The sequence below is a fragment of the Scyliorhinus canicula genome, chromosome 8 (genome assembly GCF_902713615.1).
Source record: "Scyliorhinus canicula chromosome 8, sScyCan1.1, whole genome shotgun sequence".
Taxonomy (NCBI): Eukaryota; Metazoa; Chordata; class Chondrichthyes; order Carcharhiniformes; family Scyliorhinidae; genus Scyliorhinus; species Scyliorhinus canicula.
In genome coordinates this window covers 111,420,384-111,543,987 of record NC_052153.1, presented here as the reverse complement: position 1 = coordinate 111,543,987, position 123,604 = coordinate 111,420,384, and the positions used below count along the sequence as shown (strand labels likewise).

The following is a 123,604-nucleotide window of genomic DNA, read 5'->3' as shown; positions in this document are numbered from 1 at the left end:
CTCGCGTACCGGCACCGGTACGCGTACCACACTTTGAGAAGCACTGGTCTAATGCAAGTATGTCCCGCCAGTGCAGACTCGATGGGCCAAATGGCCTCTGTTTACACTGTAAATTCTATGATCCGATCTATATCATCTAACAATCCTCATCACATCCGCATCTCCACCAATCTGTCATCTGCACTTACTAATCAGACCAGCTACATTTTCCTCCAGATCATTTATATATACTACGAACAAAGATCCCGCACTGATCCCTGCAGAACATCACTAGTCAGTCTTCCGTTCAGAAAAGCACCCTTCCACTGCTACCCTCTGTCTTCTTTGATTGAGACAGTTCTGCATACATCTTGCCAGTTCACCTTTGATCCCACATGACTTCAACTTTTGTACAAGTCTGCCATGAGGGACCTTCTCAGAGGCTTTACTGAAGTCCATGTAGACAACATCCATATTACTTCCTCAAAAAACTTGCTCAAGTTAGTGAGACATAACCAAACCTTCACAGAACCATGCTGCCTATGACTAATAAATCCAAATGTGAATAAATCCTGTCTCTAAGAATCTTTTCAAATAATTTCCTTACCACTGATGTAAGGCTTACCCAGCCTATAATTTCCTGGATTATCCCTGCTACCCTTCTTAAACAAAGAGCAACATTGGCTATTCTCCAGTTTTTTGGGACCTCACCTGTAGACAATGAGGATACAAAGATTACTGTCAAGGCCCCTGACAATTTCCTCCCTTGCCTCCTCAGTATTCTGGGGTAAATCCCATCAGGCCCTGGGCCCTATCTACCTTAACGCTTTTTAAGACACCCAACATCTAGAACATAGAACATAGAACATAGAACAGTACAGCACAGAACAGGCCCTTCGGCCCTCAATGTTGTGCCGAGCCATGATCACCCTACCCAAACCCACGTATCCACCCTATACCCGTAACCCAACAACCCCCCCCATTAACCTTACTTTTTTTTAGGACACTACGGGCAATTTATCATGGCCAATCCACCTAACCCGCACATCTTTGAACTGTGGGAGGAAACCGGAGCACCCGGAGGAAACCCACGCACACAGGGGGAGGACGTGCAGACTCCACACAGACAGTGACCCAGCCGGGAATCGAACCTGGGACCCTGGAGCTGTGAAGCATTTATGCTAACCACCATGCTACCCTGCTGCCCTTTATCTCCTTTTTGATATCAACATGACCCAGAATATATACACACTCTTCTCTAGACACAGCATGGACCAAGTCCTTCTCTTTGGTGGATACTGATGCAAAGTACTCATTTAGTACCTCGCCCATTTTCTCTGGCTCCATGAATAGATTCCCTCCTCTATCCTCGAGTGGGCCAACCCTTTCCCTGGCTACCCTCTTTCTCGCCTTTATCCTCTTTGCCAAGGACTTTTCATGATCCATTTTAGCCCTCCTAACGCCTTGCTTAAGTTACTTTCTACTTTATCTTCTTCAAGGACTAGTTTGTTCTCAGTTTTCCAGACCTTACGAATGCTTCGTTTTTTTTTGACTAGGCTCACAATATCCCTCGTTATCCAAGGTTTCCGAAACTTGCCATACCTATCCTTCATCTTCACAGGAACATGCCGGTCCAGAATTCTAATCAACTGATGATTGAAAGACTCCCACATGTCAGATGTTGATTTACCCTTACCCTTCTTCAGTTCCCACCTAATATTGTTGTATTTAGCACCTTCACCCGAGGATTACTCTTACCCTTATCCACATATTCTTTAAAAGTTACAGAATTATGGTCACTATTCTCGAAATGTCCCCCACTGAAACTTTGGTCACCTGGTCGGCCTCATTCCAATACCAGGTCCACTATGGCCCTTCCCTAGTAGGACTATTTACATATTGTTTCAAGAAACCCTCCTGGATGCTCTTTACAAATTCTGCCCCATCCAAGCCTCTAGAACGGAGTCCCAATCAATATAGAGGAAGGTAAAAATTACTCAGCACAACAACCCTGTTGTTTTTACACCTTGTAAAATTTGCCAACATATTTGTTCCTCTATCTCCTTCTGGCTGTTTGGAGGCATGTAGTAAACCCCCAATATTGAGATTGCACCCTTCCTATTCCTGAGCTCTATCCATATTGCCTCGCTGTAATGCTCCCTCAGAGGTATGCTCCCTCAATACAGCTGTGATAGTCTCCTTAACCAGTAATGCAACTCCCCCACCCCCTTTTAAAATCACCTCTTTCCCACCTGAAGCATCTAAATCCTGGGACATGTGGCTGCCAATCTTGTCCCTCCCTCAACTAAATCTCTGTTATAGCAACATCATAGTTCCAAATATTAATCCAAGCTCTTAAGTTCATCTGCTTTACTGGTTATATTTCGAGCGTTGAAACAAATGCACTTCCGACCACCAGTCCCGCTGTGTTCAGCAACTTTTCCCTGTCTGCTCTTCCTCTTAGTCTTACTGTCCTTAGTCTCTCTCCCTCAGTTACTGACCTTCTGCTCTGGTTGCCACCCCCTGCCACACTAGTCTAAACCCTCCCAAGTGACACTAGCAAACCTCATGGCCAGGATATTCCTGCCCCTGCAGTTTTGGTGCAACCTGTCCTGCTTCTACAGGTCCCACCTGCTCTAGAAGAGATCCCAATGATCCAGATATCTGAAACCCTCCCTCCTACACCAGCTATTCAGCCACATGTTTAGGTGCACTATCTTCCTATTCCTAGACTCCCTGGGATGGGGCCTAGAGGTCCTGCTTTTTTAACTTACTACCCAACTCCCTGAACTCTCCCTGCAGGACACCATCACTCTTCCTACCTATGTCGTTAGTACCAATGTGTACCACGACCACTGGCTGTTCACCCTCTCCCTTCAGAATGCACCATGCCCTTCAGAGACATCAACCCTGGTACCGGAGAGGCAACATATCATCCTGGAGTCTTTCTTGTAAATAAATATTTTTTATTCTCCTTTTTCACATTTTCTCCCAAATATACACCCAACAATAAACAATAATCAGTAACAAATGCAATGTCAATCCCCATATCAATAACAATTCCATCCTCCCAATAAACCCCAGACTTTAGCCCGCATGTTAACATAAACAAATGACAAAAAGGAATCAGGAATCACCCATAGTCACTATTAACAGAGTCCCCCCCCCCCACAACCAAATGTTCAATGTGATCCAATTCTCGAAAGTGCATAATGAATAACGCCATGAATTGTGAAACCTCTCCATCCTTCCCCCTCAGTACAAATCCTGGAGTCTCTTTAATGGCCCCAGAAGCACCTATAGTCCCTGTGACAACTGCTCTTCTGCACTCTGATCCTTCCTGCTGAACAACAGAACCAGCCGTGGTGCCACTGATCTGGCTGCTGCTGTTTTCCCGATAGGATATCCCTGCCCCCCCCCCCCCCAATAGTATTCTTGTTAGAGAGGGGAACTCCTTGTTAGAGAGGGCAACAGCCAAAGGGGGTTCCTGCACTGACTGTCTGCCCCTTCCAGTGGTCACCCATCTATCTGCCTGCACCTTGGGTGTGACGTCTCAAAAAACCCTGTCTTTGACGCTTTCCGCCACATGCATGCTCCTAAGTGCATCCAACAGCTGCTCCAACCGATCCATGCAGTCTGGTGAATATTATATTTGGTCCCAACATCCATTGATATTCATTGTGGCCCAATTACAGATCCTTGCGGTACCCTACTAGCCACAGACTGCCAACAATGCGAGATAGACCGGTTTATTCCTATCTGTTTTCTGCCTGTTAGCCTTTCCTAAATCCATGCAAATATGAATTCCAGGATATTGATTCAGTGACAGCTGAAGAACGACGGTATATTTCCATGTCGGATGGTGAATGGTTTAGAAGGGTATTTGTAGGTGGTGGTGTTCCCAGGTATCTGCCGTCTTTGTCCTGTTCCCAGGTATCTGCTGTCTTTGTCCTTCCAGATGGCAGAGATTGAGAGTTTGGAAGGTGCTGTCTAAGGAGCTTTGATGAGTTGCTGCAGTCCATCTTGTAGATGGTGTGCACTGCTGCTACTGTTCCTTAGTGGTTGCTTTGTCCTGGATGGTGTCCAGCTTCTGGAGTGTTACTGGAGCTGCAGTCATCCAGGCAAGTGAAGAGTATTCCATCACACTCCTGATTTGTACCTTGCAGATCAGTGTTTTTCAAACTTTTACCAAATCGGTGGATCTTTTTTTAAATATATTCCCATTTCTTTTTAAACAAGTATAGAAAAGAGTAATATTTTATTTTTACTTTACAAACTATTACTTTAGAGGAGATGAAGTAACTTGTCAAACATATATAATGTCACAATATTTCTTACTGGTTCCACTGCATTACACTATCCAAACATCCAAGTCACCTCCTTCTCTATTCTCACTAAAAGCACTTACTTCCTGGGTTCCAGAGAGTGGCGACAGAAAGTAACGAACGTGCAGGTTTCTTCCACTGTTGACATGTCAGCCGTATTGACTGGCCTGGTTTGATCAGTATTCCTCATCGACAAACTTGGCCTGGCTTCCCTCTCACTGGCCAGTAGCTGCTTCCACCTAGTCACAGATTGCTGACCAGTACTTCTGGTTGTGAGAGTACAAGCAGACGCTATGCCGGTTGTTGAACAGATTGACTACGGAGCCGTAGGTCGCATACTGCCGATTGGTGGCTGGGGACAAGTCAAGCGGCCCGCAGAGGACGAGCACCAGAGCAGAGCTCCAAGCTGGGGCCACCAGTTGGCATCGCATGCCCACGTGGATGCCCATCAGCCCCTGTCCCCACGCCCCCATGCGTGGTGACCAGCACACAGCACAGCCTTGTGCCGCCCCACCCCCTCAAACATTGCAACCAGAGACTGCTCACGGCCGTTGCTGACTTATTTTCACGATGGGGAATGGCACAAACGATCGCTCCGCAACCCTCACGACGCCCATCTGCGGGTCGTGCCGCTGAGTTTGAAAAACGCTGATGTAGATGGTGGACAGAATGTTAAGTACCTAGTGCTGTCCAAACACAAGTTATGTCTGATATGGCGACTATATCATTCTTTTCCAGTTATTAATGCTTCTAGCTCTCTGATTCTACTTTTAAAGTGGTATTATGTGAATGCAGAAAGCAATCAATCATGACTCTAATTTTTGGACCATTAAGCCCTTGCTACCTTTCCTGATTTTATTTTCATGCTTCTTTTCCCCTTTTCAACTTTCACCAACTCATTGACTCGATTTTATTTCCTTCAGTTTGTCAAAATTTATTTCATAATGCAAACAAATACTTTGACTAGACAGTTCAATCCTTTAATATTCACAAAACGATACTGTTAGATCCCTTGCCTCCAAGATGGAATAGCCCTGAAAAACAATACAAGCAAACAAACAATGTTTATATGAGAGAAAATGAAGCAAATTTTCAACTTTGTCATCTGTTTCTTACTAAGCGATTCTTCCCATGCTAATCACTTACCGATGAGGAAGAAACAGCATAGGCCCGCCACTATTTTGGCCTGTATCTTTTATGTGTTCCGCCCAACCTTTGGTAGGTTTGAATAGTCTAGATGGATCTCGTGGTATTTGAGCATCAACCTGGATAGATTTGCAGCATAACAAAGTTTTACATGTTAAACAAGAATACTTCAAAATCAGCTTTTCTTCCCCTCTCCTAAAGAAGGGGTCTCAAATTGAGCTATTACAGGCACTTTAAATCCATAGGATTCTTTTTCAGAGTCAGGTTCTGAAGAAAAGTCACAGGGACTCAAAATGTTAACTGTTTCTCTCTCCACAGATGCTGCCAGACTTGCTGAGTTTTTCCAGCATTTTCTATTGATGTTCATGGATGAATCTGGGCAGTTACATCAGTGGAGAGCAAAGCACAATCCCACGACTCACACATACCGTCACTATACACATTCCTAAGTAGTAACTGAAAACTTACTAATTTTACTTCTTCTGAACGGCAGTTCACTCAGCACAGATTAACAATTGAACCTGGGGCCTATGTAGGTCAATACCACATCAGTAATTTAGTAACGATTGAACCTGGGGCCTCTTTAGCCTATGTAGGTCAATACCACATCAGTAATTTAGCCACTGAGTCATCAAAGATTCAATGATTTATTTCAAGAATGTTGCATTCAAAACTTAGTTAAATGGGCATTTTACCAGTAAAATAATAATGAGTGGGCACAATTAACTTCTTATTTTTTTCCAATCCAAATTACAGATGAAATGTTACTATTTAGGAGGTGTTAGGCAGCATGCTTTGAACCTCATTTTTATTCATTTGGGAAATTAGGCAAAAGTGCTGCCTGCTCACCTACTCAAAAGTACTTTCAAGCCAGTTCTCTCAATATAATCCAGGCTACCTCTTCTATGACATGTGGCTACATTAAAAATATGCAATGTCATCAATATCAAATCCTGCTACTTAGGTTTTCAAATAATTTAGATTCATCTGTTAATCGGAAGTAAATATGGCTTGAGATCAGGATGCTAATCACCGAATCAACCATCAGAAGAACAGTACAGTGTTTTGTGTAGATCATGGTATGGAATAAGAAATATATTCAAGCGACGATACTTTGTATCTGATCTATTCCCCAGTGAGTAGATATAAATTGCATAGCATACTGCTAGATTTGTTTATGATCCTGTAGAATGAACCCTTGGGATTGCCAACAGGTGCAAGGGAATTCCACCTTCCTTGACCCAGCTCTAAACGTACCAGATGCTGGAACACCCAGTTTAGTAACAAGACGACTAAAGTATTAGAACCTTTCTGGCTGTAACACCTAACTTAAAACTGTAAGTATACAGAAAGATAAATATGTTTAACATTTCACTTATGAACCGTCTTTCTTTCCTCCATTCCCTGTTGCAGAATCATTAAATTTTACTTTTTTGCTTCACATCATCTATTCCAATGAACCTTTCCTTAAACAGGTTCTTATTAAACCTTTGCGTTTGCTCCCACCATCCACTTTGGAGATGGAAACAGCGTTGAAAGATTGAGCCTTCACTGGCTGAATTAGTTGCAAAGGTCAGGTTTTCAGTAAAAGACATAGATAAATAAAATAGCATTTCCGTATGATTATAAGATGTAGGAGCAGCCAGCAGTAGGCCATTGGGCCCATCGGGTCTGCTCCACTATTCAATGAGATCATGACTGATTGGATATGATAATCCTCAACTCCATTTTCCCACCCTATCCCCATAATTCTTGATTCCCTTACTGATTAAAAGTCTGTCCATCTCCACCTTAAAATATTTAATGACCTAGACTTAAATGGGCAACCCCTTGCTCTGAGATTATGCCCGCTGGTCCTAGACTCTCCCACCAGGGGAAACAATCTCCCAGCATCTACATTGTCAAGCTCCCTAAGAATCCTATTTGTCTCAATAAGGTTGCCTCTCCAAACTCTTCTAAACTCCCAATGAGTACAGGTCCAGCCTACTCGACCTCTCTTCATAAGAAAATCCCTCTATACCCAGAATCAACCTAATGAATATTACGTCAGTCCCACCCAGCCCAACTTCTTGTGTTCTTATTTTCATACATACAAGAGATTTTTGATACTGAAAATCTCTGTACGGCCCATTACTCAAGGATTAGGGAACATACCCATTAATGTTTGGTGTCGAATGAAACTCGACAATTTAATTTTAGTAGGAGTTACACAACTACCAGCAGGTCGTTGGAACTGAAGTCAATGGCATGTTTTAACAATGGCTATTTAGAGCTTGGCAAATTTTGGCCAGTAAATAGGTTCCAGAGCTTTACTCACAAGATCGCAGTATGAAAATTAATAGAGAGATTTAAAAGAGTTAATTAGGTAGACCAGTGATCTTCTGCCTAAATCACTATTATGTTACTAATGCTACGTTACTGTAGAATAGCATCTCTACAGTGCAGGAGGCCATTCGGCCCATCGAGTCTGCACCAACCCTACCTAGGCCCAACACCCCCAACCTATCCCTGCAGCCCCACCTAATCGTTGGACACTAAGTGGCAATTTAGCATGGTCAATCCACCTAACTGGCACATCTTTGGACTGTGGGAGGAAACTGGAGCACCCGAGGGAAACCCATGTAGACGTGGGAAGAAAGTGCAAACTCCACAATCCACACTGGTATTATTATAGTATTCCCAAATACTGCTGCTCGGTGTTGAAAGCACTTCAATCAGCTGCTCATCCTTTCTTCTTGTAAGCAGCTTTAATACCAGCTGCTTTTAATAGCATTGCAAAGATATAAAGTGATAAAGAGGAAGAAGAGGCATTTAGACTTGGAACATTGTCCACATAAACAGACAAGCTTCCAAGAAGGAAACATTTGCCTCTTGTCTGTCAAAATACAGCCTTGACATGACATTTCTCAGTCCAAAAGCTCATATCTTCAAAATTAACAAAGTGCTGGGTTGAATTTGAACATTCAAAACGAGGTTTGCCTTGGAAGTCAGTCATGAAGTTTCTTTGCTGGGGGAACTAAAGTAACAGATCTCCATCAGATTACATTTTGACTAATCAGCTACAAATGTAACTGGAAGGACAGACAGTTTTAGCTTTATTTTTCAGCCTTTGAATGAGTAGAAATCGGAGTTATCTGCCAGAGCATTACTTCCCTTTAGAAAGTTCAGATCAATGAACAGGGATTAATTAGTGAATTCCAATGAGCCAGTTGTTTTTTCTCATATTAAACACACTATGTTATTAACCTTCTCTTTAAGCTTGGCCAATCTTTTCTCTCGTTCATCCTCTTTCTCTTCCTTTGCTTGTTTGTCTGCTAATTTGCACTCCAACTTTTGAAAATCCTGTATGGTACAAAAACAATATTCACTAATTGCTTTGGGTTTATTTTTATTTCCACAAAATATCTTCCTATTTTCTATCTTTCATGAGAAATTGAAAGCGTTCGAACTGCCAAATTGAAAATATTTCTGTAAAATTTAAGGTGACATATTTTAGGATTACGTACATCTCAAAACGTTCTTTTGAAAATGCAAAACTTTACTCAGAATGCTTTATTAAATAGAGAAAAAGTACAAGGTTATGTTCCCATATTTGACTATTAAAAAATTGAACGAAAGTAGTTTATCATAGCAATAAATATTGTGAAACATTATGAAATATTGTTTATTAACAAGCCTAAAAGACTCACCCTGTCTTGAAATCTGGAGATCTGTCTTGCCACAAGCCACTGTCTTTCTTCTCTTTCTGCTTCCTCTCTCATTTGCGCTTCCAGTTGCAGAAACTCTTCCTTCTCCTTCTTTTGTACAGCACAATCTTTGAGCATTCTCTTTAATTCGAGCCGCTTCTGATTTTCCTTCCTTTGCCTTTTCATTTTCTCTACTTGTTCCTTCATTTTTTGTTCTTCCTCAAGAGCAAGTTCCAGTTCTTTCTGTTTCTTCCATGATTGCAGAAGAGCTTCCCGTTCTTTTCTCTCCTTCTGAAGCTGGAGCTGTTTTGCCTTTTCTTTAGCTCGATAAACTGCATCTAGTTCCTCTTCTGTCTGTACTTGCATCCTCAGCAGCGTCACTTTTTCATATTGTTTCTTTGTTTTCCATTTCTGAATAGCCTGAAAGTTCATCAGAGATTCAAATTAGCAACGATGACAGTCTCCTTCCCAGGGCTACTGGTTCTAATAAGGTGATTTAGGGCTTCATACTGCATTGTAATTTGTTTTTAAAAATTTCATTCGATTTTAAGTATACAACCCAACAACGCAAAACAAAACAACAAAAACCCCTCAATGCCCCCTACAACCCCAAACACCCCAATAACACCCAACAGAAGATCCATTCCCTCACCCCAGCACTAGTAGTTGACTGTAACCAACTCTTTAATGTGCGTTATAAACAAACCCAATCTCTTGTGGAACCGCTCACGCGCACCCCTCAAAATAAACTTGACCGTCTCCAAATACAGGAATTCCATCAAATCCCTCAGCCATACCGAGGCACAGGGCGGAGAAGTTGACCTCCACCCCAATAGGACCTGCCTGCGAGCAATCAGCGAGACAAAGGCCAAAACATCTGCCCCCGTTCCTGTCTGCAGCTGTCAAGTCTGACATCCCAAATTATCCCCCCATGGGTCTGGGTTCCAAATCCATGTGCAAGATCGCTAACATGATGCTAAAAAACGATCTCCAAAATCTCTCCAACCTCGGGCAGGACCATATGTACATAATTGGCGGGACCCCTCCAACACCGCTCGCAAATGTCCTCTACCCTCTCAAACAAGTGGCTCATCCTCAACTTTGTCAGGTGTGCCCTATGCACCACCTTTAGTTGCAACAACCCCAGCCTCACGCACGAGGTCGAGGCATTCAACCCTCCGCAGCACCTCAGACCACAACCCCTCCTCCAGTGCTATCCCCAGCTTTTCCTTCCACTTAGCCTTAACCCCCTCCAAAGACACCCAATCCTTCTCTAATATCCTCCCATAAATCACCAAGATGACCGCCTCCTCCAGCCCCATCACTGTCAACACGAGGAAGGTGGCGTCTCCAGAAAAGTCAGAAAACGTTCTTTGCAAAGTCCCGCACCTGCATATACCTTAAGGCCTACCCCCGTGGAATCCCAAAATTCTGCATCAACTCCTCCAAACTTGGAAACTACCTTTCTAAAAATAAGTCCCTGCTCGTCCCAACCCTGAAAACCAAGCATCTAGCCTCCTCGGTTCAAACACTATTCTCCCGGATCAACATCAACCTCGGTCCTAACCTAAAGTGCTGCTGAAATTGACTCCATATCTTCAGCGTGGCCACCACCACCGGACTTCCTGAATACTTCCCTGGGGCTAAAGGGAGTGGCGCCATTGCCAGCGTCCGCAATCCCAACCCCTTTTAAGAGCCTGCCTCCAACTTCACACAGAAAGCCTCAGGCTCCTGACCCCAACTCTGCACCTTCTAGGCTTTCGCTGCCCAATAATAATACAACAGGTTTCGAAGGGCCAGGCCTCCTGACTGTTGCCCTCTCTTCCTACTCCTTACTACCTTATCTGCCCAAAAAACGATGAAAGAAACCATTCCAACTCCATAAAAAACATTTTCAGCCAAAAGACCGGTAGGCACTGAAATAAGAATAAAAACTGTGGCAAAATATTCACCTTTACTGTCTGCACCCGGCCTTCCAACAATAGGGGAAGGCTGACCCACCTCAATAAAACTCCCTTGACCCTCGCCACCAGGCTCGTGAAATTCAATTTACAAAGCCTGGTCCAATCCCAAGCAACCTAGGTACCTAAAGTGGGTAGTCCCCACTCGAAACAGCAAACCCCCAGATTGGCTCCTGCCCCAGAGGAGACACCAGAAAACACTCGCTCTTTTCCAGATTGAATTTATAACCTGAAAATGCCCCGAATCCCCTGAGCAGCCCCATTATATCCCCCACCGTGGAACCTGGGTTGGAGATGTAGAACAATGAATCACTAGGATACAAAGAAACACTATGCTCCACAGACCCCCATTCACTATCCCCTTCCCCTTATTCCAGCACCTCAGCACAATGGCCAAGGGCTTTATCGTCAGCGTAAACAGGCGGGGGGGGAGGGGGGGGGGGGAACATGGGGCACCCCTGCCGTGTTCTCCCATGTAACTGAAAGAACCCTGAATTCACCTCATTCGTGCACACTCGCACCTTTGGTTCCCTACATCACAATTTGACCCACACCACAAACTTAGGCTCAATCCCAAACCTCTCCAACACCGCAAACGAATAGCTCCACTCTACATGGTCAAAAGCTTTGTCCACATCCAACCCCCTCCCCCCCCCCCCCCCCCCCCCCCGATGGGGAGAGCACCACATTTAACAAATGCCGCACGTTCGAAGACAACTGCCTACCCTTTCCGAAACCCATTTAATCTTCCCCAATCACCTGTGGATGGCAGTCTTCCAATCTAACTGCCAGCACCTTGGCCAGGAGTTTGACATCCACATTTAGCAGAGATATTAATCTGTACGACCCACACTCCACCAGGTCCTTATCCTTTTTTTAACAACATCGAGATGGATGCCTATCCTATCGTCTCCGGGGGTACCCTCTTAACCACAGCATCTTCGGACATTTCCACCAACAGCAGTGCCAGCCTGTCCAAAAAGATTTAATAAAACTCCACCGTGAGCCCATTAGACTCCGGTCCCTTGTCTGTTTGCATCTTCCCAATCACCGCCCGAACCTCCTTGATCTCCACCTGCTCTTCCGGCCATGTCCTCTCTTCCTCTCATGCCCCATCCCCCCCAAAAACATCCCTCATATCCGACTCGTCCCCTGGGGGGTTCCGACCTATACAACTCTTTATAGAACTCCCCAAATGCTTGTTCAACTGCAGTGGCGCCACCACCAATTCCACTTCCCCATTCTGAACCCGAACAATTTCTCGTGCAGCCGCCTGCTGGCGGCGCTGGCGCACCAGCAAGTGACTGGTCTTCTCCCCATATTCATACACTACCCCCTTCGCCCGCCTTCTCCATAGGCAGAAGGTCAAACCGTGCCTGCAATTTCTTCTTCCGCACCAGGAGTTCCAGAGAAGAATCCTTCGCATACTTCCCATCCACTTCCAGAATTTCCTCCACCAGCTGTTGCTGCTCCTCTCACCTCCCTGTCCACTTGAGCTTTAAACAATATGATCTCGCCCCTCACCACCACTTTCAGCACCTCCCAGACCACTGTGGGCGAGACCTCCCACAATCCACAGATGCTGCCATCGTGACCTGTTCTCCAGGTCCTCCACTTTGGCTCTCAGACCTTTGTTACTCTCTTGCACCTTCCACAGTTACTCACCAATCAAGGTGAACTTGTCACTATGCCGCAACAATGCCTCCCCCATCCCCTTCAACACCTCTCTTTGCTCCAGCTGTCGACATCTTTCCCAGAGCCTCCTCTATCAGGGCCAGGGTATCTATCACCCACCAACTTTTTCAGTGAGGCCATCATTCCCTTTTGATGCCAATCAAAATGTTTGGCGAACTGACGCTCATACTCCACCACCATCACTTCAAGCTGCGTGTCCGTTGTAATGGCTGTGGCCCCACCCGACGAGCTTGCTCCCACCATCTTTCCCCCCACAGAATTCCGTACTGAACCCGAGCTCCCAAGGTGAACAATCGCTTGCACCTTTTCACCCCGTATTCTTCTTCTGGGGTCTCAACATCCTTTAGTTGCTGTAACTTTTCTAGAGATCAATTACACAAAACGTTCCCCACCCACCCCAAATCTGGGTGAAAAGGGCTAAAAACTAAAACTCTAGCAGGAGCCACCCAATTTGCGACCTCCACATACATGTCACCACATGAACTCCATTATAGTATAATCTCAAATAATTTCATTCTGAATGCCAGGATTTACACAAAAGCACGACAGTACTGAGCCTCTGATTTTCCCTTTCTGCACAGAATTCCGTACTGAATTCCACAGGTTCCCTCATGGTAGAGTGAAGGTGTGAGCCTAAATTGCACCACTAATACATTGAAGCTCTACTTGCTGCACTACTGAAATGGATATGTTATGATTTTCATTTTATTCTATGCATTTCTTAGTTTCAAAATCAACAGATAAATTAAAACATTAGCTTGCTACTGAATAGGAAGTATAACTATCTCAACAGAACCAAAGAGAGTTTTCTGTGTGCAGTGAATCCTTCCAGAAAGAAAGGGGAAAAGAAACTGAGCTCCTAAATTACAATTCTACTCAACACTTATAAATATTCTAACCAAATATTTCCATATCCTACCTCTTTCTGCCTCTCTTCCAGAAAGAGAAAGTCTTGGTACCATTGCACATGCTGCATTATATCCTCATGGGTCCTCCCAACCAAATACTGCAAAGCTTCTTCAATGAATGATGGTTTTCCTTTGTGTTTTATCCAGACTTTGAGAAAGTTATGATGGTCAAAATCATCCCAGCCACCTTGGCGTCCAGTCTGCTGAAGGAACTGATCAAACTCAGCAATTTCAACCAATACATTGTCTGGACCAGATTTAATTGATGCTCCTTTTGCTACAGTAGTCTTGGGTGTCATGGTTATGGTTGGAGTCTGGGCCCATACTTCAATTTTTTTTTCCACAGCTGAAATTTCCTGAGTGGTAGTCTTTTCTTCCTTCAGAAATTCTTTGTATCTTAATTAAAAATGGAACAGAAAACATGTAACAAACAACGTGGATAATGGGGAACCTGTGGATGTACCAAAGCATTTGGATAAAGTGCCACAGCAAAGATTACTCAACAAAATAGCTCACGGCGTTGGGGATAACATATTAAAATGCATAGGGGATTGGTTAATGAATAGGCATGAATAGTTCATTTCTGGGTTGGCAAGATGTACAAGCATACCGTAGGGGTCAGTGCTGGGGCCCTAACTATTCACAATATATAGCAACGACTTGGACGAGGGGACCAAATTCATGGTTGCTAACTTTACTTATGATACAAAGATAGGCAGAAGAGTAGGTTTGAAGAGGACATAAGGAGTCTGCAAAGAGATTAGATAGGTTAAGTGAGTGGGACAAAATGTGCTATAATGACTATAATGTGGCAAAATGTGAACTTGTGCACTTTAGCAGGAACATTTGAAAAACAGATTATTATTTAAATGGAGGCAAATCGCAGAATTCCAAACTCGAAGGAACTGGGTGTCTTGGTACATAATCTCAAAGTTAGTATGCAGTTAGAGCAAGTGATTAGGAAGGCAAATGTAACGTTGTCAGCCATTGCAAGGGGAATATACGGTAATATAAAATTAAGCTGTGCACTTGAAGGAGACACATGCTGAGTGAGGCACAGCCAGGGTGGGAATTGGAACTTGGTAAGTTAGGGTAGTGTGGTGATTCGGCGCGGAGTGGAAGGAGGTGCTGTTTCCCTTTTTGTTCTGTTTTCTTTGTTTGGCTTTAGTGGAAGGAGGTGCTGTTTCCCTTTTTGTTCTGTTTTCTTCGTTTGGCTTTGTAACTCGTAATCTGCAGGAAGAGATCCAGAGTGCATTCTGGGAAGCAGGGAGAAAACCAAGGGAGCACCCTGGGAAGGTAGGTGGCATAAAATCTTACTCCCAAATTCCAGCGGCCTTCATTTTCGGGAGTGGGAGAGTGAGTGAGAGAGCCGGGGAGCAGCTTGGGAACAGGTAAGTGATAAATATTCTGCTATTCTGAGTGATCCAACTTGGGGGGGGGGGGGGGGGGGATAGTGAAAAGTGACGTCACAGGAAAGCTGTGGTCTGATTGGGTGGGAGGGAACCTGCACAAAATTTAAAAATTAAACATTGTTAAAATAATTAAACATAATTAATTAATTACTTAATCATAAATTAGAGGGGTATCTAAGCCAGAGACCGGAGAGTACTATATTTAACATTTACATTTATAGTAGAAATCTAGTGCTAGGATACATAGTAAACAGTAACTTTTAAAAAATTTATTTTTTGATTTAATGTATTGATTAGTTAACACAATGTCAATTAGAGGGGTGCAGTGCTCTGACTGTGAGATGTGGCAGGTCCTGGAGGCTTCCAGCGTCCCTGATGGCTACATCTGCAGAAAGTGCACCCAACTGGAGCTCCCCACAGACCGCATGGTTCGATTGGAGCAGCAGATGGATGCACTTAGGAGCATGCAGGTGGCGGAAAGCGTCATAGATAGCAGTTATGTAGATGTGGTCACACCCAAGATACAGGCAGAGAGATGGGTGACAACCAGAAGGGACAGGCAGTCAGTGCAGGAATCTTCTGTGGTTGTCCCCCACTCGAACAGGTACTTTGGATACTTTTGGATGAAATAGCCTATCAGGGGGAAAACAGCAGCAACCAGAGCAGTGACACCACAGCTGACTCTGATGTTCAGCAGGGAGGGTCAAAATGCAGAAGAGCAATAGTCATAGGGGACTCTATAGTCAGGGGCATAGATAGGTGCTTCTGTGGACGTGAAAGAGACTCCAGGATGGTATGTTGCCTCCCTGGTGCCAGGGTCCAGGATGTCTCAGAAGGGGTAGCGGAATTCCTGAAGGGGCAGGGCAAACAGGCAGAGGCCATGGTACATATTGGTACTAACAACATAGGCAGGAAGGGGGATAAAGTCCTGCAGCAGGAGTTCAGGGAGCGAGGCAGAAAGTTAAAAGACAGGACCTCAAGGATTGTAATCTCGGGATTACTCCCTGTGCCACGTGCCAGTGAAGCTAGAAATAGGAAGATAGAGCAGCTAAACACGTGGCTAAACAGCTGGTGTAGGAGGGAGGGTTTCAGTTATCTGGACCCCTGGGAGGTCTTCCGGGGCAGGTGTGACCTGTATAAGGGCGACGGGTTGCATCTATACTGGAGAGGAATAAATATCCTGGCCGCGAGGTTTGCTCGTGTCACACGGGAGAGTTTAAACTAGTATGGCAGGGGGATGGCTACCGGAGCAATAGATCAGAAGGTGAAAAGATTGAGTGAGAATTAGGAAATAGAGCCAGCATGCCTCTGAGGAAGAGCAGACAGGGAGATATTGCTGAAAACAGCAGGACTTGGTGGCCTGAAGTGCATATGTTTTAATGCAAGAAGTATAATAGGTAAGGCAGATGAACTTAGACCTTGGATTGGTACCTGGAACTATGATGTTGTTGCCATTACTGAGACCTGATTGAGGGAAGGACAGGATTGGCAGCTAAACGTTCCAGGATTTAGATGTTTCAGGCAGGATAGAGGGGGATGTAAAAGGGGTGGAGGAGTTGCGCTACTGGTTAGGGAGAATATCACAGCTGTACTGCGGGAGGACACCTCCGAGGGCAGTGAGGCTATCTGGGTAGAGATCAGGAATAAGAAGAGTGCAGTCACAATGTTGGAGGTTTACTACAGGCCTCCCAACAGCCAGCAGGAGATAGATGAACAGATAGGTAGACAGATTTTGGAAAGGAGCAAAAGCAACAGGGGTATTGTGATGGGAGACTTTAACTTCCCCAATATTGACTGGGACTCACTTAGTGCTAGGGGCTTGGACGGGCAGAGTTTTTAAGGAGCATCCAGGAGGGCTTCTTAAAACAATATGTAAATAGTCCAACTAGGGATGGGGCTGTACTGGACCTGGTATTGGGGAATGAGACCCGGCCAAGTGGTAGAAGTTTCAGTAGGGGAGCATTTCGGGAACAGTGACCACAATTCAGTAAGTTTTAAAGTGCTGGTGGACAAGGATATAACAGTGGTCCTAGGGTGAATGAACTCAATTGGGGCAAGGCTAATTATAATGATATTAGGCGGTAACTGAAGAACCTAGATTGGGGGCAGCTGTTTGAGGGTAAATCAACATCTGACATATGCAAGGCTTTCAAATGGAATTCAGGACCGGCATGTTCCTGTGAGGAAGAAGGACAAACATGGCAAATTTCGGGAACCTTGGATAACGAAAGATATTGTAGGCCTTGTCAAAAAGAAAAAGGAGGCATTTGTCATGGCGAGAAGGCTGGGAACAGACAAAGCCTGTGTGGAATATGGAAAGTAGGAATGAACTTAAGCAAGGAGTCAGGAGGGCTAAAAGGGGTCACGAAAAGTCATTGGCAAATAGGGTTAAGGAAAATCCCACGGCTTTTTACATGTACATAAAAAGTAAGAGGGTAGCCAGGGAAAGGGTTAGCCCACTGAAGGACAGGGGAGGGAATCTATGTGTGGAGCCAGAGGAAATGGGCGAAGTACTAAATTAATACTTTGCATCAGTATTTACCAAAGAGAATGAATTGGTGGATGTTGAGTCTGGAGAAGGGTGTGTAGATAGCCTGGGTCACATTGAGATCCAAAAAGACGAGGTGTTGGGCGTCTTGAAAAATATTAAGGTGGATAAGTCCCCAGGGCCTGATGGGATCTACCCCAGAATACTGAAGGAGGGCAAGAGAGGAAATTGCTGAGGCCTTGACAGAAATCTTTGGATCCTCACTGTCTTCAGGTGATGTCCCGGAGGACTGGAGAATAGCCAATGTTGTTCCTTTGTTTAAGAAGGGTAGCAAGGACAATCCAGGTACTACAGGCCGATGAGCCTTACGTCAGTGGTAGGGAAATTACTGGAGAGAATTCTTCAAGACAGGATCTACTCCCATTTGGAAGTAAGTGGACGTATCAGCGAGACGCAGCACGGTTTTGTGAAGGGGAGGTCGTATCTCACTAACCTTTTTTTCGAGGAGGTCACAAAGATGATTGATGCAGGTAGGGCAGTGGATGTTGTCTATATGGACTTCAGTAAGGCCTTTGACAAGGTCCCTCGTGGCAGACTGGTACAAAAGGTGAAGTCACACGGGATCAGAGGTGAGCTGGCAAGATGGATACACAACTGGCTATGTCATAGAAGGCAGAGAGTAGCAATAGAAGGGTGCTTTTCTGATTGGAGGGCTGTGACGAGTGGTGTTCCGCAGGGATCAGTGCTGGGACCTTTGCTGTTCGTAGTATATATAAATGATTTGGAGGAAAATGTAACTGGTCTGATTAGTAAGTTTGCAGATGACACAAAGGTTGGTGGAATTGCGGATAGCGATGAGGACTGTCAGAGGATACAGCAGGATTTAGATCGTCTGGAGACTTGGGCGGAGAGATGGCAGATGGCGTTTGATCCGGACAAATGTGAGATAATCAATTTTGGAAGGTCTAATACAGGTAGGGAATATACAGTAAATGGTCAAACCCTCAAGAGTATTGACAGTCAGAGAGATCTAGGTGTACAGGTCCACATGTCAGTGAAAGGGGCAACACAGGTGGAGAAGGTACTGGCAAGTCATGTTGCAGCTGTATAGAACCTTAGTTAGGCCACACTTGGAGTATAGCGTTCAATTCTGGTCGCCACACTATCAGAAGGATGTGGAGGCTTTAGAGAGGGCGCAGAAGAGATTTACCAGGCTGTTGCCTCGTATGGAGGGCATTAGCTATGAGGAGAGGTTGAATAAACTTGGTTTGTTCTCATTGGAACAAAGAAGGTTGAGGGGCGACCTGATAAAGGTCTGAAAATTATGAGGGGCATTGACAGAATGGATAGTCAGAGACTTTTTCCCAGCATAGAGGGGTCAATTACTAGAAGGTATAGGTTTAAGGTGTGAGGGGCAAGGTTTAGAGATGTACGAGGCAAGTTTTTTTTTTATACAGAGGGTAGTGGGTGCCTGGAACTCGCTGCCGGAGGAGGTGGTGGAAGCAGGGATGATAGTGGCGTTTAAGGGCCACCTTGACAAATACACAAATAGGAAGCGAATAGAGGGATACGGACCCCAAAGTGTGGAAGATTTTAGTTTAGACGGGCAGCATGGTCGGATCAGGCTTGGAGGGCTGAAGGGCCTGTTCCTGTGCTGTACTTTTCTTTGTTCTTAAAAGTAAGGATGTTTTGCGACAGTTGTATAGGGCGTTAGTGAGACCACATACTGGAGCTCACTGTTGCGCACTGCGTAAGTAGGGAGGGCTTTAAATTCAACGAGCGGGGGGGGGGGGGGGGGGGGGGTGTAGGAGATCAAATCAAGGAGAAAAGCAAAATAGTAATATGGGAAATGAGAGTCAGAGAATGGCAAGAAAAGGACAGAGAAAAAAAAACTCTGAATAAATTAACAGCCAAGACTAGATGTTACAAAGATAACAAAAAGAAAAAACTAAAGACTCTGGATCTGAACATAAGTAGCATTCATAACAAAGTAAATGAATGGGTAGAGTACTTTGAAGTAAATAAATATGATCTATTAAACATTACAGAGACGTGGCTGAAGGATGAAAAGGATTTGTTCCTTAAATTTTGGGGGCATATGACATTCAAGAAAAATAGGCACTTCGTTAAGATGGAGGGGTAGCTTTGTTAATCAAAGGTGGCATTAGTGCAATAGTTAGAGATGACTTTGGTTAAGGAGATCACGATATAGAATTGGTTTGGGTGGAGATGAGGAATAGGGGGTAAAGATGTCACTAGTGGAAGTGCCTCCAAATCCCCTAACAGTAACCACAACGTAGGACAAAGTATACAAGAAGAAATATTGGGTGCTTGTGATAAAAGTACAGTGGGTAATTTTAATCTACATATAAACTGGAAAAATCAAATTGGCAGTCGTAGCCTGGTTGAGGAGTTCTTCAAAGTGCTATTAATAGAGCAGCACATTCTGGAACCAACCAAAGAACAGGTTACATTAACATGTGCTGTGGATAACGCGGAGCCTGTAGATGTACTGTACTTGGATTTCAAGAAGGCATGTGATAAGGTGCCACATCAAAGGTTATTGCAGAAAATAAAAGCCCATGGTGTGGGGGATAACATATTAGCGTGGATAAAAGATTGGTCGGCTGGCAGAAAACAAGAATATGCATAAATGGGTGTTTTTCAGATTGGTAGGATGTAACGATTGGCAGGATGTAACAATTGGAGTCCCACAGGGGTCTGCTCGGGCTTCAAACTTTTACAATTTATATCAATGGCTTAGATGAGGGGAGTGAAGGTATGGTAGATGACATAAAAATAGGTAAGAAAATATGTTGTGAGCAGGACAAAGGACGGATGTAGATTGGTTGATTAAGTGGGCAAACATCTGGCAGATGGAGTATAATGTAGCAAATGTGAAATTGCTCACTATAGTAGGAGGACTGGTGCGGCCGCAGTTGGAGTATTGTGTGCAGTTCTGGTCGCCACATTATAGGAAGGATGTGGAAGCATTGGAAAGGGTACAGAGGAGATTTACAAGAATGTTGCCTGGTAGGGGCTGGTTTAGCTCACTGAGCTAAATCACTGGCTTTTAAAGCAGACCAAGCAGGCCAGCAGCACGGTTCAATTCCCGTACCAGCCTCCCCGGACAGGCGCCGGAATGTGGCGACTAGGGGCTTTTCACAGTAACTTCATTGAAGCCTACTCGTGACAATAAGCGATTTTCATTTCATTTTCATTTCATTTTCATGGAGGGAAGATCATATGAGGAAAGGCTGAAGGACTTGAGGCTGTTTTCGTTAGAGAGAAGAAGGTTAAGAGGTGACTTAATTGAGGCATACAAGATGATCAGAGGATTAGATAGGGTGGACAGTGAGAGCCTTTTTCCTCGAATGGTGATGTCCAGCACGAGGGGACATAGCTTTAAATTGAGGGGAGATAGATATAGGACAGATGTCAGAGGTAGGTTCTTTACTCAGAGAGTAGTAGGGGTGTGGAATGCCCTGCCTGCAACAGTAGTGGACTCGCCAACACTAAACGCATTCAAATGGTCATTGGATAGGCATATGGACGATAAGGGAATAGTGTAGAGGGACTTTAGAGGGGTTTCACAGGACGGCGCAACATCGTGGGCCGAAGGGCCTGTACTGCGCTGTAATGTTCTATGTTCTATGTATTACTTGAAAGGAGAACGACTGAGCTTTCTGAGGTGCAGAGGTATCTAGATGCATGCTGTTCTTTATTTTGAGAGAAGTGGAACCATAAAAGTAAGGATACTATGCTTTAGTTATACAGAGCATTGGTGAGACCACATCAGGAGTACTGTGTGCAGTTTAGGTCTCCTTATTTAAGGAAAGGTGTGAATGAATATTTACTGCTGGAGGCATTTAGAGGTTTACTATATTGACACTTGGAATAAGCAGGTTGTCTTATAAGGAAAGATTGGGCAGACTGGGCATGTTTTCACTGGAGCACAGAAGAGTGAGGGGTGATTTGCTTGAAGTACCCAGTCTCCAGCATATAAGATCCTGAATGGTCTTGGCATGGGAATTAAAGGATGTTTCTCCTTGTGGGTAAGTCTAGAACTAGGGGCACTGTTTTTAAATTAGGGGTCGCCCTTTTAGGATACTGGTATTTGGAATTTTTTTCTCTCAAATCATTTGTGCAACTTTGGTACTCTGCCTCAGAAGGAGGTGGAGACTGGATATTGAATACATTTAAGGCTGTGATCGATAGTACCTGGTTAGGAAAGAGGGAAACAAAGGTAATTGGTGGGGTGGGGGCGGGGGTAGATCAGAACATTGAATTTGAAACACAAACAGTTCAGCCATGATCTCATTGAATAGCGGAAAAGGCTCCAGGGGTCAAATGGCCTTCTGCTCCTATTTTGTATGTTCACTGATGTCTGTGATAGGGGGTACATTATCTTATCAAGAAAGGTTGGATGGGCTGGGCCTCTGGAGTGAGAGGTGATCTTATTGACACATTGAAGATTCTAAAGGGACTTGACAGGATGTATGTTAAAAGGATGTTTCCCCTCATGGGAGAGACTTGAACTAAGGTATACAATTTAAAAATAAGAGGACTCCCATGTTACGTCGTAACTGCACAGGCAGATCCCAGAGTGGAACCCTGGCTCAAAAAACCATAAACTTCTACTTTTTTCGAATCAAACATAAAGGAACAGAGTCACAACTTCCTTTTTCTTTTTTTTTTTATTTAAATTTAGAGTACCCAATTTCTTTTTCCAATTAAGGGACAATTTAATGTAGCCAATCCACCCAACCTGCACATCTTTGGGTTGTGGGGGTGCAACCATGCAGACATGGGGAGAATGTGCAGACTCCACAGATAGTGACCATGGGCCGGGATCGAATACGGGTCCTCAGCGCCGCAGGCAGCAGTGCTAACCACTGTGCCACCCAGTTGTCAACTTCCTGACACATAGACTACAATCAGTAAGAATAAACAACACACCTCCTCTACAATAGTACTCAATAACAGGGCCCTGCAAGGCTGTGTACTTAGACCCTACTATACTCCCTGCACACACAAGTGTGGCAAGATTTGGCTCCAACTCCATCTATAGGTTTGCTGATGACACAACCGTAGTGGGTCGGATCTCGAACAACGATGAGTCAGAGTACAGGAGGAAGATAGAGAACCTAGTGGTGTGGTGTGACAACAATCTCTCCCTCAACATTAGCAAAACTAAGGAGCTGGTCACTGACTTCAGGAAGCTAAGTATCATATAAACCACTGTCTGCATCAATGGTACCTAGCAATAGTAAGGGATGACATTGGTGCTATGGAGGATAAGGTTGAATCCTTTTGGGTGGAAATCAGGAATAGTAAGGCAAAAAAGTCACTGATACGAGTAGTCTATAGGCCACCAAATGCTAACATTATGGTGGGGCGGGCAATAAACAAAGAAATAATTGATGCATGTAGAAATTGTACAGCAGTTATCATGAGGGATTTTAATCTACATGTCGATTGGTTTAAACCAGGTCAGTCAAGGCAGCCTTGAGGAGATACATAGAATGTATCCACAATAGTGTCCTAGAACAGTATGTAATGGAACCTACGAGGGAATAAGCAGTCCTAGATCTGGTCCTGTGTAATGAGACAGGATTGATTAATCATCTCATAGTTAGGGATCCTCTCAGAAGCAGCGATCACAATATGGTGGAATTTAAAATACAGATGGAGGGTGAGAAGGTAAAATCAAACACTAGTGTTTTGTGCTTAAACAAAGGAGATTACAATGGGATGAGAGAAGAGCCAGCTAAGGTAGACTGGGAGCAAAGACTTTATGGTGAAACAGTTGAGGGACAGTGGAGAGCCTTCCAAGTGATTTTTCAGTGCTCAGCAAAGCTTTATACCAACAAAAAGGACGGTAGAAAGAGGGAAAATCAACCATGGATATTTAAGGAAATAAGGGAGAGTATTAAATTGAAGGAAAAAGCATACAAAGTGGCAAAGATTAGTGGAAGACAGGAGGACTGGGAAATCTTTAGAGGGCAACAGAAAGCTACTAAAAAAGATATAAAGAAGAGTAAGATAGATTGAGAAAGTAAACTTGCTCAGAATATAAAAACAGATAGTAAAAGTTTCTACAAATATATAAAACATAAAAGGGTGGCTAAGGTAAATATTGGTCCATTAGAGGATGAGAAGGGAGTTTTAATGATGGGAGATGAGGAAATGGCTGAGGAACTGAACAGGTTTTTTGGGTCGGTCTTCACAGTGGAAGATATAAATAACATGCCAGTGACTGATAGAATTGAGGCTATGACAGGTGAGGAAATTGAGATGATTGCTATCACTAAGCAGGTAGTGATGGGCAAGCTAACGGGGCTAAAGGTAGACAAGTCTCTTGGCCCTGATGGAATGAATCCCAGAGTGCTAAAAGAAATGGCTAGGGCAATTGCAAATACATTAGTGTTAATTTACCAAAATTCACTCGACACTGGGGTGGTCCCGGCGGATTGGAAATTAGCAAACGTGACACCACTGTTTAAAAAAGGAGGTAGGCAGAAAGCGGGTAATTATAGGCCAGTGAGCTTAACTTCGGTGGGAGGGAAGATGCTGGAATCTATCATCAAGGAAGAAATAGCGAGGCATCTGGATGGAAATTGTCCCATTGGGCAGACGCAGCAAGGGTTCATAAAGGGCAGGTAGTACCTAATTAATTTAGTGGAATTTTTTGAGGACATTACCAGTGCCGTAGATAACGGGGAGCCAATGGATGTGGTATATCTGGATTTCCAGAAAGCCTTTGACAAGGTGCCACACAAAAGGTTGCTGCATAAGATAAAGATGCACGGCATTAAGGGTAAAGTAGTAGCATGGATAGAGGATTGGTTAATTAATAGAAAGCAAAGAGTGGGGATTAATGGGTGTTTCTCTGGTTGGCAATCAGTAGCTAGTGGTGTACCTCAGGGATCAGTGTTGGGCCCACAATTGTTCACAATTTACATAGATGATTTGGAGTTGGGGACCAAGGGCAATGTGTCCAAGTTTCCAGTCGACACTAAGATGAGTGGTAAAGCAAAAAGTGCAGAGGATACCGGAAGTCTGCAGAGGGATTTGGACAGGTTAAGTGAATGGTCTAGGGTCTGGCAGATGAAATACAATGTTGACAAATGTGAGGTTATCCATTTTGGTAGTAATAACAGCAAAAGGGATTATTATTTAAATGATAAAATATTAAAACATGCTGCTGTGCAGAGACCTGGGTGTGCTAGTGCATGAGTCGCAAAAAGTTGGTTTACAGGTGCAAAAGGTGATTAAGAAGGCGAATGGAATTTTGTCCTTCATTGCTAGAGGGATGGAGTTTAAGACTAGGGAGGTTATGCTGCAATTATATACGGTGTTAGTGAGGCCACACCTGGAGTAGTGTGTTCAGTTTTGGTCTCCTTACCTGAGAAAGGACGTACTGGCGCTGGAGGGTGTGCAGAGGAGATTCACTAGGTTAATCCCAGAGCTGAAGGGGTTGGATTACGAGGAGAGGTTGAGTAGACTGGGACTGTACTCGTCGGAATTTAGAAGGATGAGGGGGGATCTTATAGAAACATATAAAATTATGAAGGGAATAGATAGGATAGATGCGGGTAGGTTGTTTCCACTGGTGGGTGAAAGCAGAACTAGGGGGCATAGCCTCAAAATAAGGGGAAGTAGATTTAGGACCGAGTTTAGGAGGAACGTCTTCACCCAAAGGGTTGTGAATCTATAGAATTCCTTGCCCAGTGATGCAGTTGAGGCTCCTTCATTAAATGTTTTTAAGATAAGGATAAATAGTTTTTTGAAGAATAAAGGGATTAAGGGTTATGGTGTTCGGGCCGGAAAGTGGAGCTGAGTCCACAAAAGATCAGCCATGATCTCACTGAATGGCGGAGCAGGATCGAGGGGCCAGATGGCCTACTCCTGCTCCTGGTTCTTATGTGCCGAGGTGGAGATGGTTGACAGTTTTGAATTCTTAGGTGTGCACATCACCAACAATCTGTCCTGGTCCATGCACGCCGACGCTACGCCCAAAGCACATCAGCGCCTATACTCAGGAAACTAAGGAAATTCAGCATGTCCACATTGGCTCTTACCAATTTTTACTGATGCACCACAGAAAGCATCCTATCTGGCTGCATCACAGCCTGGTATGGCAACTGCTCGACCCAAGACGGTAAGAAACTACAGAGAATCGTGAACACAGTCCAGTCCATTTCGCAAATCCACCTCCCATCCATTATCTCTGTCTACACCTCCCACTGCCTTGGGAAAGTGGGCAGCATAATCAAAAACCCCTCCCACCTGCGTTATTTACTCATCCAACTTCCTCCATTGGGCAGGAAACACAAAATTTGAGAACACACACTAACATAGATTCAAAACAGCTTCTTCTCCGCTGTTACCAGACTGCTGAATGACCCTCTCAAGGACTGAACTGATCTCTCCACGCATATTCTCTACTGAGTAGTACTACACTCTGTATACCTCACCCGATGTCTGTGTCTCTGTATTTACATTGTGTATTTATCGTATGTCCTATGTCCGCAGAACAATACATTGGTACACGTGACAATAAATCAAATCCAAATATACAAACAATTTTGCGCAACATGAATCTAAATCCAGGTTTTATCCTCCCAGGTATTGAAACATTAAACTAAGCCCACTTAAAACGATACCTTATTTCCAATGTTTACCAATACAAACATAAGTCCCTTAAAACTACCTTTGTTTGTCTAAAACCCATTTAAATCTGAGATGGGGAGAATTTCGCGGAAAGTCATGAAACTTTGAGAACAATCTTCCCCAAATCATGGTCATTGAATATTTTTAAGGCAGAATTAGGTAGATTCTTAACGAACAAGGGATTCAAAGGTTATCGGGGTCTGTGGGAACCTGCAGCAGGGGCACAATCAGATCAGCCAGTATCTTATTAAATGACGCAGCAGGCTCAAGGGACCAAATAGCCTACTCCTGGTTCTAATTTGTATGTTTATATATATATATGTTGAAATTATAATTAAATGCAGCTCTATGGTACAATTCTAGACGTAATTTTAAAAATAAATTTATATACATAACATATATAAATATATGTGTGTATATGTATATAAAATATACACATAGGATATTTTTATGTCTTTTGCCACCTCAGTCTGAACCCATTCCTGCATTAGTGAACCTGACCCAATTCTACACTACAATCAGTTAATCCAAGCTTTCTGGTCATCTCATAAGTAATCCTTTTATGCTGCTATGTCTGTGCTACCAGTCATGTATCTTCAAGTGGAAGAAACCAGATTCTTTGCTGTTCCAACAGGTTGGGAAGTCATTCCTAAACAATTGCTTCAAGGAAAAACTGAATAGGCGAAGAGATAAAAAATCTTTATTCTAAATTTTCACAGGGTTGGACAGTGAAGCTTGCTGTTATTTTATGCTAATTGAAATGTATTGAATTTAGATATTTAAACTTGTAATCTAACAAGCGGTTTTACACACTACAAACACCATCTGCCAACCATCAATATTGCACTCCGTGCCACATTTATGCATAGTGACCTGTGGAACTGGTGGATTCTTATGCAAACTTCCTCGACAATATTTCATTAAACTTCCTCAGCAAATGATGGAGGGATAGGAATAGTGGTGGGTTAAAGCAGGTGGAGGATTCAAAATTCCTCAAAGGAAAGGGAATAAAGCTGGTATGACTGGGTGACAGGAAAGGGAGAAGCCTGGGGAGATGGTCCCTTTATCAACTCAAATATCTCGCAGCTCTACATCACCAATGGCAGACATGTTCTTTGCCCTAGTTTTAGAAATTTCTCAAAAGACACAATCTACATTTGTCATTTCTAATTGTATTGCTGGCTTTTTTTCCACAGTTCAAATGGAAATAAATACAAAAGTTCCAGAGGATTTAAATTCTGAAATCCTGATAACCATGACAAAGTGGCACCAAACTTCCGTGCAACCATGGAACTCATTTTTATGCTTGTAAATGTGAAGCTTTTCTACAAATATTGAAAAATGCATCCACAGAAAAGGAAATGTATGGGACTTTACTAGGTTATAACAAATGCTATATGCAGAGACTTCAGGGTTGAAATATCAATTTCAAAGATGCAATTCTGACTTTCATTGTAATTTCAATTTTGTAATCAGCCAAAGCATTAACACATCTAAATGCAAAGTCACTAGAAGCTCTGAATTGTTGTAGTGGTGCTGAAAGTTCAGACATTTAAAGACTTACATTTGCCGTCGGTCTTCTTTAAAGACACTGATTGCATTTTCAACTTCTTCCATGATTTCTCTCAACTTTTCTATAACTGAGAAAATCACACTTTTTAATCCATTAGTAAGTACATCGAGAGCAAATACCACCACTGGTAATAGTTGTATGAGTGAACTAAATACTTGTAAAAGAGAGAAGTTTAAAATTATTGAAACAAACAGACCACGGCATTAGGTAAAATAATCCAATTCCAGCTGCACTGAAGTAGGAAATACCAAAATTAAACTGAGCATTTTTGTACCAGGCAAGCACAAGGTGGTGAAGAATCATCACAAGGCCATCAACACTGACCTCCTAAAAGCTCTAAAACTAGATTTGGGGACCACAACAGCAGAATAATTAAAAATAAACTAGAATCCTAAATTCCACAGAACTCTGGTGGACAAGTCGATTGATGTATTTGTTAGAAATTCAGGCTGCTGTAGAACTACCTTGATGTCAGTTACTGAAGCAATCGGAGGGCCTTATTTTTATGGGGTTGACTTGATATTGATGTGTAACAGTGTAATGCACTGTGATTTGGACAGTTATTGTTTTATGCACAAGTAATTGTTTCAGCACTCTGATGACAGAGGGAACATTTAGCAAGATGAAGTTTTATAAATATTGTTAAGTTGCTTTATTTCATTGCGCAATGTTGCCACAAGTCAGTGAATCGTTTCTCTTAACTTAAAACACAATAGTCCCTCGGAATTCTGGCCCACAGCTCAGAGCACCTAATTTTCCTGCTACCTCCTATCCTCCTCTGAGCACTTTGTATTTTGCAACTTTTCTATTGCAAAAACATAACTGTCCTCTCACCAGTCCCATTTACCAAAGAAAGCCTGGCCCTATTTATCTTTGACCAATATTAAACAGCTTTGTGAAACATCACCAGGTATATTCTTTAAACGCTGACACAAACTAACTAATTGCATATTGTTTGGTGTCTGAATTAGCCAACTTCCTATACCACATTAACCATCCTTTGTCTAAATGTCTGGTAAAAAAAACTTGAGAATTTATTTTGTCTTCATGAAATAAATATTAAAAGTAATACATTTGCTCTTTCTGTAATAAAAAATGGCCAAAATAATCCTGAAATGTTACAGCATTCTAACTGCTAGACATAGGTCAAACCTCACAAAATAGAATCAAAACTTCACAGCTCTCACCAAGAGATGAAGCACGGCATAGAAGTAGAGATCACTCTGGTTTGAGAGTAATCTGGAAGTCAACTGTGGAAGTACAATTCATGACACAATTTTAAAACAGCACTGATGTCAGTTGTTCCTGGTCAGTTGTCCAGACTGTTGCAACCTTCTCCTTCAAGAAATGGCTGCAGAAAGTAAAAGTCGGGATTGCAGGTCTTAGATCTATGTTGACTAGCTAAATATAGTATAAGACCGAGTAAGCAGTGACTATGTAAACATCAACATCAAGAAAAGGAACTACACATATTTAGTAATTAGTCAGAAAAAATAATTAGTGCCAGAGAACTGACAAAATGTCAAGGAAATTATTAACATCTGTGATTGCAAAAATAATAGTATCCTTACTAAAGGAGAGAATAGGAGAACCTCAAAAAACATCAAATACAATAATGAACAATGAACAATCTCCAGGCTTGATGGACTGCAAGGCCTCCTTCTACACTAAGGATTCTGTGAAATATTCTGTTACTGAATTCTTTGAAAAAGTAATTTAGAGAGGAAACAATAGTAATGCAGTAGATATAATCCATTTAGATTTTGAAAGAAAAAACCTTGGATAAGGTACTCCATTATAGACTGATGAATGAAGTCAGAAAATACACAAAGGTGGGGGGGGGGGGGGGGGGGGGGTTTACAAGCAGGCAAGATAGAAAACAGACGGTGGGAATAAAGGGTAATTATTCAACGTAGCAGAAGGCGGGAAGTAATGTTCCACGAGGATTCATATCAGGACTACTGCTGATTACAATTACAGATGACAGCAAATTGACGGAGGAGGTGCAAAAATATTCATTCCTGAGGAGGGATGTGTCAAATTACAGGAGGATGTTTATAAACTTGTAGAATGGGAAAATAATTTGCAAATGAAGTTCAACACAAATGAATATGAGGTAGCATGGGGAGGCGGCATACTGGCATTGTCACTAGGCTAGTAATCCAAGGGTAATGTTCTGGGGTCCTGTGTTCGAATCCCACCATAGCAGATGGCAAAATTTGAATTCAATAAAAATCTGGAATGAAAAGTCTAATGATGACTAATGGAACCATTGTTGATTGTCATAAAAAAACCATCTGATTCAGTAATGTCCTTCAGGAAAGGAAATCTGCCATCCTTACCCGCTTTAGCTTACAACAATGTGGCTGACTCTTAACTGCCCCCACTGAAATGGCCTAGCTAGACACTAGAGGGCAATTAGGCATGGGAAACAAGTGCTGACAACCAGCAACGCCCACATCCCAAGAACAAAATAAAAAGCACAATTTGGTAAGTATAAATGGTTGTTTCCTCTTATACTGGTATTCTTAAGTGTCCTGATGAGCACAAGGCAAAAAGGTGAAGTCAGCCGTGTAATCATCCACACTATTTGGTGTAATCTCAGCCCATCAGGGAGAAAACTCTCCATCAGTTAGAGTCATATCCAACACAGGTTGTGGTTGTTGGAAGCCAATCCTCTCAACCCCAGGGTATCACTGCTGGGATTCCTCAGGTTAATGTCCTAGACCAAACAAACTTAAGCTGTTTCAGCATTGACCATTTCACCATCACAAAGGTTGAGAATTGGGATGTTCGCTGGTGATTGCACACTGTTCAGTATCACTCGTTAATGCCACAGATACTAAAGTAGTTGAAGCCCATCACCTGGACAACAATCAGGCTTTGGCTGACAAGTAGCAAGTGATATTTGGGTCACACAAGTGTCAGAGAATGGCCATTCACAAGGTGAGAAAATTAACTATTTCCCCTTGATATTCAACAGAATTACCATTGCTAAATCCCAACATCAACAGCCTTCGGGTTATCATTGATCAGAAGCCATTTTGGACCAGACCGTTTTGGTCATAGAAATACTGTGGCTACAAGAGCAGATCAGAGACTGGGAATTTTGCAATGAGTAACTCACCTCCTAACTCCACAAATTCTGTCCACCATCTCCAAGGTAAGAGAGTGATGGAAAACTCCACTTAGCAGGACGAGTAAAGCTCCAACAAAACTAGAAGCTCGACATCATCCAAAATAAAGCAGCCCATTTGAGTGGCATTCCATTCAACACCTTAAATATTCACTCCCTCCACCACATAGTGGCAGCAGTGTGTATCATCTACAAGATGCATCACAACAATTCTTCCAGGCCCCTTCTACAGCACTTTCCAAATCCATGGCCTTTACCACCTAGAAGGACAAGGTCAGCCGACCCACTGAAATACCACCACCTACAGGTTTTCCTCCAAGCTACACACCATCCTATCTTGAAACTACACCACCGCTGCTTTGTGGTCCCTGGGACTCTGAAGCTGCCTACTGAACAACACTTTGGGTGTACCTACGGAAGGATGGATAACAAATGCTGGCCTTGCCAACAATGCTCACGTTCCATGAAAAAAATGCTTTTAAAAAAAAGTTATCTTACAAGATGAACATGAAACTCCATAGCCCTGTTTCTTCATTTGCCCAATTTAATCATAGCAGGCAGGAGAGCATATACCACGTAGCTTGCCACATGCCTCACAACCAGAAAACAAAGCACAGCCAACTGTCAGTAAGAGATCTGAGGGAGGAGAGGGGTGGGGTTTCTTATCCTTCAACAATCAGTGGCAGTGAAGTGGCACTTTTTAATTTCTCTTTGTCAGCTCTATGCTGGGAGCATGTAATTTCAAGAAATGCACTCCAAATAAATGTCTGGAAATTGCAATGCAATTCTTTAAAAATATGCTCATTTCAAAGTACCCGTTAAAACTTCTGGTGGACCGATGTTCAAGATTCTCTTATCTACAGCACAGAAATAGGCCACTTGGCTCGACTGGTTCTTGCCAGCAATTATACTCCCCAGAAGCATCTTCCCACACTGCTTGGACAAAAGACCTAAAGCACTTCTGCACGGCTTTAGGGAGTATATTATACAGTACATAATTTGGTTGCACTGTTTAGTTAGACCTCAGGTGGAATATTGTGTTCAATTCTGGGTGGCACACTGTAGGAAGGATGTGAACGCATTGGAAAGAGTGCAGAAGAAGTTTGCAAGAACAGTTCTAGGGATAAGAACATAGAACATTACAGCGCAGTACAGGCCCTTCGGGCCTCGATGTTGCGCCGACCTGTGAAACCCCTCTAAAGCCCATCTACACTATTCCCTTATCATCCATATGTTTATCCAATGCCATTAAATGCCCTTAATGTTGGCGAGTCCACAACTGTTGCAGGCAGGGCATTCCACGCCTTTACCACTCTGAGTAAAGAATCTACCTCTGACATCTGTCCTAAATCTATCTCCCCTCAATTTAAAGCTATGTCCCCTCATGTTAGACATCACCATCCAAGGAAAAAGGCTCTCACTGTCCACCTTATCTAATCCTCTGATCATCTTGTATGCCCCAATTAAGTCACCTCTTAACCTGTTTAGCACAGGGCTAAATCGCTGGCTTTGAAAGCAGACCAAGGCAGACCAGCAGCACGGTTCAATTCCCGTAACAGCCTCCCCGAAAAGGCGCCGAATGTGGCGACTAGGGGCTTTTCACAGTAACTTCATTTGAAGCCTACTTGTGACAATAAGCGATTTTCATTTCATTCATTCTAACAAAAACAGCCTCAAGTCCCTCAGCCTTTCCTCATAAGATCTTCTCTCCTTACCAGGCAACATCCTGGTAAATCTCCTCTGCACCTTTTCCAACGCTTCCACATCCTTCCTATAATGCGGCGACCAGAACTGCACGCAATACTCCAAATGCGGCCGCACCCTTTCCAATGCTTCCACATCCTTCCTATAATGCGGCGACCAGAACTGCACGCAATACTCCAAATGTGGCCGCACCAGAGTTTTGGACAGTTGCAACATGACCTCATGGCTCCGAAACTCAATCGCTCTACCAATAAAAGCTAACACACCGTACGCCTTCTTAACAACCCTATCAACCTGGGTGGCAACTTTCAGGGATCTATGTACATGGACACCTAGATCTCTCTGCTCATCCATACTACCAAGAATCTTACCATTAGCCCAGTACTCAGTCTTCCTGTTACTCCTTCCAAAATGAATCACCTCACACTTGTCTGCATTAAACTCCATTTATAGAACATAGAACACTACAGCGCAGTACGGGCCCTTTGGCCCTCGATGTTGCGCCGACCTGTGAAACCATTTGAAGCCTATCTGACCTACACTATTCCATTTTCATCCATATGTCTATCCAGTGACCACTTAAATGCCCTTAAAGTTGGCGAGTCTACTACTGTTGCAGGCAGGGCGTTCCACACCCCTACTACTCTCTGAGTAAAGAAACTGCCTCTGACATCTGTCCTATATCTATCACCCCTCAATTTAAAGCTATGTCCCCTCGTGTTGGTCATCACCATCCGAGGAAAAAGACTCTCACTGTCCACTCTATCTAACCATCTGACTATCTTATATGTCTCTATTAAGTCACCTCTCAGCCTTCTCCTCTCTAACGAAAACAACCTCAATTCCCTGAGCCTTTCCTCGTAAGACCTTCCCTCCATACCAGGCAACATCCTAGTAAATCTCCTCTGAACCCTTTCCACAGCTTCCACATCCTTCCTATAATGTGGTGACCAGAACTGCACGCAGTACTCCAGGTGCGGCCGCACCAGAGTTATGTACAGCTGCAGCATGACCTTGTGGTTCCGAAACTCAATCCCCCTGCTTATAAAGGCTAGCACACCATATGCCTTCTTAACAGCCCTATTAACCTGGGTGGCAACTTTCAGGGATTTATGTACCTGGATGCCGAGGTCTCTCTGTTCATCTACACTACCAAGAATCTTGCCATTAGCCCAGTACTCTCATTCCTGTTACTCCTTCCAAAGTGAACCACCTCACACTTTTCTGCATTAAACTCCATCTGCCACCTCTCAGCCCAGCTCTGCAGCTTATTTATGTCCCTCTGTATCCTATAACATCCTTCAGCACTATCCACAACTCCACCGACCTTCGTGTCATCTGCAAATTTACTAACCCATCCTTCTACACCCTCTTCCAGGTCATTTATAAAAATGACAAACAGCAGTGGCCCCAAAACAGATCCTTGCGGTACACCACTAGTAACTGAACTCCAGGATGAACATTTGCCATCAACCACCACCCTCTGTCTTCTTTCAGCTAGCCAATTACTGATCCAAACCGCTAAATCACCTTCAATCCCATACTTCCTTATTTTCTGCAATAGCCTACCGTGGGGAACCTTATCAAACGCCTTACTGAAATCCATATACACCACATCAACAGCTTTACCCTGATCCACCTGTTTGGTCACCTTCTCAAAAAACTCAATAAGGTTTGTGAGGCATGACCTACCCTTCACAAAACCGTGTTGACTATCGCTAATCAACTTGTTCTTTTCAAGATGATTATAAACCCTATCTCTTATAACCGTTTCCAACATTTTACCCACAACCGAAGTAAGGCTCACGGGTCTATAATTACCAGGGTTGTCTCTACTCCCCTTCTTGAACAAGGGGACAACATTTGCTATCCTCCAGTCTTCCGGCACTATTCCTGTCGACAAAGACGACATAAAGATCAAGGACAAAGGCTCTGCAATCTCCTCCCTGGCTTCCCAGAGAATCCTAGGATAAATCCCATCTGGCCCAGGGGACTTATCTATTTTGACATTTTCCAAAATTGCTAACACCTCCTCCTTTTGAACCTCAATTCCATCTAGCCTGGTCGACTGAACCTGAGTGTTCTCCTCGACAACATTGTCTTTCTCCAGTGTAAACACTGACGAAAAATATCCATTTAACGCTTCCCCTATCTCCTCTGATTCTACACACAACTTTCCACTACTATCCTTGATTGGCCCTAATCTTACTCTAGTCATTCTTTTGTTCCTGATATACCTATAGAAAGCCTTAGGGTTTTCCTTGATCCTATCCGCCAACGACTTTTCGTGTCCTCTCCTCGCTCTTCTTAACTCTCCCTTTAGGTCCTTCCTGGCTAACTTGTAACTCTCAAGTGCCCTAACTGAGCCTTCATGTCTCATCCTAACATAAGCCTTCTCCTTCCTCTTGACAAGTGCTTCAACTTCCTTAGTAAACCACGGTTCCCTTGCTCAACAACTTCCTCCCTGCCTGACAGGTACATACTTATCAAGGACACGCAGTAGCTGTTCCTTGAAAAAGCTCCACATTTCGATTGTACCCATCCCCTGCAGTTTCCTTCCCCATCCTATACATCCTAAATCTTGCCGAATAGCATCATAATTGCCTTTCCCCCAGCTATAATTCTTGCCTTGCGGTATATACCTATCCCTGCCCATTGCTAATAACCGAGTTGTGATCACTATCACCAAAGTCCTCACCTACATCTAAATCTAACACCTGGCCGGGTTCATTACCCAGTACCAAATCCAATGTGGCCTCGCCCCTTGTTGGCCTGTCTACATACTGTGTCAGTAAACCCTCCTGCACACACTGCACAAAAACTGACCCATCTATAGTACTCGAACTATAGTATTTCCAGTCAGTATTTGGAAAGTTAAAGTCCCCCATAACAACTACCCTGTTACTCTCGCTCCTGTCGAGAATCATCTTTGCAATCCTTTCCTCTACATCTCTGGAACTATTCGGAGGTCTATAGACAACTCCCAACAGGGTGACCTCTCCTCTACTGTTCCTAACCTCGACCCATACTACCTCAGTAGACGAGTCCTCAAACGTCCTTTCTATTGCAGTAATACTTTCCTTGATTAACAATGCCACACCCCCCCCTCTTTTACCATCTTCTCTGTTCTTACAGAAACATCTAAATCCTGGAACCTGCAACAACCATTCCTGTCCCTGCTCTACCCATGTCTCCGAAATCGCCACAACATCGAGATCCCAGGTACCAACCGATGCTGCAAGCTCACCCACCTTATTCCGGATGCTCCTGGCGTTGAAGTAGACACACTTCAAACCAGCATCCTGCTTGCCGGTGCCCTCTTTCGAACTTTTAACCCTATCCCTGACCTCACTACTCTCAACATCCTGTACACTGGGACTACAATTTAGGTTCCCATCCCCCTGCTGAATTAGTTTAAACCCCCCCCCGAAGAGCACTAGCAAATCTCCCCCCCCAGGATATTGGTACCCCTCTGGTTCAGGTGAAGACCATCCTGTTTGTAGAGGTCCCACCTACCCCAGAATGAGCCCCAATTATCCAGGAAACCAAAACCCTCCCTCCTGCACCATCCCTGTAGCCGCGTGTTCAACTCCTCTCTCTCCTTATTTCTCACTTCGCTAGCACGTGGCACGGGTAACAACCCAGAGATAACAACTCTGTTTGTTCTAGCTCTCAGCTTCCACCCTCGCTTCCTGAATTTCTGTCTCAAATCCCCATCTCTCTTCCTACCTATGTCGTTGGTACCTATGTGGACCACGACTTGGGGCTGCTTCCCCTCCCCCTTAAGGATCCCAAAAACACGATCAGAGACATCACGAACCCTGGCACCTGGGAGGCAACACACCAACCGTGAGTCTCTTTCGTTCCCACAGAACCTCCTGTCTGTTCCTCTAACTATGGAGTCCCCAATGACAAGTGCTCTGTTCCTCTTCTCCCTTCCCTTCTGAGCAACAGGGACAGACTCTGTGCCAGAGACCTGTGCCCTATTGCTTACCCCTGGTAAGTCGTCCCCCGCAACAGTATCCAAAACGGTATACTTGTTATAGAGGGGAACGACCACAGAGGATCCCTGCACTGCCTGCCGGTTCCCTCTCCCTCCCCTGACGGTAACCCATCTACCTTCTTCTTTTACCTGAGGTGTGACTACCTCCCTATAACTCCTCTCAATAACCTCCTCCGCCACCTCTCAGCCTAGCTCTGCAACTCTGTTTCTCTGTAACCTGCAACATCCCTTCCGCACTGTCCACAACTCCACCGACTTTAGTGTCAACTGCAAATTTAGTCACCCATCCTTCTACACCCTCCTCCAGGTCATTTATAAAAATGTCAAACAGCAGTGGCCCAAAAACAGATCCTTGTGGTACACCACTAGTAACTGAACTCCAGGCTGAACATTTCAGAAACTTCAGTTATGAGGATAGATTGGAGAGGTTAGGATTGATCTCTTTGGAGCGAACAATGTTAAGAAGAGATTTGAAAGAGATGTTCAAAATCATGAACGGCCTGCTTGTTAAAGGATCAAGAACAAGAGGGCACAGAGTTAAAGTGATTTGCAAAAGACAAATATGAAGCGAGAAAAATCTTTTCACACCACATGTGGTTTGGGGTTGGATTACATTGCCTGGAAGTGTAGTGGAGGCAGGTTCAATTGAGGCATTTAAGGGCGCATTAGATGATTACTTAAATAAAAACAATATGAATGGAGAAAAGGCAGGGGAATGGCTATGAGCCATGCTGCTCATTTGGAGAGCTGGTGAAGACACAATGGGCCAAATGGCCTCCTTCTGCCCTGTAACAATTCTGAGATACACTGTACATACATTCTGGAGTGGGCTTGACATCCATTAGCTGGCTCTGGAATCTCTTCACATTGTGATGTATTTTGGCAAGATGCTGTTGAACCTTCATTTCTGTTGTAAAGAAAATTCAAACAAGAAATTATAATTAAATTTACAACGTTATACTTCGATAGCACATTGAAAAGTACTAAAATATCTCAAGGCACTTCAGAGGACAAATTCTGACACCAAGCCAGATGGAGGAACAAAGGGCCGATGACCAGGAGCTTGGTGAAAGAGGTTGGTTTGAAGGAGCAATTTAACGGAGGACAAGTAGAGAATTGAAGCAGTTTAGAGAGGGAATTCCAGATTTGAGGGCCTAGGCATCTGAAGGCACAGCCACCAATATAGGAACAATTAAAATCAGGAATGCTAATGATGTCAGAATTAGACGAGCCTAGATATTTCAGTGTTTTAAGGCCATGTGGGGTTTCAGAGATAGGACATTATGACATTATTTTGTTTCTTTTAGATGAGAGTTGAATCAGACAGTGCAGTCCCATCCAACTGGTCAGCGTTGGCGAGGTGCTGGGAAGATGGTGCTATCAACCATGTAAAAGTCAAGAAACAGATCTTGAAGGACAGAAGAGATAGTTATTTTTGCCAGAGTTGCACAGTATGTAATTTGTGACTTTCAGCAGCGTAGTTTCAGAACTATGGCAGGGATAGATACCTGACTGGAGAGATTCAAACTTGGGAGTTCCAGGAAATACTGACACAGATTTGGGCAGCAGCAACAACAAGACAGAAAAAGGAGGTTGGTGAAAGGGCGGTAGTTTGTGAAAATACTGGGTCAAAGGTTAGCTTTTTGAGAGGAGTGTTGATGATAGATTTTAAAGAGAGATGGACAGCATTTGAAGAGAAAAAACTGTTAACAATATCAGCCAGCATGGAGGCCAAGAAAGGAAGTTGAGTGGTCAACAGTTCAATTGATATAGGGTGGCGGAAGCAGGAAGTGGGTCTCAAACAAATGAGCCAGAGACAGATAGGAGAGGAAATGGAGAAAGATGCAAGTTCTGGGATAGAGAGGGGGATAAAACTTGAGAGGAAGTTTCGAGTGGTGGGCTAGGGGAAGGGAGAGAACTGGCAGAAGCTGATTGTCTTTAAGATTAAGACCATCCAAAGTTATTCATGTCCCCCACACCTATTATTTGAGGTGAGGTAGGAGGATGCAGGAGATGGCGTTTAAGAAGATAGTTTGCAGTGAAGGAACTAGGCATTATCTTTGCATTCCAGGATGATCCTGAAATATTGGGCAGTTTTAGCAGATGAAAGCAGAACATGATAATGACCATAAGACGGAGGAGCAGAAGTCGGCCATTCGGCCCATTGAATCTGCTCTGCCATTCAATGAGATCATGGCTGATTTGGTATAATCCTCAACTCTACTTTTCTGCTTTAACCCCGTAACCCTTGATTCCCTTACTGATTAAAAAATTGTCTAACTGTGCTTTGTGTGATCCAGCAATATATGGTAAACCATATCCTTTCAAGTCTGCATCCTTTGGACTTAACAGAGAAGAGAGCCATTTGGGAGAATGCTAGTGAGAGTGTAATGGTTTTATTGGGGCATGGGCAAAGGCGGAGGAGGTGAAGGTGCAGTTGAAATAAAAGACCCATCAAAATATTGAAGTCACTTAAATAAGTCACCACTTGTGTTGAAACGTTCTCCTGTTGCCCAGTTATTATCTTGATATCATCACCATTTGTCTTTCATTTAGGTCATGGTTAAAATAATATATCCTTGTGATTCTTGTTTATTTAACAACTGCCATGCCAGTAAGTTCTCTCAAAATATTGATAAATGGTCTGAAAGACTAATTCAATAGTGTTCTTCAAAAGACATTTTTAAAAGAACACTAGCAATTATAGGATCAGAAACTTTCAAACCACATCACATTAAATTAATGTCTTTGTAATGTTGAATATTGTTATTGTAGCCATTTAATACATACTTCCTTTGCTAGTACAGAACATTTAGCATCAGAGATGGCAGGGTCAGAGGATATCGTGAATACATGGCAAAGGCTGGGAATAGAAGGATGGGGTCAAGAGGGACAGGAAGGTGTGCAGGGTCCTCGACGGGCAATGCTATCAGTAAGTTGTTGGAGCTTGCTTTCCTTACCATCCGAAAGTAAAAGAAAAAAACCTCTTGTTGAGGCGTCGGATGAGACAATGTAATGGAACCAGGATCACGGACAATTTTGAGATAGGATAATTGGTGCTGCTAGAGAGAGATCGAGTGTATTCAACAGATCTATTCACCACCTCCAGTCTTGGCCGTATACCTGGACTCCCCCCCTCTCGCCTCCTACCTGCTCTTGATATTTTCATTGAGAACTGTCAGCGTGACCTCAGCCCTCTCAATTTCTCTGCTCCTCTCACCCACTCCAAACGGCCTCCTTCTGAACTTGCTACACTGTTCTCTGAAGTCAAACCCTGAATTTTATCAAACCTGTCGGCAAGGGGGGGATGCTGTTGTTGTCAGACATGGTAACCTCTACCTCACAGAGGTTGATCATCAACTGTCAGACACTTCCTCCTACCTCGCCTTGACCACAACCCCATCACTGAACATCAAGCCATTATTTCCAGGTCTGTCATTGACCTCATCGCCTCTGGAGACCTTCCCTCCACAGTTTCAACTTCATAGTTCCCCGACCCTGCACAGGCTGCTTCTACCTCCTTCCCAAAACCCACAAACAACAATGCCGTTGTGGACTCATCATATCAACCTATTCCTGCCCTGTAGAACTAATTTTTTCCTATCTTAACTCCATTCTCTCTCCCCTTGTCTCACCTACATTTGCAATTCCTCTGATATCCTACATTAGTTTCCTGGCCCTAGCTGCCTATTTTTCACGATGGACATGCAATTCCTCTACACTTCCAACGTCACCAGGAGGGTGTGGCGGCTCTCCGCTCCTTCATTGAGCAGAGGGCCGACCAAATACGGCACCTTCCCATGCAATCACAGAAGGTGTAACACCCACCCCTTTACCTCCTCCCTCCACACTGTCCACACCCCAAATATTCCTTTCAGGTGAAACTGCAATTTCACTTGCATCCTCTTCAAATTGGTCTACTGAATTTGCTGCTCCCAATGCGGTCTACTTTACATTGGAAGACTAAATGCAGACTGGGTGACCACTTTGTAGAACACCTTCGCTCAGTCGGAAAACATGACCTCAAACTTCCTGTCACTTGCCATTTGAACTCACCATCTTGCTCTCATGCCTATATGTCCATACTTAGCCTGCTGCAATGTTCCTGTGAAACCCAATGCAAACTGGAGGAATAATACCTTATCTTCTGATTAGGCACATTACAGCCTTCTGGACTCAACATTGAGTTCAACAAATTATGACTGTGAACTTTTTCCTCATCTTGCCCTTTATTTTTTTAATCCAAGTTTTTTTTTGTCCCAATGCAACCCCCCTCCCTACTACCTTTCTCCCCACAGGGCCATCTGTCACTTGTTCTTTAGTTTTGCTTTCACTGAGCAGTGATCTCTGTTCTCCTATTAACACATACTGCTACCTTACCTTTATGCCACTATCAGCACCTTCTACAGTCCTTTACACCTCCTTTGTCTTGTGACCTAAACATCTTTGTGTAACCTCTCCTAGTTCATACCTATCACTGACCGTCTATTTTGCTCCACCTCGTAACAGTATAAAATCCATCATATTTCTCGTTCTCTTTTACTCTGAAGAGTTATACAGACTTGAAATGTTAACTTTGTTTCTCTACAAATGTTGCCAGGTCTGTGGCGTATAGCCAGCATTTTTTGTTTTTATATCATTTAATCTCCCCTGCTCTTCAACCTCTCACAGACCTTCCCTTTTGTTCATTTTCTCACCCTCCCTCCTATAACTTGCTTATATTTTTAACATTTTCAACCATTTTCTGGTGAAAAGTCAGACCCGAAACATTAACTCTTTGTCTCTCCACAAATACTACCAAACCGGAGTACTTCCAACAATTTCTGTTTTAATCTATCCTTTGTGTTGGTTTAGGGAGGAACATTGATTAAACTCTGAGAAAGCCCTGTCCTCTTCAAACAGCCATAGCCAAACTACTGAAAGTTCAGTCACTCAATTATAGCATTCAACACAGCTGCAGTCCTGTTTTGATGGACTCAAGCTGGAGTGTAGTTTAAACCCAGAGCCTTCTATCTCAGAAGACAGGTTGCCAACTGATACAAGGCAAAAACACAGCAGTCTCAAGTAGAGAACTGGGCATATACACAAAGCAAGATGCATTCTCCACTACAGTCTGTTGCAAGTCTACCTTTACCAGTAAATATATACTTTGGGATTTGTAAATCTCCATGCTGTATAAGATTGCCATCAACAATTTTGTAAATAGTGCCCAAGATGCTCACTTTGCAAGCTTGATGAAGAAATACAATGTCATCCTGTGGGATAATGGCTATCCTGACGCATCACCATTCTCTGTCTGGCGCAAAAATTCGCAAATAGGCCAAAGACCACCATTTGTAGACCTGAAAAGTACCTGGTCAACCTGAAATTACCCTGAAAAGGCAAAGTATCTCAAAAATTTGAACAACAGGTTTGCTACTATGCAATGGCTACAGGAGTGGTATTTCCACTAATAGAATGCTGCTGTCAGTCTGAAAAGACACTTTGCATACCACACAACTGGACATCAAATGGTATGAATTTCAGTGTCAGTGCAATGCCGGTAGGCTGTATAGCCCAGCAATTGGCTGATTGAGTCAAATAACACATTCTTTGTTTATAATAGACAAGAGTACAGACTGTACTCAAGCAGCCCAAGCTTGCAAAACCCCAAACAAAATATCTACTGATTTTGAATCCGCGATTGGTTAGAACTTGCTGAACTATCTTATAGCTACACTAACAACTGATTTAAGATAATCAGTCAAGCTTGTTAGGAGCAGCATACATTCGTACACAGAGACCTATTCTCTGCAAACAGAAGTAAAGCTTTCAAGCTTTGTTCATTTGTTGCATTAGCTGGGAGTATAGAGAGCCTATAGTTCTCTGTTGCTTCCACAATAAATCAATCAGCACCTTTAGTCCTGTAAAACAAATTGGTGCGATTTTTAAATTATATATGTTTGTGTCTGATCTGATGAGTGCAAGGTGAACAGTTTTGGCAATATGCCTCAATTTTCAACAATATTAAAGATGCATTCTATTCTTAATTATATAGAGGGAAAAGCACAGGTTGCCAGGACAGCAAGAGAAAATTCGGAATGGTGATTAAGAAAATCAAAACACCTCAAAATAATGAATGAGTTCTTACTTTCCGTTTTCCTGTTGTTTGTCAGTTTCAGCTCCAGTTCTTCAAGAGCGCTATATTCAGCTCTAAACTCATTCCTTTTATTGAAAAGCTGGATATTCTTGTCCTTTTCTAAATTAGCTATTCTGGAATGGGAAAAAAATATCAAAACAAACTAGAATTCTTAAAATTTTATGTGCAGCAGATCCCGACTAATAGTGCATTTTCAAAAATATTTGCACTACTTCATATTAGAGTGCCAGCAACAGACGCTACTGTATTCTGCATTTACACACTCTACTTGCTTAATTTATTCTGCAGTTATGCTATAATCAACTTGGTAATATCCACACACAAAACAAACTCTAGACATTAACAACAAGCGCTTATATTCCTTCCTGAAGGCATTGGCTTTAGGTGAAACACAATTCCGTGTGCACTGGCAGCCTTTTGATATCTCAAAAGGTCTAGAAAGTGCCCACCTGCAGGTCATTGGACTATTCAAGGGTGTTACAACCAAGCTTAATCATCTCTTTACCCAACACCCACAAAAGTACACATTTTAAATCTTGGATTTTCTTAATCAGAATTGCTCAATGTCACACAAGCAAGTTGGAGTATTCCTAAATGTTCCCATCAAAAAAGTGTTTTTTTTTACTAAAATTGCAAACACAAATGACTTTAGAAAATACTTTAGAAATCAATGTATTTGAAGTCTAAAGTTATTACCGAGACCCGTTTCCAAAATGATGGAAATCTTAGAAAAAGATGAGATTCACCAAAAGTTATTGTTGTTGAAAACTACAAAATACAATTTAATTAAAATAAAAAATGAAAATACTGAACATGTCAGGCAACATTTGTTGAGCGAAAAACAGAGCATTAATGCAGTGGAAGACAAATTCCTGCAATGTGTCCAAGATGGGTTTCTGGAGCAGTACATTGAGAAGCCAACTATGGATAAGGTCATTTTGGACTTAAGTGTTGTGTAACGAGACATGGCTAATTAATAACCTTGCGGTAAAGGGGCCTTCAGGAAATAGTGGTCATATGATAGAATTTTGCAATAAGTTTGACTGCGATATACTTCTATCTGAAACTAGGGGCTTAATTCTGAAAAGGAAATTACTTTGGTCTAAATACACAAACAGATTTGACAGTAGACCGGCAATGGCTAATATTTAAATAAATAGTACATGATCTACAACATCCCTCTAAGGCACAAGCACCCGAAGGACAAAGGTAAATCAACCTTGGTTAACAAAAGTTAAAAACTGCATTTGTTCAAAAGAAATGGATAATACCAATGCCAGATAAAGTGATAAAACTGAGGATTGGGAGCATTTAGAACCCAGCAAATGAGGACCAAGAAACTTTTTAAATAAGGGAAAAGAGAATATAAATGCAAACATACAAAGAACATAAAGGCAGTCTGTAAAAGCTTCTTTCAGTACATGAAAAGAAAAATATTAGCTAGGACACATGTCGGCCCTATTACAGGTGGGGACAGAAAAATATTTGGTGGAGAAGTGGGAAATGGCAGAGAAATTAAAGTTTCTTTACATCTGTCTTAATGGAAGAATATACAGGAAAACTCGAAGTACTGGGTAACCAAGGGACCTTTGAAACTGAGGAAATCTCGTACCAGCCTCCCCGAACAGGCGCCGGAACGTGGCGACTAGGGGCTTTTCCCAGTAACTTCATGTGAAGCGTACTTTTGACAATAAGCAATTTTTACCTCATTTCTTCAAATGAAGAAATTAGTATCAGTAAAGAGGTAGTCCTTGAAATGTTAACTGGGTTGAAGTTTGATAAATCCTTTGGACCAGATGAGCTTCATCCCAGAGTGCTGAAGGAGGTGACAAGATAGTGGGTGCATTGGTGGTTATCTTTAGATTCCAGAAGAGTTCCTACAGACTGGAAAATCACAAACGTAACCCCATTATTTAAGAAAGTTGGAAGAGAGAAAATGGGGAACTGTTAGAATTTATTAAGGAATGTGGTACCTGGACATTTGGAAAATAATGGAAAAATTGGGCAGAGCCAACATGGAATCAAATCACGTTTGACAAACTTGGGAGTTTTTTTGAGGATGTTACTTGTAGCATAGGTAAAGAACCAGTGAACATGGTGTGTTTGACTTTTCAGAAGGATTTTGATAAGGTCTTAGTCAAGGGAGGTTAGTAAATTAATTTGGAACACATGGGATTGGGGATAACAAAGTGGCTGGGATTGGGGATAACAAAGTGGCTGGGATTAAGGATTGGTTTAACAGACAGAAAGCAGTGAGTAGGAATAAACACATCATTCTCAGGATGATAATACACTGTCTGGAAATGTGGTGGAGGCAGGTTCAATTGAGGTATTTAAGAGGGCATGAGATGATTACTTGAACAGAAACAATGTGCAGGGGTACGGGGAAAAGGCAGAGGAATGACACCAAGTCATGATGCCCATTTGGAGAGCAGGTGCAATCACAATGAGCCAAATGGTCGCCTTCTGTGTCATAATAATTGTGATTCTGATTCTCTGACAGGCTGCTCCTAGTGGCGTACCACAAGAATCTGTACTAGGTCAAAGAAATTCAAAACCTATATAACTTATTTGGATGTGGGACCAGTCGTAATATTTCCAAATTTGCTGATGACACCAAACTGGGTGGGAATGCAAGTTGTGAGAAGGATGCAAGGAGATTTCAAGAGGACTTGAAGAGTCTAAGTCAGGGTTTTTGAAACTGCTGGTCGCGACTCGCGGGTGGGTGTCAGGTCATGGAGCGATCGGTCGCAGGGTTCCCAATCACGGGGGTAGCGCCCGATGGCCACAACTGGCTTTTAAATTGAGAATGCCAGCCACGACCAACTTTAAATGGAACGATGCAGTCATCCAGCCAGAAGCGGCGGCAGACAGCAGGTCATGCACCTGGCATGTACATTGGCATCACACACTCTGTACGTCCGTGCTTTCGGCGCAAAATCATGGAGAGATTCCTCTATTTTCTAGCTGCAAGGAAGCTATGAAAAACTGTTATAAAGAGGGCCAGAGACACATACAAGCCAGGACATCACAACTGAATCTGCCGGATGGGCCTGCCCAGTTACGTCCACAGCAGGACAAAGCACTGCTAGTGTTAGCTCTAGACAGAGCTCCAGGACCTCAGGTGAAAAGCCAACAAAGCAAAAACTCAAATCAGGAATAAAGCAGTATAAAGATGATTTATTGAGGCATGGCTTTGTTAATTGTGTCAATGCAAAGCCCCTGCGTGTTATATGCAGGGAAATACTTGCAAATTAGTTTTTTTTAAATAAATGTAGAGTACCCAATTCATTTTTTCCAATTAAGGGGCAATTTAGCATATTCAATCCACCTACCTTGTACATCTTTGAGTTGTGGGGGCAAAACCCACACAAACACAGGGAGAATGTGCAAACTCCACACGGACAGTGACCCAGAGTCGGGATCAAACCTGGGACCTCGGCGCCGTGAGACTGCAGTGCTACCATTGCGCCACCATGCTGTCCGCAAATGAGTTTAAATCCCTCAAAACTTCAAAGGCATTTGAAGACTAAGCATGGCAAATTCGACGACAAACCTCGTTTGATTTTTTTTTCAAAGGATGCAGCGAGAACTTAAATCATCAGCTAAGTCCTTTGCATAAATGTAACTGAATGACAAAGCAAATGGGATTGTGAGGACCAAGCAGGCTTACCTGCCACATCAAAGGTAAGCAAAAATGGTGTGTCGTGAAGATCAGCCAATGTGGGTCCCAAAGGTCGGCTAGTAAGGTCGGCTGGTAAAAGTGGGTCCTGGGGAAAAAAAAGTTTGAAAAACACTGGTCTAAGTGAGTGGGCTAGCACATAGCCGATGGAATATAATTTGAATAACTGCGAAGTTATTCACTTTGGTAGAAAAAATAAGGAGACAGTTTTTCTTAAATGGTGAAAAGCTGGGAAGTGTATGTGTTCAAAGGGACCCGAGTCTTGTTCATGAGTCACTAAAAGCTAGCATGCAGATGCAGCAAGAAATTAGGAAAGCCAATGATAGGGGCAGCACGGTAGCATGGTGGTTAGCATAAATGCTTCACAGCTCCAGGGTCCCAGGTTCGATTCCCAGCTGGGTCACTGTCTGTGCGGAGTCTGCACGTCCTCCCCGTGTGCGCGTGGGTTTCCTCCGGGTGTTCCGGTTTCCTCCCACAGTCCAAAGATGTGCGGGTTAGGTGGATTGGCCATGCTAAATTGCCCGTAGTGTCCTAAAAGTAAGGTTAAGGGGGGGGGGGGTTGTTGGGTTACGGGTATAGGGTGGATACGTGGGTTTGAGTCGGGTGATCATTGCTCGGCACAACATCGAGGGCCGACGGGCCTGTTCTGTGCTGTACTGTTCTATGTTCTATATTGGCCTTCATTGCAAAGGAATTTGAGTACAGGAGTAAACATGTCTGGCAGCAGTTTTTAGAACCTTGGTGAGGGCTCACCTGGAGTATTGCACATAGTTTGGTCCCCTTATCTAAGGAAGATGCCATGGAAGGAATGTAAGGGATTGTCTTATGAGGAAAGATTGAGGAAACTGGGTCTGAGGGGGTGATCTCATGAAAGTAACAAAATCCTTACAGAGCATGACAGGTTGGATGTAGATACAATGTTTCTGGTGAGTCTAAAAACAGAGGATATTATTTCAGGACAGGGGCAGGCCATTTAAGACTGAGATACCAAGGAATTTTTTCAGAGTGGTGAATCTTTAGAATTCTTCACCCAAGCTCAAACATTGAGCATCTTCTAGTCAAAAATTGATTGACTTTGGAGAACAATGACATCAACGGATATGGAGAGAGTGTGACATTCAGGTAGATTATCAAACCGAATGGCGGAGCAGGCTTGATAGTCCAAATGGGCTACACATGTGTCTGTAGATAATGTTTCAGTTCTGATACAATGGCACCTTGACCTGAAATATATATATTTTTTAAATTTAGAGTACCCAATTCAATTTTTCCAATTAAGGGGCAATTTAGCGTGGCCAATCCATCTAGCCTGCACATCTTTGGGTTGCGGGGGCGAAACTCACGCAAACACGGGGAGAATGTGCAAACTCCACATGAACAGTGATCCAGAGCCGGGATCAAACCTGGGACCTCGGCGCTGTGAGGCAGCAGTGCTAACCACTGCGCCACCATGCTGCCCTTAACCTGAAATATTAATTGCTTCTCTGCTGCCTGACCTGCTGAGTATTTCCAACATTTAAAAATTTCCACCATCTGCTATATTTTGTTTTTGTATATAAGTTAACTGAAAATTGTTTATTTAAGATGATTTAACAAGTGCAGTTACTTAACAAGTAATTGTAATTTCACGTATAGCTTTTTTAAAAGGTTGATGTTATTCTAGGAAAGTTATTTCTTCAAAAGGGCTATCACCATTGAGAACTCGGACACACCCATTCATACAGTCACAGCTTCCGAAGTCAGATCGGCCTTTTTGAAAGCGACGGGTCCTGATGGGGTCCCTGGTTGTGCACTCAGATCCTGTGCAAACCAACTGGCGGATGTGCTCGCAGACATTTTCAACCCCTCCCTATTCCGTTGAGGTCCCTACCTGCTTCAAGAAGACCACCATCATACCAATGCCAAAGAAGAACCAGGCAACATGCCTCAACTGCTACCATCCGGTTCCCTTGACATCTATCATTATGAAGTGCTTCAAAAGGTTGAAACACATTCACTCCATACTCCCAGAATGCCTCAATCCACTGTAATTCAGATACCACCACAACCAGTCCACAGCAGACGCCATCTCCCTGGCCCTATAACCATCGTGACAAGGACTCCTACGTCAGACTCCGATTGATTGATTACAGCTCCGCCTTCAACACTATAACCCCAGCCAAGCTCATATCAAAGCTCCTAAACCTAGGACTTGGCTCCTCGACGTCCTGACCCATAGACCTCAATCAGTAAGGATAAACAACTCCTCCCACCTGGGTTATTCACTCTTCCAACTTCTTTCATTGGGCAGAAGATACAAAAGTCTGAGAACATGCACTAACAAGTTCAAAAACAGCTTCTTCCCCACTGTTACCAGACACCTGAATAACTCTTACAGACTGAACTGATCTCTTCACACATCGCCTCTACTGAGTAGCACTGCACTCCGTATGCTTCACCTGATGCCTTTGTCTATGTATTTACATTGTGTATTATGTATGTCAAAGAACATACAGCACAGGTACAGGCCCCTCGGCCCTCCAAGCCTGCGCCGATCATGTGTCCTATCTAGACCAACCGCCTGTATCCTTCTCTACCCGGTCTGTTCATGTGTCTATCTAGATAAGTCTTAAATGTCGCTAAAGTATCTGCCTCAACCACCTCACTTGGCAGTGCATTCCAGACCACCACCACCCTCTGTGCAAAAAAACTTCCCCCGCACATCTCCACTGAACCATTCCCCCTCACCTTGAACATGTGCCCCCTTATAATTGTCATTTCCGCCATGGGAAAAAGCCTCCAACTGTTCACCCTAACTATACCCCTCATAATTTTATAAACTTCTATCAGGTCGCCCCCTCAGCCATCATCTTTCTTAGGAGAACGGTATTAAATTGTGAATATTGGTGAGGACAAGCTTTCCTCACAGCCAGGACTAAGTTCACAATATCATGAATGGCTCAGCTGTTCAAGGGAGCTGGAGGAAGGTCAAAAAAACAATTATGATCAGAAATTTAACAGTTGGGGAACAGACAAGCAGGCGCAAGATGTAATTCCAAGCTGGTGTTGCATCCCTGGTGTTAGGGTCAAAGACGTCACTGAGAATCTGCTAAATCGTTAAGGGATGAGGCTGTCTGACTGGAAAAATGGTGCAGAAGGTGGACTTAGATTCTTGGGGCAGAGGAACCAGTTTGGAGGGTGTTGTACCTGTACAATTTAAAAAGGATTGCACTTTTAACAGGTCCAAGACCACTGTCATGGTGGGAAAATTTCCTGGAGCTGTTGGGGATAGTTTAAACTAGTTTGGGAGGGGGGTGGAAGCTTGAGTGCAGAATCAAAAGGAAGTATAACATAGAAAGAAATACTGGTAAGTAAACTCAAAGAGAATCCAAAGATGTTTTACAAATACATAACGAGCTAGAAGTTAACAAAGGCAGAAGAGTAGGACCAATTAGAGACCAAAATAGTAACTTGTGTGTGGTGACAAGACCATAAGACATAGAAGCAGAATTAGGCGACTAGGCCCATCGAGTCTGCTCTGCCATTCATCCGTTTTTCTCATCCCCATTCTCCTGCCTTCTTCACATAACCCCTGATCCCCTTATTAATCAAGAACCTATCTCTGTCTTAGACACTCAGTGACTTGGCCTCCACAGCCTTCTGCGGCAAGGAGTTCCACAGATTAACCACCTTCTGGCTAAATAAATTCCTCCTTATCTGTTTTAAAGGATCGTCGTTTTAGTCGGAGATGGTGTCCTCTGGTTCGTTTTTCTGACAAGTGAAAACATCCTCTCCATGTCCACTCTATCCAGGCCTCGCAGTATCCTGTAAGTTTCAATAAGATCCCCCCTCATCTTTCTAAACTCCAATGAGTACAGACCCAGAGTCCAAACCATTCCTCATGACAAGCTGTTTATTCCAGGGATCATTCTTGTGAACCTCCTCTGGACCCTTTCCAAAGCCAGTACATCTTTCCTCAGATGCGGGGCCCAGAATTGCTCACAATACTCCAAATGGGGTCTGACTAGAGCTTATACAGCCTCAGATATACTTCCCTGGTCTTGTATTCTAGCCCTCTTGACATGAATGCTAACATTGCATTTGCCTTCCTAACTGCCGACTGAACCTGCACATTAACCTCAGAGAATCGTGAACAAGGATCCCAAGTCCTTTTTGCTTAGGTTTATGCCCAAATTCCTCCTTCCAAAGTGCATAAACTCTCACTTTTCCACATTGTATTTCATTTGCCTTTTCATTGCCCACTCTCCTAGTCTGTCCAAATCCTCCTGCAGCCCCCTTTCTTCCTCAATACTACCTGTCCCGTGACAGATCTTTGTATCAGCTGCAAACTTAACAACAGTGCCTTTTTCCAGATCATTAATGTAATTTTGTGAAAAGTTGTAGTCCCAGCACAAACCCCTGAGGCACACCACGGGTCACCGGCTGCCATCCTGAAAAAGACCACTTTATCCCCACTCTCTGCCTTCTGCCTGTCAGCCAATTCTCTATCCATGCCAGGATAATACGCTTAACACCATGGGCTCTTTACTTATTTAACAACCTCCTATGCGGCACCTTGTCAAAGGCCTCCTGGAAATCTAAACCCACTGGTTCTCCTTTGTCTAACTTGCTTGTTACCTCCTCAAAGAACTCTAACAAATTTCTCAGACATGACCTCCCTTTAACAAAGTAATGCTGAGTCAGTACTATTTTACTATGCACTTCCAAGTACTCCGCGATCTCATCTTTAATAACAGACTCTAAAATCTTACCAATGACCGAAGTCAGGCTAACCGTCCTATAATTTCCTGTCTTCTGCCTCCCTCCCTTCTTAAACTGTGGTGTTACATTAACCACTTTCCAGTCCTCTGGGACCCTTCCTGTCTCAAGTGATTCCTGAAATATCACCACCAATCCCTCCACAATCTCCTCAGCTATCTCTTTTAGAACCCTGGGGTGGAGCTCTGGCATCCCACTGTTGTCTTCCACCATGAAGACTGATGCAAAGTAACTACTCAGTTCATCTGCCATTTCTTTGTTTCTTATTATTACTTCTCCAGTCACTTTTTCCAGTGGTCCAATGTCTATTTTTGCCTCTCTTACCTTTTATATATTGAAAAAGACTCTTCCTATCTTCTTTTATATTACTAGTTACTTGCACTCATATTTCATCTTCTCTCCCCTTATTGCTTTTTTAGTTGTCCTCTGCTTGCTTTTAAAGGCATCCCAATTCTCTCTTCTCACTAAACCTCTAAACATTGTATGCTTTTTGTTTTGATTTGATGCTGTCTTTGACTTCCCTCGTCAGTATGGATGCATTGTCCTCCCCTTAGTATGTTTCCTCCTCCTAGGGATGAATTTCTGCTGTGCTTCACGAATAGCCCCCAAAAACACCTGCCATTGCTGTTCCACTGTCTTCCCTGCTAGGTTCCTATTCCAATCAACTCTGGCCAGCTCCTCCCTAATGTCTTTGTAGTTAGCCTTATTTAATTGTAATACCGTTACATCTGATTGCAGCTTCTCCCTCTCAAACTGCAGGGTAAATTCTATCATATTGTGGTCACTAGTCCCTAAGGGTTCCTTTTCCTTAAGATCTCTAATCAAGTCAGCCTCATTACACATCACCAAATGCAGAATTGCCTGTATCCTAGTGGGCTCTACCACAAGCTGCTCCAAAAAACCATCTCTTAAACATTCCACAAATTCCTTTTCTTAGGATCCACTACCAACCTGATTTTCCCAGTCCACCTGCATACTGAAATCCCCCATGATTATTGTGATAATGGCTTTTTTACATGCTTTCTCTATCTCCTGATTTATTTTCTGCCCCACGTCCTGACTACTGCTAGGGGCATGTACATAACTCCCATCAGGGTCTATTTACCTATGCAATTTCTCAACTCTACCCATAGATTCTATGCCTTCTGATCCTAAATTGCTCCTTGCTATCAATTTAACTTAATTCCTTATTAACAATGCAACACCACCCCCTTTACCCATCTGCCTGTCCTTTCAATAGGACACATATCCTTGTATATTTAGATCCCAGCCCTGATTCCCTTGCAGCCATGTCTCTGTGATGCCCACATCGTACAGGCCAATCTCAATGTGCGCAACAATCTCATTTACCTTGTTCCGTATACTGCGCGCATTTAGGTACAACACCCTCAGTCCTGCATTGATCACCTCCCTTCTCACACTTGTCACCATTTTGCTCTGCCTAAGGGTAATGTTGTTCTCTAATTTTTGTTCTCTATTTCCCCATCAGTTATGACACCTTCTAAGCTAACACTCTGGTTCCACCCCCCTGTCATACTAGTTTAAATCCTCCTGACACTAGCAAACCTCCCAGCCAGGATATTGGTGCCCCTCGAGTTTAGATCCTTCTTGTACAGGTCCCACCTGCCCTGGAAGAGATCCCAATGGTCCAAAAATCTGAAACCCTCCCTCCTACACCACAAGTTTAGCCAAGTGTTTAGCTGCACTATCCTCTTATTTCTAGCCTCACTGGCGCATGGCACAGGGAGTAATTTCGAGATGACAATCCTAGAGGTCCCATTTTTATCTTACTAACTCCCTGAACTCATTCTGCAGGACCTGGTCACTCTTCCTGCCCATGTCGTTAGTACCTATGTGTACTACGACCTCTGGCTGTTTACCCTCCCCCTTCAGGATCTCTGTGTTCATTCAGAGACATCTTGGACCCTGGCAGCAGGGAGGCAACACACCATCCTGGAGTCTCTTTCACTTGCACGGAAGTGCCTATCTGTTCCCCTTACTCCAGAGTCCTCTATAACTATCACTCTCCTGCACTTTGCCCTCTCCTGTTGAGCAACAGAACCAATCGTGGTGCCACTGTTCTGGGTGCTGTTGTTTTTCCACTAGGCTATCCCCCCCCCCCCCCACAGTATCCAAAATGGTATACCTTTTAGAGGGAGGGACATCCACAGCAGATTTCTGCACTGACTGCTGCCCTTTCTAGCAGTCGCCCAGTGTCTGCCTGCACCTTGGATGATGCTAGACATTGACATAGTAATTGATCTTATGAGTGCATGTCCATAAATTTCTTACGGTAGGATAGATGGAAAAGGTGGTCAAGGCAGCATACAGGATATTTTCCTCTCCTTTTGGTCAACAGCAAGAGCACAAAGAGCAAGGATTTTATGTTAGATCACAGATAGAGTACCAGTGCCTTGTTCTGCATTACAATGGGCAGCACAGTTAGTGCTGGTGCCTCATGGCACCGAGGACCTGGGTTTGATCCTGGCCCCGGGTCACTGCTCGTGTGGAGTTTGCACATTCTCCCCGTGTCTGCACAAGTCTCACCCCCACAATCCAAAAAAGATGTGCAAGGTAGGTGGATTGGCCATGCTAAATTGCCTCTTATTTGGAAACATTTAAGAGGAAGGTTCTGCATTACAATTAGGATGTGATCAAACAAGAGGAAATACAAGAGGAGATTTACAAGAATGCTGCTAAGAATGGATAATTTTAGATATGGGGAAAGATTGGATAGGCTGGGGTTTTCTTCGTTGGAACGGAGGAGAAATTTGTGTATAAAATTGAAGAACCTAAATACAGTGGATAGTCAATAAAAAGGGAGCATAGATTTAAAGGTGGTAGGATCAAGTGGATGCTGAGAACTGCCCGAGAGTGGAGTAGACCAAACATACGCATGGCATTTAAAAAATATTTGGATGAATACTTAAAGAGGAGAACACCAACAGGGCTACAGACCAGGGACTGAAAGATATTCTGAAGAAGAATCATACAACTCAAAGCCTAAACTGTTTCATGCTCCAGGGATGTTGCCAGACCAGCTGAGTTTTGCCAGTACCTTGTATTTATTTCAGATCTCCGGCATCAACAGTATTTTGCCTTTATTCATATAACTGAAAGGTGGGATTAGGCAGGAAAGCTTTTGTTCGGCTAGCAGAGGCTATGGGCCGAATGGCTTCCTTCTATAAATCTTTCTATCTAGGTCTCATTACCACAGCCAGCAGAGTGAATTAACCAATTATTTTCGGAGTTTCTGAAGGCCACGTTGCTCTGCAATGCGGCCGCACATTTCAGGTGCTGTTTGGCGGTCAAGCAGGCGGCACTCACTGGAGACGGAGTTTGCGGAGCTCCCGGCTGAAGGCGGCCTTTCCGCCCAACTCCCTGCAGCCGGGGACGAGAACTTGCTGCTGTCCAGACACTGAATCCAACATTCGACCGCAACCACCAGCCTGTAACAGAGAAAATTTAATCACAGACTACAGCAGAGAAAATTTAATCACAGACTACAGCAGAGAAAATTCAAACCGACTCTAGATAACACGATGAATTACAGCCTACCATCACGATCGTTGCTAAGGCCGCCATCTTTATCAGTAGGGTGCCGGGCCCGGGGAGGCGCAGGCGCAGGTTGACTCTCCGGGCCCGGAGAGGCGCAGGCGCAGGTTGACTCTCCGGGCCCGGAGGTGCGCAGGCGCAGGTTGACTCTCCGGGCCCGGGGGTGCGCAGGCGCAGGTTGACTCTCCGGGCCCGGGGGTGCGCAGGCGCAGGTTGACTCTCCGGGCCCGGAGGTGCGCAGGCGCAGGTTGACTCTCCGGGCCCGGGGGTGCGCAGGCGCAGGTTGACTCTCCGGGCCCGGGGGTGCGCAGGTGCGGACTCGCTCTCTTTGCTGCCACTCGTGGCCGTGGCTTCCACGAGACGGCGCTGGGACGGCAGCGAAGGAAGCAGCAGCTCGGCAAAACAAAAATCAGCATTGCGAATGTGCTGCAGACAGCTCGCTACAAACTAGCACAAATCCTACTACCGACCTCCGCCTACCATCCTAACTCCTTCCTCCATTTGTACTCACAAACACGGGCCCATTTACGGAAATATTACGGAACGACCCATAATTCACGACATGTGTATACTTGGTAAAGAAGTATTATTGCTAGGACTGCGGAATCTGCAAAATAAGCTTTCGGGCATGTTGACAATATGCAAATAAATATTCTGTTGGGAGTAAGCCACGTGGTGCAGGGTGTTTTGTTACCCGTGGAGATGGTAACTCAGTTACAGTAGATGCTCTGGAAAGGCTAAAAGTGGTCCAGAGGTTTGATGATGTGGAGATGCCGGGCGTTGGACTGGGGTGAGCACAGTAAGAAATCTTACAACACCAGGTTAAAGTCCAACAGGTTTGTTTAAACAAAAGCTTTCGGAGCGCAGCTCCTTCCTCAGGTGAATCATTCACCTGAGGAAGGAGCAGTGCTCAGAAAGCTCGTGTTTGAAACAAACCTGTTGGACTTTAACCTGGTGTTGTAAGACTTCTTACAGAAGTTTGATGGTAGGTTTATTGAGCAACACAACTTAAATAACTGCGTGAGCTCTTACTTAAAGAACTACACTTGTAAATGAGGTTACAACTTTTCTATACTCTGCAACTAGGCCTGAGCTAAATTTCCGTTCCTGTTCCCCTCACAGTCACAGCCAAAGTGAGGGGGAGGGCCGTCGGCGTCACTTTTATACATGCCCATGCTGCCCCCGGTGGTCTTTCCATTACCCATCAGCCCCTTCTGTACACACTCAAGTAAGGATCACTACATCCCCCTTTTTCACTTTTTTTTCATAGTTGCAGAGCTGTAAACTGAAAACAAAATTCAAACACAGTTAGTTTCATGCACAAAAACAGAGCAGAGCAATGATTGTATCAGTCCATGTTCACAAGTTCAGGCGGTTGGGTGCATGTCTGATCCGGGTAGACCTCCTGAGTGGGCGTGGAGACCCAGAATCTTTTATGTCCATTCGGGCACCCACTGCTGGAGTCCCAGGATGTTGCATGATAGAGTCCTGCAGATCTAATGTTGGAAATGCAGGTTGACGAGGTGGAACCTTCAGCAGGTCTCGCCGATTGCGTTGAAACAATATTCCATCATCAGACTTCACAACGTAAGATCGTGGCGATACTTGGCGGAGAACCATCGCCATGTTAGACCAACCCCCAGCCGGGTGTCGCAACCTCACCGTGTCGTTGATTGCTAACGGATGCAGCACTTCTGCCTGCCGGTCATAGTGCTGCTTTTGTACTTGACGTTGGTGACGCACCTTGTCCAGGACTGGTGAGTGATCTGGATTGGTGAAGTGTAACGGCGGTAGCGTTGTTCGCACATCTCGATTGAAGAGCATTTGAGCCGGTGACAGCCCAGAGCTCAAAGGTGATGAACGGTATGACAATAGGGCCAAGTGTATGTCAGACTTTGAGTCAGCAGCCTTGCTGATTAGTTGCTTAATAATGTGGATGCCTTTCTCCACCCTTCCATTCGATTGAGGAAAGTGTGGAGTCGACGTCACATGCTTGAAGTTGTACTGTTTTGCGAATTCCAACCACTCCCAGCTGGCAAAGCAAGGACCATTGTTGGACATGACCGTGTGTGGGATGCCATGCCTGGAGAAGGTTTCATTGCAGGCTCTGATAACTGACGCCGATGTGAGATCCGGGAGTTTCAGTACTTCCGGAAAGTTGGAGTAATAATCGATGAGAAGAACATAGTTTCAACACATGGAATGAAACAAGTCAATACCAACTTTGTCCCACGGTAGCGTAGCCATCTCATGCTGTCGGATTGGCTCCTTGCATTGTGCCGGCCGATGTTTCTGACACGTGTCACATGTGAGCACCATGTTCATTATGTCCTGGTTTATCCCAGGCCAATACACAGATTGCCGTGCTCTCCTTTTGCACATTTTGGCACCAAGTTGCCCCTCGTGAATCCTGCGGAGCATGTCCGCCTGGAGCGCCAGTGGAATGACGATTCTGTCATTCCGCAGTATGATGCCATCCACCATGGACAGTTCAGTTTAGACGTTTTGGAACTGTGGGCACCGCCCTCTTGGCCAGCCATGCTGAAGGTTGTGCATGACTTGAAGCAGGGTGGCATCTTCCCGTGTCGCCTGACGAATTTGCTGCAGCCTCTCGTCCATTGCCGGGAGTGTCTCCCTGCACCACTGTGCATGAGCTTCCACATCATTAATGGAAGCCGGAGGTGGATTGTCAGCGTCAATGGCTCGGGATAAGGTGTCAGCTATTATTAGGTCCTTACCAGGGGTGTAGACCAGCGTGAAGTCGTACCTCTGCAACTTCATCATCATACGTTGTAGGTGCGGCGTCATGTCATTGAGATCTTTGATGATGAAAACCCCCAGGCGCTGCCAAAATGGAGAATTCTGCCGGCGGAGAAACACGTCCCAGATTCGAATTGACTGAATCCAAACTGTTCAAATAATCATTTCAAACACACAAAACTTGAAAATATATTATCTTGGACCAGAAATGGAAGTATTCCTACCACAACTGCCCTGGAAACATACGGGTTCAAAATCCATAATCCCACCTGGACTGGCACATTTTAAAAAAACACACTGAATCAAAATCAGCTACTTTTGTTGGGTATTCCCCAGACACAAGTACAAACAGCAATCATAAGACCATGGACATAGGAGCAGAATTAGGCCCATCAAGTCTGCTCTGCCATTCAATTGTGGCTGATCTGTTTCTCATCTCCATTCTCTTGTCTTCTCCCCATAACCCCTGATCCCCTTATTAATTAAGAACCTAGCTATCTCTGTCTTAAAGACACTCAGTGACTTGACCTCCATTGCCTTCTGTGGTAATGAGTTCCACAGATTCGCCACTCTCTGGCTGAAGAAATGTCTCCACATTGCTGTTTTTAAGGATCATCCCTTTAGTCTGAGGCTGTGCCCTCGGGTTCTCGTATCTCTTACTAGTGGAAACATCCTCTCCACGTTCACTCTATCTTGCCCTCTCAGTACTCTGTAAGTTTCAATGAGATCCCCCTTCTGAACTCCATCGAGGAACTTCATTGCAGTGTTAATGTAAGCCTACTTGTGACAATAAAGATTATTATTATTATTACAGACCCAGGCTCCTCAACCTCTCTTCATGACAAGTCCTTCATTCTGGGGATCATTTTTGTGAACTTTCCCTGGATTCTATTAAAGGCCAACTCATCCTTCCTTAGATAAGGGGCCCAAAACTGCTCACAATATTCCAAATGGGGTCTGACCAGAGCCTTATACAGCCTCAACAGTACATCCCTGCTCTTGTATTCATCTCTCTCTTTCAGCTCTTGTTAACCAAAAAAACTAAAGACAATGAATCCATTGTCTTTTTCTTCTCTCCTGGTTTGTTGTCAAATGTGTTCTTATCAAGGTCAGAGCTTTCAATTCAAGTGAATGAAACGCTTTATCCCCCATTTTGAGTATCTCTGTATTCCCCAGCTGCTGCTGGATCAGATTTGGCATGATTAAGGTGCAGGATAAAACTCATTCTCCTCTGCTCAAGCAGCAGGCTATAATCCCAATCTAAGAACAACACGTTTTACTAAATGGATGTGAATGGCCCCACTTCCCATTTTAACCACTCCAAATTTATCAAGTATGAATTTACCAAGTAAAGTTGAATTGTCATTAGTTTTTCTCGAATCTGTGACCATAGCAATAAGGAGGATATTTTTATAATTATAATTTGAATTATAAATTGATAATCCTGGCATTCACTACCCAGATTGCATTTTAAGAATTTGGATATGCATCCATATTCATGGTTATATTTTCCCAACGGGTAAAACACTGTGTTGGGATCATTAAATTATGTAATTTTCCCCTTGGATTGAGACGTCCTAACTCACTTCTCACATCATTACAATTACTAGCACAGGATGTCCTAAAGCACATAAATCAAAGTTGGATTCAAACATTGGTCTGGGGAACGCAAGGGCAATATATGCTCCCGTGTCAAAACCTGGCAAATTGTTTTGCTTTGTTTTAGAAAAAACTGAATCTGCATTTAAATGATATGTCGATGATGGTATTAATTGAGTGAGTCAGATTTAGTTCCTGTAGGACCAGATATGGAACATACTTTGGAGCTCAGTCTCACCTTGCTTCTGTGTAAACAAATTCTGTATTCAAGCTCCATATCAGGACTTGACCATATAAACTCAGCTACCACTCCATTGCAGTACTGTGACATTGCTGCATTCTTCGAGGTGTTGGCCATTCTATGAGATATTAAACAATAATCCTGATGGTTCAGGTATTGTTCAAGATCTTATGGCGCTTTTTTGATTCAACATTCAATCAATATCATCATAATTCATCTCATTCCTGGGATATTGTTGACTCAAGAGTAGATGCTACATTTACCGAGATAACATCGATCACTGCACTGAAAAGAATAGTTAACCCACTGGAAATATTTGAACTTGATTGGGGTGTCGTAGTATTCAAACATTTATTTTCCCTCCTCCATTGAAATATAATGTTCTAGAATTGGATTGGATTTTGTTGATTGTCACGTGTACCGAGGTACAGTGAAAAGTATTTTTCTGCGAGCAGCTCAACAGATCATTAAGAAAAGAAAAGGAAATAAAATAAAATACATAATAGGACAACACAAGGTACACAATGGGATTATATTGGGATTATATTGATGGGATGATATGAATTCAAAACAGTAAGAAGTCTTACAACACCAGGTTAAAGTCCAACAGGTTTGTTTCAAACACGAGCTTTCGGAGCACGGCTCCTTCTTCAGGTGAATGGAAAGGCTTGTTCCAGAAATGTTTATATAGACACAGTCAGAGATACCCCGGAATGCGAGCACCTGCAGGCAATCAAATCATCAAAGATGCAGAGAATCCACATCATGAATTCAAAAGGAATGGATAGAAAGTTCATCCCCTCCTCAGCTTCTTTCTGATGGAAGATTGAGTGCCTTACATCACCCTTGGGTCACTCCAAAGCATTTACGCAATTATTACATTTGAAGTGTAGATGGTGATGCTTTGTGCATGGAAAAGCTGCAGCCAATTTCATAGAATATAGAATCGCTACAGTGCAGAAGCAGGCCATTCGGCCCATCGAGTCTGCACCGACCCTCTGAAAGGGTACCCTACCTAGGGTCCCTACCTTATCCCCTTAATCCAGTAAACCCACCTGACCTAATTCTAACCTCTTGGACACTAAGGGGCAATTTAGCATTGCCAATCCACCTAACCTGCACATCTTTGGACTGTGGAAGAAAACTGGAACAGCCGGAGGAAACCCATGCAGGCACGTTGAGAAAGTGCAAACTCCACACAGACAGTCAGCTGAGGCAGGAATTGAACCCGGGATCCTGGAGCTGGGAGGCAACCACTGTGCCAGCGTTGCATATAGCAACGTACGTAAACAGTGAATTTTAAAAATGGACCACTGATTTCATTTTGATAGTGTTTGGAGGAGGAATGTTGGCCAGGTCAGGCTATGAACTAAAAGCAATTACTGCGGATGCTGGAATCTGAAAGAAAAACAAAAAATACTGGACAATCTTAACAGGTCTGACAGCATCTGTGGAGAGAGAACGGAGCTAACAGGGTATGAACTCCCTGTTCTAGTACCATGGGATCATATTTGTATTTTTAAAAGCTTTAATTGATTCCTATTATCAGAAATAACAATATATTGTTTTGTTGAATTTATTTGGTTACTTACGGCAATCTTTGAAGAGAATATGGCCTTTAAAAAAAGAGTTGAAAAAAGCCTTGAAAAAAGAGTTATTTCTGTGCTCAATTTGCCCTTTCCTCTATTTGGAGATCTTCCATTTGTGGCTCTACATACAGTTAAAAGCTACATCTAATAATACCAAATATATTTGTAGATTTCATGATAGAAGAAAAAAGGGATGCATGTTGGAAGGTGAAAATGTTTTTCAAACGGAGAGATTTATTCACTTGTATATTTCATAAACCCTGGGGCCAAAAAACCACTGTTGCTTCACAGCGCCAGGGTCCCAGGTTCGATTCCCGGTTTGGGTCACTGTCTGTGCGGAGTCTGCATGTTCTCCCCATGTCTGCGTGAGTTTGCTCCGGGTGCTCCGGTTTCCTTCCACAAATCCCAAAAGACATTCTGAATTCTCCCTCTGTGTACTCGAACAGGTGACGGCGTGTGGCGACTAGGGGCTTTTCACAGTAACTTCATTATGGTGTTAATGTAAGCCTACTTATGACAATAATAAAGATTATTATTATTAAAACACATCACCGATTAAATGCGAAGATAAGGCTTGAAAACGTGACATTGTTGTGTTTATATTCTTTAAAGGGACAATGTTGCTATGAAATATTGTTCTTTCATTACACTTTGCAATGTTTATAAATTGAGGAGATTGCAATGATTCAACACGCTGGCAGTTGCATCTGAGGCCAAAAAGGTATTGATTTTTAATTGAAGTGCTGGTTAAATGTTTTTCAAAAATAAACACTGAAAATTTCCCTGATGGCTGACACAGTGATTACAGTTAGTCAATGTGTTGAGCCTGCCAAAAGCTCACTTATAAAACAATATCATTTAAACTTTGTTTCCATCTTAAATGAGGATGAAGCTTGATTTTTTAAAGAGCTAATTTTTAAACAACTTACTGATGCAAAACAGTTGCGATTGATTAAAATGATTTAATACGAAAACCTCCGATTGCATTTTTTCCAGTAAAGGAGGAAGGAGGATCCTCTGCAGAGGAAGCCAAGCCATCAGCAAGACAAGTCATTTGCAAAGAGGGTGGAACAAGAAGTTGGACACCAGCCTCAGAATCTCCATCCTCTCCTCATGTGTCACCCTCAATTCCAGAGCCATACCTTTCCGGTATGGACCCATGCCCACAGCCAGTTCAGTGAATGAGTTTGATTGTGTCTCAAAACCAGCAGACTGCACTCTTGAAAGATTTTTGGGAAGGATTCCAGCCCCTCATGCAGGACCTCATACAGGCAACTCAGGAGTTAGCTCATGAAACACATTTAGTTGCTGAGCATACCCACTAGGTGGCTCAGCAGACACCAGAGAACTGGTTCTGCAGAACCAGCAGTTAGCCCTTTACACCCAGGAAATGGCTCACAACATCTCAGAGTTACACCTGTCCTTGCAGCAGCATTTCTCCCAAACCTCCCTCCAGCCACTTGGGTTCATGGGGTCTGTGCTTGAACAACCTACCCACACAACAGGTTTACAAGGCTATTCTCCCCCACAACCTCCTCAACCCGAGTGTCCAGGATCTTCCGGGGTTCAGCCCCTGAAACACTTGATTTGGCACGGATAAGGAGGAACTCCAGGACCCCAGAAAAGAAAAGACGATTAGTCTGACAACTATGTTGCTCTGGGGAACTTTGATATAGACTGCAATATCTCCAATGATGATGGTTAATTCTTTAATGTATATTTTTGAAAATGTTGTTATATTTGTGAATCCAACGTGTTGTTCAATGTTCTTTTTCTATTTTCCAAAGAAAAAAACATGCAAAAATATAAGAATAATTGTTAATTTTGCTTAAACCATATTTTAAAAATCTGACTTAAAGCAGTATTGTGCAGATCTGTGACACAAAACACAAAATACCGGACAATCACAGCAGGTCTGACAGCATCTGTGGAGAGAGAAGGGAGCTATTCTGTTTTTGTTTCAGCACAGGGCTAAAGAGCTGGCTTTTAAAGCAGACCAAGGCAGGCCAGCAGCACGGTTCAATTCCCGTGCTGGCCTCCCCGAACAGGCGCCGGAATGTGGCGACTAGGGCTTTTCACAGTAACTTCATTTGAAGCCTACTTGTGACAATAAGCGATTTTCATTTCATTTTTTTCATTGTTTCAGACTTCAGCATCCACTGTAATTTGCTTTTATCTTTGTGCAGAAAAAGGATTCATGAGCAGAAGCATTACAAAAGCCTGGAACCTGATCAATAATTATGCTATCTTCAGCTCCTCTAGGTGGCACATGCTACATTATTTAATAATATAATTAGCAATAGATATTTATCATATGAAGCTGGTATACGGGACATTGTCTAGTTCTTCCCTGTTGCCTCTTTATTTTTTTGTTCATGGGATGTGGGCGGTGCTGGCTGGGCTGGGCCAGCATTTATTGCCCATCCCTTAGGGCATTTAAGAGTCAACCACATTGCTGTGGGTCTGGAGTCACATGTAGGTCAGACCAGGTAAGGATAGCAGATTTCCTTCCCTAAAGGTCATTAGTGAACTAGATGGGTTTTTACAACAGTCAACAATGGTTTCATGGTCATCATTAGACTTTTCGTTCCAGATTTATTTTTAATTGAATTCAAATTCCATCATCTGCCTGGATTCAAACCCATGTTCCCAGAGCATTACCCTGGGTCTCTGGATCACTAATCCAGTGACAATACCACTATGCCACTGCCTCTCCTATGTCACCAAAGCTGCAGCCCGTGCTTCTATTCCTGCCCAAAAAGCCAAAGCTTCCCTAATATAGCTGCAATAATGGGATGGGTAAATGCTGGCCTAGGCTGCATCATCCACACCCCATGACAGAATAATTTTAAAAAGTCAAAGTTGTAGATTGCAGTCATGTGTTTTAGGTTGCACAACTCTGAAGTTATGAGCAGCATTCTCCTCAGCTATCACTATGAAGATGGCACATCCTTATCCAATGCCCACTCTTCCACTAGCCTCATGCTGTGTGAATCACCCGACATCACTTTCTCACCAACATTATCTAATTTCCCCAGATGAAATTATCTGAATGGAAGAGACAAGTGGTGCAGGGGTTGGGGCAGAAGGTTTGTGCAGAAATTCATGGGTGGATTCTAATCCATATTTATCTGCTGCCTCACCTGCTGAATTATCCACCGGATCAGTAAGTTCACAGACAACACAAAAATTTGGTGGAGTTGCGGATGGTGAAGAGGATTGTCAAACGATCCAGCAGGATATAAACTGGATGGAATCTTGGGCGGAGAAATGGCAAATGGTGTTTAATCCGGACAAGTGTGAGATAATGCACTTTGGAAGGTCCAATGCATGTAGGAATTACACAATAAATGTGAGAACTCTTGCGAATACTGACAGGCAGAGAGATCTAGGTGTGCATTTCCACCAATCACTGAAAGTGCAACGTGTGTTAATAAGGTGGTCAAGAAGGCATATGGCATGCTGGCCTTCATTGGTCGGGGCATTGAATATAAAATTTGGCAAGTCATGTTGCAGCTGTACAGGACCTTAGGCCTCATTTGGAATATTGTGTATAATTCTGGTCACCACACTACCAGAAGTATGTGGATGCTTTGGAAAGGGTACAGAAGCGGTTTACTAGGATGTTGTCTGGTATGGAGGGTTGCTATGAGCTATGAGGAGAGGTTAGATAAACTCGGTCTGTTCTCACTGGAACAATGGAGGTTGAGAGGCGACCTGATGGAGGTCTACAAGATTATGAATGGCATGGACAGAGTGGATAGTCAGATGCTCTTTCTTAGGGTAGGAGAGTAAGTACTAGGGGACATGGGCTTAAAGTGCGCAGGAAAAAGTTTAGAACAGATGTGGAGGCAAGGTTTTTACACAGAGGGTGGTAAATATATGTAACACTGCCTGGGCATATGGTGGGAGCAGGTACGATAGTGGCATTTAAGGGACATCTCAACAAATATATGAATAGGGTGCGAATGGACACTTACGGACTCCGTAAATGCAGACGGTTTTAGTTTAGGCAGGTACAATGGTCGGTGCAGGCTTGGAGGGCCGAAGGGCCTGTTCCTGTGCTGTATTCTTTGTTTTCCAGATTGTAGTAACTTGATAAGGTAGACGTACACGTTTTAAATGCTTAATAGCCTTTACTTCAAAAATATAAAAGAAATGGTACAGCATGTACAAATAAGCTGGCAGCAGCAATGAACAGGTCCTTCAACCCACCCTTATAGAGTACAACAATTCCCGTGCATACCCACGCTTACTGATGACATCCCGCTCTCACTGATAATGTCAGTATACATATTAGTGTACAGGCTATTACACTTCTAACCCTCCTTAATTTTAATTCCTCTTTTTAATTTGGTCAAACATTAATACATAATGGCATTCATGATTCAACTATACTGCAGTCTTTCAGGAACTTTGCAACTATGCTATGACCTGCACAGTACCTCCGGTATCTCCGTAGACACTGGTGAGTCTTGCGGTGGAATTGTATTGTGCCCATAATATGAAGAAAATAAAGTCTTTCAATAGCTGAGTACAGATTGATTTTACCTAAATGGTAAGGTTAATATTCCTCTTCGCACATTATCAACAGTGGTGGTGCAGTGGTTTGCACTGCTGCCTCACGGCGCCGAGGTCCCAGATTCAATCCCGGCCCTGGGCCACTGTCCGTGCGGTGTTTGCACATTCTCCCCGTGTTTGTGTGGGTTTTGTCCGGGTGCTCCGGTTTCTCTCCGCATCCCAAAGATATGCAGGTTAGGTGGATTGGCCATGCTAAATTGCCCCTTAATGTCCAAAAAAGTTAGGTGGGTTTACAGGCATAAAGTGGAGGCGTGGGCTTAAGTAGGGTGTCCTTTTGAAGGGCTGGTGCAGACTTGATGGGCTGAACGGCCTCCTGCACTGTAAATTCTATTATTATTGGATTCCTCAGTAGGAGAGGATTATAACTACTGAACTGCCACTGAAAGTTAATTGTCTGGAAACTCCAAAAGTACAATTTCAATAAACAAGGCAAATCACGACTCTATTAATGTAACTATACTAGATAGAGCATTCAGATGTTTTTATGAACATAATTGTGATAATACTGTACGTATCAGTTAATCATTAGGGTTTCACCATAATAATAGTTAAACGAGGTGTAGAGTAAAATTTGTTATATAAATTTATTCTATACAAAGTTTACATATAAAGCAATATTAAAAACATAAATGGAGATCCTCATACAATATCAGGCAACCACTGGTCAGATGCTGAGAATCCTGTGGTCAGTAACTCATGTCCACCTTCCAAGGCATAAGTCAGCAATGCCGTTGAATACTCTCCATTTTCATAGATGAGTGCAGCTCCATCAATGCTCAAGAAGCTTGGTACCATCCAGGACTGTAGTAACACGAGACTACAAAGAAGGTAGTTAAATGTGCTGTTTAAAAGAAGGAACTTTGTTCTATAAATAAATAATGAAGTTTAGCAATAACAGTAATAACTATGAAATCAGAAGCAGTAGTAAAACAGGTCTTGCTTAGAGGTCACTGTTTGCAGACTGCAATGCATGTTCAGAACCCTCAACCGATGTCAGTAAAACAATTACATAGGATAAAGAACACTCTGTACTCAAAATGACTCTTTAATACTTCTCCACCCCTCAAATTTCATAAAAGGTCCTGCAAAGTCCACATGCAGCCTGGACAACGGTTGATGAAGCCACTCCCAAGAATGAATTGGCACCATCTTGGTTTATCTGACAAGCGGAACAGGAATTCATCTTGTTCACTGAGTCCAGATCCATATTGGGCGACAAGGTATACGACCTGGCGACCCTTCATTCGTGAGACACCTGGATGAGCCTCATGAATTTCATCAATGACTTACGAGTGACATGGGGATGGAATGACCACACATGGCCCCCATAGTATGCAACCATCCTGCACACTTAATTCGTCTTTGCGCCTCACATAATGCTTCAACCCACCATCTTCTATGATAGTTGGCCATCCTTGCATTCAAAATCATTTAACTTGCGATCTCTGTCCATCCACTGCTTAATTTGCTGAACACTGACTGGGGACTGGGCAAGTCTCTCTAGTAAGAAAGTCACCTCAGGAGGCCACAATACCTTGATTGGAAAATCCTGTAAAGGAAGACGACTCAACTTTTGTGCGGCACAGTGGTTAGCACTGCTGCATCACAGCTCTAGGGACCCAGGTTCAATTCCAGTCTGGGGTGACTGTGTGGAGTTTGCACTTCCCGTGTCTGCATGGATTTCCTCCAGGTGCTCCCATTTTCTCCCACAGTCCAAAGATGCACAGGTTAGGTGGATTGGCTATGCTAAATTGCCCCTTAGTGTCCAAAAGGTTAGGTGGGGTTATGGGGATAGGCTGCAGACGTGGGCTTTAGTAGGGTGCTCTTTCCAAGGGCTGGTGCAGACTGGATGGGCCGAATGGCCTCCTTCTGCACTGTAAATTCTATGGACACGTGTGTTAGCATTGTCCTTCCCTGCACTGTACACAATGCTGTACAGATACGCTGACAATGTAAGCACCAAATGCTGTATTCTTGCTGAGGCCATGTGAAGAATATATTTTGGCTTGCTTAAAAGACTCATCAACAGCTTGTGGTTGGTACATATGGTGAACGAACAACCATCGACGTAATGATGGAATCTTTTAACCGCAAAAGTAATCGTGAGATCTTTGTTCAAATGTGAATATCCCTTTCCAGTTTTTATCAGCAACCTAGGTGCAAAACCAGTGGGATTTTTGTATTTGACCTCCATTAGATGAGAAAGGACAGCCCCACCCCATAGGATGAGGCATCGCACAATAGGATAAGATCCCTGCCTGGACCAAAATGGACTCGCAGATTAGTCCATTGCAGCACCGCGTTCATAGCTTTGAAACCCTTCTGTGCAGACTCGCACTTCCATTTGGTTTCTTTGTGTAGAAGTAGGTACAATAGAACCAACACTGTAGACAGCTCTGGCAAAATCTTCCCATAATAGTTTATCAAACCCCCAAATAACTTGAGTTTGGTCACATTCCTGTGCTCCGGAGCTTCCGTAGTCGCTCCAACTTTCTCTTCCACAGGAGGTAAGCTTTGTGCAGTGTTTCTGTGGCCTAGATACACCACGATCGGTGTCTTCAAAATGCAGTCCCGCCTCGGAAAACCTTTTTAAACTTGATCCAGGTTGTTGGCTCCTCACTCTTACCCATAATTAAAATGTCACCAAAGTGGACTGGAACATGAGGAATGCCTTGTAACAGGTTGTCCATCGTCCTTTGAAAGATCATGGGATTGGAGGATACACTAAAAACCAAACAATTGTACTTGAACAACCCTTTACATGTGCTGATGGTCACGTGCTGCTTTGAATCTTCCTCTAGCAAGAGTTGTTGATATGCCTGTCTCATGTCCAGCTTTGAAAATGTCTTGCCTCCCACATGAGTTGAAAATAAATCTTCCACCCTTGGTAATGGATAAGCAGCTAACTTGGAATGCTGACTAATAGAGAGCTTGTAGTCACATACGCACACTCTTCCGTTTCTTCCTTTTCTCTTGTTTCTTCCTCATTGCCAAAAATGTGGTAACTTGGGACCACAAAGAGTTGGTCAAATTGTTGTTTAAAAGAAGGTAACAACTTTTAACAATAACAGTAATAACTATGAAAATGGGAGCGATAGAAAAACAGGTCTTGCTTGTAGGTCACTTCTTGCAGTCTGATGATGTCAGCCCAAAGCTCGCTCATGCTCAAACTCTCTACAGTAAAACAATTACATAGGAGAAAGAACACTCTGTAACAAGGACAAAACAGCCCACTTAATTGGCATCCTTTTTACAAACATTCACTCCCTCCATCACTGACGCACAGTAGCAGCAGTGTGTACCATCTACAAGGTGCACTGCAGGAATTCAGCAAGCCTCCTTAGGCAGCACCTTCTGAATCCACAACCACTGCCATTTAGAAGGACAAGGGCAGTAGACACATGGGAATATCATCACCTGGAAGTTCCCCTCCAAGATACTCACCATGCTGACTTGGAAATATCATAGAATCACAGAATTGTTAGGGTACCGAAGGAGACCATCTGGCCCATCCTGTCTTCACCGGCTCTCCAAATGAGCATTAAGACTTAGTACTATTGTCCTATCTTTTCCCTGTAACCCTGCACGTTGTTTCTATTAAAATAATCATTGAATGCCCTCTTGAATGTCCCAATGGAACCTGCCTCCACCAAACATCCAAGCAGTGCGTGCCAGACTCAAACCACTCACTGTGTAAAAAAGATTTTTACTCATATCGTGTTTGCTTCTTTTGCAAATCACTTTAACACCCTGCCCTCTTGTTCTTGATCCTTTTGCGAGGGGGAACAGTTTCTCCCTCTCTACTCTGTCTGGCCCACTCATGATTTTGAACATCTCTATCAAATCTCCTCTTAGCCTTCTTCATTCCAAAGATAACAGTCCAAACCTCTCCAATATATCCTCATAATGAAAGTTTGTCATGCCTGGAATCATTCTTGTAAACGTCTTCTGCACTCCCTCCAATGCGTTCACATTCTTCCTGAAGTGTCATGCCTAGAACTGCCCACAATATTCCAGTTGAGGTCTTACAAATCCTATATAATTTCAGCATAACCTTCTCGTTTTTGAAGTCTTGTATTCTTTGCACTATTAATAAATCACAGGATACTGTATGCTTTATTAACTGCTCTCTCCACCTGTCCTGCCATGTTCAATGACTTATGCACTTCTTCACCAAGGTCCCTCTGCTCCTGCACACCCTTTAGAGTTGCACCTTTTATTTTATATTGTCTCTCCATGTTTTCCTATCAAAATGAATAATTTCACACTTCTCTGCATTGAACCTTATCTGCCACCTATTTGTCCACTCCACCAAAGTATCTATATCTTTTTGAAAATCTACACTGTCCTCTTCACACTTTACATTGCTTCCATGTTTAGTGTCATCTGCATATATTGCCACTCCCTCATTGTTGCTGCATCAAAATTATGGAACACCCTCCCTAAAAGCACTGTGGGTGTACCTACACCACATGGGCTGCAGCGGTTCAAGAAGACAACTCACCACCACCTTCTCAACGTCAATTAGGGATGGGCAGTAAATGCTGACCTAGCCAGCAATACTCACATCCCATGAATGAATGTTTTTAAATTTCAAACCTGGCACCTAACTGAAAGGATTTCTGTAATTTCCTCACATCAGAAAGATATAACTGGCATTGCTCCCTGAATACTGTCAAGTTAAAACTATATTCAGATTCAAACCTTGCACAAACAATCCTCCAATGTCTCATGGAAGTGGAATTTTGATGTATCAAAGAATAATTATGTAATCCACCATCAAAAAGATGAAATAATTTAATCAGTTGAAGTAAATTGCAAGCCAGTCCCTAAAATATGTATATTTGTGGATAAACAAAAGTGTTTCTGCAGAAATGTTGAATACCGTATTTATCCTGAGGTGGGAGCTTTGCATCCAAGTTTAATGGGGCTATTTAAATAGCATGATATGATATGAAACAAAAGGATGGCACAAAAACATCTTTTGCATCATTTACATCAGGCAATGAATGCCTCCCTTGTGAAAAGGATATTAATGTTTGCCTGGCTGAAAGCAGAGAAAGATTAAAGATCAACCTTTATTGTAATGTTGTTCTTCACCCTTTGGAAAAAAATAATCACTGAAAATGCTCTTGAGGGATATTTTTCCTTGACAATATCCATTTCCACAATTAATAATAATAATAAGTAGGCTTCAATGAAGTTACTGTGAAAAGCCCATATTGAGGCCTTACTTGGAGAAAGAGGAGAATGAGGTTTAAACTAATGTGGCAGGGAACCGATGCAGGAAGTTGGAAGGTAGGAAACCAGGGACAGAAGCAAAAGGAAGTAAGGGGGAAAGTGCAAGGCAGATAAGCCATTGTCAAAAATCAAAAAGGGCGACAGTACAAGGTACAGTGACTGAGGGGAGCTCAGTGAATAGGCCCAGTAATACTAAAAGAAATAAAATGGGAAGTAAAAACATTAATGGTAAGCAATGCAGCAGGTTGTTACATGAAGATATGGGTTCAACGACAAGGAAAATTAGGAGAGAAGTTAAGAGGAAATATAACTTAGGAGCGGTTACTAATCGAGGTGTTAAGATTCAAAACAGAGGTAATAAAGCCAACATAAAAGTGTACTTTACCTGAATGCTCGTAGTATTCGGAATAAGGTAAATGAGTTGATGGCGCAAATCATCGTGAATGACTATGATTTAGTGGCCATTACTGAAACATGGTTAAAGGATGGTCACGACTGGGAGTTAAATATCCAAGGTATCAAACTATTCGGAAGGACAGAGTGGATGGTAAGGGAGGTGGTGTAGCTCTGTTATTTAAGAATGACATCCGGGCAATAGTAAGGGATGACATCGGTGCTATGGAGGATAAGGTTGAAACCATTTGGGTGGAAATCAGGAATAGTAAGGCGAAAAAGTCACTGATAGTAGTCTATAGGCCACCAAATAGTAACATTATGGTGGGGCAGGCAATAAACAAAGAAATAACTGATGCATGTAGAAATGGTACAGCAGTTATCATGGGGGATTTTAATCTACATGTTGATTGGTTTAACCAGGTCGGTCAAGGCAGCCTTGAGGAGGAGTTTATAGAATGTATCTGCGATAATTTCCTAGAACAGTATGTACTGGAACCTACGAGGGAACAAACAGTCCTAGATCTGGTCCTGTGTAATGAGACAGGATTGATTCATGATCTCATAGTTAGGGATCCTCTCGGAAGGAGCGATCACAATATGGTGGAATTTAAAATACAGATGGAGGGTGAGAAGGTAAAATCAAATACTCGTGTTTTGTGCTTAAACAAAGGGTATTACAATGGGATGAGAGAAGAACTAGCTAAGGTAGACTGGGAGCAAAGACTTTATGGTGGAACAGTTGAGGAACAGTGGAGAACCTTCCAAGCGATTTTTCACAGTGCTCAGCAAAGGTTTATACCAACAAAAAGGAAGGACGGTAGAAAGAGGGAAAATTGACCATGGATATCTCAGGAAATAAGGGAGAGTATTAAATTGAAGGAAAAAGCGTACAAAGTGGCAAAGATTAGTGGGAGACTAGAGGACTGGGAAATCTTAAAGGTGTTAGCTACTAAAAAGCTATAAAGAAGAGTAAAATAGATTATGAGAGTAAACTTGCTCAGAATATAAAAACAAATAATAAAAGTTTCTACAAATATATAAAACAAAAAAGAGTGGCTAAGGTAAATATTGTTCCTTTAGAGGATGAGAAGGGAGTTTTAATGATGGGAGATGAGGAAAAGGCTGAGGAACTGAACAGGTTTTTTGGGTCGGTCTTCACAGTGGAAGACACAAATAACATGCCAGTGACTGATATACATGAGGCTATGACAGGTGAGGACCTTGAGAGGATTGTTATCACTAAGGAGGTAGTAATGGGCAAGCTAATGGGGCTAAAGGTAGACAAGTCTCCTGGCCCTGATGGAATGCATCCCAGAGTGCTATCATGTGAGAGTACCTTTAAGAAATCGTGTTTAAGCAATGTACCTTTAAGAAATGGAGCAGCTCATATTATTGAAGTGATGTCAGAGGGGGGAGGTAAGCTGAGATCACTTCTGCTTTTTCTGCTTTTAGTTTCAGTTTGAGAAAGCAGCTAAAAAGTGGCTGGCTGGTTTGCTGTGACTAGTTTTGAGAAAAAAGCTTGGGTGTGTCTGTGTTTGCAGTGAGCTGGATCTGCGGTGATCTCTGCCATGAAAGACTATCTCTGAATCATTTGGGTGATTTAAACTCATAATAGTAATGTCTTTAACCTGATGTGTTTCTGCTTAAAGGTGTTAACTCTTTTGGAGTTTTGAAGGAACATTTTGAGGGATTATTTTGTGTTGTATTATTTTCGGGGTTATCTTTGAAGTAAGGGGTGTTAAGGCATCCAATATTTATTTTAAAGTTTAAGTTGAAGTCATGGAATAAACATTGTTTTGTGTTTAAAAAAACCACGTGTCCATAATTATCATACCACACCTGGGGAACAAGCTGTGTGCTTCAAAAGCAACAATCCATTAAAGGGAGGAGTTGGTTGAACTCGATGGTACATTTTGGGGTTCTGAAAACAACGCTCCTATAACAGTGCTAAAAGAGATGCTAGGGAAATTGCAAATGCACTAGTGATAATTTACCAAAATTCACTAGACTCTGGGGTGGTCCTGGAGGATTGGAAATTAGCAAACGTGACACCAATGTTTAAAAAAGAAGGTAGGCAGAGAGCGGGTAATTATACACCAGTGAGCTTAACTTCGGTAGTAGGGAAGATGCTGGAATCTATCATCAAGGAAGAAATAGCGCGAGGCATCTGGATAGAAATTGTCCCATTGGGCAGACGCAGCATGGGTTCATAAAGGGTAGGTCGTGCCTAACTAATTTAGTGGAATTTTTTGAGGACATTACCAGTGCGGTAGATAACGGGGAGCCAATGGATGTGATATATCTGGATTTCCAGAAAGCCTTTGACAAGGTGCCACACAAAAGGTTGCTGCATAAGATAAAGATGCATGGTATTAAGGGTAAAGTAGTAGCATGGATAGAGGATTGGTTAATTAATAGAAAGCAAAGAGTGGGGATTAATGGGTGTTTCTCTGGTTGGCAATCAGTAGCTAGTGGTGTCCCTCAGGGATCAGTGTTGGGCCCACAAATGTTCACAATTTACATAGATGATTTGGAGTTGGGGACCAAGGGCAATGTGTCCAGGTTTGCAAACGACACTAAGGTGAGTGGTAAAGCGAAAAGTGCAGAGGGTACTGGAAGTCTGCAGAGGGATTTGGATAGGTTAAATGAATGGGCTAGGGTCTGGCAGATGGAATACAATGTTGACAAATGTGAGGTTATCCATTTTGGTCGGAATAACAGCAAACGGGATTATTATTTAAATGATAAAATATTAAAACATGCTGCTGTGCAGAGAGTCCTGGGTGTGCGAGTGCATGAGTCACAAAAAGTTGGTTTACAGGTGCAACAGGTGATTAAGAAGGCAAATGGAATTTTGTCCTTCATTGCTAGAGGGATGGAGTTTAAGACTAGGGAGGTTATGCTGCAATTGTATAAGGTGTTAGTGAGGCCACACCTGGAGTATTGTGTTCAGTTTTGGTCTCCTTACTTGAGAAAGGACGTACTGGCACTGGAGGGTGTGCAGAGGAGATTCACTAGGTTAATCCCAGAGCTGAAGGGGTTGGATTACGAGGAGAGGTTGAGTAGACTGGGACTGTACCCATTGGAATTTAGAAGGATGAGGGGGGATCTTATAGAAACATATAAAATTATGAAGGGAATAGATAGGATAGATGCGGGCAGATTGTTTCCACTGGCGGGTGAAAGCAGAACTAGGGGGCATAGCCTCAAAATAAGGGGAAGTAGATTTAGGACTGAGTTGAGGAGGAACGTCTTCACCCAAAGCGTTGTGAATCTGTGGAATTCCTTGCCCAGAGAAGCAGTAGAGGCTCCTTCATTAAATGTTTTTAAGATAAAGATAGATAGTTTTTTGAAGACTAAAGGGATTAAGGGTTATGGTGTGCGGGCCGGAAAGTGGAGCTGAGTCCACAAAAGATCAGCCATGATCTCATTGAATGGCGGAGCAAGCTCGAGGGGCCCGATGGCCTACTCCTGATCCTAGTTCTTATGTTCTTATGTTATGAGCAGGTACTCCAACTTGCCAGGGAAGCCCAACAACATTGGGAATTGGCTCAAACCCATACATACTTAGACAGCTGAATATATTGGGCGCGATTCTCTGCTCCCCACGCCGGGTGGGAGAATCGCGGGAGGGCTGGGCGACTCACGACAAGCCCCTCTGGTGCCCCCCTGCGATTCTCCCCCCCCCGGCTCGGAAGAATCACCGGTCGCCGTTATTCACGGCGACCGGCAATTCTCCGGCCTGGTTGGGCCGAGCGGCCTGCCGTTCGCGACCAGTTCACGACGGCGGCAACCACACCTGGTCACTGCCGTCGTGAACATGGGGCGCCAAATGCTCGTTTGAAGCTTGTGGGGGGTGGAGAGGGGATTGAGCACCACGGCCGTGTTCAGGAGGGGACTGGCCCGCGATCGGTGCCCACCGATCGTCGGGACAGCGTCTCAAAGCGACGCACTCTTTCCCCTCCGCCGCCCTGCAAGATCAAGCCACCACGTCTTGCAGGGCAGCGGAGGGGAAGACGGCAACCGCGTATGCGCGGGTAGGAGCCGTCAGCCGTCGTGACATCAGCTGCGCATGCGCGGGTTGGAGCCGGCCAACCTGTGCATGCGCGGCTGACGTCACTTAGGCGGCGCCGCCGCGTCATTCTAGGCACGCCGCCTTGACGCAAAGCGTCAAGGCCCGGCGGCCGAGAGTTACCGAGCTCCGCTCCTAGCCCCCCCGAGTGGGGTGAATAAGGTGAGAGGAGCGGCCTCCGAGGCCGTCGTGAAACCCGGCCGAGTTCACGACGGCCTTCTTGATTTTTCACGGGAGCGGAGAATTCCGCCCATTGTGTTTGTCAGAGTATCTGGCTCTTTCGAAGGTAAGGCATCATCAAAGGTTAATTTCATTAGCAGCTGGTGACTTTTCTGTCACTTCCTTCAGAAGGACTTCCATCTGGAGAGTGTGCCAGGGTCAATCAATGTGACAACCGCTTATTTTCCAGGGCAGCACGCTAGCACAGTGGTGAGCATTGTTGCTGCACAGCGCCAGTGTCCCAGGTTCGATTCCTGACTTGGATCACTGTCTGTGCGGAGTCCACATATTCTCACTGTGTCTGTGTGGGTTTCCTCCGGGTTCTCAGGTTTCCTCCCACAAGTCACGAAAGACGTGCTGTTGGGTGAATTGGACATTCTGAATTCTCCCTCTGTGTATCCAAACAGATGCCAGACTGTGGTGACTGGGGGCTTTTCACAGTAAGTTCATTGCGGTGTTAATGTAAGCCTACTCTGACAATAAAGATTATTAGGAAAGATTGTTATCTTTAGCTGGCCAGTGGAGATGTCAGTGCATTAATCAAGTTCCTGTGTAATGCTGGATAAAGCAGGCTACTAAAGCATTGTTTGTTCAAGCAAACAATTTGATCACACAGGGCAATGGGAAAGAACTCCAGGCCTTTTTTATAAATGGCAGTTTCCCCCAAAGTCCAGTTGTCTTCAATGGAATGCATGTATGTATGGACCCGAATAAAGAACAGTGCCCAACAATTGCTCCACCAGGGGATTCTACTCAATCAACATTCAACTTATGAGTGATCAAAGGCACAAAATCAAGTCCTATGTGTGAACACTGTTGGCATATTAAAGATACATTTCGACAAAGAGTCATCCAGATTCGAAACGTTAGTTCCCTTCTCTCTCCACAGATGCTGTCAGACCTGCTGAGATTGCCCAGTATTTTCTGTTTTTAATTTCAGACGTCTTGGTTGTTCAGAACTATCTTTCAGTATAACCTAATCAAAGGTATGAATATTACTGTGTTGACCTATATTCTCTACATCTCATTTTTGAAAGAGGCATTCATATGGAGCCCTCAAGTAAGAGCTCTGTGAAGAGAAGATGGAGGGCACCATTATGGAGCTAGGAGGCAACTATTTGACAGGCCTTGGTCGGGGAAATCTTTTCAGTATCCATTTAAATACTTTGCATTTCTCGGCCTCCATACATCTTTCACTGTGTTTGTCACAAAAAAAAATATTTTCTGCAATCTCAAAACCACCCTTTCAATCATTGCTCTTCTGCATTTCACATCTTGTTCCCCAGGCAACATCAATCAAAAGGTACCAGAGGTTACAAGTATAAACTAAGCATATTTTATTTCTTGTATTCTTGTGGAGGCATCACTGGAATTCAGTTGAAGCTGTTCCAATTTATTTCACACAAGCCTCATATACCCTTTGGAGTAGTGTAAATCTCTGAGAAGTGTAAAAACAATAGGGTAGTAATAGTAGGGGATTCCAACCTCCCCAATATCAATTGGAATAGGCTAAGTGAGAATGGCTTAGAAGGAACAGAATTCTTAAAGTGCATCCAGGAGAGGTTTTTGACCAGCACAAAGAAAGTCCTCCAAGTGAGGGGGCAGTACTTGACCTAAATTTAAAGAATGTAGTCAAGCAGGCGGTAGAAGTGTCGTTGATAGTGACCATAACTCAGTTGAATTCAAAGTAGTTCTGGGAAGGGACAATGATGGGCCGGAAATAAAGGTCCTGGATGAAATGAAAAATGAAAATCGCTTATTGTCACGAGTAGGCTTCAATGAAGTTACTGTGAAAAGCCCCTAATCGCCACATTCCGGTGCCTGTCCGGGGAGGCTGGTACGGATTGGGGAAAGGCTGATTTTAATAGTATCAGAGTAATAGCATTGGCTGGTGTAATGTTGCGTGTTCCGCAACAACGTAATTGGAGCATTTTGTGGGCTCTTGTGGAATTCACCATTATATTCTGGTTGGGCAACATCTTGTAAATAAAGCCCTTGTACTAACATGGCGTGTGCCACCTCTGATTCTTTCACTTTGTGGCTACAACAAAGAATATATCAAATAGGATAAGACAGGAGCTGGCCAAAGTGGACTGGGAGCAGCCACTTGTAGGACGATCCACGTCAAAGCACTGGGAGTCATGCAAAAAGGAAATAGAGAGGATACAATGCCAACATGTTCCCATAAAGGTAAAGGGTGGGACCAAAATGTCCAGACACCCCGAGATGTCAAGAATATACAGCATTGGTTATGGCAGATCCTGGGGGCTCAAAACAGTGGATGCCCTAGTGAAGTATAAAAGGTACAGGGGAGTACGTAAAAAAAGAAATTAGGAGAGCAACAAGGGGACATGAAAAAACACTGACAGGTAAGCTAAAGGAAAATCCCAACGTGTTTTATATATATTAAGGGCAAGAGGATAACCAGGGAAAGAGTAGGTCCCAAAGTGGAGCTGAAAGACGTAGGTGAGGTATTAAATAAGTATTTTGCACCTGTGTTCTCAGTAGAAGGACAATGTAGACATAGAAAGCAGGGAGGGGCGCTGTGATATAATTGAACAGATTAGGATTGAGAGGGAGGAGCTGTTCATGGTTTTAGCGAGTTAAAAGTGGATAAACACACAGGGCCAGATGAGATGTATTCTAGGCTGCTATGTGAGGCAAGGGTAGAGATTGTAGGGGCTCTGATGTTAATTTTCAAATCCTCTCTGTCCACAGGTGAGGTGCCAGAGAACTGGAGGACAGCTAATGTGGCACCATTACCCAAACGCCGGGACTCTCTCTCCCCCCTCCCACACAAACGCCGGGACTCTCTCTCCCCTACCACCCACCCCCACTCACCCCCCCACCCCCTACCCCCCCAACCCTACCCCCCCAACCCCCCTCCACACAAACGCCGGGACTCTCTCTCCCCCCCCCCCACACAAACGCCGGGACTCTCTCTCCCCCCCCCACCCCACACCCCACCCCCCACACAAACGCCGGGACTCTCTCCCCCCCCACCCCCCACACAAATGCCGGGACTCTCTCCCCCCCCCACACAAATGCCGGGACTCTCTCCCCCACCCAACACAAACGCCGGGACTCTCTCTCCCCCCCCACACAAACGGCGGGACTCTCTCTCCCCCCCCCCCCCACACAAATGACGGGACTCTCTCTCCCCCCCCCCCCACACACACAAATGCTGGGACTCTCTCCCACCCCCACACAAACGCCGGGACTCTCTCTCTCCCCCACCACACAAACGCCGGGATTCTCTCTCTCTCCCCCCCCCACACAAACGCCGGGACTCTCTCTCCCCCCCACACAAACGCCGGGACTCTCTCCCCCCCCACACAAACGCCGGGACTCTCTCCCCCCCCCCCCACACAAACGCCGGGACTCTCTCTCCCCCCCAACAAACGCCGGGACTCTCTCTCTCCCCCCCCCCCCCCACCCCCACACAAATGCCGGGACTCTCTCTCGCCCCCACCACACAAACGGCGGGACTCTCTCTCCCCCCCCACCCCCCACAAACGCCGGGACTCTCTCTCCCCCCCCACCCCCCACAAACGCCGGGACTCTCTCTCTCTCTCCCCCACACAAACGCCGGGACTCTCTCTCTCTCTCCCCCACACAAACGCCGGGACTCTCTCTCCCCCCCCCCCAAACGCTGGGACTCTGTCTCCCCCCCCCCACACACAAACGCCGGGGCACTCTCTCCCCCCCCCCACACAAACGCCGGGACTCTCTCCCCCCTCCCACAAACGCCGGGACTCTCTCTCCCCCCCGAAACGCCGGGACTCTCTCTCCCCCCCCCACACAAACGCCGGGACTCTCTCTCCCCCCCCCCAAACGCTGGGACTCTGTCTCCCCCCCACACACAAACGCCGGGACTCTCTCTCCCCCCCCCCCCACACAAACGCCGGGACTCTCTCCCCCCTCCCACAAACGCCGGGACTCTCTCTCCCCCCCCAAACGCCGGGACTCTCTCTCCCCCCCCCACAAACGCCGGGACTCTCTCTCCCCCCCCAAACGCCGGGACTCTCTCTCCCCCCCTCCCACACAAACGCCGGGACTCTCTCTCCCCCCCCCCCCACACAAACACCGGGACTCTGTCTCTCTCCCCCCCCACACAAACGCCGGGACACTCTCTCCCCCCCCACACAAACGCCGGGACTCTCTCTACCACCCCCCCCCCCCACACAAACGCCGGGACTCTCTCCCCCCTCCCACAAACGCCGGGACTCTCTCTCCCCCCCCAACGCCGGGACTCTCTCTGCCCCCCCACACAAACGCCGGGACTCTCTCTCCCCCCCCACACAAACGCCGGGACTCTCTCTCTCCCCCCCCCACACAAACGCCGGGACTCTTTCTCCCCCCCCCCACACAAACGCCGGGACTCTCTCCCCCCCCCCCCACAAACGCCGGGACTCTCTCTCTCCCCCCCCCACAAACGCCGGGACTCTCTCTCTCTCTCCCCCCCCCCCACACAAACGCCGGGACTCTCTCTCTCCGCCCCCAAACACCGGGACTCTCTCTCCCCCCCCCACAAACGCCGGGACTCTCCCCCCCCCCCCCATAAACGCCGGGACTCTCTCTCTCCCCCCCTCCCCACAAACGCCGGGAGTCTCTCTCTCTCCCCCCCCCCCCAACACAAACGCCGGGACTCTCTCTCTCCCCCCCCAAACACCGGGACTCTCTCTCTCTCCCCCCCCCCCACAAACGCCGGGACTCTCTCTCCCCCCCCACACAAACGCCGGGACTCTCTCCCCCCCCCACAAACGCCGGGACTCCCTCCCCCCCCCCCCACAAACGCTGGGACTCTCTCTCTCTCCCCCCCCCACAAATGCCGGGACTCTCTCTCTCCCCCCACAAACGCCGGGACTCTCTCTCTCCCCCCCCCCACACAAACACGGGACTCTCTCTCCCCCCCACACTAACGGCGGGACTCTCTCTCCCCACCACACAAACGCCGGGACTCTCTCTCCCCCCCCAAACGCCGGGACTCTCTCCCCCCCCCTCCCACACAAACGCCGGGACTCTCTCTCCCCCCCCCCCACACAAACACCGGGACTCTGTCTCTCTCCCCCCCCACACAAACGCCGGGACACTCTCTCCCCCCCCACACAAACGCCGGGACTCTCTCTACCCCCCCCCCCCCCACACAAACGCCGGGACTCTCTCCCCCCTCCCACAAACGCCGGGACTCTCTCTCCCCCCCCAAACGCCGGACTCTCTCTGCCCCCCCACACAAACGCCGGGACTCTCTCTCCCCCCCCACACAAACGCCGGGACTCTCTCTCCCCCCCCCCCACACAAACGCCGGGACTCTTTCTCCCCTCCCCCACACAAACGCCGGGACTCTCTCCCCCCCCCCCCCATAAACGCCGGTACTCTCTCTCTCCCCCCCCCACAAACGCCGGGACTCTCTCTCTCTCTCCCCCCCCCCCACACAAACGCCGGGACTCTCTCTCTCCGCCCCCAAACACCGGGACTCTCTCTCCCCCCCCCATAAACGCCGGACTCTCCCCCCCCCCCCCATAAACGCCGGGACTCTCTCTCTCCCCCCCCCCCCACAAACGCCGGGGAGTCTCTCTCTCTCCCCCCCCCCCAACACAAACGCCGGGACTCTCTCTCTCCCCCCCCAAACGCCGGGACTCTCTCTCTCTCCCCCCCCCCCACAAACGCCGGGACTCTCTCTCCCCCCCCCACACAAACGCCGGGACTCTCTCCCCCCCCACAAACGCCGGGACTCCCTCCCCACCCCCCCCACAAACGCTGGGACTCTCTCTCTCTCTCCCCCCCCCACAAACGCCGGGACTCTCTCTCTCCCCCCACAAACGCCGGGACTCTCTCTCTCCCCCCCCCCCCACACAAACACGGGACTCTCTCTCCCCCCCACACTAACGGCGGGACTCTCTCTCCCCACCACACAAACGCCGGGACTCTCTCTCCCCCCACAAACGCCGGGACTCTCTCTCTCTCCCCCTTCCACAGAAACACGGGACTCTCTCTCTCCCCCCCCCACACAAACGGCAGGACTCTCTCCCCCCCCCCCACACAAACGCCGGGACTCTCTCTCCCCCCCCCCACACAAACGCCGGGACTCTCTCTCCCCCCCCCCCACACAAACGCCGGGACTCTCTCTCTCCCCCCCCCCCACACAAACGCCGGGACTCTCTCTCCCCCCCTCCCACACACAAACGCCAGGACTCTCTCTCCCCACCACACAAACGCCGGGACTCTCTCTCCCCACCACACAAACGCCGGGACTCTCTCTCTCCCCCCCCCCCACCCCCACACAAACGCCGGGACTCTCTCTCCCCCCCCACCCCCCACAAACGCCGGGACTCTCTCTCTCTCTCCCCACACAAACGCCGGGACTCTCTCTCTCTCTCCCCCACACAAACGCCGGGACTCTCTCTCCCCCCCCCCAAACGCTGGGACTCTGTCTCCCCCCCCCCCCACACACAAACGCCGGGGCACTCTCTCCCCCCCCCCCACACAAACGCCGGGACTCTCTCCCCCCTCCCACAAACGCCGGGACTCTCTCTCCCCCCCCAAACGCCGGGACTCTCTCTCCCCCCCCCCCCCCCCACACAAACGCCGGGACTCTCTCTCTCTCCCCCACACAAACGCCGGACTCTCTCTCCCCCCCCCCACACAAACGCCGGGACTCTCTCCCCCCTCCCACAAACGCCGGGACTCTCTCTCCCCCCCCAAACGCCGGGACTCTCTCTCCCCCCCTCCCACACAAACGCCGGGACTCTCTCTCCCCCCCCCACACAAACACCGGGACTCTGTCTCTCTCCCCCCCCCACACAAACGCCGGGACACTCTCTCCCCCCCCACACAAACGCCGGGACTCTCTCTACCCCCCCCCCCCCCCACACAAACGCCGGACTCTCTCCCCCCTCCCACAAACGCCGGGACTCTCTCTCCCCCCCCAAACGCCGGGACTCTCTCTGCCCCCCCACACAAACGCCGGGACTCTCTCTCCCCCCCCACACAAACGCCGGGACTCTCTCCCCCCCCCCCCACACAACGCCGGGACTCTTTCTCCCCTCCCCCACACAAACGCCGGGACTCTCTCTCTCCCCCCCAAACGCCGGGACTCTCTCTCTCTCTCCCCCCCCCCCCCCCCCACACAAACGCCGGGACTCTCTCTCTCCGCCCCCAAACACCGGGACTCTCTCTCCCCCCCCCATAAACGCCGGGACTCTCTCCCCCCCCCCCCCCCATAAACGCCGGGACTCTCTCTCTCCCCCCCCCCCCCACAAACGCCGGGACTCTCTCTCTCTCCCCCCCCCCCCCAACACAAACGCCGGGACTCTCTCTCTCCCCCCCCAAACACCGGGACTCTCTCTCTCTCCCCCCCCCACAAACGCCGGGACTCTCTCTCCCCCCCCCACACAAACGCCGGGACTCTCTCCCCCCCCCACAAACGCCGGGACTCCCTCCCCACCCCCCCACAAACGCTGGGACTCTCTCTCTCTCCCCCCCCCCCAACACAAACGCCGGGACTCTCTCTCTCCCCCCCCCCACAAATGCCGGGACTCTCTCTCTCCCCCCACAAACGCCGGGACTCTCTCTCTCCCCCCCCCCACACAAACACGGGACTCTCTCTCCCCCCCCACACTAACGGCGGGACTCTCTCTCCCCACCACACAAACCGCGGGACTCTATCTCCCCCCACAAACGCCGGGACTCTCTCTCTCCCCCCCTTCCACAGAAACACGGGACTCTCTCTCCCCCCCCCCCCCACACAAACGGCAGGACTCTCTCCCCCCCCCCACACAAACGCCGGGACTCTCTCTCCCCCCCCCCCACACAAACGCCGGGACTCTCTCTCCCCCCCCCCCCCCACACAAACGCCGGGACTCTCTCTCTCCCCCCCCCCACACAAACGCCGGGACTCTCTCCCCCCCCCCCCACACAAACGCCGGGACTCTCTCTCCCCCCCTCCCACACACAAACGCCGGGACTCTCTCTCCCCACCACACAAACGCCGGGACTCTCTCTCCCCACCACACAAACGCCGGGACTCGCCACTTCCGCAGCGGGTGAAACTGACGCGTATCGCGTCAGTCCGCTGCTGGCCCTTTCGGGAACGGAGATTAACGGCTTAAAAGAGACATAGATAGAATGCAGAGCTGGGCTGAGAAGTGGCAGATGGAGTTTAACCCTGACAAGTGTGAGGTTGTCCATTTTGGAAGGACAAATATAATGTGGAATACAGGGTTAATGGTAGGGTTCTTGGCAATGTGGAGGAGCAGAGAGATCTTGGGGTCTATGTTCATAGATCTTTGAAAGTTGCCACTCAAGTGGATAGAGCTGTGAAGAAGGCCTATGGTGTGCTAGCGTTCATTAGCAGAGGGATTGAATTTAAGAGCCGTGAGGTGATGATGCAGCTGTACAAAACCTTGGTCAGGCCACATTTGGAGTACTGTCTGCAGTTCTGGTCACCTCATTTTAGGAAGGATGTGGAAGCTTTGGAAAAGATGCAAAGGAGATTTACCAGGATGTAGCCTGGAATGGAGAGTAGGTCATACGAGGAAAGGTTGAGGGTGCTAGGCCTTTTCGCATTAGAACGGAGAAGGATGAGGGGCGACTTGATAGAGGTTTATAAGATGATTAGGGGAATAGATAGAGTAGACAGTCAGAGACTTTTTCCCCGGGTGGAACACACCATTACAAGAGGACATAAATTTAAGATAAATGGTGGAAGATATAGAGGGGATGTCAGAGGTAGGTTCTTTACCCAGAGAGTAGTGGGGGCATGGAATGCACTGCCTGTGGAAGTAGTTGAGTCAGAAACGTTAGGGACCTTCAAGCGGCTATTGGATAGGTACATGGATTAGGGTAGAATAATGGAGTGTAGGTTAACTTCTTAAGGGCAGCACGGTAGCATTGTGGTTAGCACAATTGCTTCACAGCTCCAGGGTCCCAAGTTCGATTTCGACTTGGGTCACTGTCTGTGTGGAGTCTGCACATCCTCCCCGTGACTGCGTGGGTTTCCTCCGGGTACTCCGGTTTCCTCCCACAGTCCAAAGATGTGCAGGTTGGGTGGATTGGCCATGAAAAATTGTCCAAAATTCTTTGATTAACCTAGGACAAAAGTTTGGCGCAACATCATGGGCCGAAGGGCCTGTTCTGTGCTGTATTTCTCTATTCTATTCTATTCAAGGCCCCGACGCCGGAGTCACTCGCACCGCCTTTGCCCGCCGGAAATGGGCGTCACGTCGGTCCACGGAGAATTTCGCCCCAGGTATGAAGAGAGGCTGGTTAGGCTGTGGTTGGTCTTCTTCGAGCAGAAATGTCTGAGGGAGGACCTGATTGAAGTGTACAAAATTATGAAGGACATAGATGGGGTGTATAGGAAGGAACTTTTCCCCTTAGTAGAGGGGACATTTAAGAAGCATTTAGATAAGCACATAAAACACCATAGCAAGTGCTGGAAAATGGGATTAGATTAGATTGATGTCTGATGGCCAGCACAGATACGATGGGCCAATTTTTTTTTTGCTGTTAAACTCTAGGACTAATTGCAACCATATCGTCGGATTTTGGATTCATGTCATTGGATACGTTTCTCACTTCCACTGCAAAGGACACCCAGCTGTCAGCACACTGTTCGAACCCACTTCTCTACTCAGAATTTATTGTATTTTTTATTTATTCTTTCATGGTATTTGGGCATCGCAGCATTTTTTGCCTATCCCTAATTGCTCTCGAACTGCATGGCATTTTAAGACTCAACTAGAGTCACATGTAGGCCAGACAGGTAAGAACAATAGATTTGCTTTCCTAAAGGGCATTTGCAAACCAGATGGGTTTTTACGACAATCGTCAATGGTTTCAAGATTATAATGCGCTGGCTTAGTTAACCCTAACTTTGAAAGCAGACCAAGGCAGGCCGGCAGCACGGTTCAATTCCCGTACCAGCCTCCCCGAACAGGCGCCGGAATGTGGCAACTAGGGGCTTTTCACAGTAACTTCATTTGAAGCCTACTTGTGACAATAAGCGATTTTCTTTTTCATTTCATTAGACTTTTAACTGCAGATTTTTTTCAAATTCCACTGTCTGCCTGGTGGGATTCGAACCCGGGTCCCCAGTACTGGATTACTAGTCCAGCGACAATACCACTATGCCACTGCTTCCCCTTAGACATTGTTTTGCTCGGCTCTCTTTGTTGTGGAATTCTGTCAGAATTAGGCTTGAAAACAGACTGGTTACTGATGGCCTTTTTCTTCTGAGTATTAAGAAGGAGCAAAGAACTTGGGAAAGAATGTTCAAACAAATTATGCATAAGGGCTGCAGTTCAGTAATTCTCTGTAAGTCTGATTTCACAATTCTGGTCAAGCTGGTTCTGGACTCTTTGCATACTATTACGCAAGTAAATAGGAATCTAAGGACCGAAAATAACCTAAATTCGCCCGGTTCAGCAAGGCCAGCTATTGAAAATTATTTCTGGATTTTCCCTGTTTAACATTCACGAATGTACTTAGGTTGCAGAACACTGGCGATGGAGAGAACAATAGCGCTTCTATAAAACTTCACCTTACTGTTGCCTGATTGCTGCTGGGAATCTCACCAATGGGTGTGACAGATCATCTGACTTAGAACTGTCAAATTACAGCCTACGAGCCATAACTAACCCTGAAGCACCAGATATCTAGCCAAAAGTGTTATGCAGGTTCTGTGGTATTCACCACTGTTGTACATATTAGAATATGTATGGTGAGACCCTGTACTACAGGTACGGCGGTAGTCCCTGCCTGCTGGCTCCGCCCAGTAGGCGGAGTATAAATATGTGTGTCCTCCGTACAGCAGCCATTTCACCAGCTGCTGTGGGAGGCTACACATCTTAGAGTAATAAAGCCTCAGTTGTATTCAACTCTCGTCTCTGTGCAATAGATCGTGCATCAATTTATTACTCTAAAGATTTTCAGAAGATGGACTTCCGCATCAAGTCGGATCGCCTGCTGCTGGATCTGCAATCACGCAACGCCAAAAAGAACTTTCAACACTGGCTAGCATGTTTCGAGGCGTACATCAGGTGTGCACCAGACCTAATTCCGGATGCTCAGAAGAACCAGATACTGTATCGCGGATGAGCTTCAAAATCTTTCCTCTGATCCAGGACTCGCCGAACTATGACGAAGCCATGGCGCTACTAAAAGAGAATTAAGCCCAGCGGACGAACATGCTTTTCGCCAGACACATACTCTCCACTCGCTGTCAGTTCCCTGGTGAGTTCGTAGAAGGTTTCTGGCGCGCTTTAATTCCACTAGTCAGAGACTGTGACTGTCAGGCCATCACGGCCACGGAACATTTGAACCTCCTCATGCGGGACGCTTTCGTTACGGGGATAGGGTCAGACCTCATACGCCAGCGACTTTTAGAGGGGGCCACGCTCAACCTCGCAGAAACAAAGAAACTAGCACTATTGATGATGGTCACCTCGCGCAATATTCAGGCCTACACCCCCAGCTGCACGGCCCACCCCTCCTACGCATCATGGACCCCACATACGGCCGCCCCACCGGGGGCCTTACCCAGCCAACATGCCTGTGCCATGCGCCAGCCAGCCAACCCCGGGGGCCCCCGATGTTACTTCTGCGGGCAACAGAAACACCCCCGTCAACGCTGCTCAGCCCGCGCCGCCCTTTGTAAGGTCTGCGGCAAGAAGGGACACTTCGCTACAGTGTGCCAGGCCCGCTCAGTCGCCGCTATCACCCCAAACCCCCTCGCTTATGGACAATGGGCGGCGCCATATTCACCTCCCTGGATCACGCACAGCCAGTGGGCGCCGCCATCTTCTCCCCCTCAGACCACGTGTGGCCAGTGGGCGCCGCCATCTTCCCCTCCACGGAACACGTGCGGCCCATGGGCGCCGCCATCTTTTTCAACCCCCACCACGTGCGGCCCGTGGGCGCCGCCATTTCGTCCACCCCAAGAGCTCCGGGTGCCGCCATCTTGTCTTTCCCACGGCACATGGGCACCACCATTGTTCCAGGACCCGTGTCCCCCGGGCACCCCATGGTTCAACACCAACGACGACCCAGCCATGACTCGCCGCGGTCACGATCGACCAGTCTCGACACCACAAGCTAGCCACCGCCTCGACAAGCATGAAGATCGATCGGCAGGTGACCCTTTGCCTGCTGGACTCCGGGTGCACCGAAAGCTTCATCCATCCAGATATGGTAAGGCGCTGCTCCCTCGCGGTACACCCCGCCAATCAGAGAATCTCTCTGGCCTCCGGATCCCACTCTTTGGCGATCCAGGGGTATTGTATAATCACGCTCACGGTCCAGGGCGTAGATTTCAGCGGCTTCCGCCTCTACATCCTCCCCAATCTCTGCGCTGCCCTGCTACTCTGCCTGGACTTCCAGTGTAACCTTCAGAGCCTAACCTTGAAATTCGGCGGTGCCCTACCACCCCTTACTGTGTGTGGCCTCGTGACCCTAAAGGTCGATCCACCTTCCCTATTCGCAAACCTAACCCCAGATTGCAAACTCGTCGCCACCAGGAGCAGACGATACAGCACCCAGGACAGGACGTTCATCAGGTCCGATGTGCAGCGGCTGCTTCGGGAAGGCATCATCGAGGCCAGCAACAGCCCCTGGTGAGCCCAAGTGGTAGTGGTGAAAACTGGGGAGAATCACAGAATGGTCGTGGACTACAGCCAGACCATCAATAAGTACACGCAGCTCGACGTGTACCCCCTCCCACGCATATCTGATATGGTCAATCAGATTGCTCAGTACAGGGTCTTCTCAACTGTAGACCTCAAATCCCCCTACCACCAGCTCCCCATCCGTAAGGCGGACCGCCCATACACTGCCTTCAAGGCAGATGGCCGCCTCTACCACTTTCTCAGGGTTCCCTTCGGCATCACCAACGGGGTCTCGGTATTCCAAAGGGAGATGGACCGAATGGTCGACCGGTACGGATTGCGGGCCACTTTCCCGAACCTAGACAATGTCACCATCTGCGGCCATGATCAGCAGGACCATAATGCCAACCTTGCCAAATTTCTCCACACCGCCACTCTCCTGAACCTCACCTTTAACAAGGAGAAGTGCGTATTCAACACAAACCGCTTAGCCATCTCGGCTATGTGGTCCAGAACGGAGTTCTGGGGCCCGATCCCGACCACATGCGCCCCCTCATGGAGCTTCCCCTCCCCCACTGTCCCAAGGCTCTCAAACGCTGCCTGGGGTTCTTTTCATACTACGCCCAGTGGGTCCCAAACTATGCGGACAAGGACCGCCCACTCATCCAGTCCACCCTTTTTCCCCTCAACATGCCTTCAACCATATTAGAACCAATATAGCCAAGGCTGCGATGCACGCAGTAGATGAGACGCTGCCCTTACAAGTGGAGAGCGACACATCAGACATCGCCCTAGCCGCCACATTCAATCAGGCAGGCAGGCCCGTGGCATTCTTCTCCCGCACCCTTCATGCCTCCGAAATTCAGCACTCCTCTGTTGAAAAGGGGGCCCAGGCAATCGTTGAAGCTGTGCGGCATTGGAGGCATTACCTGGCCGGCAGGAGATTCATTCTCCTCACTGACCAACGGTCGGTTGCCTTCATGTTCAATAACACACAGCGGGGCAAGATCAAAAATGATAAAATCTTGAGGTGGAGGATCGAGCTCTCTACCTACAACTCCGAGATTTTGTATTGCCCCGGCAAGCCCCCAGACGCCCTATTCCGAGGTACATGTGCCAGCACACAAGTAGACCGACTCCGGACCCTGCACGACAGCCTTTGTCACCCGGAGTCACACGGTTGTACCATTTCATAAAGGCCTGCAATCTGCCCTACTCCGTCGAGGAAGTACGGACAATCACCAGGGACTGCCAGGTCTGTGCGGAGTGCAAACCGCACTTCTACCAGCCGGACCATGCGTGCCTAGTGAAGCCCTCCGCCCCTTTGAACGCCTCAGCGTGGATTTCAGAGGGCCCCTCCCCTCCACCGACCGTAACACGTATTTCCTCAGTGTGGCCGATGAGTACTCTAGATTCCCCTTCGCCATCCTATGCCCCGTCATGACGTCTGCCACCGTCATCAAAGCCCTCAACACAATCTTCGCTCTGTTCAGCTTCCCTGCCTATATACCAGCAGGGGTATCGCCTCCAGCAGGACGACCAGCTATAACCCCCGGGGAAACGGGCAGGTAGAGAGGGACAATGGGACGGTCTGGAGGGCCGTCCAACTGGCAATACGGTCCAGAAATCTCCCGGCCTCCCACTGGCAGGAAGTCCTCCCCGATGCACTGCACTCCATTCGGTCACTACTATGCACCGCCACTAATGACACACCCCATGAACGTCTCTTTGCCTTCCCCAGGAAGTCCACATCCGGGGTGTTGCTCCCGACTTGGCTTGCAGCTCCAGGACCCGTACTCCTCCGTAGGTACGTCTGAATCCAGAAGGCGGACCCATTGGTTGAAAGGGTGCAATTGCTCCACGCTAACCCCCAGTATGCCTACGTAGTGTACCCCGACGGCCACCAGGATACTGTCTCCCTCAGGGACCTGGCACCAGCAGGTTCCACACACACCTCTGGCCCGGCTCCACCCCCCCTCCCCCGGCGCACCCAGCAGCAACACCCCCAGGACCATCCGTCCTCCCTGTGCCCACGCCCGAGGATGAAGAGGATTCCGGCATGCTCCCGGAGTCACCGATACCAGACCAACACTGGAATCACCGCCACCACTGCGTCGCTCCCAGCGGCACAACAAGGCCCCTGACCGACTAAATCTATAACTGGTTCGGGACTATCAAACCACTGGACTTCAAAAGAAATTTTTTTTTTCTTGATTTTGTACATTAAACTCAAACTTGCTCTGTATATAGTTTTTGTCAGGGCCACGAAGAATCCAGCACAAGTTTTAAGGATACAAAGAAATAACATTTATTTACAATAACATATATACAACAGCAGCAGCAACTTCCCTTGCTGCTCACTCCTCTCTCGCTCTGCTGGTTCCAAACTGGCCAGCTCTATTTATGCAGTGAGTCTGCTAATGATTTCTCCACCCCCCTCATTGGGGAAGCTCATACTCCCATAGGATTGTGGGATTGTCATTAGTCCCCAGCCAATGGTAAACAGGCAGGTTATAACATCCCTCCCCCGCAAAGCCCAAAGAATCCACCGATGACCCTGGCGTAGGAGGGCGTCTGACTCGTTTTGCCGCAAGCCCGACACCATTTGCACGAGGCTCTGGTTCGGGCGGCGTGTAACGAGACGGAGACCGGCGCGTCCGTGATGAACGGCGTAACGGTTGTACATCCACAGCCCGTGGGCCCGAGGATTCCCCTTCTGAGGCGTCCTGTGTCTCCATCTCGGAGTCGGAGTCTGCTGCCTCCATCATCTTGGCGTCTCTGTATCCACGCGGTTCTGTCACGACCTGCGCAGGCTTTGAGTGAGGCACCAGAGGGAGATTGTGAGGAATATTTTCCACTGTGCCTGGTCTCTGTGGCTGTAGAAATGAGCTCCGGGGGCGGGGAAACTTTGGAAGGGATAGTCTTCTGGACCGAACGTGGTCTACATGTTTGCACTGGAGATGACCCTGGGCTTGCACCTGGTAAGAGATAGGGCCCGTTTGGTGAAAGATTACGCCAGGGACCCACTGGGCACCACCAGCAAAATTCCGAAAGAATGCTGGGTCACCGGGCGCAAACTGCCAAATCGGCCGATGCCGAGAAAAACCATGTCCCTGCTGTTCTTGTGTGCGGCGTACCTTTGCGCCAATGTCCGGGAAAACCATGCTGAGGTGGGTGCAAAGTCTCCGGCCCATTAGGAGCTCTGCGGGAGCTACCCCAGTCACCACATGGGGGCTGGTCCCATATGAAAACATTGTTTTCGTCCTGCTGTGGGACAGGACGGCCCCAATACCATACGGGGATGCATCACATGTGACGAGCAAAGGCTTTCCAGGATCATAGTGGGTTAGTAACCCAGACAACGACAGTTGTTGTTTTACCCGCCGGAAAGCGGTTTCTTGCGGCTGACCCCAAACCCAGGTGTGATTCTTGCAGAAGGTGCAACGGGGCCAGCGCAGTTGCCAGATTGGGGAGGAACTTCCTGTAATAGTTTACAAGGCCGAGAAAAGAACGAAGATGCGAAGTGTCAGTCGGGGCGGGGGCCTGTTGAATCGCGTGCACCTTCTCTGCGACGGGGTGCAAAACTTCGCAGGTTTGAGATGGAGTTGGACACTGGCGCAGCAGTTTCCGTGATCGCCCAGAGGACATTCAACCGCATCAAGCATCCACCCATTAACCCAGGTAGACTACTTCTTTAGCCTGAAAGATGCACTTTGTGCGACGTAAATGGACTCCAGCCTCCGAAAAGTGTCTAAGGACAGCCTCCAAATTTTCCAAATGTTCCTGCTCTGAAGTCCCTGTGATCAAAACGTCATCTAAGTAGACAGCAACACGCAGTAAACCTCTCAAAATGCCCTCCATAACGCGTTGAAAAATAGCACAGGCAGAGGATACTCCAAAGGGCAAACCACGTATATTCATACAGGCCCTGGTGTGTATTAATCGTTACATATGGCCGGGAGGCAGGGTCCAGCTCCAACTGTAGGTAGGCGCGACTCATATCTAATTTTGTGAACGAGAGTCCGCCTGCAAGCTTCGCGTAGAGATCCTCTTTGCGAGTCATTGGATATTGGGCGAGCCGGGAAGCCGTATTCACTGTAAGTTTATAGTCGCCTCACAAGCAAGCTGTGGCATCTGGCTTCATTACAGGTAAAATTGGTGCTGCCCAGTCAGCGGAACGGACGGGCCTGATAATGCCCAAAGTCTCCAAACAAGTGAGCTCCCCTTCTACCTTCTCGAGCAAAGCGTAAGGCACCGGGCGCACCCGGAAATCGCGCGGAGGGGCTCCTGGTTCGACTTGGATACGGGCTACGGCCCCTTTTATTTCCCTCAAACCGGGCTGGAATACATCTGGGTATTGTCCTAACATCTCAATCAACCCTCCAGAAACTGTTTGGAGGATGTGCTGCCAGTGCAACCTCAAATGTCGCAACCAGTCCCGACCCAACAGGCTGGGCCCATGGCCGCGCACCATAATAAGTGTGAAACGCCCCTCCTGGCGTCCATAAACAACAGGGGTCATCGTAGTTCCTGCAATGTCCAAAGGTTCCCCCGTGTAGGTGGCCAACCTGGCCTGTGTGGGTCTGTATACCCTGCTTGATGCGGTTGAATGTCCTCTGGGCGATCACGGAAACTGCTGCGCCAGTGTCCAACTCCATCTCAAGCGTGTGGCCATTGACCCGTACTGTCACCTTAATGGGGGCCACACGGGGAGCTGCCACACAATGCAGCTACAACCAGTCGTCCTCCATCTCCACGTCCTCGGGGATAGTCGCTGCAGGTTCACCCAAATGGAAGGTACAGCTCCTGGGCTGGCCCCAGTTTCGGTCGGAACGACGGCGCCTCTGGCGACCCCAGGACTGGCGTCCGCAACGGGGTCGGCGCCTACAAGTCTGACACGGACATGGCTCCTCATCCATTGGTTCTGGAGAAGGCTCCCTTCGGGGAGGAATGTCCGACGGACACTGGCGTCGATCCGGTCGTCGCCACGCCCACAATACCGCAGGGGTGCAGGAGGACGCTTTCGGACGGAAGGGGTTGCACCCCAAGGCATGCACCTCCATTCCCTGTAGCTCCTGCACTCCTCGTTCTGCGCTCTCTCGGGACAATACTATTTGAATGGCCTGTTGAAAAGTCAATGTTGGCTCGGCTAACAACTTTCTCTGGGTGGCTGCATTGTTAATACCGCAAACCAAACGGTCGCGTAACATTTCTGACAAAGTCTCACCATAGTCACAGTACTCCGCAATCCTGCGTAGCCCGGATAGAAAGTCGGCAAGGGATTCTCCTGGGGTCCTCTCAGCGGCATTAAACCAGTAACGTTGGACTATCATGGATGGGGTTGGGTTAAAATGTTGCCCCACTAAGTTCACAAGTTCATCAAACGTTTTGGTGTCCGGCGCAGCTGGGTACGTAAGGCTCCTAATTACCCCAAACGTATGCGTGACGCAGGCGGTGAGCAATATGACCACCTGGCGCTCGTTTTCGGTGATGTTGTTTGCCCAGAAATAGTAACGCATCCTTTGTGCGTACTGGTTCCAGCTTTCCAGCACAGCATCAAAAACATCCAAACGTCCATACAGAGGCATGGTGTAATAGAAAACAACTTCCAACCTGTATCCAACAAAAATCCAGGGAGGTGGCTTCAGCAGTGTAGACAGCTATTCACTTTAACCCTCATCGCCAGTTTTGTGAGGGCCACGAAGAATCCAGCAGGAGTTTTAAGGATACAAAGAAATAACATTTATGACCAATAACATATATACAACAGCAGCAGCAATTTCCCTTGCTGCTCACTCATCTCTCTGCTGGTTCCAAACTGGCCAGCTCTATTTATGCAGGGAGTCTGCTAATGACTTCGCCGCCCCCCTCATTGGGGAAGCTCATACTCCCATGGGATTGTGGGATTGTCATTAGTCCCCAGCCAGTGGTAAGCAGGCAGGTTATAACAATAGTTCTCCACCACCCCCGCCAGACTCAATTTTAACAGGGGTTGAATGTGGTAATGACCACTGTTGTACATATTAGACTATGTAAGGTAAGACCCTGTACTACAGGTACAGCGGTAGTCCCTGCCTGCTGGCTTCGCCCAGTAGGCGAGTCCTCCATACAGCAGCCATTTCGCCAGCTGCCGTGGGAGGCCACACATCTTAGAGTACTAAAGCCTCAGTTGTATTCAACTCGCGTCTCTGTGCAACTGATCGTGCATCAGGTTCCAAAACCATGAAGGCCAAAGCATGCTCATTCAAGGCCACATTTATAGACCTTGAGACTATCCGCTGAATCAATGATCAGTGTACTGTTGCCTATTTCATCCTCTTCCTTCTTTCTTCCTCCTCTTCTCTTCAATTAAACTGCAGACTGACCCTCTAGGTCCTTTAGTTGAAGGGCTTTGCCCCTCAGCATTGTAACATTATGCAGGATACGGCAGACATAGACACCTTAGGTTGAATTCTACCTGGCCGTTGGAGATGGGCTGGGAGTCAGGAAGGCTGATACAATCACGCAAAAAAGCACCAGGTGCGTTCCAAATGTCTTTCGGACATGCCATTTTGCCTATGGCAGGAAAGGGACAGATCACCCACCTGCGGGAGCCCAGTTGAATCTCATACGTGGTTAATTAAGGGTAATTTTCTTTGCATCAGGGCAGGCCTGCTTCCATATAGGGAGACTGTCTAGTGAAACCCAATGGCTTTCCTGTGGGAGTTTGAGGATGGGGACCCTGCTTTTTGGAAACACCATTGCCACGGAGGGGCTATCTAACTGCAATGAGTTTTCCCCGTGTGTGCGTGGGTTTCCTCTGGGTGCTCCGGTTTCCTCCCACAGTCCAAAGATGTGCAGGTTAGGTGGATTGGCCATGATAAATTGCCCTTAGGGATCAAATTGCCCTTAGTGTTAGGTGGGGTTACAATGTTATGGGGATAGGGTGGAGGTAGGGTGCTCTTTCCAAGAGCCAGTGCAGACTCGATGGGCCCAATGGCCTCCTTCTACACTGTAAATTCTATGAGTGCCCCCCTGGCAAGTCGATACCTCTGCCCTGTGTCTCATACCCAAGTCATCCTGAGCCTGCCTACCTGGCCCCAGCTTCAACCCCATTAACTCCCCTTCAGGGGTACCTTGGCCACTGAGTCATTCTCTCCTTGCAGCTGCAGTCTCAGCAATGGCAATGCAATGGCCGACCCTCTGATTGGACTGTCAGCTCTTATAAGCAAGTCACTGCCCTTAAGTGGGATGGCATCCTGGTGAAGATCATGTAAATGGTCAGCAATGGGAATAAGCAGCCTTGGATCCCACTGCTGGGAGAAGCGGAGTAGCTTGTTTTCAACACAGACAGTGAGCATTCAGCCTTCATGGTAAAATTCTGGCTCTTGTCAGAGTTACAGAACAATACACGTGATCAGGAAGTTTACACGTGGAGCCCAATTGTTCAAATTTTGATTCAGCATATTCCTGTGACATATGTACACCATGGTGTCAGTATACGAAAAGGGGGAATGCCCAAGGCATGGAATGGAATTATTTTAAGATTATTTATGCCAAGTTAATGTGGTGTAATGCTTGAATACTTAATTCTATTAAATTATTTTGCTGGATTTAGTTCCTTGCCATTTATTCTGTTTTTCTCCAATTGTCTTTCTCAGGCTGGTTGTCAAACCTGAAAGGCAAGCATTTTGTAATCGTTATTCATTATGTGGAAAATGTGGAGAATTAAAAAAATGTTTTAAATAAAGGCACATGAATATTTCTCTGTTATTTTGACCAAAATCATCATTGCCTGAGTTTTGCATTCGGAGGTCAGACATGCGCTCAATCCGACCAAACATAAAATAGCATCAAATGATACTGGGCGTGCTTTCCGAGATCATCACGCATGCAAGTATTATCGCGGTCAGCAGGCAAACCAGTTCTGGACGCAAGTTAGCTGTGTGCCCACCAACAATTAAAGCCAGTAACAAGGCAATCAGATGTTGTGCTGCCTGTGCAATTTTCAGCCAGTTCATGGGCAAAAGAAGTGGGCAAAAACACGTCTTTATCAAATGCTCATCCAAGGTGAGGATGCGGAGGCAGATGACAGGAACCTTCAGGGAGGAAGGGACACCAGGGATCCTTTGATCTTGCAAACCCCTGGAGACAAACACTTTCAGTCTCCTTGCAAGTGTGTCACTGTGTGAAAACAGAGTTGTGCCAGATTTTCTTTTGATTTTGGGAGTGTTTTAAGCCTGCCTAGCTGAATTCAGGACCTCAACTTCCCTGGAAGATTTCCCTAAGGATTGCAGCACGATGCTTCCCCATTTGCAAGGCATTGGTCCTCTGCATCTCATCAAATAGGGATAATATACTCAGTTGGTGGGACCTCCTCTGAAGCGGAAGAGAGATGCTGGAGGGAGAGAATGCCAGGTGAAAGCAGGCAGCATCTCAGGGAGAGACCGTTGAGAGAAAATGAAGGGCTCAGTTGGTGCAGTGTCACCTGGGATCAAAGCAGCTGGGTCCGCTGAAGACATCATTACCCAGTGGCTAGAGTATACAGGCAGTGCTCCTGATGTCCGAGGTCCAGTGCTCCACCTCTCTAGGGACTCAGTGACAGCAATGTGCCACATGATGGTCTGGAAATTGCCTCCAACTGCATTGGTGGACATGCCATGGAAGTGGCTTTGAAGGTCACAGTGGCCCTCATTTAACTGCACACAGTTGCATTAAACTCGCGACTGATATTATCATCAGGCACACCCTCACATTACTAAATCAATAACAGCAACCAGGCAGAGTAGCCAGAGAAAAGCAAATTACTGCGGATGCTGGAATCTGAAACCAAAAGAGAAAATGCTGGAAAATCTCAGCAGGTCTGGCAGTATCTGTATGGAGGGAAAAGAGCTAACGTTTGGAGTCCAAAACAACAAACCGAAACTGAAACCCAAAAACCTAAACCCCCTCGCACCTGACAGCACTACCCAGCTCCACCCACAAATGACACCACTGAAACTGTGCTTCAAGCCATGTGGTAAAAACAAAATCTTCCTTAAAGGGACACTCACGTGACTCTACAAAAGTTCACTCCCTCCATCACCAATAATCAGTAGCACAGTGTGTAGCATCTATAAGATGCACTGCAGGAATTCACCAAGATTTCTTAGGCAGCACCTTGCAAACCCATGACCACCATCATCTAGAACAGGGATTTTCAAAGTGCAGGTCACCACCCGCGGGTGGGTCACGGGTGGGTGTCAGAAGAGTCGCGGAGGCAGGATCGAAGTGCTGCTTGTTACGCCCATGAGCTGCGAACGCAGTTTCCCAACGGCGACATTCAGAAGCCTGCATGGAAAATCTTATCTAAAATGTCAATTCAGTCCTCTCCTTAAACAATTACAATGAGGACAGATTTGACAGTTATGAATTCTGGCTTATTGCACCAGATTCATGTTTATTAATATTGCTCCTTTACTTATTTTAAATAAATAATTTCAGTGCACTGTAATTGGTTTCTGTGACATAGGAGCTGATAGACATACATTTATCAGGAAGATCACGCTAGAGTGAATGCAACTCAGGAGAAGTGACCGTGTGTCAACCATTGCACGTGAGAATAACGGGGCTTCATGTCTTAAAATCCTTCCCGAATTTGAGCTCAGCATTTCTGCCTGGAAATGTGATAAAGCCGGCCGCTGATGAGTGAAGGGTGTTTAAGGTGGCACTTGATTAACCTCCCAAATTGTTAAATCACAGGAGGCAACTTCTGTATTGAAGGGCAGGATTGGCAAGATCATAAATATCGTAGTTAATCCATTTATTTGTCTATTGATTAAAGGAATCAATCACCAACTCTCATTATATGATCGAGGTGAAATTGCACATTGGATCGGATTTAAATAGTCCTATCCGAAATTCTGTTCTAATTGCTGAATACAATTGAGCATTGGAACTGTTTAGAAAGATCTGCAAATGGGATTCAGACAGTTCTGTGACTCTTTATATATTTGTTTTTAATCCCTCCACAACACTGCCAACAAAAACTGTTAGTCCCTTCTCTCTCTATTTTAATTAAATGCCTGTCCATTTGTACTGATTTCACGTGTCTGAGAGCACAACTCAACCAGCTAACATAACTCTCAGCGGTTTCAACACTTGGAACATGGAAGACACCATATCGCTGGGAAAGGGGAGACAGGATTACTGAATAGAGATATGCCTTTACTTTCTCTTACCCTTCATTTTAGCTGAGCAGCGTTTCAAAGTTCAGTGATAAAAAATAAATGGCGAAACTTTTCAGATCGATGGCCTTCCATCACAGCCATCAAGTGCTGCCCAATCTGCTAACTATTTCCAGTATTGTCTGTTTTAAAATCAGGTACTTCGCATTCTGGGGATCGGTTAGCTCAATTATCCTGTCCTCACTCAATGTTGACATAAGTTCAACACACCAGGGGCCACAAAATAAACCAGGGGCTGGCTTAGCTCAGTGAGCTGGACAGCTGGTTTGTGATGCAGAACAAGGCCAGTAGCGTTAGTTCAATTCCTATACTTGCTTACCCGAGCAGGCACTGGGATGTGGCAATTAGGAGCTTTTAGGGGCTGGTTTAGCACAGTGGGCTAAATAGCTGGCTTGTAATGCAGAACAAGGCCAGCGGCGCGGGTTCAATTCCCGTACCGGCCTCCCCGAACAGGGACTGGAATGTGGCGACTGGGGGCTTTTCACAGTAACTTAATTGAAGTCTACTTGTGACAATAAGCGATTATTATTATTATACTGATTAAGAACAGGAAATCTAGATGATTTTCTTTCTCTCCCTTGTCTGGAACAAGGAAGGTTTAGTGTCCCAACCATTGCCTGGACTCAAGGAAGACTGGGGAAGCCAATGTGATGTGGATTTCGAAGGTCAGCTGGAGTGAGTCCTGAAGTTTGGCCAATTGGCGAAATGGGGCCTGGGAATAAAGTTTGAAAAACATTGATCTAGTAGGAAAAGAGCAGGGAACACAACCACCTGGAGGTTCTCCTCCAAGTCAATCACCATCCTGACTTGGAAATATATCTTCATTCCTTCATTGTCACTGGGTCAGAATCCTAGAATTTCCTCCGTGCACAGTGTGTGCACCTACACCACAGGGACTACAGCGGTTCAAAAAGGCAGCTCACCACCTTCTCAAGGGCAATTAGGGATGGGCAATAATTGCTAGTCTAGCCAGCGATGTCCACATCCCATGAATTAATTTTTAAAAAGAGGCTGAACTCAGGTAATACCAGGGAAAAAATAATAGGACAAGTGCCCTCCCAATCCTGTAGAACTGGGATCAGGAAAATCCAGTCCCTGATAACTTGGCCTTCTTTCTGTTCAATATAGCAAAACAAATAATAGCACAAGATTCAAAATTGAATCTCATTAGTTAAGAATCCAGTGCTACAAAATTGGCACTATTCTTTCAAAATACATTTGTCACTTGCTTCCACTATTCAGCTATGTTAAAGTCCTTGTATAAATAATTCAACTACTTGATACATTCTTTTAACTTCACATACAAAATGCAATTTCTAAGGATGGTTCTTTGGCTTATTTGTGATAGGTAAATTTAATGAATGGAGAATGAAAACACATGAAGATAAAATAAAATTAATGGAAAGGAAATTGAGAATTGCAATGCTTTGCACCCAGTGAGAAAGACGAATACCGACTCCATTAACTGAGAAAACAAGCTTGTCTAATTGGATAAAAGTACAACCGGTCAGCTTTTATACAATGTATAAATTAAAAGAGTTGGTTAGAAAACTATAATTGCCTGTGGTTCTGTAGTAAATAGTTTGTTGGTCAAGTCAGTAAATCTGTGGGTTAACACATAAGTGACAACTTTGCTGAAGAATATAATTGTCTATTGTCTGTTTTATGATTCAGCTCAAGGCTTCATGCCACATTATGTAAAATAGTCCTCAAATTATTCTGTCGTGATTCACACAGTTATTCCAAAATGACTTATTTGTCAGCATTTCTATTCATCGTGCCCCAGACCTCTTTGCGGGAAGCGGTTTACATGACATATGTACACGAATCAACATTAACAATGAAATAGTGCTTCATCATATTTAGACAGTGTTTTACTGCTTTAGTTCCTGTGCACTATCCCAGTAAAATCTATAAGGCACGCAATATTTATTGCTGTTTGCTGGAGGCAACCTTCCGGGCCAAGCACAACAGCATAGAAACAAATCTCAACTTTCTGGCTCTGCCAATGCCTCCTGGAGCTACCATGGCATCCTGGAACTAACTATTATTACCCTGGGGCTAATTGTACCCAATTGTAGCCTTGTTGAGAAAACCGCAGTATCATTGAGCTAATCGCAGTGTTGTTGAGCTAACTGCAGTCTCTTGTAGATAATCACAATTTTCTCGAGGATGGAATCATAGAATTTACTGAGCTGAAGGAGGCCATTCGGCCCATTGAGTGTGCACCAGTGGAATGAGCACCCTACTTAATCCCACGCCTCCACCCTGTCCCCATAACCCCACCTAACCTTTTGGACACTAAGGGCAATTTAGCATGGCCAATCCACCTAACCTGCACATCTTTCGACTGTGGGAGGAAACCGGAGCACCCGGAGGAAATCCACACACACATGGGGAGAACGTACAAACTCAATACAAACAATCACCCCAGGCCGGAATTAAACCCAGGACCATGGAGCGGTGAGGCAGCATTGCTAACCACTGTGCCACCGTGGTGATACCTCAATTTTCTGGAAGGGACCACAATGTTGTGGGACAACTGCAGTTTCCTGGAACAAACCTCAAAAGGTTGGAACTAGGAACTAACCTCAGCCGTCTAGATCTACCCTCTGTCTACTGGAGGTAACCAAGTTTTCTGGAAGTAACCACAGTCTCCTAGAGCTAACTGTGGACACTGGGAGCAAACTACAATCTGCGGCAGCTAACCAGTGTTCAAGAACCAATCACAATCTCCTGGAGATAAGTTGATTGCTTAAGACAGTTGGAAAGCAATTCTTAAGATTTTTACTTGAATATGCCAGCTCTGTGTTTCTATGTTTTGTTTGTCTCAACCAGGATATGATAGGGGGTGGAGCATGTTATCGCTGGCATGCAGCATGGTAGCATAGTGGTTAGCACAATTGCTTCACAGCTCCAGGATCCCTGGTTCGATTCCCGGCTTGGGGCATTGTCTGTGTGGAGTTTGCACGTTCTCCCCGTCTGTGCGTGGGTTTCCTCCGGGTGCTCCAATTCCTCCCACAGTCCAAAGATGTGCAGGTTAGGTGGATTGGCCATGCTAAATTGCCCTTAGTGTCCAAAATTGCCCTTAGTGTTAGGTGGGGTTACTGGGTTATGGAGATAGGGTGGAGGTGTGGGCTTGGGTAGGGTGCTCTTTCCAAGAGCCGGTGCAGACTCGATGGGCCGAATGGCCTCCTTCTGCACTGTAAATTCTATGAAATCTATGAAATGTTGAGTGATATTAACCATTTACAGGATGTGATGAGCTTGTTGAGTCTAATGGCCTTTTCTTGTCCTTCCTTTATAGTGTCTGTTCAATGTTATACATTTGAAACTAAGATCTTTGCATTTCCTATGTTCACTTTTAATTCAGTAATTATGTTGTCAAGAACATCTCCAATAAAATATGTAAACAGTGAACTTATAAAATAAAACAATCATGCGGAGCGCTTTGTATAGTTCAAAATAGCAATGTGTATGCATATAGCATCTTTCATGCAATAACGTATTTTAAATGAGAATTATAAAGCAATATTTGAAACTGAGCCACATAAGGAGATGTCAGGACAGACGGTCAAAGAGGTAGCTTTTAAGTTGTGTCTTAAAGGAGGAAAGTGAAGTTAAAGGAAAGGTTGAGGGAGAGAATTGCAAAGCTTAGCGGTTAGACAGCTGAAGGCATGGTTGCCAATGATTGAGATAAAATCAAGGAGATTCAAGAGGACAGAGGCTATCTCAGAGGGTTTGAGGCTGCAAGAGATTACAAGGGTAGGGAGGGGCAAAGGTCTTGGAAACAAAGAACAAAGAACAAAGAAAATTACAGCGCAGGAACAGGCCCTTCGGCCCTCCCAGCCTGCGCCGATCCAGATCCTTTATCTAAACCTGTCTCCTATTTTCCAAGGTCTACTTCCCTCTGTTCCCTGCCCGTTCATATATCTGTCCAGATGCCTCTTAAATTATGCTATCGTGCCCGTCTCTACCAGCTCCGCTGGTAAAGCGTTCCAGGCACCCACCACCCTCAACCTCCGTCTTTCCAACGAAAACAATCCTAATCTACTCAACCTTTCTTCATAGATAGCACCCTCCATACCAGGCAACATCCTGGTGAACCTCCTCTGCACCCTCTCCAATGCATCCACATCCTTCTGGTAATGTGGCGACCAGAACTGCACGCAGTATTCCAAATGTGGCCTAACCAAAGTCCTATACAACTGTAACATGACCTGCCTACTCTTGTACTCAATACCCCGTCCGATGAAGGCAAGCATGCTGTATGCCTTCTTGACCACTCTATCAACCTGCATTGCCACTTTCAGGGTCAAAATGGACCTGAACTCCCAGATCTCTCTGTACATCAATTTTCCCCAGGACCTTCCATTGACCATATAGTCCGCTCTTGAATTTGATCTTCCAAAATGCATCACCTCGCATTTGCCTGGATTGAACTCCATCTGCCATTTCTCTGCCAACTCTCCAATCTATCTATATTTTGTTGTATTTTCTGACAGTCCTCCTCGCTATCTGCAACTCCACCAATCTTAGTATCATCTGCAAACTTGCTAATCAGACCACCTATACCTTCCTCCAGATCATTTATGTATATCACAAACAACAGTGGTCCGAGCACGGATCCCTGTGGAACACCACTAGTCACCTTTCTCCATTTTGAGACACTCCCTTCCACCACTACTCTCTGTCTCCTGTTGCCCAGCCAGTTCTTTATCCATCTAGCTAGTACACCCTGAACCCCATACGACTTCACTTTTGCCATCAACCTGCCATGGGAAACCTTATCAAACGCATTACTAAAGTCCATGTATATGACATCTACAGCCCTTCCCTCATCAATTAACTTTGTCACTTCCTCAAAGAATTCTATTAGGTTTGTAAGACATGACCTTCCCTGCTCAAAACCATGCTGCCTATCACTGATAAGTCTATTTTCTTCCAGATGTGAATAGATCCTATCCCTCAGTATCTTCTCCAACAGTTTGCCTACCACTGACGTCAAGCTCACAGGTCTGTAATTCCCTGGATATTCCCTGCTACCCTTCTTAAACAAAGGGACGACATTAGCAATTCTCCAGTCCTCCGGGACCTCACCCGTGCTCAAGGATGCTGCATGGATATCTGTTAAGGCCCCAGCTATTTCGACCCCCGCTTCCCTCAGTAACCTGGGATGGATCCCATCCGGTCCTGGGGACTTGTCCACCTTAATGTCTTTTAGAATACCCAAAACTTCCCCTTTCCGTATGACAACTTGACCTAGAGTATTTAAACATCCATCCCTAGCCTCAACATCCATCATGTCCCTCTCCTTTGTGAATACCAATGCAAAGTACTCATTAAGAATCTCACCCATTTCCTCTGAGTCCACGCATAAATTCCCTCTCTTGTCTTTGAGTGGGCCAATCCTTTCCCTAGTTACCCTCTTGCTCCTTACATACGAATAAAAGGCTTCGGGATTTTCCTTAACCCTGTTAGCCAAAGATATTTCATGACCCCTTTTAGCCCTTTTTATTGCGCGTTTAAGATTCGTCCTACTTTCCCGATATTCCTCCAAAGCTCCATCAGTTTTGAGTCGCCTCGATCTTACATATGCTTCCTTTTTCATCTTAGCTAGTCTCACAATTTCACCCGTCATCCATGGTTCCCTAATCTTGCCATTTCTATCTCTCATTTGCACAGGAACATGTCTGTCCTGCACTCTAATCAACCTTTCCTTAAAAGACTCCCACATTTCAAATGTGGATTTACCCTTAAACAGCTGATCCCAGTCCACATTCCCTAGCTCCTGCCGAATTTTGTTATACTCGGCCTTTCCCCAATTTAGCACTCTTCCTGACGGACCACTCTTGTCCTTGTCCATGAGTATTCTAAAACTTACGGAATTGTGATCGCTATATCCAAAGTAATCACCGACTGAAACATCAACCACCTGGCCGGGATCATTCCCCAATACCAGGTCCAGTATGGCCCCTTCCCGAGTTGGACTATTTACATACTGCTCTAAAAAACTCTCCTGGATGCTCCTTACAAACTCTGCTCCATCTACGCCTCCAACACTACACGAATCCCATTCAATGTTGGGGAAGTTAAAATCTCCCATCACAACCACCCTATTGCTCCTACATTTTTCTATAATCTGTCTGCATATTTGTACCTCTACTTCATGCTCACTTTTGGGAGGCCTGTAGTACAGTCCCAACAATGTTACTGCACCCTTCCTATTTCTTAGCTCCACCCATATTGCCTCAGTGCTCGAATCCTCCATAGTGCCCTCCTTAATCACAACTGTGATATCATCTCTGACAAGTAATGCAACTCCTCCACCCCTTTTACCTCCCTCTCTATCCCTCCTGAAGCATCTATACCCTGGGATATTCAGCTGCCAGTCCTGCCTTTCCCTCAACCAAGTCTCAGTAATACCAATAACATCATATTCCCAGGTACTGATCCAAGCCCTAAGTTCATCTGCCTTACCTGCTACACTTCTCGCATTAAAACAAATGCACGACAGACCACCTTTGCATTCATCATCTCTTCCCTGTCGACTCTTCCCCTTAGTCACATGGAGTTTATTATCTCGTACCTTACCGGCTTTAGTTGCTGCCTCTTTACTGACCTCTAACTTCCTAATCTGGTTCCCATCCCCCTGCCACATTAGTTTAAAACCTCCCCAACAGTGTTAGCAAAAGCACCCCCAGGACATTGGTTCCAGTCCTGCCCAGGTGTAGACCATCCGGTTTGTAATGGTCCCACCGCTCCCAGAACTGGTTCCAATGTCCCAAAAATCTGAACCCCCTCCCTCCTGCACCATCTCTCAAGCCACGTATTCATACTGACTATTCTTGAATTTCTACTCTGACTGTCTCGTGGCACTGGTAGCAATCCTGAGATTACTACCTTTGAGGTCCTACTTTTTAACTTATCTCCTAACTCCCTAAATTCTGATTGTAGGACCTCATCCTATTTTTTACCTATATCGCTGGAGCCTATATGCACCACGACAACTGGCTGTTCACCCTCCCCCTTTAGTATGTCCTGCAGCCGATCGGAGACATCCCTGACCCGAGCACCCGGGAGGCAACATACCATTCGGGAGTCTTGTATTCGACCACAAAAACGCCTGTCTACTCCCCTTACAATTGAATCCCCTCTGACTATAGCCCTGCCAGTCTTTTTCCCGCCCTTCTGTGCAGCAGAGCCAGCCACGGTGCCATGAGCCTGGCTACTACTGCCTTCCCCTGGTGAGTCATCTCCCCCAACAGTATCCAAAACGGTATACCTGTTTTGGAGGGAGATGACCGCAGGGGACACCTGCACTGCCTTCCTGCTCTTTCTCTGCCTTTTGGTCACCCATTCCCTGTCTCCCTCACCAATCCTAATCTGCGGTGTGACCAACTCACTGAACGTGCTATCCACGACCTCCTCAGCATCGCGGATGCTCCAAAGTGAGTCCACCCACAGCTCCAGAGCTGTCATGCGGTCTAACAGGCGCTGCAGCTGGACACACTTCGCGCACATGAAGGAGTCAGGGACATCGGCCGCGTCCCTGAACTCCCACATTGAGCATTGAGCATAACACGGGTCTGGGATCTCCTGCCATTTTTACCCTTTACCTTAACTGACTACAAACTATACTATCAAATAATTAATAAGTGAAGGAACAAAGATTTTACTTACCAATCACAATACTTACCAACACACGAAGAGTTAAATTTCTCCCAGCTGCTGCTAATTGGAGCACTTTCCTTGCCAGCCAATCAGATCTCTGCTTTGCTGTGATGTCGCTCTTCCAGGTAAGTTTTTAAAGTTTTAAAGAGGTAAACTTACCTTCCCAAAGACCCCTCGCCACTGCTCCCGCCGAGAATCTGATGTCCGCTGCTCCTTTTCAACACAGTCTTTTTTTTTGGTTAGAGGAGGAGGGCGTGTGGGAGACACTACACGTGTAGTGTCTCGGGTTTAGCCGCTGCCCAAATATATCAATTCAGTCACCTGTCCAGAGCGCAATTCGGCTCCTCCCACTCACTGCAAACTGCAAGTTAAGTTTTTTTTAAAGTAAGGAATCTTACCGCTCCCTTTCAGCTCCTCCCATGCACTGAAACTGAAACAAGGATGAGAATTTTGAAAGTAAGGTGTTGCTTACTGGGGTCCAATGTGAGTCAACAAGGACAATGGAGATTTGTGAATTAAACTTTGTTTTACTATTTCATGAGTTGTGTGTAACACTGGAAAGACCAGTATTTGTGACACATCCATAATTGCCCTTGAGGAGGCAGTGGGAAGCACCTTCGTGAATTGCTGCAGTTCCATTTGATGTAGGTACACTCACAGTGCTGTTAGGGACGGAGGTCCAACATTTTAACCCAGCAACAGTGAAGGAACGGCGATGTATTTCCAAGTCAGGGTGGTATATTCCCATTCATTTGCCATCCTTGTCCTTCTAGCTGTGAGGGATTGTGGGTTTGAAAGGTGCAACTGGAGGAGCATCTTGTAGATGATGCACACAGCTGTCACTGTGCATTGGTGGTGGAGGAAGTGAATGTTGAATGTGGTGGATGGGGTGCCAATTCACCAGGCTGCTTTGTGCAGGCTGATGTCAAGCATCTTGCGCATTGTTGGAGCTTCACGCAGGCAAGTGGAGAGTATTCCATTACATTCCTAACTTGTGCCTTATAAATGGTAGACCGGCTTTGGAGAGTTGGGAGGTGAGTTACTCACCATTGAACTCCCAGCGCGGACCTGATTGCGTCTTTATATGGCTGATCCAGCTCAGTTTCTGGTCAATGGTAACAGCCAGTTGGGATCTGAGGTTGGATTTTCTTTCCGGGGCAGGAAACAGTGGTTGGTGAAAGATTACTCATTGGGATTTTCACAGGACAACTCCACTTTAATTAGTTGACAGGTTTTCTGCCCAATGAAGGTACAGCCAGACCCTCAAAGCTGGAGGGCTAATCAGAGGAGGGTGATCAGAGACACAACAGATGGCTGTGACAGAATATAGCTAAGAGAGAGTTGCTTCAGGATGGGGGTTCCCTTTCCCCAACTTTTTTAGATTTTAATTTAAACTTACGTTCAGTATCCAAGCCACCATTATTAGTGGGGAGGAGGAACGGGAGTGGGTGGCGGTGGAATCCTTCTGCAGGGTGACTGTTAGAAACCAACTGGAGGCCACAGGTCTGTACCATTAGGTTCCCCGTGGCTTCACTGAGTATGATCTTCCCAGATGAGGGGACAGGACTATATAATCAAGGGTGCCCTGGGACATAAATACTCTGGCCTGAGTGTGGGCCAGCTTGGGAGACCCTTCGGGGAGTAGAGTGTGTAGTGAGTAAGTCCTTTGAGGACCTGCCGGATTGCACGTGTCGCCGAAGACATTGGCTAGCCAGGGGAACCATGCAACACCTGTGCTAGATGATGGCACACCTAGAACTGTGGGAGTATGGAGGATGACACCCGCTCCCAGTGGCCATCAAGATGATGGTTGCCCTGAAATCTTTTGCCTCACAGTCTTTCCAGGCCCGAGTGGGGCGTTGTCTGGGACCTCGCAGCCAAACGCGCACAGGTTCATTTGCGCTGTTACGAATGCCCTATATGCCCTGGCAGCGGATTATATAACATTCAATGTGGACCAAGCCCAACAGGATGCCGAGGCAGCTGGGTTCACTGTAATCGCTGGCATGCCCCAGGTCCAGGGGGTAATAGATGGGACCCCCCTACGAGCACCAGCTCATCAGGGGGTGCCCTTCATCAATAGGAAGGGGTTCCACTTCCTGAATGTGCAGTTGGTGTGTGACCACTGGCTGAATATTATGCATGTTTGTGCCCGAAACCCAGGCAGCATGCACAACTCTTACATCCTGCCGCAATTGACGGTTCAAGGCACCTTTGAGACACTCCCTTGGGTGAGGCGGTTGGCTCTTGAGTAACAAGGGCTTGACTAATGACACCTGTCTGGAGGCCCCAGACTGATGCGGAGAATCATTATAAAGACGCCCATGCAGCAACCAGGAGCATTATTGAGTAGTGCATTTAGCACAGTGGGCTAAACAGCTGGCTTGTAATTCAGAACAATGCCAGCAGCGTGGGTTCAATTGCCGACCGGCCTCCCCAAACAGGCGTCGGAATGTGGCGACTAGGGGTTTTTCACAGTAACTTCACTGAAGCCTACTTGTGACAATAAGTGATTATTATAAATATTATTGACATCCTAAAGATGCAGTTCCGATGCCTGGACTGCTCTGGTGGGTGTGGTAGTCACCACTGTTGTATATATCGCGTATGAGAGGTAATACGGTAAGGCTACTGCAGAGATTTTACAATGATGGACCTCCGCATCAAGCCGGATCGCCTGCAGCTACACCCTCAAGCAGACAACGCCACGTCAGCCTTCGCACATTGGCTAGCCTGCTTCGAGGTATACATCGGATCTGCGACAGAACCACCCTCGGAGGCACAGAAGCTCCAGATCCTGTATACACGGCAGAGCTCCGATACCTTTCCCCTCATCCGGGACGCGCCTACCTACGCTGAGGCCATGGCGCTACTGAAAGAGAACTACACCCAACAGACTAAGAAAATCTATGCCAGGCACCTCCTGTCCACATGGCATCAACTCCCCGGTGAGACTGTGGAAGATTTCTGGCATGCCCTGCACGCCCTGGCGAGGGACTGCGATTGCCAGGCCGTTTCGGCCATTGAACATTCCGAACTCCTAATCAGGGATGTTTTCGTTACGGGCATAGGGTCGACGTACATCCGCCAGAGCCTCTTAGAAGGGGCTACCCTCGACCTCGTGGCGACCAGGAAACTCGTGATATCACTAACGGTCGCCTCCCATAATGTACAAGCGTACGCCCCCGACCGCACGGCATCCCCCTCCTGGACATCGTGGACCCCCTCAGCGAACACCCCATCATGGGCCCCACCAGCGACCGCCCCCAGCCAATCCCAAGCCTGCGCCGTGCGGCAGCCGGCCAACCCCGAGGGATCCAAGTGCTACTTCTGCGGACAGACAAGGCACACCCGGCAGTGCTGCCCGGCGCGGAGCGCACTCTGCAAGGCCTGCGGGAAGAAAGGACATTTCGCTGCTGTGGGCCAGGCCCGCTCGATCGCCGCTGTAACCAGGCCCATTGTTCCTGCACCACCCACGTGTGGCCCATGGGCACCGCCGTCTTCTTTGCCTCACACCACATGCAGCCCGTGGGCACCGCCATCTTGCTTGCCTCAGGATGCGTGCGGCTTGTAGGGGTCGCCATCTTCCTTCCATCAGGCCTCGTGCGGCCCGTGGGCGCCGCCATCTTTAATGCTGCCCACCACGTGCGCCCTGTGGGTGCCGCTATCTTCCCCGCCTCAGGACCCCCGCTCGTCGAGCACCCCATCAGGCCGCTCATCACCTACAACCGCCACCGGCCAGCCAGGGGCCTTCCAACACCAGCTACAGCTTGCCTCCATCACGATCGACCTCGCAACTGCGTCGCAGTGCAAAGTAGCGATCAAATGGAGTGAAGGCCGTCGGGGAGGATCTCCTGCCAGCGGGAGACCAGGAGATTCTTGGACCATAGGGTCAGCTGGACTGCCTTCCAGACCATCCCATTCTCCCGCTCCACCTGACCGTTACCCCAGGGGTTGTAGCTGGTCGTCCTGCTCGAAGCGATGCCCTTGCTGAGCAGGTACTGGCCCAGCTCATCACTCATAAATGAGGATCCCCGGTCGTTGTGGATGTAGGCGGGGAAACTGAATAGGGCGAAGATGGTGTTGAGTGCTTTGATGACGGTGGCAGACGTCATATTGGGGCATGGGACGCGAAGGGGAATCTGGAGTATTCGTCGGCCACATAAAGGAAGTATGTGTTTCGGTCGGTGGAGGGGAGGGACTCTTTGAAATCCAGGCTGAGGCGTTCAAAGGGGCGGGAGGCCTTCCCTAGATGCGTGCGGTCTTGCCGGTAGAAGTGCGGTTTGCACTCCGCGCAGACCTGGCAGTCTCTGGTGATAGCCTTGAACTCCTCAATGGAGTAGGGCAGATTGGGGGCCTTTATGAAATGAAAGAACCGGGTGACCCCTGGGTGACAGACAGCGTCTTGTAGGGTCCAGAGTTAGTCCACTTGTGTGCTGGCACATGTACCTCATGTACCTCGTTGAGCTTACCGGGGTGATACAAAACTTATAATTGTAGGCGGAGAGCCCGATCTTCCACCTTAAGATTTAATCATTTTTGATCTTGCGCCGCTGTGTGTTATTGAACATGAAGGCAACCGATGGTTGGTCAGTGAGGAGAGTGAATCTCCTGCCGGCCAGGTAATGCCTCCAATGCCGCACAGCTTCTACGATGACTTGGGCCTCCTTCTCGATGGATGAGTGCCGAATCTCGGAGGCATGGAGGGTGCGTGAAAAGAATGCCACGGGCCTGCCTGCCTGGTTGAGGGTGGCGGCCAGAGCGACGTCTGATGCATCGCTCTCGACTTGGAAGGGGAGCGTCTCGTCGACCGTGTGCATCGCGGCCTTGGCGATGTCGGCCTTGATACGGTTGAAGGCCTGGTGAAATTCGTTCGTCAGGGGGAAAACGGTGGAGTGAATGAGTGGGCAGGCCTTTCCGCATAGTTCGGGACCCAGTGGGCTTAGTATGGGAAGAATCCCAAGCATCGTTTCAGGGCCTTGGGGCGGTGGGGGAGGGGAGTTCCATGAGGGGGCGCATGCGATCGGGGTCGGGCCCCAGAACTCCATTTTGCACCACATAGCCGAGGATGGCTAAGCGGTTGGTGCTGAACACGCACTTCTCCTTGTTGTACGTTAGGTTGAGGAGTTTGGCGGTGTGGAGGAATTTAGGAAAGGTTAGCGTCGTGGTCCTGCTGGTCGTGGCCGCAGATGGTGATGTTATCCAGGTACGGGAAGGTGGCCCGCAGTCCATACCGGTCAACCATTCGGTCCATCTCCCTTTGGAAGACCGAGACCCCATTAGTGACGCCGAAGGGAACCCGAATGAAGTTGTAAAGGCTGCCGTCCGCTTCAAACGCGGTGTACGGGCAGTCCGCCTTGCGGATGGGGAGCTGGTGGTAGGCAGATTTCAGATTCACTGTCGAAAAGGCCCGGTATTGTGCAATCTAATTGACCATATCAGATATGCGTGGGAGGGGGTACGCATCGAGCTGCGTGTATCGATTGATGGTCTGACTGTAGTCAACCACCATCCTGTTTTTCTCCCCAGTTTTCACAACTACCACTTGGGCTCTTCAGGAGCTATTGCTGGCCTCGATGATGCCTTCCCGCAGCAGCCGCTGGACCTCAGACCTGATGAAGGTCCTGTCCTGGGCACTGTACTGTCTGCTCCTGGTGGCGACGGATTTGCAATCTGGGATGAGGTTTGCAAACAGAGAAGGCGGGTCGACCTTAAGGGTCGTGAGAAGGCATACAGTGAGGGGTGGTAGGGGTCCGCCGAATTTCAGAGTTAGACTTTGGAGGTTGCACTGGAAGTCCAGGCCGAGTAGCAAGGCAGCGCAGAGGTTGGGGAGGACATAGAGCCGGAAGCCGCTGAACTCTACGTCCTGGATGGTGAGGGTGGCGATGCAGTACCCTCGGATCTCCACGGAGTGGGATCCGGAAGCCAGGGTGATTCTCTGGTTGACGGGGTGTACCGCGAAGGAGCAGCGCCTTAGCGTATCGGGGTGGACTAATGCAACTCCTCATGAACGTCTCCTTGCCTTCCCCAGGAAGTCCACCTCCGGGGTTTCGCTCCCAATGTGGCTGGCAGCTCCAGGACCCGTTCTCCTCTGCAAGCATGTGTGGCTCCACAAGGTGGACCCGTTGGTCGAGACGGTACAGATACTCCATGCAAACCCGCAGTACGCCTATGTGGCGTACCCCGACGGCCGCCAAGACACAGTCCCCCTCAGGGACCTGGCACCAGCTGGGTCCCCACCCTCCCCCTTCTGTCCCGGCGCCATTCTCCCTTCCCCCAGAGCACCTCACCATAGCCCCCGCTCCAGGACGATCCATCCTCCCCTTGGTCCCACCCGGGGATGAAGATGAGGTCTACAAGCTCCCGGAGGCACCGGCGACTGAGCCAGCGCCTGCATCACGACCGGGACTGTGGCGCTCACAACGGAGGATCAAGGCACCCGATCGGCTAAGTTTGTGAACTATCCCCAAAATGTTAACCTATGCATGTAAATAGTCTTCCACCACTACCGCTGGACTCTTTTTTTTAAACAGGGGGTGAATATGGTAGTCACCACTGTTGTATATATCGCGTATGAGAGGTAATACGATAAGGCTCATGTACTACAGGTACGGGGGTAGATCCCTGCCCCTGGCTCAGCGTTCGCAGGTCCAACATGCCACCCCATGTACACCCATACTAGTGGGAACTGCAGCTGCTGCCTATCTGTCCTACCAGAAAGACCCAGGATAAAGCCCTGTCTGTAGTAATATGGTGAAGGTCATTTTAACTCCCACTGACTGTGGGGGCCTCTGGCTGCACAGCTGAAGGCTAATACTAGTTGGGAATTGACAATGTAAGTTCTATGAGCATTCCACAGCTCACAAGTGAATTTCCGTGGATAAAAATGCCATGATGCAGGCAAGACTTATTGCCTAGGGCCCCACTCAGACCGTGAGGCCTGGACACTTTGCCTGAACACTGGAGACATCAACACCACAGCAGCCAACAACCAAACACGCAGATGCTAGGCCACAGCATTGGGGACATCCCTGGGACCAGAGGGTGGGCGTCTGTTGCTGGCAGATATCTGGGGTCAGGGGTCTAGGGTCCAATGACCAGGGGTCCCTGATGTGGCTGGGGGTGTGTGTGCACAACTGGTTCGTTGAATGGCACTCTGAGAGAAGGTGGGAAGCCTACGGGTGGGGAGGCTTGGGGGATTTGAGGGCCCCGGGGTGTTTGCCATAGTCGATTGTCAGTCTCTCACGCTCTCCAATTCCTTACAGATATCACAGTATGGATGATATTGTGGACTCCACAACAGATGGCAGAGAAAGCAGCGTCAGCAGCGTTAACAGGGGTTTGAGGTGCCAACCCATCTGCCTGCCCCACACCCTGAGGGCCTGGCTGCCCACCAGGCCAGGGAGGGACCTGGGGCGGTGGAGGGGTGGGGGGGAGCTCGGTAACAGAACAAGGTGTACAGGCATCGCTGGTCATTAGAACCATTCCAATGGGATGGTGTGCTTGAATGGCCAGCTCGCATGCAGGTGGACAGTTGAAAGTGCCACCATGGACAGGAGTCAAACGCTGTCAAATGATGTGAAGCATCAGAGCTCATTGCAGTGCGGTTTGCCATTGTCCTCCAAGGGCCCGCACCCCGTAGTGTGGCAGGTATGTATCACAGAGGGAGTTGCAGGAGAGAGGGCAGTCAGGGGTGGGGGGTTGGTGGGGTGGTGGGGGTGGCGCTGACACGTGCTCATCAGAGATAACAGGTTCTATCAGATGAATAATTGGCCAAAGAGTTGGTGTCAGGGGGAGGGTTTCAGATTCCTGGGGCATTGAGACCAGTTATGGGGGAAGTGGAACCTGTACAAATTGGATGGGTTGAACCTAGGCAGGACTGGGACTGATGTCCTAGGGGGATTGTTAGTTAGAGTGGCTGGGGCGGGTTTGAACTAATATACCAGGGGGATGGGAGCCTATGTAAGGAGTCAGAGAAGGAGGGAGCAAGGAGAAAAACGAAAGGTAGAAGGGGGAATAAGAAAAGTGATAGGCGAAGAAAGCAAGGGCAAAATTCAAACAGGGCAATAGTGAAAAATACTGGGAGCAAGCCAAACAATTTAAAAAAGACAAGCTTAAAGGCTCTGTGCCTTGACCATGGAGCATTTTCAATAAAGTAGATGAACTATCACAGATAGGTGTAAATGGGTATGATATAATTGGGATTATGGAGACATGGCTGCACAGTGACCAGGGGTGGGAACTGAAATTCTCAGTATTTCAGAAGGAAAGGCAAAAATGAAAAGGTGCTGGGGTGGCATTGCTGGTAAAATAGGAAATCAACACAATAGTGAGAAAGGATATTAGCTCTGACAATATGGAATCTGTATGGGTTAAGTTAAAAAATACCAAGGGACAAAAATCACTAGTGGGTGTCATATATAGACACCCAAACTGCACTGGTGATGTTGGGAATGACATTAAACAAGAAATTAGAGATGCATGTAATAAGGGAATATCGGTGATCATGGATGATTTTAATCTGCACATAGATTGGGCAAATCAAATTAGCCACAGTAACATAGAGGAGGAATTGCTGGAGTGTATACGGGATGGTTTTCTTGGCCAATATGTGGAGAAACCAACTGGAGAGCAGACCATCTTAGACTTGGTACTGCGTAAGAAGTAGGGAATCATTAACAATCTAGCATGTCAGGAATCAAACGTGTCAGGAATCGTCGAGCATGCCAGGATGAAGGCATTACCTAGGTAACGGCACAGGTGTGTCTGATGCGCAGCTGATGGTCACATAGCAGCTACACGTTCATTGAGTGGAACCCCTTACGGTTGGTGTAGAGCAGCCTGTCATCTGCAGGTGCTTGTAGGGAGGCATCCATCAGCATGCAATGGCGCAGATGCACCTGTGCACTGAGGTTTGTGAGATCTTGAACAGGTCCCGACTCAGCATAAAAGCTCAGGGCGACCTTCACCTTGACAGCCACCGGGAGCGGGTGTCCTCCCCCATATCCCTACGGTGCCAGGTGTGCCATGATCTGGCTGGTTGGTCGCATTGTCTCCCTGCTCAGCCGGAGTCTCAACGGCATGCACTTTCTGGTAGGTCCTCGAATGACAGGTGGTGTCGGTACTCACAAGGCCTTATGCGGTAACTCCTTTGCACCTCCTCCTCCACCTGTTGGGTGGCTGGATCTTCATCCTGAGCAGCTGCCCATTCCTCTGCAGCACGCTCCGCTACTGCACGCTCCGCTGCTGCAGCTTCCTCCTCCACGAGCATCTCCAACTTGTACAGCTGCAGGGCATCCCTCAGGGCTGCGTCGACTAATAGGAAGGCCACCATTGCTGGTGGGATTCCAATAACCATTGCCAGCAGGGGATTGTCTGCAGGGGTAAAAAGCCGACATGGTGCATGCCCAACCAGGTCCTCCATGCTGCATGGTGGCTAGTTTAGCACAGTGGGTTAAACAGCTGGCTTGTAATGCAGAACAAGGCCAGCAGCGCGGGTTCAATTACCGTACTGGCCTCCCCGAACAGGCGCCGGAATGTGGCGACTAGGGACTTTTCACAGTAACTTAATTGAAGCCTACTTGTGACAATAAGCAATTATTATTATTATTATTATTATTATCACTCACACATGAGTATAGTTACATCGAGGAAATTCACAAGAGAGACAGTCTATTAGTTGGATATGAACAATGATAGTGAAGCCGTTGTCAAGTATTGTGAGACATAGAACATACAGTGCAGAAGGAGGCCATTCGTCCCATCGAGTCTGCACCGACCACTTAAGCCCTCATTTCCACCCCATCCCCGTAACCCAATAACCCCTCTTAACCTTTTTGGTCACTAAGGGCAATTTAGCATGGCCAATCCACCTAACCTGCACATCTTTGGACTGTGGGAGGAAACCGGAGCACCCAGAGGAAACCCATGCAGACACAGGGAGAACGTGCAGACTCCTCACAGACAGTGACCCACTGGAGAATCTAACCTGGGACCCTGGCGCTGTGAAGCCACAGTGCTATCCACTTGTGCTACTGTGCTATCAATAGAATTTGCCAAATCAGCACAAAGAACCATTGGTTCCACGTGAATTCCTACCCATTCTTGGCCCAAAATCAGAGCTAAATTCAGTCATGTCCATGGCAGTGACTTCCTCACCATTGTTGCCTACTTACCAACTACCCCATTATTCGACAACTACACAGTATATCAAGCACAACTGTCACACATTCTAAGTGTTATTTTCTGTTTATTTGGATTCTATTGGATTTTGTTGGATTTCGTTTATTGTCACGTGTATCAAGGTACAGTGAAAAATACTTTTCTGCGAGCAGCTCAACAGATCATTAAGTACATGAAAAGAAAACGAAATAAAAGAAAATACATAATAGGGCAACACAAGGTACACAATGTAACTACATAACACCGGCATCGGATGAAGCATACAGGGCTGCAGTGTTAATCAGGTCAGTCCATAAGAGGGACATTTAGGAGTCTGGTAACAGCCGGGAAGAAGCTGTTTTTGAGTCTGATCATGCATGTTCTCAGACTTCTGTATCTCAGACTTCTGTATCTCCTGCCTGATTAAAGAAGTTGGAAGAGTGAATAAATCTTTGATTATGCTGCCCGCTTTCCCCAGGCAGCGGGAGGTATAGATGGAGTCAATGGATGGGAGGCAAGTTTGTGTGAAGGACTGGGCTGTGTTCACGACTCTCTGAAGTTTCTTGTGATCTTGGGCTGAGCAGTTTCCATACCAGACTGTGATGCAGCCGGATAGGATGCTTTCTAGGGTGCATCTGTAAAAGTTGGTCAGACTTAATGTGGACATGCCGAATTTCCTTAGTTTCCTGAGGAAGTATAGGCGCTGTTGTGCTTTCTTGGTTGTGGCGTCGACGTGGGTGGGCTAGGACAGATTTTTGGAGATGTGTACTTCTAGGAATTTGAAACTGCTAACCATCTCTACCTCGGCCCCATTGATGCTGACAGGAGTGTGTACAGTACCTTGCTTTCTGAAGTCAATGCACAGCTCTTTAGTTTTGCAGGCATAGAGGGAGAGATTGTTGTTGCTGCACCACTCCACTAGGTTCTCTATCTCCCTCCTGTATTCTGACTCTTTGTTATTTGAGATCCGGCCCACTGTGGTCGTATCGTCAGCAAACTTGTAGATGGAGTTGGAATCAAATTTTGCCATGCAATAGTGTGTACAGGGAGTATAGTAGGGGGCTAAGTACGCAGCCTTGCTGGGCCCCGGTATTGACGACTATTGTGGAGGAGGTGTTGTTGTTTATTCTTACTGATTGTGGTCTATGGGTTAGAAAGTCGAGGATCCAGTTGCAGAGTGAGGAGCCAAGACCTAGGTTTTGGAGCTTTGATATGAGCTTGGCTGGGATTGTGGTGTTGAAGGCGGAGCTGTAGTCAAGAAATAGGAGTCTGATGTAGGATTTGATGCTCCGAGGGGGATTATTATGGATAGCAGTCCATGATATTGGTAAGACTTTACAGGATAAGTGTGAGAAGTGGAATATTAATCACACTATTTCTTCTAGTTTTAACGGCCAAGCTGAATGAATGGTTCGCATGGTGAAATCCCTCATTCTCAAATGTGGACAGGCCAAGCAAGATATACACATTGCAATGCTACATCTGAGGACAATACCTTAAAGTCCAACTATTCCACCTCCGATGGAGCTCATATTTGCCAGACTAGTGGTTACCAATCTATCCACTCAGACTCATTCTCAGATACCAGAGAGAATCTTTTCAACTGCAAGAAAAGATGAATAACATGAATGATAAAAACATAAGTTTACAATTGGGATAAGTCTACATGCAGGATCCTTCAGAAGGTACATGGCTGAGGTGGGAAGGATTTGTTTGTAACCAAAGCCCTATGAAGTCAGTACACACAAAGATGCAATAGTGAGACGTAACTGATAACAAATCAGATTAATTCCAACTCATCATCCACTTTACAGTTCAATTTGGATCGAGGTCAAGATCCCAAATGCAACCAGGAACAATATCCAAGAATGAAAATCTGACAGATTAATGTGAGCAATGAAAAAAACCTCCAGATAAGGTTCTTGCAATTTCCTGCACGGGACTTAGGGGGTGGGAATGATTATCTTTCTCGTGATTCTTGCAGAGTACAAACTCCCCTGCTAAGGGCGGGGAACTCTATTAACTATTATAGAAAAGGTCAGCCAGTAAGGCACTGACCTAGAAAGAGGAACCCAGTAGGGGTCTACCGGGCAGTGTATATACAGTATTGTAAATAAATCTATGTCCTTTTATTTACTCATGTCCTTATTAAAATGGTGATGTGGAATAAACTGGTCTTCTGTCAACGCTGCAACCTACTCAGCTGAGCCACCTCCCCAACTTTCTGAACCCAGATTGGGACAAATTATTTTTGCCATTCCTCTGTTTAGATGGTCACATGCATTAAATGCCATTGTTGATGACTAGAACCAGTACGCAGAAAGGATGCGTTACCTCTTCTGAGCCAAAACATCATGGAGAACGAGCACCAGACAGTTATACTGTTGACGGCCTGCGGAGTGCACACGTTGGGGTGATCCAGAGTCTCACACACCCAGCGGCACTAGATATGCACTTGTTCGACCAGTTTGCGGCACTTGTGGTGCACCACATTAACTCAACCCCATCAATGATCGGTCAAAGATATTTAATATGGCGGAGAGGTCCCCTGGTGAGTATCCTCTTGTGGGGCATGAGGGTTGGTGGTCCAACAAAGAGCCAGGCAATCATGTTGAAGGACCTTCACAACACCAGAGTGCCTAAAATGAAGATGATGGTGAGAAGCTTCACCTGGTGCCTGTGTTTGGACACAGATATCGAGACATTAGCCCAACAGTGCCCCATCTGTCAAGAACCCTAGAAGCTCCCTGCAAAGACACCTCTATGTCCTTAGTAGTGGCTGGGGCATCCTTGGGCTTGCGTACATTCCGATTTTGCCGTCCATTCTTGGGTTTGGTGTTTCTCGTCATGTTGAATGCCCACTCCAAATCGTTGGAGGTCCATAAGATGGAGGTCCACAAGACCGTCTAACAACTACGCATTTCTTTTTCCACGAATGGAATATCTCGTAACAGATAAGGGGGTCTCTTTCATGAGTGAAAAATGTTCCGCTTTTGTGAAAAGCACCGGGATTCGGCATGTCCACATTGCCCTATACCACCTGGCATCGAATAACTTGGCAGAGAGGGCCATGCAGATAGTTCAATGGGGGCTACAAAGTAGACTTCGGCTCGATGGACACCAGACTGGCATGGTTTTTATACAGGACCACGACAATAGCAGTAACTGGAGTAGCTCCCGCTGGGATGTTAATGGGTCCTAGGCTTCATACCCGACTGAGATGGATTTTACTGGACATCGGTGCGAAGGTGCACTATAACCAAGAGTTGCAAGGGTGTTGCCCAGTTTGATGTTGACCTCTCTGTCATTTTGTACCTGACGACGCAGTTTCGTTCATAAGTTCAACAATGGTGCCCGCTGGCTCTCTGGGAATGTCGTCCATCAAACAGGAGCAGTCTGGGCCCGGAGGCAACTGACAAGATGGCATTTGGATGACATTCGCTCATGGAGATTGCTCCCTCATGAGGTTCTTCGGCCGAAGCCTGACCTAGATATTCTGACTCCATTGCCAAACCAGCTTCTTTGGTGCCTCCAGTCTATCTCGATGCCAACATGCCCGACGTTGTATCCTCCGACTCGGAAATGGAGACACAGATATCTGAGGTCTCGGACGCTGATTTTACAAATCAGCCGCCTCCAACCGATTGGCGTTCCTGCTGCAGGCAACGTTCACCAACAAGGTATACACCGACTGATTCAACGCATCAGGTACAAGATGATTTGTCGAAACCAAAGAGAGTCCAATGTCCTCCGCCAGCTCCTCCTTCTCCTCCTCAAGATCATCGAGAGGAGCTGGGTGAGGAATGTAATATCCTGCATGTTCTTATGGGGCGGTATTGATTATATCCCTGCAATCCTTGCGGAGTACGAGCTCCCCCACTAGGGGTGAGAAACTCTATTAACCATTCTATAAAATGTAGGCCAGTAAGACACTGACCTAGAGAGAGGAAGCTGGTAGGGATCTACCGAGCAGTGTTTATACACTGTAATGCAAATAAATCCACGTTCTTTATTTTACTCGGTGTGGACTCCCTGTGTCCTTATTAAAGCTATCATAAAAGATCTGCAGCAGGACAGGTTACTGCTACACTTTAATGACTCATAGATTCATCAGTTCTATGTACTTATGTAATAGTAACTAAACAGGAACATGTCTTGTAAGTAGCTACACTTCTTTGGAAAAGGGAAAAGATTTTAAAAAACAAATGGGGATGTTGTAATATACCTTTTGGGATAAGAGCATGACATCACAAGAAAGTGTGTTATGTGATTCAGTTTTAGTTTTGCTTTCAGCACAGCACATGAACACAGCTCTGATATCTTCAAGCTTCCTATCCATGTCGCTAGTCTTAATAAATGAACCCACAAAATGTTTACCGAATAACTTATGAATAACCGGTACCTTTATATCATTATAAATACATGACGTACATGTATAACCACATAGATGGTACTCCCATCCATTTGCCCTTCCCCGACTTCACGAACCTGATACTCCCACCCGCTCCTTCTCTTGCTGGGGCGTCCTAACCCTGCCCACCCAAAATCCCCAGACTTACTTGAAGTCCAGTATTCATCTTTACTTCTTCCTCCGAACTGTTTGCAGAGTTAGCATTGGCACTACTCTCTTCTGACACTGCTGAGACTATAGAGCTGCCAGCCAAATATATTACCTAACAGCTCTCTGGGGTGGGACTTCCTGTTTCTGAAGGGTAGAATTCCCCCTCTGAACCAATTAAGGGTGCCCCCAGCTGTTGTCACTGTGAGGCAATCATATTTCACGTCAGCAAGGTGATGACTGACTTATATCTCTGGGCATAGGGGGAGCCCTGGGGCAGGTAATCCATCCCTCTGTAAAATTTAGCCCTGAACTCCAGGGTTAAATTATGAAGAGAGATAGCACAAACTAGGGTATGTAGGAGGTTAAGAGGTAAATTGATCAAAGCTTTCATGTTATTAAGGGGAGCAGGTAGAATAGACATAACCTATTTCTGCTAGTTGGGGACTTTAGAACTAGGAAGCATAACCTAGAAATTAGCGTCAGAATGCTCAGGAGTGAAATTAGAAAACGCACCTACAAAAGGTGGTCAAAGTTGAAACGCCTTGACGCAAATGACAATTGACGTTCGATCAATTGTTAATTTTAACTCGGAGATGGATAGATTTTTGTTCACCATAAGTGTTAAGGGATTTGTAGTTAGACTGCACATAAGCAGGATTTCTTTGATTGGCAGAACAGCCTCAAGGGGCTAAGTTACCTACTTTTGTTGATATGTCCTAAATAAAGAGAAATCTTTCCACTGGCAGGAGGATTGGTTACCAGCAGAAATAGATTTAAGATAATTGGCAGAAGAACCAAAGGGGAGACAAGGAGAAATATTTTTATATAATGAGTTCTTATGATCTGCAATGCACTACCTGAAAGGTTGGTGGAAGCAGCTACAATAGTAATTTGCAAGGGGGAATTAAATAGGGAATATTGGCAGGATTACTGAGCAGAATAGGCTCAAGGTGTTGAATGAGCTATTCCTGTCCCTATGAAAGAGTAGGGGAGTGGGAGTAATTCGAGAGCTTTTTTAATGAGTCAAAACAGTCAGCATGGACCTAATGGATTCTGTGACTAAATTGTTTAAAGGCAAATTTAAATAATGAACGCTATCGCCCTGAAAACAAGGAGGAAGTTCAATAAATGAATCCTAATTTTTTATCCAAAGAATAACTAAGAGAAACTGAAAACAATTATATCATTTCATTTCATTTCTTCAGGAAGTCTGAGGAGGTAAGGTAATAGAGCAATGTATGGACGATACAAAGATTTTCTGTCAATGGTGTTTGATTTTGGGATGATAACGTAACATAGAATCATAGAATAATAGAATTTACACTGTAGAAGGAGGCCATTCGGCCCATCAAGTCTACACCCAGCCCTTGGAAAAAGCACCCTACCTCACCCCACACCTTATCCCTATAACCCAGCAACCCCACTTAACCTTTTTGGACACTAAGGACAATTTAGAATGGCCAATCCACCTAACCTGCACATCTTTGGACTGTGGGAGGAAACCGGTGCACCCAGAGGAAACCCACGCACACACGGGGAGGACGTGCAGACTCCGCACAGACAGTGACCCAAGCCATTAATCGAACCTGGGACCCTGGAGCTGTGAAGCAACTGTGCTAACCACTGTGCTACTGTGTTGCCCAATAGGGGATACTGATCCAGGTATGAGGATCTCATTGATGCATATCTTGAACTCAGCTGCCTCTGTCTCTTGCTGCAGCATTATTCCCTCAACCTGAGCGACAGTTCTCTCTCCAAACTAATTAATCTGGACTCTAGTGTCATAAGCCCCATAAGGACCACGGGGAAATCAACATTGATCTCCCCGTGGGACTTGTGAAGTACGGGTTTCCCAGGTAGGGGGCGGAGATCAACCACCTGGGATTCATTATAAGCTAACAAAACAGGGCCTGGTGTGGTTGGTCCTCCCGGCTGGGATTGTTATTTTTTATTCGTCCATGGAACGTGGGTGTCACAGGCTGTGCCGGCATTTATTGTCCATCCTTCAATGCCCATGAGGGGGCAGTTAAGAGTCAACCACATTGCTGTGGGTCTGGAGTCACTTGTAGATCAGACCAGGTAAGGATGACAGATTTCCTTCCCTAAAGGACATCAGTGAACCAGATGGGTTTTTATGGCTTTTGTGAGGGCCACGAAGAATCCAGCATGAGTTGAAGGATAGAAAGAAATAACATTTATTTACAATAACATGTATGGATTCCGTCCCCCTCATTGGGGAAGCTCATACTCCCAAAGGATTGTGGGATTGCCATTAGTTCCCAGCCAATGGTAAGCAGGAAGGTTATAACATCCCTCCCATCCCCAAAGTCCAAGAATCCACCGAAGACCCTGGCGAAGGAGGGCTTCGGACTCGTTTTGCCGCAGGCCGGACACCATTTGTATGGGGCGCTGGATCATAGTGGGTTAGTAATCCAGATGACGACAATTGTTGTTTTACCCGCCGGACAGTGGTTTCTCGTGGCTGACCCCAAACCCAGGTGTGATTCGTCTTTAGCAGATGGTGCAACGGGGCCAGCGTAGTTGCCAGATTGGGGAGGAACTTCCCGTGATAGTTTACCAGGCCGAGAAAAGAACGAAGATGCGAAGTGTCAGTCGGGGCAGGGGCCTGTTGAATTGCGCGCACTTTCTCTGCGACGGGGTGCAACCTTCGAGGTCCACCCGATAACCCAGGTAGACTACTTCCTTCGCCTGAAAGACGCACTTTGTGTGACGTAAATGGACTCTAGCCTCCAAAAAGCGTCTAAGGACAGCCTCCACATTTTCCAAATGTTCCTGCTTCGACGTCCCTGTAATCAAAACATCGTCCAAGTAGACAGCGACACGCGGTAAACCTCTCAAAATGCCCTCCATGGC

The 123,604-nt window shown here is 46.3% G+C and overlaps 1 protein-coding gene across 3 annotated transcripts; it reads right to left on the bottom strand.

Moving 5' to 3' along the window:
• Positions 1–5,217: 5,217 nt before the first annotated feature.
• On the bottom strand, positions 5,218–54,973 carry LOC119970446 (coiled-coil domain-containing protein 112). Of its 3 annotated transcripts, none has more exons than XM_038805063.1 (10): positions 54,830–54,973; positions 54,599–54,720; positions 42,823–42,944; positions 37,510–37,599; positions 27,841–27,916; positions 13,712–14,096; positions 9,140–9,556; positions 8,697–8,792; positions 5,451–5,569; positions 5,218–5,338 (listed from the first exon to the last, which is right to left on the bottom strand). In XM_038805063.1, exons 1-10 carry the CDS (start codon positions 54,854–54,856, stop codon positions 5,308–5,310), a joined length of 1,485 nt encoding a protein of 494 aa, XP_038660991.1. In that variant the 5' UTR covers positions 54,857–54,973; the 3' UTR covers positions 5,218–5,307. The 3 variants fall into 3 exon arrangements, with proteins under 3 accessions (XP_038660991.1, XP_038660993.1, XP_038660994.1); XM_038805065.1 differs by having other exon boundaries at positions 54,330–54,720; positions 54,830–54,880; XM_038805066.1 differs by lacking the exon at positions 54,830–54,973 and adding an exon at positions 46,505–46,601.
• Between the last annotated feature and the right edge of the window lie 68,631 nt (positions 54,974–123,604).

Bases quoted from the DNA above. Each gene is read 5' to 3' on its own strand.
- LOC119970446 (XM_038805063.1), bottom strand. From the start codon at position 54,856: ATGGCGGCCTTAGCAACGATCGTGATG. The intron at 14,097-27,840 runs GTAAGTCTTTAA...TTTTTAATTAAG, and splicing joins AAAGAAGACCGACGGCAAAT to ATACAAAGAATTTCTGAAGG. The intron at 5,339-5,450 runs GTAAGTGATTAG...ATTGTTTTTCAG, and splicing joins ATGCTGTTTCTTCCTCATCG to GGCTATTCCATCTTGGAGGC.